Here is a 142412-nt window from a genome sequence, read left to right on the forward strand (position 1 = left end):
AATGTAGTAATGAATGCATAGTAATGAGTTATCCAGTCCAGGTAAGTGTTCCATCTTCCCATAGTACCTTCATTCTGGATACTCAATAGATCCTAGAAGAAGGAATAGCCTGATTGTTGAGAGAGGGAGACTATACTATATTCTATCAGCTCCACATTCAAAGATTACATTGAACCTGACCAGTGTTGTGTGCAGAATAGGATCATCAGGCACATTGGAGAAGAGCAGAATAATAGCAGTGGGTGGGGTACTTGAAATGTGTACAAAATCAAATAAATTAAAAATAAAAAGGAAACAAACTGAATGTCATTGTTCCAGTTAGCATTGTGTAGTAGACAACTCACAGCTGTGGAGGTATTCCATCCAGGAGATTATCCTTGAGATAGAAGGGGCAGATTAGAATGCACACACTCATCAAATCAGACCAACGGGAGAAGCCCAACAACATAATACCACCCACCTTTTACCATTGTTGACCAATCACAGCAGTGTCAGATTGTCAGAGAATCCCGACCAGTCCCTGCCCTCAAAAATCCAATCCAATCCTGCTAAAATTGAGTGGGAGTTGGGTAATCCTGTCAGGGCAACCAGTATCTTAATCGCCTATTTCGTTATGAAAACCAAACCAGCACAACCAATAATTTATGGTTAGTTAGTTCATAGCCAGAAAAACTATTCTTCTGATCTGGGAGAGATCTCTGAGAGCAGATATTTTAATAGAAAGTTGAACAGTCTGTACTGGTGTAGGCCTCATAAATATTGATTCAATGTGGACAGACAGATGGACAGACATGTTTTCATCAATTAAAAAATTGGGGTGAAATTCGGTATGGTGAACGGTTGTGAGACACGAACATGTTTTGGTCCTGGATGTGACAAAGTCAGGACTCAGGAGTGAATGTTGAGACATGTTTATTGTGTACAATGTTGCAAAACATTGTGCAACATTGCATTGTTTAATATGCATAATTTTTGCTCAACCAATGGATACTCTTACCCACAGAAATCCAACATACAGCAGTGTGAAGTGTCACGTATGAGTGTCATGATCAAGATATAGCATCAGGGCCTTGAATTTGATCCAAGCATTAATGCGCACATTCAGAAAAGAGGAATCAGAGATGCCTAATATCCTACCTAGAATTAGGCCTAAGTGCAACAATAACTAAATTGCCAGAAGAAGCATTTTGGACTGGAAAAAGACATTATTGGTCCAAGCATATAAATGATAGTCAAATGGGAGTTGCAGTGGTGTAGACCAAAGTGAGAGAGCACATGATCCTTCTAGAAACTCAACTGTACTAGGTGGATGTGGGCAGAATGAGGATTGATTCCTTTGAAAACATGCAAGATCAGTGGGACATACTGCCATGTTCTCAGATATGGGCATGGTAGTGCATAGCCAGGAGACAGGAGTCACCATGGAGCTGCATGCCATTATGGGCCAGTGCTATACAATGGGAAAGTAACATACTAGGACTATGGGAAGGGTGAAGGGGTCATTCAAGGCAAGAAGCCTACCTGTTCAACAGGAGAAGTAGGACTGAATCTGGGCATGTGTGAGAGAAAGAGGCAATTATAGCAATGAATATCATAACCTCTCGAATGTCACACGATAGCCAAAGTATCCTCCTAAAATCTAACATACAATAGAGGCATCCAAAGCCAATCATATTCCATTATTGTTTCATGCGCTCTTCTATACACAACGTGCATGGACATTGACGAGTCACAGTGTTGCCTTGTTAATGAATTTGCATTGGGCTCAGTCTGATGATCTAACATATGGTGTAAAAAATGATTCTCAAAATCTCGTCCTACAAGTTCAAAATCAGAATATGCTATCCACTAAAATATTATAACCCTGAAAAAGTTAAGATAGCTAACTAGTTCAGCTCAATGCCAATAAGATAACAACTTGGAGAGGCGCGTACAGAATGCTTCCTTGCAGACATGAGAAATGTTGTTGTTTTAGCGACTTGACGGAACATACACACCGACACACTAGTGGTGATCCGGACAGGAATAGCTCGCTAAAGTTAAGACGTTAGGTGTCGAAAACATTGTTTCAGATAATGTCTGAAAGTTTAACGTTAATAAATTGAGATATTACCCAATTTTGGGTCGAATATCGGATGCCAACTTAACGCAAGTCCGAACCAGTAAAATGCAGAGAAGCTAGTTAACTTGTGCCGTTAGTTAGACAGATAACGTTAGCTATCTAATTTAGTTACCATCAACTACTAAACATTGCCCTATGTTTCGGAACATTGGGCTGTCGATCGTGCATTTTTATGGAAGATTGGCTATAATTTTATATTCGTCGACCATTGCTTTTTGTTTAACAATTTTCACGGCGTGTTAGCAACTGGCCATCAACTCTTGTCTTTCGAGCTCCGTGGCTGGTTATGCCACACTCCGTGCACTTCCCCCACTCACCTCATTCCCCAGCCGGCAAGCCCGCTAAGTAAAATGAGGCAAGCATCAACCATTTAACTGTGTAGACTACTACAAATATGGATTGTTTGGATGTATGAGGACACAACCATCTCATTGTAAGGTGAGTCGTTTGGTTGAATAACATCACTAACGAACTTATTTGACGAATCAATTTCTCTGACCTTTAAGGCTAGCTAGGTTGTAGCTAGCTAACGTTAAGTTCGTTGATCAGGATGGCTAACGTCTAGCTAGCTAACGACACTAAGTTAACTAGCTACTCGCTAACACGAATTCATATAATAATTCACTCAAATTACATTAGCTAACGTAAATGTAAGCTACATATTTAGTTAAACTGAACACCCTTATTATTTCAACTGCGTAGCTAGCCAACTGAGTGAGTGCCTTAGTTGGCAGGCGACCTAACTATCTTGTTTCCTAGTTAGCTAACTAGCATGTAACTTCGCTAGCGAGTTTACCTAACGGTTAATGCCAACAAGCTTTTGAGGTTTTGGAGTTGCCGTTTTGGACGCATTGATTTGAGCTAGCTAGCAATCAAGTGGAGTTCTCTGGTTTATAAGTGTGTTGTCAGTGGCTTTCAGTTATGTGGTCTGAGTTTACAGTAATCATCATAGTGGTCGCTGATAGATTATAGCTAGTTATTGGGTTTGGTTACATGACGGATAACTACTAGCTAGTTACATGGCTGTGTAGTAACGTTAGGTAGCAGTGGAACATTGTACTGTAATAGTCTCCCTTCAGCGCAGGGGAAATGGACTAGTCCCCCAAACACATACGTTATATTCAGAGTTATTTCAATCACACAGCTAGTAACGTTAGCTATATGATTCAAACTATGTGCCAACTTTTGATGTTGATGTGTAAATCGCACTCTGCTCATTTTCATGGCAAGATGTGCAAATTGTGATCTGAACACAACCAATTGCATTGGAACATATTGTTACGCAAGTAACTGACCATGGATTGCTGTAAACACAGGTAGCCTATAACACTGGGATTTGTGAGTTTCTGCTTCAAGTCCCAAGTTAGTGACACATTTGTTGAATGGGATACGCCAAAGTAACCCTCCATGTGGCTACCCATTGTGCACTACACGCATACATTACATCATTAGGTGGAGGCGAGGTACATTTGATTTGTTGTTAGCTAGTGTTTCACACTTCACAGTAGAGGAGGTTTGTACAGATATTGTCTTCTCAGCTCTCATCCAATCCCCTGTTTTTCATTCATTTTAGGGTTAAGGTATAGCTATACACAACAATTAGTGTGGACCATTTGACATAAGACCACTTTGAAAACTGAAAACGTCAGGCAGATTTTGGAATAAACTGTTGTTGGGCTCATTCGGGCTGCAGCCATTACTGGAGGAGGTGGTATGGGCTCAATGCTTTCCTGAGTTTTACAGAAAGTTGTGTGGCTAGAACTGGTTTAAACGCTCACTAAATCTGTCATATTACTACATAGTTGGAAATTTAGTTTTTTTTTCATCGTTAACATATCACACATCGATTACTCATACAATTGTGGATTTTTTAAAATTATTAATGTACCTTTAGTCCGTATAATTTAGTCGGAACTATGCTGCACAGTGATAGGGTTTTAGCACGATTTTGACAGTTGCAACAGGAAGTAATGTACAAGGAAGTTGTATTTTCTTTGTGTATCTCGGTTTAGGGTTGTTTTATTTAAAGAAAACAACATTTCAGTTCCTATATTTTGTTATTTTTCCATACATGACTTATGTGGGTTTGGATTATGCATTTCTGGCAAAACAAAGATGGAAATGTCTTCAAACATGTATTATTTATTTAGTTAGCTAGTCACTTGACACGCTATTTTCATGCAGAGTTTGCGAATCCCGAGTAACGTTAGCGAGCTACTTTGTTAGCAAGAATGCTACCAGTTAACGACGTAGCTAACGTTAGCTAGCTTGCGGTTTCAACTAAATTGAGGACATAAACAGCCATATTCATTCATCTAGATTGGATCGCGGTTAATCAATTACGTGTTTCAAAATTATGCATTTAGTATCCCATGCATATAGCTAAAGGTTTGTATTAAATACGCTTCTTGCTAGCTATATTTATTATTTATACAGTTCTTGTGAATTTGTCACGTCTAAGGTTATACGCTAACGTTAGCCAAATCAGCTAGCTGACGTCGGCTATCTATTTTAATCTAGCAGTTATACTGCAGCAATGTGAAATATTGGGCTTTTGCTGGGCACAAAGGGAAATTGAGCCTCGCTGGATTTTGCGATTGGACGTCAGATAGCATAAATGTGACTACCGGTAGTTGTTATTTCCCGCGTACGACTGTGGTAAATAATGTGTGTATTTAATGTTTTTGTTGTTAATTTTGGTAAATTATGATGTGCCTTACCTCTAATATTATTCGGCATCTTTGTTTACGTTTCAGGCCTCTGTCAAGGAGATCAGGAGAGGGGATGGACGAGCAGAAATCAAACTGCGAAGAAAATGACTCTGAACCGACAGGTACAATAACATACCTGCTGTGGTGTCAGAAAAAAAGTAGTTGTTGCTAATTATAATAATTCTTTATTTTCAATTTGTTGCATGGATTTTCATACAGTAGCTTATTGGAATGTTCTTTAAAATTGAAGACAAATATAGGTTAAATTGGTAAAACATGTGGACTAATGCCTTTCCCAGCTGATGACAGCGCCCCTATGGAGCAGCCAATCCCCTCAGAGGGGGAGTCAGAGGCCCCTCTGGCTGCAGAGGACTCCTCTGAAACTGTAGCTGCCTCTTCCAGCACAGATGTGTAAGTCCCTTCTCAGATACCCTAACAAAGGCATAGTGCTAGAAAAAAATAGATTTCTTAGTCAACATTTCAAATGATAATTTTTGGCAATACCTATATGTTAACAAGTCATACCCATATAACATTCACCACAAAATATAGATTTTTCAAACAAACTTCCACTGACCTGCCTAGAGTTGCTAAATATCCTCAGATCATGAGGGCTGTAGTGCACTGCCCAGCATTACATGGGAGACATGCAGTTAGAGGTGTACTCCCAAATAGTCTTAGCTGGGTTTTATATTTTCTGTGTTTGTTCATGTTGGAGGAGTATAATGTATGGAGTATAATATGGAATAGAATTGAATTGAGTGCTTTAGTAATTTTACTACTTGATCCACAAGCTAGGCCTTATTTGGATCCATTTAACTGCATGCTGTCTGTCTAATTCTGAGTCTCTGCCTGCACAGGGAGAGCAGTGTAAGGGTCTGTGTTCTATGTAACTGTGTGGAGCGCAGCCTGCACGGACAACGGGAACTCAGACATTTTGGGCCATTTTCCTCCCGGCCCGCCCTGGAGCCCTCCGCTTCCTCACTGCCAGGGCCCGGGAACGATGACCTGTCTTCCATCGGATTCTCAGACTCCGACGCATCCTGTCTGGCAGCACTCTTTGATGACACAGGTGGGATGCTGCTGTTACTCTGTTATTATCGATACATAGTTACTTTAATAACTCTACCTACGTGTACATGTCCTCGCCAGACATCACCGGCAACAACGTTGCCTATGGGCACAAACCCACTGCCGCTGGACCAGACAGGACTAGCAAAAAGTGCACGGTTTTGTCTCGCCAGGGGTGATGGTCAGATTCGTGTTTAACGTCAAAGGAATGAGCGTTACACCGAGGCCTGTAATCTGGAGTGTGATCGATTTGGAGGTGGAGGGTCTGGGGCGGTGTGTCTCAGCATCATCGGACTGAGTTTGTTGTCATTGCAGGCAATCACAATGCTGTGCTTTACAGGGAAGACATCCTGCTCCCTCATGTGGTACCCTTCCTGCAGGCTCATCCTAACAAGACCCTCCAGCATGACAATGCCACCAGCCATACTGCTCGTTCTGTATGTGATTTCCTGCAAGGCAGGCATGTCAGTGTTCTGCCATGGCCAGCAAAGAGCCCGGATCTCAATCCCATTGAGCACGTCTGGGACCTGTTGGATCGGAGGGTGAGGGCTAGGGCCATTCCCCCCAGAAATGTCTGGGAGCTTGCAGGTGCCTTTGTGCAAGAACTGACAAATCTGGTGCAGTCCATGAGGAGGAGATGCACTGCAGTACTTAATGCAGCTGGTGGCCACACCAGATACTGACTGTTTACTTTTGATTTTGACCCCCGTTTGTTCAGGGACACATTATTCCATTTCTGTTAGTCACATGCCTGTGGAACTTGTTCAGTTTGTCTCAGTTGTTGAATGTTGTTATGTTTATACAAATATTTACACGTGTTAAGTTTGCTGAAAATAAACGCAGTTGACAGTGAGAGGACGTTTCTTTTTTTTCTTGAGTTTATTACCTCATTTACCTCGACTTACCGGTGCTCTCGCACATTGACTCTGTACCCCTGTACATAGCCTTGCTATTGTTATTTTACTGCTACTCTTGAATGATTTGTTACTTTCGTTTATTTTTTAAGGTATTTTTCTAAACTGCATTGTTGGTTAAGGGCTTGTAATTAAGCATTTCACTGTAAGGTTGTATTCGGTGCATGTGACAAATACAATTTGATTTCAAACATCTCATCACATTTTGATTTAGTTTTTTACTCGAGTTGCCTTCTTGGTCAGGTCTCCTTTGAGAAAGAGGTATTTTGACCTCATTGGGACTACCTGGTAAAATAAAGGTTAAATTAAAATACCTTATACCCACCGTTGATATTATACACAGTGTGCACCCTGCACAGTAAACCTATCCCAAAACCATATTGGAAAGGGTTTAATCAAAATTCTCTAGGCATTTGTTTTCGATCAAATCCCATTTCACCTCCCATTTTTGTTGTAGTTTTAAAGCAAATTGATTGATCCAGGAGAGATATAATCCTGATCAGAAGCGAGGAACCATACAGATGAGAAGTGTCTAATCGTGTGTTGTGGTGAACAGGGGGCTGCTGGGTGCATCACTGGTGTGCTGTGTGGTCAGAGGGAGTGAAGCAGGCTGAGGAGGAGCTGGAGAATGTGGACATGGCAGTCATCTCAGGGACACAGCGGGTAGGTTAAACAAATGACACCTCTTGATAGAAATCTGTGCAAGCTCTGAAGTCACAATTTGGCGATTGTTCTTGGAATAAACATGTAGGCACCCTAGAGTGGTACAGTTGAAGAACAAGATATATATATATATATGTATACACCATCTGGAAGTAATTGTTAAGAATTCTAATTCATTTCAATTGTGGGGTTCTGAAATTCTTCCTACTGGCACTGTCTGACCCGTAACCTTGTCTTTGAACCTTCCTTCTAGCTGTGTGAATATTGCAAGCGTCTGGGTGCTACCATCCGCTGCCATGCTGAGGGCTGCTCACGGTTCTACCACTTCCCCTGCTCTGCTGCCAGCGGCTCCTTCCAGTCCATGAAGCTCCTGGCTCTCCTCTGTCCAGAGCACGTGGACAAGGCTGAGGAGATGGGTAAGGACACCTCCCAATCTAGTTGAGGTCAAAGCCCAAACTCGATTATTAGGTTATGCTTTGTAACAGTGAGGTGTGTGTCCTCTGTGCTTTGTGTAACGATTTGGTCACTTGGTTTGCTAACTATGGTTTGTCTGCCCTCCAGCGGGTGAGGAGGCGTGGTGCGCTGTCTGTGATTCTGCTGGGGAGCTGCTGAACCTGCTGTTCTGTACAGGCTGTGGGCAGCACTACCACGCCTCCTGTCTGGAGATCAGTGCCACGCCCATACAGAGATCAGGGTGGCAGTGCCCGGAGTGTAAAGTGTGCCAGACATGCAGGTGAGTGTCTCTTTGCTGCCCAATCTCACATTACACATTTTTTGGTAATATTTTTGTTTAAAATGGGAAAAGCTCTAAATTTTTTACTTGTAAAATACATTTTTTGTTCACTGAATTGATGTGGGATTTGGGAGACTGTGAAGAGCTGTTCCTGAACACTATCTACCATGACCATCTACTACCACATGCTCTCAATCAGTAGGGGCAGGGGTTTCCCTAATCATGTGACATTACCAGGGGGAAAAAGTCTTGGCAGTTGTCAAAGTCTATTGGGTCTTAGAAACGAGGCATGTAGCTGTCATTGAATAGGTAGACTCTGGAGGGTAAAATTTGGGTTCTCACATTTTCCAGGCAACCAGGGGAAGACTCCATGATGTTAGTATGTGATGCCTGTGATAAGGGCTACCACACCTTCTGTCTCCAGCCAGCCATGACCTCTCTTCCCTCCGACACATGGAAGTGCAGAGTAAGACCATGTCTCACCTCCACTGACGATAGTCTCCTCTGTTAGGAAGGAAGGACAACGGTGCACTATAAAGGACTAGAAGTCCTTTCCCATATGTTGACCATGTCTCACTGTAAATGGTTCATGTTATTGCTTTGTTTTTGTTTTTTTAGAGGTTTTCAATGGAAACATTTGAATGACAATTACTTCTGTAAATTAAAATAAGGGTATGCAGAAATATAATATTTTTCCAGTATGTGATAAATTCTGAAAATGTAGCAGTTTGTGTTTCCTGTGTGAATTACTCATTTAATTTCCCCCATGTATTCCTCATATCAGAGGTGTCGGGTGTGTGTGGACTGTGGTGCTCATGGTCTGACGCTGCCCGGCTCAACCCACTGGTTTGACAACTATGCCGTGTGTGAGGGCTGCCAACGTACCCGCAGCTCTATGTGTGGTGTCTGCAGCAAAGCCTCGGAACCACCCGTCATGCTGCCGCGCTGCATCAACTGCCTCAGGTACGTCTCCTGCCCCCAGGTACGTCTCCTGCCCCCAGGTACGTTTCCTGCCCTCGGGTACGTCTCCTGGCCTCAGAATGATTCAATTGGCAAGTTAATAAACCTTTTTCATCAAGTTGTCACACTGTATTTGACAGTGACCCGGCCTATAGAGCAACAACAGACGTCGATAACTACCACTATTTATGTAGCATTTGGCCCACTCTAATTCATCCATTCTTGACCAATCCTCTGTCATCTCCCTAGGTGGGTTCACAGTGAATGCTCCTCTATATCAGAGCCACCTGAGGAAAAGTGTATCTGTTCGCTCTGCCGAGACAGAGAGCCTCTGGCAGACCCTGTCACACAGACAGACATGGTGGAAATGCAGATTACAGAGAAAGACCGGTCTGAGGTGACGATAGAAGGACAGACTGACACATTGGCTGAGATGACACTCCAGACAGAAGCAGCGGGTGAGGTGACGATAGAAGGACAGACTGACACATTGGCTGAGATGACACTCCAGACAGAAGTAGCGGGTGAGGTGACGATAGAAGGACAGACTGACACATTGGCTGAGATGACACTCCAGACAGAAGCAGCGGGTGAGGTGACGATAGAAGGACAGACTGACACATTGGCTGAGATGACACTCCAGACAGAAGCAGCGGGTGAGGTGACGATAGAAGGACAGATGGACGTGTCCAAGATGACCGGGGTACAGACGAAGACCAAGTCGGACGAGGAGGTGCCCATGGAGCTGGGTACGTTGACTGGACTGCTTTCTGTTGTCCTTGATAAAAGGGTCTACAGATATTGATAAAGGGTAGAGTTGACTGCTCCATCTCTGATAGAGCAAAATGATTAACTCTACCCTCGTTTATCCTATCTAAGCCACCCTGACTCAATGTCATTTCTGGGATGCACTAAAGAATGGTATAGATTCTGAGTGTATGGTGTTAGTGGTGTGATGAAGCTGATTTTGTCTTTTCAACAGGGACGGGGGCTGAAGTGGTAGAAACGACAGGGGTAGAGGAGGGGCCTCAGCTGGGAACGGAGGAAGTCCCTGCAGAACAGCCCATGGGCCAGGCTGAGGTTATAGAACAATGTGAAACAACAGAACAACAGGAGGCTTCTAGTTTACCTGTGGATGAGAGGCCAGAGAAGGCTCCTAGTCCGCCACCCCAACCCCAGGTCAGCCATGTCCTTGAGTCTCCGGAGTCACCAGAACAGCAACCGCCACAGTGGCCAGAGCCAGCAGCAGTAGTAGAGCTGGGCCCTGTGCACAGAAAGGAGAAGAATGGGGAGAACCAGGAAGTCAAACCCTCAACACAGCAGCAGACCAAACTGGAGGAGAAGAGAAGCAGTGAGGGCATGTCTACCACCTCGCCAGAGTCACCAGCCCCTCCCATCTCCACGCAAGAGGTGGAGCATGTTTCCGTGGACACAGATGAGGTGGGGCTAAAGGAGGAAGCCGCAAGGAACCCAAAGCAGGAGCGCTCAGGGTCTCCTCCTGCTCCACGTGCCGACACACAGGAGGCTGTTCCTACTGTGGACATGGAGGTCAGGGCTACTCACTCCGAGGAAGAGGAGGAGTTTGGAGAACAGGAGGAGCAGGGGAAGGATGCAGACAGAGAGGGTCATCATAGTCATCACAGAAGGGTCAAGATCAAGCAGGAACCCCAGGAGCAGAGGAAGCCTGATCAGCTCCTCTTGGATGAGATGTCCAATCAGAGCCATCCAAGTCACGGGGATGAGAGCAGTTCTGGCTTCCTGGGCTCCCCGACCGAAGGGGAGGCAGAGCCCGATGCACAGCTCTCCATGGAGCTCAGCCTCATACCCACCGAACGCTCGCGTTCCGACTCCCTGCTCACTGAGACAGACGATTCGCTGCCCTTTGACCCCCTCAAACCAGACGGGGAGAAGAAGAGGAGAGGCTCGCCGGGACGCTCCAGGGTCAAACAGGTAAGGTCCAGTAACAGGTCATAGACAGACTTTGGAATGAGTGTTAACTGCCATGGAGCAGAAGGCCATTTCACAGTGATAATGAGCTTCCAAAACTGTCTCTGCAAACGCTTCTGTGTTGGGTGATAGCTAGATTCAGTATGTGAGGTATTGGCATGGTTGGTGTTGGTCTTCTCAGGGGCGGGGCAGCAGCAGTTTCCCGGGGAAGCGGCGGCCTCGTGGTGGTGGTGGAGGCGGCGGCGGCGGTGGAAGGGGCCGGGGAGGTAGGAACCGCCTCAAAGCCATGGCCTCCTGCATCGACGCGTTCCTGGTGAGTTGAACTGACCGACGATACATAAACATTCAGACACTTTCATCCATCCATCATCCATCCATTCACTCACTCATTGGATTGTGTCATCAAATGTTGGCATTGAACTTTACAGTATATACAACCCACAGCAGCAATTTATCACAGAGATCTTGAATGTTTGGAGCTTGATCTCTGTCTAAAGTTCATTCGACACAAACCACTTGATTGGAACTTGACTTTATCAGAATGTGATACATTCTATGTATAATACTTTCCCAGTGGTGGAAAAAGTACCCAATTGTCATACTTAAGTAAAAGTAAAGATACCTTTTTGTACAAAAGGACTCAAGTAAAAGTGTAAGTCACCCAGTAAAATACTATTTGAGTAAAAGTATTTGGTTTTAAATATACTTAAGTATCAAAAGTAAAAGTATAAATAATTTCACATCTCTTATATTAAGCAAATCAGACGGCCGGATTTTCAGTTTGTTTTAACGGAAAGCAAGGGGCGCACTGCAACACTCAGACATCATTTACAAACAAAGCATTTCGTATTTATTGAGTCTGCCAGATCGGAGGCAGTAGGGATGACCAGGGATTTTCTCTTGATGAGTGCGTGAATTCTTGTCCTGCTAAGCATTCCAAATGTAACAAGTACTTTTGGGTGTCAGGGAAAATGTATGGAGTAAAAAGTACATTTATTTTCTTTAGGAATGTAGTGAAGTAAAAGTTGTCAAAAATACAAATAGTAAAGTACAGATAATACTTCAAAGGTAATTTTAAGTATTTTTACTAAAGTACTTTACACCACTGTTCCTTTCCCCAGCTGAGCATGACAGCAGCAGACACTGGACTCAGTAAAGAGGAGGAGGAGGGGGAGGAAGATGAGGCTATGCAGAACACAGTGGTGCTCTTCTCAAACACTGATAAATTTGTCCTGCTTCAGGTAATGGCTTCATGCTTTTCCGTTTGACATTTTCCAGTTACCCTGTGGCATTTACCATGTCAGATAGTCTTAGACATTTAAGAACCGTTGCTGTAATTCAGCTGACAGGGTTTTTTCTTCTCTCTCTCTCTTTCTCTCTCCAACAGGACATGTGTGTGGTGTGTGGCAGTTTTGGGAAAGGTGTGGAGGGGCAGCTTCTGGCGTGTGCTCAGTGTGCCCAGTGTTACCATCCATACTGTGTGAACAGCAAAGTAAGCATTCAACCTCTTTATTCTTTAGAACTTGTTATTTAAGCAGACGCATTCGCCACGGATAGTCTCCCTAATAATAAAACATGTCATTGTTATAGCACCTTTTGCATACCTATAGATGCTTTGCCACTATAAGAAATCAAAATCAAGGGTTCAAGTGTTGCAACAACACATCTGGCTTCCTGATGACATTTTCAGGAATGAAAAATGTAAATCTCTTTTTTATTTTCCACGCTATGCCCCTCTTGTCTCCCTCCTACAGATGACTAAGATGATGCTGCGTAAGGGCTGGCGTTGTCTGGAATGTATCGTGTGTGAGGTGTGTGGCAAAGCCTCAGACCCGGCCCGCTTGCTGCTCTGTGACGACTGTGACGTCAGTTACCACACCTACTGCCTGGACCCGCCCCTACACACTGTTCCCAAGGGCGGGTGGAAGTGCAAATGGTACAACTCTTTCATTCATTTAACCTTTATTCATGCAGGTTATTCTCATTGAAAAATAACATATATTTTACAAGAGACACCTGTTTGAGACGGCAGCCAACTCTCACCATCCATGACACTCCCTGTTCAGTCATTTTGGATCTGAAAAGGTACAGATGAAAATTAACTGAAATGGGGAGTCTGCATGATATGCATAAAAGTCCTGCTGCCAACAAACACTTGAAAGTTCAGTCCTCTGCCTCACTCTGTCCATAACATCCTCTTCCATCTCTAGATTTCACCTGAATTTTGACTTGTCAAAACCTGATGGCTCATTGGCCTATTTGCTATTGTCAATCAAATGTACTTGTACACCCCTTTTTTTTAAAGGTTGTTTTATGATTTATTGATTCATTAATTGGTTGTTCCCTGTTTAGGTGTGTGTCCTGTATGCAGTGTGGTGCCAGCAGCCCAGGGTTCCACTGTGAGTGGCAGAACAACTACACCCACTGTGGCCCCTGTGCCAGCCTGGTCACCTGCCCTGTCTGCAGGGAGAACTTCATGGAGGAGGAGCTGCTGCTGCAGTGCCAACACTGTGACAGGTGGGTACCACTCATTACAACTACACAAACATACATACAGTAGATATCTGAAAGATTGTTTCCAGTCTCGTACTTCTCATCTGTGGGTTGCGGCTGTTTACACAGAGTCCTGTGAATTCTCTCTGAACACTGCTTCAGGGAATACTTTTCTCGCTGCATGTAGTGCTGAAAGGTGCTGCCCCCCCCATGGACTCACACTGGTCCCTTATAGTGCTGGTGGCTTGTCAACCAGTACAGAGGGAAGATTAGGGTTCTGCCTGAACACTAGTTGGTATGGGCTGACACATTTTTAGTCTGACACATTTTTGCTGGTATCTTAACTCTCTTGGGAGAATTGTCCATTCTACCATCTCCAAATGTGAAAGCTCTGTTGCTTGGTGTGTCCTTCATATGTTGTACTTCTTTCATATTTAGTTTACTGACATGGCTATCAAGCCATTTTGCACCACACACTGTCCGTGTACATGCAGTTTCAATCACAGCAGATCCTAATGTTTCAACTATAAAGATCTCAGTATCAGAAGCAGATTGGTTTGGAAACAGTGTAATGTAACTGCTCTATCTCTGTTTACATTTTCCTCTGGTTAATTTGTTCCTTTTTATGAGAACAGTCTTTTAACCCAATGGTAAGTGCATTGACAAATGGCACATTTTGATCTCCTTCCATACCGGTCCTGTGGATATTTGCCCAGAAATTGCGCCCTCTTCTGGTTGTCTTGAGAACGTGACTTGTTGGTGCCTTTTCTCTGCTGCTCAGTGAAACTCACTTGCATTCCATCTGTTATTGGCCTGACAGATGTATTTTCACCAAAAAATGTTTATATTGCTGACAAAAGTACAGTACAAGCAGTCAAAGCCAACGGTTTCTCCCTACCATACAGACAGGCTGTATCTAGCAACTTGAAAGATAACAATGCATCCGGGAGAACCTTGTCGTACTTGTGCATCCTATTGTACCTCTTTTCGAAATCAATGATGTAGTCCGTTATTGCAATCCGGAATACCTCTAGTGTCACGGGCCGGCTCAAAGCCTTCTTGAAGTTTCAAACCATGCTAATGTTTTATCAGAATAAGAGCTCTTTCCTGCATTGTTTCTCTTCATGCAGGTGGGTGCACGCTGTGTGTGAGAGTCTGTACACTGAGGACGAGGTGGAGCAGGCCTCTGATGAGGGCTTTGCTTGCACATCCTGCACTCCCTACGTCCCCAAACCCATAGGCAAGTCTATCAACTTAAAACATATGAGTAGAAAAGGGGAACATTCAGTGACTTGTGGATTTCTCACATTGCTTCTCTGTCTGCAGTAACGGTGGATTCAACCTACATGACAGTCATGAAGATAAAAGAACCAGGTATGTTTTCGCCTCAGTTTGTAATTCAGGTAACGGAAACTCACTCACTTTTGTACATCACCTTGGTCCGTACAATTGACCTTATTTTAGCGCCCAGAAAACGTAATACATCCAGATCAACTGTAATGTCAATACCATTGTAAAGCACAATTTCTCCCCTTTCCAACAAAATCCATGCCGAGACCTCCTCTGCACGTTTCTGCATGATTCAAGAAGGCAATGAGCTCCGTCGGGTCTTTTTTTAAATGGCGGGTGGGGAAGCTAAACTAATGCGTGGTGGAGAGATGTTGTGTGGGGAAACTGCTTATGTTTCACTCCATCTGTCCTACTTATCACCTTTAAAATGTAAACTATATACACTATAAAGAGTTTATATAATGTGTCATTACATACCTATTTGAAGGTTTGTGTCAAATTTGAATCGTGTTTTTAGGGCGGTGTCAAAGTGATCTTCAGAAGTAAACAGCGGCTTTTGAGAGTCATGATCGCTTGCAGTGATGACGCAAAAAATGACTAGGTATCCCCCTGTCACGTAGAGTAGGCCAGATGGCTAAACAGGAAAACCTAACCTCTATCAAAATAAAAAGTTATTCTGTGAAAGTGTGTTTATTTACAAAGTGATTCCGGAACAAAAACAACAGTACTGCCATCAAACGTATACCTTATGTGACAGCTAAAAACAATGCTGCCCCATCCACAGCTCAATCCATAATGCCTCTCCATGAACTGAAAGAGAGGCTCCTTTTGTAGGGCTAGCCCCTCAGAACAACACTAATTAATTAAGCAATTACCTATACAAACCTACATTTTCCAGTTAACTAAACATACTAAAGTATATACATTGCAACACGTTTGTGAAACAATATCACGACTTAACATTTACAAAATTACATCACTACTGACAGTGTCTTTCAATATTCCCATTTACATTAATGAGCCATTTGGGACAGGCACTAGAAAGTCAGCCCAATTCCCTTAGCTCGGGTCCTTATCCAGCATACCCGGAAGCTACAGAGATGGAGACAGCGAGGAACAGAACAAACAAACGTGCTCATCCACAACATCGCTAAGTATAATAAATATTGCTTATATTAAACATGAACACTGACATAAGTGTGAAATGTATGTGCTTAGACAGAGAAGTTAACGTGTGTGTCGACCCACATTGTTAACTCATCTGATAACAGAGCAGGGGGGAGTGATGAATGTGTGCGTGGGTTAAAGTACCAGTGACGAACTTCTACCTCACACCCCCTTACCCCCGTCACTGTCCATGTCTTGTTTTTAAAGGATGAGTGCTACACCCGGTGGAGAGATTGTAAGACAGAAATAGTTGCTTTATGCGTGCTGTATGTTACGACACGTCACTATGTAACGGAGGGTCGGTTTTTTTCAGCTTTTCTCCAATACTATAGAGCCATTACCATGTCGATCAACGCTTGAATAGAAACCTAGTTCACACCCCCGATTTTGACGTCAACACAGTCACTACAGTCCCATTAGTTTTCTTTGCAGTCTCGTTTGAATGTCGCGGTTGCGCACATTTGTACGGAATGGGGTGAGTTTACGTTAATCTTACTTGCAATGACAACTTGGTATAGCATATTCACTGTTTGTATTGTTGCATATCACTCCATCTCCAAACACTTCCTCCTCCCTGTCTAGAGCCTCAGTTCTACCGGTTGGAGGGGGTGTGGCTGACCGAGACGGGCATGTCCCTACTGCGCAGGATTTCCATGTCTCCCCTACACAAGAGACGGCAGCGGCGCTCTCGCCTGGGCATGCTGTGTGGTGATGGAGGACCCGACAGCATGGAGCTAAAGGACGGGGACGGAGACGAAGGAAAAGGTGGGTGTTGCCATTTCTTTCTCCTCTTTCCATGATTTAACTGTCTGTGTGACGGGGGTTGTAAAGGAGAAGGATGAAGTCGGTTGCCCTTTGATACTGATCTATGGTCAGATTTGTATTTTTCCCCTAATGGATAAGAGTAGGGTTTGGTAAGCTAGCTGATCCCAGAACTGACCAACTTCTACCCACTATGTCTACTTGCTTTAACAGGTCTGCTTGGATACAGTACATCAGGCATGTATTTGACTACCCACCCTGCCTTACCCTCTGAATTGACATTTAATCCCGATCTGTTGTTCAAGGCTGTGGGGAGCCCATGGAGTGTGAGCCAGGAGTTCCTGGTGTAAAACAGGAGCCTTCAGGGAGCCCATACAGGGAGCTGGGAGCAGAGGGAGGTGCTGAGGGTATGGAGGAAGGCCTCCTCAAAGGAGTAGAGGAGACGGACGAGGGAAAGAAGAGGAAGAGGAAACCCTACAGACCAGGTCAGAGGTCAACTCTTATTAAACATCTTGCGTAAAATAGTATTTGTTTTCTTTGATTTGCTTGATTTGAGTTTGCCTGGTGCAATGAAACTAATGAAACGTCCTGAAAGTGCAGGTCTGGCACTCCACGTATTTGAAAGAAACCAGCTACTATTAGAGCCCAGGTCTGTCCAACAGACCCCTGTAGTGAGAGGATATCATTTGTCACTGCTCTATGATGGTCACATTCAAGCCAACTGCAATTCAACGTTTTGAAATTGACTGCAGGGATCGGTGGCTTCATGGTGCGTCAGAGAAAGTGTCACACACGGATGAAGAAGGGTCTGTTCCCCCATCTGTCTCATCTGGCTGGAGACGGAACTGTTACGACAGCCAGACCGACAAGAGAGAAGCCCGCCCTAGAGGAAGGCAAGTTACAGTTACAGGAGCCATCTAAGTCAGAACATTTCAGTGTTTGACCACTTATCTGTTAGAGGTCAAATTCTAATTTCTTCAAGGAATATGACGACCACTGTGGAAATTTGACGACCACTGTGGAAATAAGTGTTTTCATTCATGTGTTTTAATGTGTCATCCTCCGGGATTTAAATGTTTATCGTGTGGATGTATGATTTATTTGTAATTAATGTTCCCTCTAAGCTGAGCGCGGTAGCCCTGAGACTGCCACTCAGAAATATCAGCCCACAGAGAGAAGCATGAGATTCAACTTCACTCAACTTTCTAGAGCAGTGGTCACCAACGGGTCAATTCCAGCCGACTGGTCGCTCTCCAAGGCATTCCTAGTTGATCTCCAAATATTTCTGTTAAAAAAGCAACGATAAAGCCATGTTATTTTTTGTTTTATTCATCTGTCTGGCAGTAGGTGCACCTGATTCAGCTGCCCTGCGCACCGGGTCAGCCAACGGTTGCCTTTTTCAACCATTTCATGTGTCTGAAGGTACAAACTCTGCCTTCCTGGTGGGCGCAGATATCAAATCAGGTGCACTATAGGCCTAACGCTGGCCAATCAGATGTCTCAGATGACCGTGTCTTCAGTAACTTAGCAGGCATTAAGAAAAAGCTACCGCAAAGTTGATACTTGTGAGATTTCTAAACGTTTAAAACAAGACTAGAGAGAGACTGTCAACGAATACAGTAAAGAGCTGCTGTTTTTATGACTGAGTTCATGTTTAAGTTCTTACTCAGCACTATCAACACTTTGTATTCAACACTTTGTATTCAACACTTTTATAAGACATAAAATGTGTGTTCTTCCTATTTCCACACAGCGCTACAACAAGCACTGCAGCAGTAATGAATGAGTAAGAAAGACTATCTTTAGGCTAGCGTTGATGTTATTATTACCGGCTTGGGTCTTTTTTAATATCGAGGAATAATATGTATCTGTTCATAGGAGTAACAACATGAATTTGTGCAAGAGGCAGAAATAATGCGTTGCGACTCGAGTTTGGCCATCAGCTGGAAGACCGTCCCTTTTTGGTCAGTGGAGGAAATGGAGACTGGAGGGATGTTGACAGGTGGACCCTCGGTCTGCTGCTCTCTCCCTCCGCTGAGACTGAACATCAGATACAGGCACCATCAGCCCAGTAAAATAAAAAGCAAATTATTTAAATGTATACTCACTCAGCTGTGCCTCACCAGTAATACAACAACGAATCTATTACCGGTGTGATCATATAGCCTACCTTAAATGTAGAAATATAATTTATAAAACATTCCTGAACAGCAATGTATTGGCAGGGTAATTCAAGCAAAGCCAATATATGGTGATAATGTATTGGGCCTATAGCTTACTGCACAAACCTAATTTCTACAGTACTGTTTTTAATTGGTTAATGTTGCATAGGCTTACATTTTGTGATCTTGACTCAAAAAATGTTGGTGACCACTGTTCTAGAGTTTTCACTGTTAACACTATCAACGTTTCTCTTTACTGAGGCAATTGTGACACGCAATATTAGCCACATTCAATACAACATACCGAAATACAACGAACTATGCAAGTAGGATTCTATCTCATTGACTCGCACTACTCAGCCCGTACTCTAAACAGACCCGTGTGGGATAAACAATCAGAGCTGCAGTTGACCTATATGCAAATAGTCCATTGCCATATATGGATTTGTGCCATTTATTTTGAACTGGACTATGTTTACAGCATGAGCGGTTGTGAGTAGATGTCTTGTTTTGAGTGATACTGCATGTAGCCACGTGTGCACATTTTGTTCATATCCTTTGCTAGTTGGTGAGTCATTAGCCCAGTTATAGATCATTTGTAGTCAGCAATAGGAGTGATTTGTTTCCTACAAGAGCACAAAACGTGGACATCTTTGAAAAGCAAGTTAGGTAAAGATAAAAAAATGTGGTCTTCAAGGGGCAGTGTTGTATTTTGAGACGGGCTTGAATAAGTAGCCAATACGCAGAGGGTAGCATAATTGGTCTGATTCTCTGTGGTATTGGAATAATAATTCATTTTATTTTGTAAAGTGGTTTCTTGAATCAAACCACACATTTTCAGTCACCTCCTTTTAATTTTTATGTTTATATACCTTTATTTAACTAGGCAAGTCAGTTCAGAACAAATTCTTATTTTCAATGACGGCCTAGGAACAGTGGGTTAACTGCCTTGTTCAGGGGCAGAACGTCCGATTTTTACCTTGTCAGCTCCGAGATTCGATCTTGCAACCTTTCGGTTACAGGTCCAACGCTCTAACGGCTACCTGCCGCTCCGTCTTTGTCTGAAGGACAAGTGGATTAACAGGTTCATGTCAAGCCCTGCATGTTTTGTTTTTTTGGCTGTAGGCTGAATGATAGAACAGCTATTTCCATGTTAAAATGTGATGGGATGCATTTTCTCCATGTTGTTGATGGTAGGCTGCTCTGGTAGTCCCACATTATGATCAAATAGCCACAGTAGCCTACTTGGCCACTGTTAAAACTGTAACTTAAAGTAGGTACAGCCTTAACATTCACAGTAAATGCACACTGAAAGTTGCACATAATTTTCACAATGTTCAAATTTCTGCTCAGCAAACCAGAAATTTGCTCAGTGCCAAAACAAATTGTATGAAACATTGTTTCTAACCCAAAATAAAATTGAATAAGATTCAGTTCAAAATTGTCATTCTGAACATCTGAATTGACACCGGGTTGTGTTCATTGACAGGGCCTCACCCAGACACACCTACAGATGGTGCCCCGGAGACTAAGCCAGCCGAGGGAGAAGGGGAGCAGGCCAAGAAACGACGAGGCAGGAAGAAGAGCAAACTGGAGGACATGTTCCCAGCGTACCTGCAGGTACCTTCTCGCTCACCACTTCTCACCATGGGCTATTCTAAGGCATTCATATGGCAACCTAAAGGACCAGTTTCCCCGATACAAATTTAGCTTAATGGACTACAAAGCGTGCTCAATTGAGATTCTCGATTGTTGCTTCTTAGTCCAAGGCTAGACTTAATCTGTGTCTGGGAAACCAGCCCATAGTGTCTAGTGACCATTCAACTCCATATAGGCTAACATCATCATTCTCTCTCTGTCTATGTGTGTGTAGGAGGCATTCTTTGGTAAACAACTGATGGACCTGAGTAAAAAGGCTCTCCTGGTTACCCCAGGACAGAGGCATCATGGGGCCATGGGTCTCCTACGTCCTCCACTGCCTCATGCACAGGGGGCCAGACCCACCGCTCCTGACACAGTGGAGGTCCGGGATCGAGCGATGGGGGCTGGGATGCACCTGAAGCAGGAGGGGGGTGAGGGATCACAGGCTCAGGTCGAGGGATCAGTGTTGTCTTCAGCTGTCAAAGATCAGGGCTCAACGGATCCTCAAGGCTCCGAAAAGGAGAAAAATGAAGGTAAGATATCATAGATGCTAAAATGTTGCCAATTGTAATAAAATTGACACTTCAAAACTTTATTTTCTACTAACTTACAGGAATTGTGTTTTGACATGCTATCAATTTGGTCTTGGTGGATGTTTTTGCCCACTGTCCTACAGGACTTCCTGAGGGCATGGAGAGTCAGGACTCTGAGCAGTTCTTCAGGAAGGTCCTGGGGTCATCAGAGGGAGTGTCTTTAGGAGGGTCCCTACAGAGCAGCATGAGGCCCATCCTAGAGGGAGGAAAGGGGGAGATGAACTGCAGCAGTCTGCCACAGAGGAGCCTTCTCACAGGTAGTGAGTGGTACAGACCTGAGCGCTGCTAGGGGGAATCGATACCCTTTCACACTATCATACCTAGAGAGCGCACTTTTAGAGGAAGTAGAAATGAGTGTGATGTTGAACTTAGACATCTGACTTAGAGAAAGGACTAGAAAAGGGGAACAGTGTGATGCTATATGGAGCAATAGTTTGTTGTTGTAAAGGACCCTTTATGTTCAGGAACCGCTCATGGCCGTTCAAAGGTCATGGTAAAACAGGACATGTCTTTCATACAAACTGATCTCTTTCAGTATCCCTGCCCTCTGCTGGTATGATGGACTCCTTCCCTGGACTTTCTCAGTCTCCCTTCTTTGACATGCGGGAAAGGGGTGGCCTGTTCAGTCCAGATGGCGGAGAGGAGAGCCCGTGGGCCAACCCCTCCACCCCAGCCACCCCCTCCACCCCTCCTACCCCAACCGAGGCAGATGGAGACGGGCTGTCCTATAACCAGCGCAGCCTCCAGCGCTGGGAGAAGGACGAGGAGCTAGGAGAGATGTCCACCATCTCCCCTGTACTCTACGCAAACACAAACTTCCCCACTCTCAGACGGGACTACCCAGGTGAGTTAAGAGTAAAGATAAGACTATGAAAACGTGGAATATTCTAGTTTTTATGTATTTGTTTGCTCTTAATGAGATGGTGCTTCCAGAGTTCTAATGGAACAAACTTTTGTTACTTCTGAAAATGAACCAAATATCAAATGTTTTCACTTCAGTTGACTGGAATAGAAATAATGTAAGTTGTGATCTTCTCTCCTCTCTGACAGACTGGTCCAGTCGCTGTAAACAGATCATGAAGATCTGGAGGAAGATTTCAGCTGCTGACAAGGTTCCTTTCCTGCAAAAGGCCAAAGACAATCGAGCGGCTCAGCGGATTAACAAGGCACAGAAGGTGAAAGTTTAGGCCAGAGCATTGATTCATAGGGCCAGCTTCGTTGACCCAGATCAACCCCACTCCTAAACTAAGTCCACTTGAAGTCTTAATCTTCAGGAAACCAGCCCAAAGCATAAGGTTCTCACTGTATGCAACCTCATTCTCTCCAACTGTCTCTTCTCATTCCACAGCAGGCAGAGAGCCAGGTGTGTCGGCCTATCAAGACCGAGGGGGGTGGTGGTGTTCGGGTCAAAGGTGAACGTCCCAATCTGCATCTCCAGATCCCCCCGCCCTCAGGTTCTGTCTCCACCTCCTCCCAACCCAGCTCGGCGGAGAGCCCCTTCCCTTTCCACCCTGACTCGGGATCCTCTTCCACCTTCTTCCCTGACGGTCCTGTCAAGACCCCGGGCTCGGCATCGGCAGATATGCGGACAGATCCCTTTGCCAAGCTGCCTCCCCAGTCACCCCACCCCTGCACCCCATACTCCTCCCACCAGGCCGCCTCCAGCCCCATGCAGGGCCAGGCCTCTTCCTCAGGTTACCCCCACCCCGGGCCACAGGCCCCTCAGGGACACCCGGCTAGCCTTGGCCCCTTCGACATGCAGCCAGGGAATCCCCGGCGGGCTCAGCAGGTCGACCCCTTCTTCAGGCCGCAGCAACAGCAGATCCAGGGTCACCTGCCCCAGTCACAGCAGGGCTCTCAGGAGCACTTAGGCCCCCCAGAAAGCCCTCGGTCCAGGGGTGGAGGGCCCGGGGACTCTCCTCTCTTCTCCCCGCCCCACACCACCCACTATGGAGACCCGTTCCGAGGCCAGCAGCAGGGGATGGGGCGTCCAGAATACGGTTCCTCCCCCTCCCAGGTGTCCTCGCCTTCTGGGATGGGACATGGGCAGTACAGGGCTGATATGAGCGGGGGACCCTCTCCCCGCTCCTCCTCCACGGGACGTCAGGACCTGAGTAACACGGGCTCCCCTGCAGGGATGCTGGACTCTGGGGATGGCTTGTTCAAGGCTCCCATGACACCACGGATGCACCAAGGAGAGAGTGGGGTGGTACTCCATCCCGGAGCCTCACCCAACCACCCCTCTGAGGGCTACCGCCAGTCCACTTCCACCCCGTTCCAGGACCCCTATGCCCAGCCTCCCCTCACCCCAAGGCCCCAGTCTGGGGACAGCTGCTCCCCCCTCCCCCAGCAGAGGCACCCCCAGACTCAGCAGGAGTCCTGCCCCAGGGTCCCCTCCAGCCCCCAGTCCCAGGGCAGCTCCCTCTCCCCCCTCACTCCTGGAGCCCCCTCCAACGACGCATTCTCTGTCCAGTCCCCAGCTTCCACCTCCCGCTTCCAGTCCCCTGACCCCTACTCCCGCCCCCCCTCACGCCCTCAGTCCAGGGACCCCTTCGCTGCTCTGCACAAGCCCCCCCGGCCCACCTCTGCTGCTCCCGAGGGCACCCCCAGCTTCAGAGGCTCACCTCACCCCAACCAGCCTCCCTCACTCCCCCCGTCGTCCACCCCTGTGGGGGACCCTCTCTCTGGGAAACCCTCTGGGCCGCACGGGTTCAGCCGGGGCCCCAACATAGCCTACCAAATGGCCCAGCAGCAGCAACAACAACAACTCCTCCAACAACATCAACAGCAACAACAACTCCTCCAACAACAGCAACAACTACAACAACAACAGCAACAACTCCAGCAACAACAGACTCAGACTATAGGTGCTGACTTCCACTCCAGGATGCCCCTCCAGCAGAACCCCACAGCCCCCCGCCCCCCGGAGGCACCTCACCCCCTGGGGGCTATGCCCGGTGCCCAGGAGATGCCCGACATGTCAGCAGTTCAGGATCCTTCACTACTGGGCCTCAGCCCCTCTGAGTTGGAGAAGCACAGACAGGTACATGTTCTATTTGATGAGGATCTTTTATTCCACCAGAGGGCTTCTGAATCCTTCAACATCTACAGGTAAATATTTGTCATTTTTTTGTCCTGACGACCTCTGGCCTGTATTTCTTATTTTCCTCTGATAGCGACAGAAACTGAGGGAGTTTTTGATCCGGCAGCAGATGCAGCGAAACTCAATCCGTCAGGAGAAAGAGGCTGCAGCAACCAGCAGTGCTGCCACCGGTTGGCCTGGAGGAGACATGGCAGCATATCAGCAAGACAAAGCCCACCGTGCTCCACCACCCTACCCACAGGTACACTGTTATGTCAACCAATGTCTGAAATCAACTTGGGTTGTGTTCAAAAATGTTTTGAAACTGGGAGGCAGTACCTGTCCAATAACAATGCTTTTTTTGTCCTTCCCTATTGCAAAACGTTTTGCTACAGTTAGCCTTACTGAACCCTTCTCAGCTGGTTCTTAGTATTTTGTTTTAAATGCTCCTGAGGGGATTGATAGTTTTGAATTAATAGTAGGTCCTTGTTGTTTGTCCCTATAGGACCGTGCCGTTACTGCTGCCGGTGCCCAGGCATCATTGGCAGGGAAGATGCACCATGCTGTGGTTCCCATGGATGTTGGCTGTCCGCCACCCCCAGGGACCCCTGCCATGATGGACCCCAACCAGCTCAGGTATGCACTCACCCCCCCCCCCCTTCTCTTTACGTCTATTTCTTAAATGCACACATAGCTGTACATTGAAATAAATGCCATCCGGAGTTGTTTTTAGCAAAGATAACTTTTGTGCACAATACTTTCTCATTAGCTCGCTGTACATGTTTTACATTTGTTGTCTGTATTTGTCTTTTGTAGACAACCAGGGCCACCCAACCCCCAGGGCATGTATGGTCGTCCTCAGTTCCCTGGGCAGTGGCAGCAGGGCCCAGGTCCCCGTCGCTTCCCTCAGCCTGGCATGGAGGGTGTGGGCCCCAGCCACCACCTCAACGCTCCCCCCAACATCCAGCAGGCCATGCAGCAGGGTATGGCTAACCCCCGTGGCCTGGTGCCTTGCCCAGGAGGGGAACCCATGCAGCCAAGCATGGACCCCGGAGGACCCCCACCACAGTTCATCGAGCTAAGGCACAACTCCCAGAGGCTGCCCCTGGGGCCCCAGATTCCCCAACGAGGGCCCCAGCAACGGCCCCCCCTCTACATCCCCCAGCAGCAGGAAATGGCCCCCAGCCAGTTTGTTCAGCATCCAGTGCCTCAAGGTATGGACCCTCAGACAGAGGGGGTCAGAGACTCACGGCTGGGGCTACAGCAGGGTAGTATGGGTCTATTAATGCCACAGCAGAGCACTGGCTCTTCGCAGCAGCAACAACAACAACAACCCCATCTCCAATCCCAGACAGGCACTCCTCAGACCCCTAACACTCTCAGCTCTCACTCTGGGCAGCAGCACCAGACCTCCACAGAGACCCAGGCTGGAGTTCCAGGGGAATCTAGTGTTGATCTTCCCGAGCCTGACCTGGAGGACCCGTTTGCCCCCAAAGGGCTAGGAGATGCCCCCGGGGATGGAGGAGTGGAAGATGAGGATGATCTGGCTCTGGATCTAGACCCTGATAAGGGTGACGACGACCTCGGTAATCTTGACAACCTGGAAACCACGGACCCACACCTAGACGACTTACTCAACAGTGACGAGTTTGACCTGCTGGCTTATACGGACCCCGAGCTGGACCAAGGGGACCCCAAGGATGTGTTCTCGGACCAGCTGCGGTTGGTGGAAGCAGAGGGTGAAACTCCAGGTACCTCTGGGGCTCAGGACAACAAAGTGGAACAGAAACCAAAAGTTGAGCAAAACCCAACCCCAAACACAGGGGGTTCCATGAACTCCTCAACTCTCCATCTGTCCTCCTCTGAGTCTGCCGTCACCTTCAGGATAAAGCTGGAGCCAGGCCAAGCTGTGGTGAAGGATGAGATGGGAGATGCTGTCTCCATGCTCCTTCAAACAAACAAACCCTCCACTCAACCAGAGAACCAGGGTGCTTCACTGAGCTCTGTGCGGTTAGGAGGGCTCCCATACCCTCTGCCGGGTCAGGCTGATTCATTATCCTCCCTGGGGGAGGACTCCCTGGCGCTGCCCGACGGAGGGGGACAGCACTCCCCTGCCGTAGATCTAGACAAAGTTGAGAGCTCCCTGGAAGCCAGCGAGCTTCCCTTGCTGATCCAGGACCTGCTGGAGCACGAGAAGAAGGAGCTCCAGAAACAGCAGCAGCAGCAACAGCAGCAGCTCAGCTCCCTCCACCAGGGGGCGATGGGGGGGCATATGGGAGGCCACCCCAACCCCCAGGGGGGTCCTGGACATATCATGCTGCCCCAGCACCACCGCCCCCCACCCCAGAGCATGATGGGACTGCCAGGTATGGTGCCACGCCCTCCACACCTTTTGCAGCAGCAAAGACTCATGGGACAACCTGGGATAACGCCGCAGCACATGGCTGCCATGGCTCAGCAACAAGGAGTGATGAGGGTGGGGCAGCCTGGTGGCATTCACCCAGGACTCAACCCTCAGCCGCAGCAGATTGTCAAACAGTCAGCTCTGGGTAATAACTTCTTCCCTGATAAAGGTAAATACATATGAGTTCTTGAGATTGTTTGAATCATGACTCTTGTTTGAATCATGACGCTTTCCTTTCCTATATTTGACCTGGTGTTTCTGCTTGCTCACAGATCTAGACAAGTTTGTGACGGACGACATCATGGATCCCATCGCCAAGGCGAAGATGGTGGCACTGAAGGGCATCAAGAGAGTTTTGGCACAGGACCCAATGGGGGTTCCCTCTGGCATCAACAGGCAACAGGTCTCTCTGTTGGCCCAGAGACTAGCTTCAGCGCCAGGAACAGGAGACCCTCAGGGTCAACTCGCATCTGGCCCATCTAAGGTACAGTGTCATTTGTCCAAACATAACCAGGACAATATGTGTTCATAATATTTATTTTGTAAAGCAGATCAATTGCTATGGGATCTTCAAAGCACAATCACTTGATTTGTTTAGTTGATTTTATATATTTGGAGTACTTTTTATTTTCAGGAAGGGGAATGCATTGACCCAACACAATCAAGACCCAACCCTCCCCAGTTTGTACAAGGGATCATCAGTAAGTTCTACAAGTGTTTAATCTTTCTAATACTTAAATGTATTTCAGTTAGTTGATGTAGTCCAGTGTTTCCCGTACCTCTCCTTGAGTACCCCCAGCCATTGCACATATTTGATATATTCCAGTACAAGCCAACCTGATTTGAATTGGTCAACTAATCACCCCCTGTTCTCCCTACCAGACGATGCAGAGCAGCACCAGTATGAAGAGTGGCTCCTGCACACCCAGCAGCTGCTGCAGATGCAGCTGAAGTTCCTGGAAGAGCAGATCGGAGCTCACCGCAAGTCCCGCAAGGCTCTGTGTGCCAAGCAGCGCACTGCCAAGAAGGCAGGCCGTGAGTTCGCCGAGGCTGACGCAGAGAAACTCAAACTGGTCACTGAGGAGCAAAGCAAGATCCAGAAACAGCTGGACCAGGTGGGGAAGAAACTCTGAAACTCCTTACCCTCTCCATCCATCCACCAACCCTCATGTTTCCCGGTCTTGGTATGGTATTAGGCACCTGTTAACCCGTATCTCTTGTTGTGTTTCAGGTGCGAAAGCAGCAGAAGGAACACACCAACTTGATTGCAGAGTACAGAAGCAAGCAGCAGCAGCACCAGCAGTGCTCTGGTCTCCTGGCCCCAGGGCCCTCTACTCAGGGGCCCCACAGTCTCTCCAAGATGCCTGGGCAGATGATGGGCCAGCAAGGGGCTCCTGTGATAAGCCAACCTCCAGGAATCATGCCCCAGGGAGGTATGCCCGTCCGAATGCCCCCACAGGGGCAGCCGTTCCTGGGAAGAGGCCAGCACCTTGGAACTCTGGGAGTTAGACCTCCTGGTCCTCCTGGTGGTCCACCTGCAGCGTTCTTCCCCCAGGGTCCAGGAGGAGTCCAAGGAGCAGACTCAAGACTTCTCCAGGAGAGACAACACAGGATGCAGATCATTCAGAAACTACAGCAGCAGCAGCAACAACAGGCGATGATGCAAGGCCAGCAGCCCATGCCCCATCCAGGTGGCCAAGCAGGTATGTTGCCACAATCACAGCCAGGCATCATGGGTAACCCTCTGATGGGTCAACAACCAAACCTCCAACAGGGAATGATGCCCAACCAGGCCATGTTGCCCCAGATTACAGTACCAGGCCAGGCTGTGCCCCAGCCACCGCAGACCCTGATGGGAGGGCAGCCTATGAACCAGCCTTTAGGCATGACGGGGGCCCAGACGGGTATACAGCAGCAACAGAGGCCTCAGCTCATGATGGGTGAGCAGGGAGTAGTGGGACACCCTCAGCTCCATGGACTCAGAGGACCTGGCCAGGCCCAGCTCACACCTCAACAACAACAAATCCTGGCTCAGCGCATGCTGGCGCAGCAGCAACTGAAGCTGCAGCAACAAGTGGCACAACAACAGCTCATTCAACCACCACCACAGGGCTTCATCAGCCAACCCAACCAGTCTCAAGACTCCCAGGGAGGACTCTCTCAACCTGCCACCCCAGGTCAAATGGGCTCTTCTCCAGCTTCAGCAGGGGGGAGCTCTCGGGTCACCCCTCAACCAGCTGAGGTGCTGCAGCAAGGGGAGGGTGGCATCCTTAGTCCTATTTCTAGGACCCCTCCACAGCAGGGTGGACCTGGACCTTCAATCCCGGGCCAGATGACCCAACCAGGGGCTTCTGGAGAGCAACAGGTGGCAGTGGGACAACAGCAGCAATACATGGCCCAGCAGCAGCAGCCGGCATTACAGCAACAACAACCTCCTCAAAATACTCAAGCTGGACTTCAACAGCAAGCAGGTTACCAACAGGTTGGCATGCATCCCCAAGTACAACAGCAGCAACCACAGCAGCAACAGCAGCTTCATCAACAAACGTCTTTACAGCGACAGAGTTCCCTCAATTCTGATCCGTCAAAGTCTGGTTTGGTCACCGTCAAGCAGGAAGGACAGCAGATGTGTTTCATGGCCCAACAACAACAGCAACAACGACAACAACAATTACAACAACATAATCTTATGCAGCAAGCCCAAGACCCAATTGGACAACAGCAACAACAACAACATGACAGTATGGGCCAGATGCAGAATGTGATAGGTCAACAGAACTACCCTGGTCAGCCTCAACCTGTCCCTGGTATGCCAGGCCACCCTAGTCCCCAGCAACAGGCCCTCATGGCACAGCAGGCCCAGCAGCAAAAGCAGCAGGCCATGATGGGCATGCTGAGAACCCAGCAGCAGGTCATGATGCCTGGCCAGAGGCCTGGAGTTCCACCCGGTCAGATACGCACCCCAGTCAACATCCAGGCTATCATAGCCCAGAACCCCCAGCTCCGACACCTCACCCCCAACCAGCAGATCCAGCACATCCAGGCCATGATCCAACAGCGCCAGCTCCAACTGCAGCAACAACAACAACAGGGCCAGATGATGAGGCTCCAGGTGTGTCAGGGACAGTCAGGGCAGATGAGGCCCCAGGGGCCCCCTGGTCTGGGGAAGCAGGTGGGACAGATCCAGAGAATGCCTGGAGGTCTGGAGGCCCAGCAGATGCACTATGGAGGAGCTCTGGGGAAACCAGGGGGATTGGGCTCCACGCAACAACCAGGGATGATAGCCCCCGGCCAACCACCAGGCGTGGTGACTCCTCAGCTGCAGCTGCAAGGGATCATGGGACCTGTAGTCCAACAGCAGCAGCCAGGAGCCTCACCTCAGTACGCCTTGAGTGTCCAACAGCAGCAGATGATGCAGCAACAGGCCCAACAACACCAGATGAGAGGCCAGCTGCCCATGACTCGCTCCCCCATGGGTCAGGTACGTGGTGGGCCCCCCCAAGGCTGCCAGATCAGGCCCGTGTCTCCCCGTCAGCCCCTGGCCAACTCCCCAGGAGACCCCCAGCGGCACGCCATGACACAGGGGTTGGGGATGCGTCAACCCAACCCAAACCAAGTCATGCAACACCAGCAACAACAGCTCCACATGGCTCAAAAACGCTTCCAGGGCTCTCCCTCCCACACAGGCTCCCCTGCAGGATCCTCAGTCCAGAAACCGGAAGCAGGCATGAGCCCAGCTACCCCGGGCACGCCACACTCCACCCACGTTGCCTCTCCGTCTGTAACTGACGGGGCAGCTGGGAAACGTAGTCCTTACAGTCAGAGCAAGCCCTCTCCTCTCAGGTCGCCTGGAGCATCCAAGAGTCCCCTGGACTACCCTGGTCTTAAGGCCGAAAGTGGCGGCACAACCCAGAGTCAAGTCCCCCCGAATAGACTTTCGCCTCAGAAGGGCGAGAATGGACTGCAACAGCATCCACAACAGGGCTCAGTGAACCAGGGTGGTCCTCAACCTCCACCAGGCTCCAGAGAGGGAACTCTGTGTAAGATGACCCTACAGAACATCAAACAGGAGCCCAGAGAGTTGACTTGTGACGGGGAAGGAAGTAGTGGTCCTCACTCTGGGGCCATCAAAAGGGAGGTGACTGGGGAGCCGGTTGGAGGGTTTGGTAACAATGGTCCTGGACTAGGAGGGGACCCTGGAGCCCACGTCCCTAGGACTGAGACAGGACAACAGCTACTGCAGAAGCTTCTGAGGACCAAGAATCTGCAGCTGGCCGCTCAGAGGCCCTCTGAGGGCATCCACAATGAGATAAACGGACACATCAACAGCAAGCTGGCCATGCTGGAGCAGAAACTACAGGGGACTCCACGCAATATGGAGGTGAGTCGGATATATCCTGTCCGTTACAGATGTCTGTCTTCTCCATGTTGAAAACTAGTAGGTACTAGTCATAGAAATAGACTTGAGCCCTATTTGGACAGGTTTAGTTTACTGGGGGAGGTCGGGTAATGTAATTACGTTCACAAAAGACGACATCTGTACATTTTGTCCGGTCAGAATCTGCCATTTCAGTCATTTTTACTTGGCATGGAGGTTATTATTCCCCCAAAAAGCTGCTGTTTTTCAACTCCAAGGTCCTTATCCCGTCCCTGTGTTTTGAGGAATATTAGAGTTTAACCGGTGTTGCACACAATTTGGGTAAGAACATGGGAACAAATTGATGCTTAAAACAGTGCCATGGATGCCTACAGATCTACTTCTATTTTAAAAGTTGAAGTGGATGAATTTGTGCCAATGAATTGCTTCATTGCTTTTGTTTTTCTCAGGATCTGCAGTCCATCACAAAGAGGGCTCCTGTTGCCAAGGCAAAGCGATCCAATAAGCCTGGAGAACGAGCACCCCAGTCCCGTAAGAAGAAGAAAGAGGAGATTGGGAAGAGCACTGAGGCCCTGATGAAACAACTGAAACAGGTAACACCTTTTCTCACTGAAACGTAGTGTGACACTTGAATTTAATGAAAGGGCGGAACTGTATATATATTTTTTCAATTAATGTGTGATGAAAAGCACTTAAAAAAACAACTTTATTTACACAGTACATGTTTGGTAGGATGCTACTGTTGACAGTAATACCTAATGTGGCTTGTTTTGTTGCTGCGACAAAAACGTAACAGTTTTGTCATTCTTTTCTCCCAGGGCCTTTCTCTCCTTCCCCTGATGGAGCCCTCCATCACTGCCAGTCTGGACCTGTTCGCCCCCTTTGGCAGCAGCCCAGCCAACGGCAAGGCCCAGCTCAAGGGCTCCTTTGGAAATGCGTTACTGGGGAACATCCCAGACTATTACTCTCAGCTGCTCACCAAGGTATGTTCTGTTAAGCAACCTGATGTGTACAGCATGGACTTACTGTTGTGGTCCAAATTTCCAGCTGCATATTACTCTTAATGCAGGAGTTATTAGTGTGTATACTGAACAAAACTATAAAAGCAACATGCAACAATTTCAACCATTTTACTGAGTTACAGTTTATAAAAGGAAATCAGTCAATTTAAATAAATTCATTAGATCCTAATCAATGGATTTCACATGACTTGGCAGGGGCAGAGTGCATGGCTGGGCCTGGGAGGGCCCTACCGCTGGGGAGCTAAGCCCAGCCAATCAGAATGAGTTTTTCCCCACAAAAGGGCTTTATTACAGACAGAAATACTCCTCAGTTTCATCAGCTGTCTGGGTAGCTGGAGTCCAGACGATCCTGCATGTGAAGAAGACGGATGTGGAGGTCCTGGGCTGGCGTGGTTACGCGTGGTCTGCGGGTTGTGAGGCCTGTTGGATGTACTGCCAAATTCTCTAAAATGATGTCGGAGGAAATGAACATTCAATTCTCTGGCAAAAGCTCTGGTGGACATTCCTGTAGTCTGCATGCCAATTGCACGCTCCCTCAACTTGAGACATCTTTGGTGTTGTGTGACAAAACTGTGTGGCCTGTTATTGTCCTCAGCACAAGGTGCACCTGTGTAATGATCATGTTGTTTTAAATCAGCTTCTTCATATGCCACAGCTGTCAGGTGCATGGATTATCTTGGCAAAGGAGAAATGCTCACTAACGGGGATATAAACACATTTGTACACCAAATTTGAGAGAAATGTGCCTTTTGTGCGTATGAAACATTTCTGGGATCTTTTATTTCAGCTCATAAAACATGGGACCTACCCTTTACATGTTGTGTTTCTATTTTTGTTCAGTATGTATTCACTCGCCCAGCAACTAAGTTTAAGAAGATGTGCATATGACAACAAGCACTTTTATTGCTCTCAATTATCCTACTGTCAACTGTGTAACCTTGGCTAACCCTATATCCTAACAGAGTAACCTTAGTAATCCACCGACACCCCCGTCTTCCCTGCCCCCCACACCACCCCCCTCGGTGCAGCACAAATTGCTCAACGGGGCTACAGCTGTGGAGGAGCTGACTGAGGAACAGGAAACAGAGGACACTATGGGTAAGAAGAGGCTTTTATTTATTTTTATTAAAAATAAAATCACACTTAGTCTCCCTTCTGAACATCTGTGGGGTTTTGTACAGCCACCCCAAAATTCAGGTAGTGAATTGTGTAATCTAAAACCCTCAGCAATTTTGTGTTCCCATCCGGCTCGAAGGACCAATGTAAGGATTTTGTAGAGTGCAGTCCGACTTGATGAGCAGCTGAACAGTATGTTAATAGTTGTATCTCTATAATTTGCCTGTAGATTCTGTGACTGAGGAGGTAAAGAGTGTGGATATTTTAGCTGCGCTCCCCACCCCACCTCACAACCAGAACGAGGACATCAGGTATGATACAGAGCCTGACTGAATCCTGCGTCTCTGCGTGACATGTACCGTATCAGTGACGGCTGTGTTAGTGATTTAAAGCGTTTTGAAGGAGGATGGGTGAAAATACATTTGAGAAAATAACTTTTTAAATAGCCTAAGCCAATGGGGTGACATGCTTTTATTGGGATCACATTGCTGTTACTGTTTTAAACTTTCCCTCAATATTTTGAGGGCGACCATCCTCCTACTTCTCTGCCATGTATATTACCTCCCATTATATTACCCAGTGTGACCTTTAGACTGACCAACTGTATTTTCCAGGATGGAGAGCATCAATTTAGCTCTCAATACTAAAAAAGTACTCCAATAATAATGAGTAGTTATTTAGTATGACGTTAATCTCAGACATGACCTTTCCTGTATCTTTCAGGATGGAAAGTGATGAGGACAGCGATGCTCCAGATAGTATTGTCCCAGCGTCCTCTCCTGAGTGTGACTTAGGTGACGAGGCGCTACGCTTCCCTCGCTTCCGAGAACCCAAAGAGGAGGAGATGGAGAGAACCATCTCCCCTACCATACCACTCATCCCCCGCACTGCCATCCCTGGTAGGACCACTATACAGGCATAAAAAATGTATTTGTTGAAAATGCACTTATTGTAGGTGATTCTTGAGCATCTAAGAGCATTGCTCAATAACTAAAATACTTTAAAATGTACATAACTAATATTTGGACTATCACTTCTGAAATAACTTACTTATGGATTCACTCTGTCTTGCCAGTCCACGTCACCTTTTTTCTGTTCTTGTCCAGTGTTTCCAGAGAACAAGCCGTTTGAAGCAGCTGATGGCAAGGCGGTGTCTACAACCAACCCCTGGGACAAAGCCAAGAGCAACGAGGTTGCTGTGACCTTCACACTGTCCTCCGCTGCAGCCAAGGTAGCGAGCTAACCCCCTTCCATCCTTACACCCCTTTCCTATCCACTCTCACTTTCACTTCAACCCCTCTCCTATCTAGACTGGTCCCAGATCAGTTTGTGCTGTCTTGCCAACTCCTATGGTAATTGTTGCATCATGTTTGGCAATATGACACAAACCGATGTGGCACCAGGCGATCTCCTGCCTGAACTGAACCATGAACTGTGTGTCATTGAAAACAACCAAGATCTTGATTGATTGGTTGATGTATATTTCTCTAGAATCTGAACCATGTGATGGTGGTGGTGGCTCAGCTGCTGCACATACGGATGCCTGGTTCCTATGAGGTAGCTTTCTCTCCCAGCCCAGGCAGGGCAGGAGCCTCAGGACCCGGCAAAGAACCCGTACAACCAGGTACTGGACCTCCAGCTGACTTGTATTATATTTATCTTCACACTTAGAAAGTCCCAAATATAATGTAGATACAATGTTGTTACCTACTAAATATTGATCTAACCAGAGACCTAAGGTTTAGCAAAGAGGATAAGCTCATCCTGATTTTAAAGTTTCTCCAGGTTGAATTTACCCCGTCTTACTTTTGAGAACATGGTTAGCTAGATAAATGTATTGGAGAAACAGAACATGAAATGGTCAGATACATTTATTGATAAAACCAATCATGGTAACAGTGAAGTCTCCCCTCAGGTGCCCTGTGTGTGAAGACTGGTGGTATAGAAGGTAGTTCACCCAGCCAGAATGCAGAGTGGCTGAGACAGTTTGATATTTCTCTGCCAGGCTGCACTCTGAAGAAACAGGTGGACATCCTCTCACTCATCAAACAGGTACGTCCCACTGCATTCTATTTATTTCAGGAATGGGATATTTCCTGATTAATCAAAAAGGCTTGCTCTTTTATATTTATTCTCCAATAATATAGAATCAATCAATCACATGTATTTATAAAGCTATACAGAAACCCAGCCTAAAACCCCAAACGGCAAGCAATGCAGATGTAGAAGAACGGTGGCTAGGGAAAACTCCCTAGGAACCTAGGAAGAAGCCTAGAGAGGAACCAGGCTCTGACTGGTGGCCAGTCCTCTTCTGGCTGTGCTGGGTGGAGATTATAACAGAACATGGCCAAGATGTTCAAATGTTCATAGATGACCAGCAGGGTCAAATAATAATAATCACAGTGGTTGTAGAGGGGGCAACAGGTCAGCGCCTCAGGAGTAAATGTCAGTTGGTTTTTCATAGCCGAGCATTCAGAGTTTGCGACAGCAGGTGCGTGCGGTAGAGAGATTAGAAAACAGCAGGTCTGGGACAAGGTGGACAGGTCAGGGTTCTATAGCCACAGGCAGAACAGTTGAAACGGGAGCAGCAGCACGACCAGACGGACTGGGGACAGCAAGGAGACATCAGACCAGGTAGTCCTGAGGCATGGTCCTAGGGCTCAGGTCCTCCGGGAGGAGAGGGAGCATACTTAAATTTGCACAGGACACCAGATAAGACGGGAGAATTACACCAGATATAACAGACTGACCCTAGCCCCCTGACACATGAACTATTGCAGCATAAATACTGGAAGCTGAGAATGGAGGGGTCGGGAGACACTGTGGCTCCATCTGATACCCCCGAACAAGGCCAACCAGGCAAGTTGCACAGCCCCCACACCACTAGAGGGATATCAACAGACCACCAACCTACTACCCTGAGACCAGGTTGAGTAAAGCCCACGAAGATCACCACCGCATGAGCCCAAGGGGGCGCCAACCCGGACAGGGAGATCACGTCAGTGACTCAACCCTCCTAGGGATGGCATGGAAGAGCACTAGTAAGCCAGTGACAGCCAGAGTCAGTTTAAATTGTCCAAGTTTAAACTTTTACCGCCATCCACTTCTTTATGTCTGAAACACAATCTTCCACGGTAGGCAATTTTGGGGCTTCACCGTGTTTCATCGAAATGTACAGCTGTGTATCGTCCACATAGTAGTGAAAGTTAACATTATGTTTCCGAATGACATCACCAAGAGGTAAAATATATCGTGAAAACAATAGTGGTCCTAAAATGGAACCTTGCTGAACACTGACATTTACAATTGATTTGTCAGAGGACAAACAAACCATCCAGAGAGACAAATTTATATCTTTCCCGACAGATAAGATCTAAACCAGGCAAGAACTTCTCCGTGTAGACCAATTAGGGTTTCCAATCTCTCCAAAAGACTGTGGTGATTGATGGTGTCAAAAGCAGCTCTAAGGTGTAGGTGCACGAGGACAGATGCAGAGCCTTGGTCTGACGCCATTAAAAGGTAATTTACCACCTTCACGAGTGCAGTCTCAGTTCTATGATGGGATCTAAAACCAGACTGTTGAAGCGTTTCAAATACATTATTTGTCTTCAGGAAGACAGTGAGTTACTGCGCAACAGCTTTTTCATTTGTTTTGAGAGGAATGGGAGATTCGATTAAGGCCGATTTTGAGTGTTTTTACAATTTCTGGGTCAAGATTTGGCTTTTTCAAGAGAAATGTATTATTGCCACTTTTAGTGAGTTCGGTACACAGCCGGTGGATTGGTAGCCGTTTCCGATGTTCAGCGTAGGAGGGCCAAGCACAGGAAGCAGCTCTTTCAGTAGTTTATTTGGATTTGGGTCTAGTATGCAACTTCAAGATTTAGAGGCCATGACTATTTTCATGAATGTGTCAAGAGATATAGAATTTAAAAACCTTGTCTCCATCGATTCTAGGTCCTGGCAGTGTTGTGCAGACTCAGGACAACTGAGTCTGCAGACCTATCGCTACGCCAACATCCTGATCACATCCCTGTACAGTCTTCCTCTGATATAACCTTGTATATTTACGATGTAGCTATATTTTAACAACAAGGCCAGAGGGGGTGTGGTATATGGCCAATATACCACGGCTAAGGGCTGTTCTTATGCACGGCGCAACGCTGAGTGCCTTATTGCTATTATAAACTGGTTACCTGTGGTATATGGTCTGATATACCACGGCTGTCAGCCAATCAGCATTCAGGGCTTGAAATACCCAAATTAATAATTATCATTATATTTTAGCTCAAATATGTTAATAGTATGCTCATATAAATCTGTGCTTGTCTATACTTAACATTCCAAAAATGACCCTTCATCCCTTATTATGTAAAATCCTTTGAGCATCTGGAAATAGCTATATACAGTGCCTTTTAAAAGTATTCACCTCCCTTGGCGTTTTTTCCTATTTTGTTGCATTACAGCCTGTAATTTTATGATTTTTATGTAATGGACATACACAAAATAGTCCAAATTGGTGAAGTGAAATGAAAAAAAAAGTACTTATTTAAAAAATAAAAGGAAAAGTGGTGTGTGCATTTGTATTCACCCCTTTGCTATGAAGCGCCTAAATAAGATCTGGTGCAACCAATTACCTTCAGAAGTCACATAATTAGTTAGATTACACACAGGTGAACTTCATCTAAGTGTCATATGATCTCAGTGTATATATACACCTGTTCTGAAAGGCCCCAGAATCTGCAACACTACTAAGCAAGGGGCACCACCAAGCAAGCGGCACCATGAAGACCAAGTAGCTCTCCAAACAGGTCAAGGACAAAGTTGTGAAGAGGTACAGATCAGGGTTGGGTTATAAAAAAATATCTGAAACTTTGAACATCCCACAGAGCACCATTAAATCCATGATTTAAAACATGTAAAGAATATGGCTCCAAAACAAACCTGCCAAGAGAGGGCTGCCCACCAAAACTCACGGACCAGGCAAGGAGGGCATTAATCAGAGGGGCAACAAAGAGACCGAAGATGACCTTGATAACCTCCACAGCAGAGATTGGAGTATCTGTCCAGGACCACTTTAAGCCGTTCACTCCACAGAGCTGGGCTTTACGGAAGAGTGGCCAGAAAAAAAGCCATTGTTAAAGAAAAAGTAAGAAAACACATTTGGTGTTCGCCAAAAGGCATATGGGAGACTCTCCAAACATATGGAAGAAGGTACTCTGGTCAGATGAGACAAAAATTGAGCTTTTTGGCCATTTAAGGAAAACGCTATGTCTGGCTCAAACCCAACATCTCATCACCACGAGTTTTCTATCCGAGTTTTGAAACAACCTGATGGCAGCATCATGCTGTGGGGATGTTTTTCATCGGCAGGGACTGGTAAACTGGTCAGAATTGAAGGAATGTTTGATGGTGCTAAATACAGGGAAGTTCTTGAGGGAAACCTGTTTCAGTCTTCGAGAGATTTGAGACTGGGACGGAGGTTCACCTTCCAGCAGGACAATGACCCTAAGCATACTGCTAAAGCAATACTCGAGTTCCATGTCTTGGAATGGCCTAGTTAAAGCGCAGACCTCAATCCAATTGAGAATCTGTGCTATGACTTAAATATTGCTGTACACCAGCGGAACCCATCCAACTGGAGAAGTTTTGCCTTGAAGAATGGGCAAAAATCGCAGTGGAAAGATGTGCCAAGCTTAGAGACACAGCCCAAGAGACTTGCAGCTGTAATTGCTGCAAAAGGTGACTACAAAGTATTGACTTGGGGGGGGGGGGGTGAATAGCTATGTACGCTCAAGTTTTCAGGTTTTTGTCTTTTTTGTTTTCACAATACAAAAAAATATTTTGCATCTTCAAAGTGGTAGGCATGTTGTGTAAATCAAATGATACAAAATTCCCCCAAATCCAGGTTGCAAGGCAACAACATAGGAAAAAAGCCACTGTAAATCCAATCAATTACTATTAGTCTGGTTAGCTGGAGACCTTTGCACATGGCTTTCTTTTTGTCAGTGACCTGGAGATGATCCCTAAAAACACTTTCATTTCTCTCCCAGGAGTTGCCGGAGCAGGAGGACAAACCGGTTCAGCACTGTTATACAACTAACGTGTCTGACCTGGATGTACGCCACCTTCCTGTCATCCCTGTTGAAGACTCTCCGCCCTCCTCTCCTTCTCCTCCACCTCCTGCCCCTGCTCTTACTAGTGAGCCTGAGACTGAGCCTCCAACCCAGCCAGCCTCCCCCTCCACCACCCAGCCAGCCTCCCCCTCCACCACCCAGCCAGCATCTCCCTCTCAAGCTCCCTCCAGCCCTGCTCAGACCACCATTCAGGTCAAAACAGAGCCTGCCACCACCACTGTTCAGATCAAAATGGAGCCTGATGCTGAAGCCATCCTTCCTCCTCCTGATGCTAGTGCTGAGGCAGACTATGATGCCAAGCCTGCTGACCAGCCAGCCCCCCAGGACATCCCCACCTCCCCAACCCCCAGCCTGGAGGTGACCTCCCCCAAGGTCAAGCACCGCAGCAGGCCCCTCTCCCCCGACCCCGAGGAAATGGTGGTCCGGCCCAAGGTGAAAAAGTGGAAGGGCCTCCGCTGGAAGCGTCTCCAGATCGTCATCACCATCCGTAAAGGAGGTTCCAAGAAGGAGAGCAGTCGTGGGGTCTCAGAGCTCATGGAGCGTCTCCGCATCACCCTGAGGCCTGACAAGCTGCCCCGGGACAAACGCAAGTGCTGCTTCTGCCACGAGGAGGGTGATGGCGCCACAGATGGCCCCGCCAGGCTCCTCAACATCGATGTGGACCTGTGGGTTCATCTCAACTGCGCCCTGTGGAGCACGGAGGTGTACGAGACGCAGGGAGGCGCGCTGATGAATGTAGAAATGGCATTGAGGCGCGGTCTCCGCACCCGCTGTGCCTGCTGCCAGAAGACTGGTGCTACCAACAGCTGCAACCGCCTGCGCTGCCCCAACGTCTACCACTTCACCTGCGGCATCCGGGCCCGCTGTATGTTCTTCAGGGACAAGACCATGCTGTGCACCCAACACAAACTGAAAGGACCCAGCGAGGAGGAGCTGACGGGCTTCGCCGTGTTCCGGCGCGTTTACATCGAGAGAGACGAGGTCAAGCAGATCGCCAGTATCTTACAACGCGGCGACCGCATCCACCTGTTCCGCGTAGGTGGCCTCATCTTCCACGCCGTAGGTCAGCTGCTGCCATCTCAGATGCAAGCCTTCCACTCCCCGACCGCCATCTTCCCCGTGGGCTTCGAGGCTACCAGGATCTACTGGAGCACGCGGGTGCCTAACCGCCGGTGTCGGTATCGTTGCCGTATCAGCGAGACGGAGGGAAGGCCGATGTTCGAGGTACGGGTGCTGGAGCATGGACAGGAGGACCTGCACTACCGCGACACCAGCCCAGAAGGTACATTCTTAAAGTCTGTCCCCACACCCTGCTCTGGCTGCCGCTCTGTGTTAAAATGTGTAGTCACAGAACTGACCACAGTTCATGTTAATGTCAGGTTAATGTCTAAATTGCCTTTAATTCAGAATTTCATTGCAATCCCAGCCATTTCTGTAATTTAAATGAAATTGACTCCACCTCTGCTATTTACTAATCTGGTCTGTAACCATGTCCTGTGTTTCCTCTAGGTATCTGGGACAGAGTGGTTCAGTCTGTAGCTAAGCTGAGAGAAGAGTCTGCCATGCTGAAACTGTTCACTGATCACGTGAAGGCAGAGGAGATGTACGGCCTCACTGTCCACGCTGTGCTGCGCATCACTGAGTCGGTAAGAAGTCCTAAGGGAAAGCGGCATCGCCATTTTGTTTTTCCCCTCTGCTCTCATTTGTTTCCATAATATCAATGTCTGTGTCTCCAATGTCACCCTATTAAGCCATACAGTGCCCTACTTTGAGTCCTTTCGACCAGAGTCACCAGGACTTTGGTTAACAGTAGTGCACTGTAGAGGAAATAAGGTTTCATCTGAGAGATAGACAATGTTATTTCATCGTTAACTTCACTAACATCCTGTGTGTTACATTATCAGTTGCCTGGAGTGGAGAACTGCCAGAATTATGTGTTCCGTTATGGTCGCCACCCTCTGATGGAGCTGCCCCTCATGATCAACCCCACTGGCTGCGCCCGTTCCGAACCCAAGATCCTCACACACTGCAAGAGGTAAGAATGCAGTATAGTCCTCCACAGATTGTTATTGTACTGTAGAGAGAAACTGCAGGTAGGATCAAGATCCTCTTGCACTGCAAGATGTAAGACTGCAATATACTATTCCAAATAGATCTATAGTAATAGTTTTATTATAAACTGGGTGGTTCGAGACCTGAATGCTGATTGGCCGAAAGCCGTGGTATATCAGACCGTATACTGCGGGTAGGACAAAACATATGTATTTTAACTGTAAAAATGTACAGTGCATTCAAAGTATTTATACCTCTTCCCCTTTCATTAATTTTGTTACGTTACAGCCTTATTCTAAAATGGATCAACATTTACAAAAAGTATCATCAGTTCTCACACACAATGCCCCATAACGACAAAGCAAAATGTTTTTTTTTTGTGCAAATTTATAAAAAAAATAAACAAATACCTTATTTACATAAGTATTCAGATCCTTTGCTATGAGATTTGAAATTGAGCTCAGGGACATCCTGTTTCCATTGATCATCCTTGATGTTTCTACTGCTTGATTGGAGTCCACCTGTGGTAAATTAAATTGATTGGACATGATTCAGAAAGGCAAACACCTGTCTATATAAGGTCCCACAGTTGACAGTGCATGTCGGAGCAAAACCAAGCCATGACGTTGAAGGAATTGTCTGTAGCGCTCTGACAGGTTTGTGTCGAGGAAAAGATCTGGGGAAGTGTACCAAAACATTTCTGCAGTATTGAAGGTCCCCAAGAACAAAGTGGGATATACAGAAGTCTGGAACCACATAGACCCTTCCTAGATCAGGTAGGTGACCAAAAACGCAATGGTCACTCTGACAGAGCTCCAGAGCTCCTCTGTGGAGCACTCAATCAGGCCTTTATGGTAGAGTGGCCAGACGGAAGCCACTCCTCAGTAAAAGGCACATGACAGCCCGCTTGGAGTTTGCCAAAAGGCACCTAAAGGACTCTGACCATGTGTAACAAGATCCTTCGCTCTGATGAAACCAAGATTGAACTCTTGGCTTGAATGCCAAGTGTCACGTCTGGAGGAAACCTGGTACCATCCCTACGGTGAAGCATGGTGGTGGCAGCATCATGCTGTGGGGATGTTTTTCAGCGGCACGGACTGGGAGACTAGTCAGGATCAAGGGAAAGCTGAACAGAGCCGAGTACAGAGATATCCTTGATGAAAACCTGCTTCAGAGCGCTCAGGACTGGGGTGAAGGTTCACCTTCCAACAGGACAATGACCCTAAACACACAGCCAAGACAACGCAGGAGTGGCTCCGGGACAAGTCTCTGAATGTCCTTGAGTGGCCCAGCCAGAGCCTGGACATGAACCCAATCGAACATCTCCGGAGAGACCTGAAAATAGCTGTGCAGTGACGCTCCCCATCCAACCTGACAGAGCTTGAGAGATCTGCAGAGAACAATGAGAGAAACTCCCTCCTTTTAGTGTCATATCCAAAAAGACTCCAGGCTGTAATCGCTGCCAAAGGTGCTTCAACATTGTACTGAGTAAAGGGTCTGAATATTTATGTAAATGTAATATTTCAGTAATACATTTGGAAAAATGTCTAAACCTGTTTTTGCTTTGTCATTTTGTGGTATTGTGTTTTAGCTTGACGAGAGGAGATAACAATGTTAATCCATTTTAGAATGAGGCTGTAACTTAACAAAATGTGGAAAAAGTTATAGGGTCTGAATACTTTCCGAATGCACTGTACATTGGTAACCAGTTTATAATAACAATAAGGCACCTTGGGGTTTTGTGGTATATACTCCGCGTTATGTTGTGCCTAAGAACAGCCCTTAGCCGTGGTATGTTGGCCATATACCACACCCCCTCATAATGTGTTTTATCAAATGTTGTCATACTGAGCAGTGAAACTAGTAGTTTCTTATTAGTAAACTAACAAGTCTAAACTGAATGATTGACATGATGACTGTGCAGACTGACTCTGATCTAGTTCTGTGTCTCTCTCTCTTAGGCCTCACACCCTGAACAGTACGTCCATGTCCAAGGCCTACCAGAGCACCTTCACCGGCGAGATCAACACCCCCTACAGCAAGCAGTTTGTCCACTCCAAGTCCTCCCAGTACCGGCGCCTGAAGACAGAGTGGAAGAACAACGTCTACCTGGCCCGGTCCCAGATCCAGGGCCTGGGGCTATACGCTGCCAAGGACCTGGACAAACACACCATGGTCATCGAGTATATAGGAACCATCATCCGCAACGAGGTGGCCAACCGCCGCGAGAAGATCTATGAGGAACAGGTGGGTGGCTCTTGAGTAGTAGTCTAGGTAGTTGACTAGTAGTAGCAGACAATAGTCTTTGTTTATTTGGATCCCCATTAGCTGTGATCAATTGTTTATTGATTTTACACACAAACTTAATAAGAAGGTTAAAAGACTAAGGTTGTAATATCTTTGTCCATAAGGTATCAGTGGATCGGAAATGTTTACATGACCTCTCTTCCTGCTTCTTTTCTTCTAGAACCGTGGGATCTATATGTTCCGCACCAATAACGAGCATGTGATCGATGCCACTCTGACCGGCGGTCCTGCTCGGTAAGTGTTGGGTCTATTTTTTTTCTTTCATATTATGCTTGTTTGTCCCTGTCTCACCCTGTTTTCCTCTTCAGCTATGTCAACCACTCCTGTGCGCCCAACTGTGTTGCCGAGGTGGTTACGTTTGACAAAGAGGACAAGATCATCATCATCTCCAGTCGCAGGATCCCCAAGGGAGAAGAGGTGAGACACAGAGCCCTGGTCACCATCTACATGTCCATTTATAGTTTTGGACATGCGCAGTATACTGTTTTTGTACCACTGTGTACATAATATACAGTTTCCTTCACTGATTTAGTCGTTTAAATCTTAACTGGCTCTTTAGAGGGTCTTGGTTGTGTTACTGTAAAGCATGTTTGGACAACTGAACCAGATTTTATGAATACATGTTACAGCAGTGTTGTTACTGACCTCTGTTTCTTCTCTTAGCTGACGTACGACTATCAGTTTGACTTTGAGGACGATCAGCACAAGATCCCTTGTCACTGCGGAGCCTGGAATTGCCGAAAGTGGATGAACTAAACTAACTGTGAGAAATGGAGAGGGAAAAAAAGATGTATCTTTCTCCCCGGTGCCAGAACACTACTGCGCCAAAGCCTTTAGAATATTGCTACTACTACCCAGTACATAAGCTGTTCGTAAGCTGTCCATAAGCTGAACGAACGAGGAGGGAAACTGACCTCCAAAACAATAAGACTAAGACGTTTGCATTCACACCTGTAGCCAAAGGTTTGAAGAGCATTATGGATATACAAGCAAACAAACCACCTGTATTGACATCCAGTCGAATGATGGGACAGTCTTTTTGTGGATGAACTGTGTCCTCTCTGCCAAAAGCAACTCTTTCCTCTACCTACTGCTACCCCTTCAGTAACTATGGATGGAATTACAATCCTCTCCACATCTACCAAATGTTCAGATTCTATGTGATATCAATACTCTCTTAGGGCAGACCTTAGCTTGAGCTTTGATGAAAGAAGCCATTTTAAGTACTAATAAATAACTAATGCATTTTTTAAAAAGGCAGACCTATCCTCCTCCTCCTGCACTCCCCCCTTCCTACCCCCAAGGAAAATACACGTTCCCATCGTCATTGGTGAAGATTGACTTCCCAACGTGGATATTATTGGCTAGCTAGACAATCCTGAAGACAGTGGCTCTGAGTGTGTAGAGAAGAACTATGTATCGTTGAGAGGCAGAAGAGAAAGATGTCAAATACTATAAAAGTTGACCTGTGGCTCCAGAGGCACCAGACAGACAGGTGTTTTATTCTTGTCCTGACTAAAGGAGTTTAAAGGTGGGTTAGTTGGACCCTCAGTCTACCTCATTAATCTAGTGGGAAGTGACTGCTTACTTTGTATAAATACTGTTAACTGCTACTGTGGAGGGGGGGAGAGAATGTTGTTTTCATTAGGCTAATAGTATATAGCCTTCTCGGACAAGCAGGGAACTAACAGCAGGTTCTCTGTTCTATGCTGATGATCATTTTACAATAATTAGCCAACAATCCTATTATTAATTAATGTATACAGACAAAAGGAATTCTATGACCGTTTATTGGTTAAGCCATCGCATTAAGATCAATCACAAGCTTAATAGGCATCTTTAAATGACTCCTGATCATCCTGGATTCTATGTGTCTTTTGTTTTTCCTTTGTGTGGGAATTGACACAATAACAGTCACCCTTGTGTTGCTGAGGACTGAGAGGGAGAGATTGGTGTGAATGATTGTTGCTTACACAGCTTCAGTATGTAAAGTGAAGCAGGATCACACCGCTAATTGAACAAGTCTTTGGCAAGACGATCAAGTCCAACTAATGACTGAAGGAAATGTAATGTACGCTTGCTGCTTAATGCCTTTAAGTCACACATTAAGCATAAAGCTTAAGGATGCAAGACTAGACTACTATCCCATTTGTTTTTCACCTTTTAGTCCTTCAAATCCCATCTGCATTTTGATCTTTTCTTTTCTTGAATGACCATCAACCATGAATCTAGCCTCTTCCTCTCTTTATCATGTAGTGGACTGTTGTAAACTTTACTGTAGTGAGTCTTTCCCTGCCTGTCTCACCACACCACAGCTAGGTGGATTTCTAAAGGTCCCTGTGTTGTGGTTTTCTAGTGGTAGTACGGTCTTCTATACTGGAGGCTTGAAGAAATGGCAGGGGAAGACTTGTTTTAAAATAAAAAGGGCATTTTTCTATGAAAGTAAATCTTTAAAGAAAGTATGTGGGGGTTCTGAGGTCTCCATGACGACGTCTCCCTTCTACTTGTACTCCTACCTTGACCTCACGTAAGAAAAATGCAAAAGTGTACAAACTGTATATTATATACTATAGGGGGCAAAAAACTATCAACCCCTTTTTAATCAATAAAAATCTAAAATTGTAGAGAAATAAAGTTGATTTAAAAAATCTACCACTGGATATCATTTTATGAGAGATTAAGCTGTGTGTGTGTGTGTATATATATATATATATAAGGAACTATGTCATATCTTTATGTAAATGAACCAGTGTTTTTGCATTGACCTGTTTTTCTATTAGCGTTTTTTGCTATAAGATTTCAAAGACAGTTTGTTAAAATAGGTATGTGGACACGACTGGGCTTCTCCAATGACTTGGACGAGAAGCCACGGGTGGAATAAATGTTGAGAAAGTTGATCCATTATGGAAAGTTGTCATGATTATTACATGAGAAATCACTTACTGTGTAAAAGGAGTACAACGGTGCATAACATTTTGTTCATTTATGCTACTGCTTGTCATTACCAAAACCCATCTATACCTTGGTCATCATTGGATAAGTAAATGGAAAATCATCCTTGACTGAGATATTAGTTAAATATGATTGGTGTTTTATTTTTATCTTCCCTATAGAAGTGAATGTGTTGGTATATCTTGTGAAAACTGCTACTCGGCCTGTATGTCATAACTAAATATTCAAAGTGAACCCCGTACTTCCCGTACCTGAGAATGAATTGCACTCTCAATAGTAAATTAATGGAGTAGTTCTCTAAAAGTTATGAGGCAGTGATTGCCATTTCTTTCTTGGTATATTTATATTTCAAGGAAAGACCATGAGACATTTTGCAGCTCACTGAATTTCAGCCTAAATCATTTCTTGAATATCTTATGATTTAAAGATTTTTTTTACCTAACCTACTTTTTAAAAACTTTGTTACAGCAGCGCTTTTAGGGAATATAAAAGGTTGTAGCATGTTTTGTATGAATATAATTTTGAATTGTACATTTTTTTGGACGACGGCAGAGGTTACAGCTTCTCCCATTTCTTTCTGCTTTTTTTTCTTTTCTTGTAAAGGAAAATAAAATGCATTTTAAATATAATCTTGGATCTTGCATTTGTTTTATAAAAATTATTAACTTGAGATTAGAATGAGACTTGAAATAAGTTAAAGTAGGCTAAATCTAAGTGACATTGACACAAATTAAAACTAATCACCTACAAACTATTCTGGAAAAGATTGGTTTAACACGGTTTGAAATATTGAAGGTGTATACAGTATGTTTAAAACTAAATCCCATTAGACCGGAGTATGACATTAGGTTCTATTGACAACCATTTGTTCCTCAAAGCTCATGAAATACCAGGATTGACCCCAAAGTGCTTAAATCAGTGGTATAATCCTTTCCAATATTATAGTACCAGCAACATACAATTATTGGTATACACGCCCTATATTAAAATGAAAAACAAATAGCATGCATCTTTACCTCCAGAAAGATGGAGGTCCCAGTGTTGAGACGGCATGCAGAATAAGGGAAAGAGGGGTACCGAGTCAGTTCAACTGAAATGTGTCTACCACATTTAACCCCACTGAGTCAGAGGTGCTGGTGTCCGCCGTAATTGACATCCACGTCGTCAGCACTCAGGGAACAGTGGGTTAACTGCCTGTTCAGGGGCAGAACGACAGCTCTAACCACTAGGCTACCCTGCCGCCCCAATTATGGGGAGATGACTAACTATTCCAGTGTCAAAAGGAAAATAGATGGCTACAACCCAAGAAAGGACAGAGTGTTTTGCTCTGCGACAAGCTTTCCTTTGCGTTCTGCATCTCAAAACCACTGAAGATGTGCCGCTGAAAAATGACTACACCCCCAATGAGACAAAAGATGTTTATATACAAATCAAAACAGATCCATCAGTAGTGTCTATAATAAAACAGGATTTTCATTGCTCAGTGTATTGGCCACTAGCACTACCCCCAGGTGAAATGAGTCCATTTTGTTAGAATGAACATGTGAAAGCCAGTAGTTAGCTGGGGTAGCTCCAACCTCTAACTTATCACAAATGCAGAATTAAAAATATGTTATAAATCACCTGACTGGCTGAGACACTGGCTTCCTCATCACATCAAAAATCACAGTGTATTCATCAAAATATGAAATAATACAACTATTAACAAATAAATAAAACCCTTAAACATCCCTGCCAGATTTACAGCATTTAAATAAAACTAGACCAAATTAGATACATATAGGAGTCACGTACAAGGAGGAGTGAGTCACAGACTTTGAGTGCAATATGTTTTTTTGTGGATTATTCAAGTAGCAGAATGCACACTACATCGGTTTAAATAAAAACACAATGTGAAATGTTGTCCAATAGGCTGTAGTTTTTTCCAGGCTTCTGAAAACAGTATTAGAATAGCTGCAGTCTACTCTGCTGATGTATATTGGGACATGCCTAGAGAAGTGACTGTCCTGCCTTATATGGTAGGTTGGTTTCATCCTGTACAGACGGTGGGGCTGGGGGACAAAAACAGTGCTTGTGCTACTCTCCCACATGCAAAAGCAATACATTGCCATGAAAACAAACAAGTTATAACACAATATTCTAACTTTAAGATGTGGGCATGAAGTCACAATGAGTTTTCAGGATGTAGCTAGTCCGTTGAAGGGAACTCTTGTCTTAAGATAAAAAAAAAAATAAAAAAAATATTCCCTGTCACTGTACAATAGTAATAATTCCTGCCTCAGAACACAAAACAAACTGAACAGGGCAGTTTGTACTGATAATAATGGTAGTATTAACAGCGGTAGTGAGGTGATATGGGAAGGAGAGGAGGGTGGGATAACATGGTAAAGGAGAACAAAGGGAGGAAGAGGGGCGGAAGGGAGGAATTTCTCAGTAGTTTTGGATAAAAGTTGAGGTAGGCCTTGTCACAACTTGGAGAGTGGCTTTTAAACTGGCAGGATTTGGTCTGTCCTTTCTTTCCCTGTGTAGTGTCAGTCCTCTCTCTGTAGTCTGGTCCCAAATGGCACTCTAGTGCATATATAGTGCACTACTTTTGACGAGAGCTCTATAGGCCCTGGTCAAAAGTAGTGCACTACACTGGGAATAGGGTGCCCTTTGGGACACATTTCATGTCATCTGTAGTTGCGAGTCTCCAGCGAGCTACATGGCTCTGCCGTCCGTCCCACACTGAGCTCACATCTTGATGTCCTCTTCGACACTGAGCTGAGCCAGGGTCTTCTTGATGCGTAGAGCTGTGAGGCGGGCTGCGCCGTTAGAGTACCAGCACTCCCTCATGATCTTACCCATCACACGCAGAGACTGGAGAAAAGTGAGAGGGTTCGATCAACCAACTACATACACACACAAAGGAAATGTCAAACGATTTGCCCCGTATGAATAAAGTACAATAAAAATAAGATTTGTTATGTTTCCACCATGTCTACATTTAAACGCTCAGTCAAACACAATGTTTCTGTCCAGCAAGTCAACAAACACAATGTTTCTGTCCAGCAAGTCAACAAACACAATGTTTCTGTCCAGCAAGTCAACAAAAACAATGTTTCTGTCCAGAGGTGTTTGTATTTGTGCTCGCTCATTACCTCGTAGCTTTGCCACCAGTTGGGTACGTTAGGCCTCAGCCTCTGGTCACACACCACTTTCCTCATCTCATCTATGGAAGGGTCAGAGGGCACCAGGTCAAAGTAGGGGAGCTGGTACTCTTCATGGATACCTATAGGGGGGCAGAGGAGCAGCCAGGACACTCATGAACACATATCAGAACATTTGTTCATTTTAATGTGGTTCCTGAGAAGTTACAGGGTGTGGCACAGAATCCCTAATGTTGAACTCATAGTGACTTGTTATTTGGGGCACAAGGTGATTTGTAGAGCAGTGATTCTATGCAGTTTCTTATTTAATCAATCTCAAGCGCGTACAAACCTTCTCCAGGCGTTGTGAGATTTGATCATCTGCGCAACACGACTCCAAGAAAGACTTGAAACCCAGTCAGTGTCTTACCTCCAGTGTTGCAGCGACGTGCGATCTCCCAGTAAACCAGCCCCAGGGCGTAGATATCAGCACACTTAAATGAGTCAAAGTGTTTCATGTTGATGGTCTCTTCCAGGACCTCTGGAGCCATATACCTGGAACAGACAGGATTGAATTAAAGTTACTTTTAAAACCATTTCAAAGATTGAAAAGGTGTGTGTGTGTGTGTGTGTGTGTGTGTGAGATGGGGCAACCAGTGGTCTCAGTACCTCTTGGTGCCAACGCGCTGGTTAGGGGCGATGTCTATAGTATCAGAGATTGACTCATGGCGTACTGCCAGCCCCAGGTCAGCGATGGCACACATGCCATTCTTCTTCACCAGAATGTTCTTAGACTTCAGATCACGGTGGGCGATGCCAGGTTTGCCTAGAGGGGAACACACACTGAGTTGGAAGACTGGAATGGAGGGAGCACACAGTATCTAAACCAGGTCAATTAATGTCTGTACTGTCTATTTTGTTAAAGGTTTTCAATGTCTACTACTTTGTAAACAGTCAAGTATTTTGTCTGTAATGTATTTTCAGTTGTGTGTTGGACGCCAGGAAGATTAGCTGTCGGCAAGGCGTCAGCTAACGAGAATCCTTATCAAATTCAAAGGCAGGGCAATAGGTGCAAGTTATGGCCATGGTGAGGGGTGTAACATGTAAAGTGAAGAAAAACAATTCAAATCAGCAAAACAAATATCTGGAATACATTAGATTTACATATAGCAGTTCTGGCATATAATTAAATCTCCCCGCTGTGCTAACCCTGCGTTCCAAGTATCTCCATGTGCAGGTGAGCCAGGCCGCTGGCAGCAGACAGGGACAGTTTGATCATGCCTTCGATGGTCACAGAGTAGTGGTTCAGGTAGTCAAACAGAGAGCCGTGCTCGTGGTAGTCTGACACCAGCCACAGCTGAGTCCATGTGCCGTTATCTGGCGAGGGAGAGAAGACAGAGACAGAAGGGAGGGAGGAGAATTCTATGGTCAATAAACTACAGCCAGTAGGTGCGCTGTTTTGAAATGCACCTACATAACACCAGAGATACAATTGCCCACAGAACGTATTCACATGCCTCGATGTTTTCCACAATACAAACAAAAACAATATTATGTTTTAAGATGCACATTCACTGAGGAGTGGCTCCTGCCTGGCAGCTCTACCATAAAGGCCTGATTGATGGAGGAACTCTGGAGCTCTGTCAAAGTGACCATTGGGTTCTTGGTCACCTCCCTGACCAAGGCCCTTCACTCCTGCTGGCTCAATTTGGCCGGGCAGCCAGCTTTAGGAAGAGTCTTGGTGTTTCAAACTTCTTCCATTTAAGAATGATGGAGGCCACTGTGTTCTTGGGGACCTTCAATGCTGCAGAAATGTTTTAGTACCCTTCCCCAGATCTGTGCCTCGACAGTCCTGTCTTGGAGCTCTACGGACAATTCCTTGGTTTTGCTCCGACATGCACTGTCAACTGTGGGACCTGATATAGACAGGTGTGTGTCTTTCCAAATCATGTCCAATCAATTGAATTTACCACAGGTGGACTCCAATCAAGTTGTAGAAACATCTCAAGGATGATCAATGGAAACAGGATGTCCCGGAGCTCAATATCAAGTCTCAAAGCAAAGGGTCTGAATACTTCTGTAAATAAGGTATGTGGTTTTTATTTTTCTGAAAACATATACTTATTTGTTTGAAACCTGAACGCTTCAGATGAGGCAAGTCTTACCTTGCTTCAGATGTATATCCGACCATAGAGGCAATTCTTTTAGAATGATTTCCATATACCATTGAAACCAGTAGCCTATTTTTTTCATGTTCTCTTGGTTTTCAAATCAACTTTCTTTCATCGTCCATTCGCCAAAGGCACAATCCTAGTCATATTAGCAACCCATGCTAGTTGTTGCATCTTTAGATCTCCCATCTTCCTACATTTAGAATGGATATTTTCATCTCCGTCACATGAAACTGCCCGCATGTGCCCTTTTGACAGTGTTTTCCCACTAAGTGCATTATGGAACAAACATTTGCGCATAGCCTGCTGCTTTGTGCACATTGCTGCGTTTCTAATGTGAAGAAATAATAGTTGATCAACATCTTAAGCCAAACGTTCTGATTAGTTGTATCAGCCTCATTGCTTCTTATGTAGCCTAGGTCCTATTGGTTGGATGAATTTGGGATCTATCATCCCACAACAGTTAATAGGCCATTTCTTTCATGCACAGAACAACAAGCTGACCAATAGAATAGGTACACTTTTCTACTATGGGGGATATTAGATTGACATAGGCTAGCGATGTTGCTATTCATTACTCGTCTTGCTGGCTGAGGAAAAGTAAATGTAAACAATTATCCTAAACAACTTCAAAGTGAGCATTGGAATTTCGTAAGAATCATTGAAAATAAGAATTTGTTCTTAACTGACTTGCCTAGTTAAATAAAGGTAAAAAATAAATAAAATCAGGTTACGCATGCAATGCATGTGTGTCCAGTACATTAAGAAAATGTCTGGTAAATAAATGAATGTTGCTGGTGAAACGCCCAGCGCTACAATGGAAACCCTGCCCTATTGTGTGTGTGGTGAGAGAATCACCTTTATTGTCGGCGGCAATGAATCCCAGAATGTTCTCGTGTCGCAGCATGACGGTCTGGTAGATCTCAGCCTCTCTGAACCACGACCGCTCCTCCCGGGAAGAGAAGATCTTCACCGCCACGTCTCCTCCACGCCACTTCCCCCGCCACACCTCTCCAAAGCGGCCTTTCCCTATGATCTCCTGCAAAACAATGGTCCTGGCTACGGTACGCTGCACAAACAGGGGCAGGCCTGCAGGGGGAAGCAGAGAGAAGAGCAAATAGTGGTACTCTTACCTAAATACAAACTTGTATGCATCTACTATATTCCTTATGGAGATAACTAAAGGATATTCTTAACATTGAACAGCAATGTATACACTCTGCTTGCAGGAGAGGGTAGAGGATACTGCAAAAAAAATAAGCATGCTTTGCGGTTCCATATCTAGAACCTTTTATTCAATCAGTGTAGGCTCAGTCTACTCACCAGAACCAGACCCGGAGGTGGACATGTCATAGATGAGATCCTGCAGGGTCTTGTCCTTGGCCAGGTAGAGGTGTTCACAGGAGGGGTCCTCCACCTCCAGCCTCTGCCTGTGGCTGTACCAGAAGAGAGATTTATTGTCTCTATGGTGAGAACCTGAAATGCACCTTCTGGTCATCTCAACCCACACAGATCTGATACCAGCAGCCCTCCAGTTGCCAGGTCAGTTCCCACTCAGGGCTTGAACTAGCAACCTTCCAGCTACTGGCCCACCTCTCTAACCTCTAGGCTACCTGATGGACCACCTGTAGGGCCCTCCCATCACGCAGTGCCAACCTACCTATAGGGCCCTCCCATCACGCAGTGCCAACTCACCTGTAGGCCCTTTGGTGGTGTTGGAACAGGAACACTCCCACCAGCAGCAGCATGCACAGAAGGAAGACTGGCCCTGCGATCACAGCCACAAGCTCCACTGGCCCCCAGGGGCCACCAGAGCTCACTGGAACTGGAGAGGGAGACATTGAGAACAAGGTAGTGGTATTACTATCTTTCCGGTTTAAACTAAACACAAAGGGTGCATCTCAATAGTCCAAAGTGGCTTCCTCTCATCACCTCTCCCTTATCTGCACTGATATGAAATAATTGGAGGGGTAAAAGCAACATGGGGAATGTCTACAAGGGGGTGGCCTTCACCAGTCCTGTTCTCTCAAATGACTGCAGATAAAGGAGACGATGACAGGAAGTTATTCTGGTGGAATGCACATGCAATACACAGCTGGTGTAACTTCAGCTTTACTCACGCGAGGGGACCTTGAGGTCAACGCTGTTGCAGTAGTCAGTGTAGCAGCAGTGTGTGTTGAGCAGTCCCTCAGCACTCAGACAGTAGAAAGGTTGGCCAGGGGGTACAAGGCTGTCTCTGGTAATACAGATCCTTACATGCTGCTCATGGCCCTGGATGAAGGAGGTGGAGGCCATACAGGCCCCGTCCGTCTCACACTCATAACCAGACTTTGCACAGTTGGTGCAGTTACACCGCAGGGCTGGAGAAAAGAGAGAGGAAGGGAGGTTAGAAAAACTGCCAATTGATGATTTTTATTTGGTCAGTAAAAACAATTGTGATCGGGATTGCAAAGTCAGGCATTTCCGTTGTGGTCTGAGGAGCATCATGGAAGCTTGAATCAGAGACCAAGATAACAGACATAGAGGGTAGAGTTCAACCAATCAATCGGAATGGCCGATTAATTAGGGCCGATTTCAAGTTGTCATAACAAATCGGAAAATAGGTAATTTTGGACGCCGATTTTGCCCATTTAATTTTTTTTACACCTTTATTTAACTAGGCAAGTCAGTTAACACATTCTTATTTTCAATGACGGCCTGGAACGGTGGTGGGTTAACTGCCTTGTTCAGGGGCAGAACGACAGATTTTTACCTTGTCAGCTCAGGGATTCAATCTTGCAACCTTACAGTTAACTAGTCCAACGCTCTAACCACCTGTCTCGTGAATGCAGTAAGAAGCCAAGGTAAGTTGCTAGCTAGCATTAAACTTAAATCATAATCACTAGTTATAACTAGTGATAACTACACATGGTGTAGTATATTACTAGTTTATCTTGCGTGTCCTGCGTTGCATATAATCGATGCGGTGCGCATTTGCGTAAAAGGACTGTCGTTGCTCCAATGCCTTTATTAAAATCAATACACAGAAGTATATATTTTTAAACCTGCATATTTAGCTGAAAGAAATCCAGGTAAGCAGGCAATATTAACCAGGTGAAATTGTGTCACTTCTCTTGCGTTCATTGCACGCAGAGTCAGGGTATATGCAACAGTTTGGGCCGCCTGGCTCGTTGCGATCTAATTTGCCAGAATTTTACGTAATTATGACATAACATTGAAGGTTGTGCAATGTAACAGTAATATTTAGACTGATGGATGCCACCCGTTAGATAAAATACGGAACGGTTCCGTATTTCACTGAAAGGATAAACGTCTTGTTTTCGAGATGATAGGTCATTAATATGGTCGAATCCGGAAACTAAGGCTCGCATTTCTGTGTGTCATGTTATAACTAAGTTTATGATTTGATAGAACAGTCAGACTGAGCGATGGTAGGCACCAGCAGGCTCATTAGCATTCATTCAAACAGCACTTTCATGTGTTTTGCCAGCAGCTCTGCTGTTTATGACTTCAAGCCTATCAACCCACGAGATTAGGCTGGTGTAACGATGTGATGTGAAATGGCTAGCTAGTTAGCGGGGTGCGCGCAAATAGCGTTTCAAACGTCACTCGCTCTGAGACTTGGAGTAGTTGTTCCCCTTGCTCTGCATGGGTAACGCTGATTCGATGGTGGCTGTTGTCGTTGTGTTCCTGGTTCGAGCCCAGGTAGGAGCGAGGAGAGGGGCGGAAGCTATACTGTTACACTGGCAATACTAAAGTGCCTATAAGAACATCTAATAGTCAAAGGTATATGAAATACAAATGGTAGAGAGAACTAGTCCTATAATTCCTATAATAACTACAACTTAAAAGTTCTTACCTGGGAATATTGAAGACTCATGTTAAAAAGGAACCACCAGCTTTCATATATTCTCATGTTCTGAGCAAGGAACTTAATTAAACATTAGCTTTCTTACATGGCACATACCGCACATTTACTTTTTTCTCCAACACTTTGTTTTTGCATTATTTAAACCAAATTGAACAGGTTTCATTATTTATTTGAGGCTAAATTTATTTTATTGATGTATTAAGTTAAAATAAGTGTTCATTCAGTATTGTTGTAATTGTCATTATTACAAATCAATTTTAAAAATCGGCATCGATTTATTTCCAGAACAGAATGAGATGAACTGTCGTTGAGGACCTTGAGCATCAATCCATTAACGGAAAACAATTGACTTACTGCAGTGACCACATTATTTCCAGCAGAGGGCATCCTAAACCAACAATAAAGAAAAACATCCATACATTCCATCTAAATGGACTACCCAGGATAGTCCCAATCAGAATAGACAACACACCCAGTGGAGTGGGGTTTGTGCAGACAGCACTGTGGCTGAAACCAGATCCACCACTGCAGATGAACCCAAAACACACAGAGGAGAGGAAGGGAGAGGACACTGTCCTGGGAGCCTATAATGTAGAATTTGAGCAACCAGGAAATGACAGCGCGATTTCTACATTGGCCGCATGACCCAATTTCCACTATATAAAAGACAGCAAAAAAATAGACACCAGCCCGGTAGGAGAAATCAAAAAAGGTGAAAATCACAGCCAATCACAACACTGGCGGGTAGGGATGGGCGATATGGCCTAAAAATAATACATTTTTTTAAACTTATTGTTGAGATACAACACATGACCATAAGTATGTGGATGCCTGCTCGGCCAACACCTCATTCCAAAACCTTTTGCCTCATGCAGCACGACATCTCCTTCGTATAGAGCCGATCAGGCTGTTGATTGTGGCCTGTTGTCCCACTCTTCAATGGCTGTGCGAAATTGCTGGACGAAATTGCTGGACATTGGTGGGAACTGGAACACGGTGTCGTACACATCGATCCAGAGCACCCAAAACATGCTTATTGGGTGACATGGCTGGTGAGTACGCAGGCCATGGAAGAACAGACATTGTCAGCTTCCAGAAATTGTGTACAAATCCTTGCAACATGGGGCCATGCATTATCATGTTGAAACATGAGGTGATGGATGAAAGTCACGACAATGGTTCTCAGGAACTCACAGTATCTATGTGCATTCAAATTGCCATCGATAAAATGTTAATTGTGTTCGTAGTCTGTAGCTTATACCTGCCCATACCATAACCCCACCACCACGGGGCACTCTGTTCACAACATCAAACCCCTCGCCCACACAACGCCATACACGCTGTCTTGTCTTCTGTCCAGCACAGTTGAAATCACAATGAATCCATGAAGAACACACTTCTCCAGCATGCTAGTGGCCATAGGTGGTGACCATTTGCCGACAGAAGTCAGTTACGACGCCAAATTGCAGTCAGGTCAAGACTCTGGTGAGGATGAGCATCTTTAAGATGGTTTCTGCAAACCCACAGTTTCATCTGCTGTCTGGTTTTGGACTATGCCGCAGGTGAAGAAGCCGGATGTGGAGGTCCTGGGCTGGTGTGGTTACACGTAGTCTGCGGTTGTGAGGCCGGTTGGACGTACTGCCAAATTCTCTAAAACAATGTTGGAGGCGGCTTATGGTAGAGAAATGGTCAATTCTCTGGCAACAACTCTGGTGGATATTCCTGCAGTTAGCCAATTACACCCTCAAAATAATACGTGTTTTGTGCGTATGGAACATTTCCGGTATGTTTTATTTCAACTCATGAAACCAACACTTGACCTTTACTCACCACATGCTAGAGAGTAGCTCTGTCATTTTTATATTTCAAGTTTAGCCAACTTGAATCTATTTGCTAGGTAAAACAGTTGAATTGTTATGAACACAGCCTTCTGTCCATCTCCAACAGTTTTAACAGCATGCTTTCCTAGCCTGTGCACTTTGTTCAGATGTTGAAATCAAGTGACCTTCCTTACTTCTCAGAATGACAGCGCGTTGCCAACTCCTTAAACAACTATCCTTTATGCTTATTGCCCATTTCTAAAACTGACCAGACAGCTAGTATAACAGTCTGACTAAACTGCTGCTAGTGGTACATGGTACCACAATGTGCGACAGACTGAGCAATCATTTTCCTCAACACTCCTGTTTTAGTAGTGCCTGCTCTGCACACAATATGAGGAGTTGAGACAAACTGGGTATTGTTAAAGGTTAACCTCTATTACAGTAACATAAATGTTGCCATGTCTTTCGGTGTCCATATGACCGATTCTGTTGGCCCAAACCTCAAATGCAAATAGCAAGTTGGAACCGCTTGTCAGAGAGGAAGAAGTGATCTCATCTTTGATGTGAGTGGCAGGGGGGGGGGGGGGGGGGCTTGGTGTGTGGAGTGTCAATCTACCATGTAGGTTCTTAACCCTGGGCAACATGGGCCTGGGAGGCTCACAGGGATATTGGTCCACAGTACTCTACCAATTAAACATATTTTTTGTTCAGATGTTGAAATCAAGTGGCCTACATTTTTCTCAGAATGAGAACAAGTTGCCAATTCCTTATACAGCATCTGAACAAAACCTTTTATTCCTGTTTTTTTTATTTTTTTAACTTACATAAACACAGCTATTTAAATGATGCACTATGCAGAAATCACCCCATTTCCTGGTTGCAAAAATTTGAATAGTTCGCCTAATTTTAGTTGGTTACATAACAAGCTAGTGTAGAGAATCATTGAACCATCTAAACCGCTGTGAAATATATTTTCCTTAAACAAAAATATTGTTTGAAGCTGGTGTACAAAACCAAAAGAAGCAAAAACTAAACTTAAGACCGGGAAGCATAGAAATAGTGCACACAGAACAGATCTACCGTTTCTTTGAATTGCTTTCAATGAAGATGACAGAACTTCCATTTCTGGGCCTTTAAAATGTTATTTCCCCATTGCCCGAGGGACCTGGTTCATCCGGCCATGCACAGCCAAAGTCACAGTAAAACTCCTTGTTGTAGATTTTATTCATCTCACATTGTGTTCTGACTGAGGGGGTCCCTGATAAATGTGCTATTACAAAAGGGGTCCCTGGTCCCAAAAAGTTAGTCATGAAATGTCTAGTGAATTGGAGGGCAGTTAGGCTACTGCTTTCAATACTAGTGGAAAAATGTGCAAAAATGGAGTTACATGGTCCGACATTGACAGTATATTACGGAGTAGGGGACTTCAGTCATGTTAGTTACCTTGTCAAATAGGGTACAGATGTCAGACCTGAAATTAAGTGTGACCACTAACTGCAGTCTCAGACAGTGTAGCCTCACACGGACCTGTGGACATGATCACTGCTCTCACAGGAGTAGTGTAGAGTATTCCTCATCCCTCGGTACAACTTGTTCCACCTGTCTGGGTCCTTGGCAGTTTATTTCCTCAAGCATGTTAGTTGGGCCTACTCTTAATTGGTTCCGAATGCAGACCCGGAATATGAATAGGTGGTCATTCATATTATATGTGGATTTCAAATACTAGGCCTGTCCTGAGCTCTGTCAAAATTAAACGGAAGCACTGGTTGTGGCAACAACGTTTTCTTAATTCCTTCCTTCCTTCACTGTGTTACGTCCCAAATGGCACCCTATTCCGTATTTAGTGTGCTACTGGGGCTCTGGTCAAAGGGAGTGCACTACATAGGGAGCCATTTGGGACAGTTCATGTCTGTCTGGCAGGAACACAGCAGGAATGATAGGAACTTCACACTTTCTTGCAGCCAAAACAGCTCCATCTATCCTGCATTCAATTATTTATTTATTTTTAAGTCAAAGTCTAGACTGGGTTTTAATGACTGAATGTCACAGCTGCTTGCTCTAGCTAGCTGTAGACCTCACAGCTGGGGGGATGCTTAAGCCCCCACCCCCCACCACCACCCTTATTGTCCCCTCCCATCATATCAGTTCTCCACAGAAGACAACATTTTCAGACACTCTTTATAGGACATTAGAAGTTTGCATCAAAAATAGATTGTTCAAAACCAACACGTTTTATCAAATGACATCATGGTATTTGATCTGTATTCTCTATCCCCAGAGCACAAGGTCTGGTGAGTGTGACCCACCCGCCACTCCGGCTGCCCCTCCCCCATTCACCCTCTCCATGCTTCCCTGCTCTTTGTTGGGCACAGGGCCAGTCCAGTCGCTCCTCGTTTCCCTCTAATCTCAGCACAAAGGACCAGTGTAAGGACACCAATTATGTGAACTGGATACAAGAGCAGAGTTCACCCAACCAACTCAAACGCCACACTGTGCCCAACTGTCCTTCCCACGGGCCATTCATATTTAGATATTAGGCCTACTCAATTCTGTTTCAAAACGCCAAGGAAATTAAATCATGAGCAAAAATGTTGTTCTCTGACGGCTCTGTTTATTTTGGGCACTGATGTGTCGTGGTAGTCCCCCCTTGCCCCTCATTCTCAGTTTGAGAACATTGGTCATTTTTTCTTTCTTCAAAATCTATGTTCAAATGTAGTATGTTACCATCTAGGTTTTTTAATTGAGCTTGGAGAAATTGTGATCTTTTCACACTTGTACAGCTGTTGTGCAGCTCAAGGTCCAGATCAGATTCAGCTTGGCTAGTTTTAAAGTCATAATTACCATAAGGACTAACTGGCCACAACCCAAGGCTCTGGTAGGCCACAGACCACACAGTGACCAGTCACTAACTACTTCTAGGAACGGCTGCTGTGCTGTGTTCAGCCATGTTGATTTTCCTTCCTCAGTTGCTGGCATTCTCTGATGTATTCAAGAAGACTTCTGTTCTCCAGTCATCATAAGGCTAGAGGGAGTCTGTAGCATAGCAGACTGTCCTTGTACCTCGCTCTTAGTTCAAGGCTGATCCCCTGTGTTATGGAAACCTTCCGAGGCTTTGAAAACTTCTGTAAACTGTGTGTGTTGTCTGGGCCAATCGCGAGGCTATAGAAGGTCTGCAGTAGCCTCTCTGCCTGGGTCCTTCTCCCGGTCATATTTAGCTAAACCATGTTCTCTATATAGCGTCAGGTTAGAAGGATGTGGCACTGGCTTGTTTTTCTCCCTTTGTCAGAGCCTGCTGCTTCACCACTGTATAATCTGCAGGAAATGTGTGTGAACTTCATTGCACATGAAAACGCTCCACTAGGAGTTACTTACTGGCATTTTCCCGGTCAGACCGACATGAGATGTAGCAAGACAGACTCACTCCACTTCTTCCAGGAAAAAAAAAAAACACTGTTCCAACAACACGCATGCAAAATGTGAGCACACATGCACACATGCACACATTTAAAAAACACACACCCACACCTACGCAAAACACAGCAGCTGTTTAACTGTGGGAATCGCTCCCAGGACTTGGGTGGAGTGGTTTGGCCACTTGCAGGTCACCGTCACTCATCATGATGTTGCAATGCGTGTGTGGGAATGAGTAAACCTGGGAAGTGGGTTGAGTAAGACCGAGAGGAGAGGGAATAGTGTAACAAACTCAGAGAAAGAATAATGGATACCAAGGAGATATGTGTGGTGGTTACCCTTTTTATGCAGGTTTTATAGAAATTCTGTTGCTGTTGAAAGTCCAAACCTAGAGGTAGTCCTAAAGCGTGTACTGACATGGCTTGCCAGTGAGTTGGAGAGACAGAGACTAGTGCTAACAGGAGAGAGCTCAAGGGCTGTTTGAAAAGCCTCCAGAACAGGGAAAGGATTAGCAGAACGCTTCAGAGTAAACCCCCTTTTTTATCCATCCGGAGGATGTTGAAGTCTGACGGCGCTAAGCCTTTTAGGGGTCTGTCTTTAGTAGGTACCAAGCCTGAATCCACCCAGTCCCCCTCAGGGTTTGAATATATTCTAATGCCACAGTGATTGGGCAACTATTGTAGCCAGGTTAAAAACTGTAGGAACCCTGTATTCACCATTGAGCACAGCGTTTAGTCTGGTTTAACCAGGCTACTGCCATTGTCCTTGGATCCGTTCTTAAGGTGCCACTCTTCACTCGCATCCCAGTTTGTTCCTCCCCTAACTGACTGGGGATCAGTGTGTTGTCGCCCTCTGTGAATACCTGTCCTGCTGATATAGCGTAACAAATCTAGAAGAAAGTATTTAATTCATATCGGAATCAGATTACCTTCTGGGTTGCAGCAACCAAATCGGCTACTTATCTAGCTACATGTCTTTGTAAGAGTCGAGTCTGTCAGATTTGGAATATCGGTCTTAATTTGTATGTTTTAAGTGCAACATTCCAGATGGCGGAATCACAAGAAGCAGGTATATTTGTATTTTTATGAGCGTCTTTCTAACACCCGCCCGTCTTCTTGGTCTCCTTCTGCGGTGACACGCCCCTTTAAGCCCCTCCCCCTGCCACTCACATCAAAGATGAGATCACGTCTTCCTCTCTGACGAGCGGTTTCAACTTGCTATTTGCATTTGAGGTTTGGGCCAACAGAATCGGTCATATGGACACCGAAAGACATGGCAACATTTATGTTACTGTAGAGGTTAACCTTTATAACGATACCCAGTTTGTCTCACCTCCTCATATTGTGTGCAGAGCAGGCACTACTAAAACAGGAGTGTCGATGAACATTGATTGAGGAAAAGGATTGCTCAGTCTGTCGCACATTGTGGTACCATGTACCACTAGCAGCAGTTTAGTCAGACTGTTATACTAGCTGTCTGGTCAGTTTTAGAAATGGGCAATAAGCATAAAGGATAGTTGTTTAAGGAGTTGGCAACGCACTGTCATTCTGAGAAGTAAGAAAGGTCACTTGACTTCAACATCTGAACAAAAAATGTATAATTGGTAGAGTACTGTGGATACCAATATCCCTGTGAGCCTCCCAGGCCCATGTTGCCCAGGGTTAAGAATAAACTGTTGAAGTTAGAAGTTTACATACATTTAAACAGTTTCACAATTCCTGACATTAAATCCAAGTACAAATTCCCTGTCTTTAGGTCGGTTAGAATCACCACCTTATTTTAAGAATGTGAAATGTCAGAATAATAGCTTTTATTTATTTCATCACATTCCCAGTGGGAAGTTTACATACACTCAATTAGTATTTGGTAGCACGGCCTTAAAATTGCTTAACTTCACTAGGGTAGGGGGCAGCACTCGAAATGTTGGATGAAAAGCGTGCCCAAATTAAACTGCCTGCTACTCAGGCCCAGAAGATAGGATATGCATATAATTAGTAGATTTGGATAGAAAACTCAAAAGTTTCCAAAACGGTTAAAATAATGTCTATGAGTATAACAGAACTGATATGGCAGGTGAAAACCAGAGGAAAATCCAACCAGGAAGTACTATTATTTTGAAAGGCTGTTTTTCCATTGAAAGCCTATCCACCATACAAAGACTTAGGACACAGTTCACCATCTCTATGGCTTCCTCAACATGTGACCAGTCTTTAGGAATTGTTTCAGGCTTTTACTCTGAAAAATGAGGGAGATACAGCACTTTCAATCAGTGGCCAGTGGACATTTCCATACATCAGCCTGATCGGGAACGCGCATTTCTGGTTTCTCCTTTCCTATTGATGAAGCTTTTGTCCGGTTGAAATATGATTGATTATTTATGACAAGAACAACTGGAGGATTGATTTTAAACATCATGTGGCATGTTTCTACTAACTTTTATTGTACTTAAAAAAATAAATTAAAAAAATGGATTTCTTTAGTGCATGCGCCTTAAGCATTTGGATTACTGGACAAAACGTGCAAACAAAAAGGAGGTATTTGGTCATAAAGAGGGACATTATCGAACAAAACGAACATTTGTCGTCTAACATGGAGACCTGGGAGTGCCACCAGATGAAGATCAAAAGGTAAGTGATTCATTTTAATGCTATTTCTGACTTTGACACTCTCCTTTGCTGGAAAATGGCTGTATGGGTTTCTGTGGCTAGGTGCAGACCTAACAATCGCAAAGTGTGCTTTCTCCGTAAAACCTTTTTGAAATCTGACACAGCGGTTGCCTTAAAGAGAAGTTTCTGTATTCGTATGTTTAACACTTGTATTGTTTATAAATGTGTATGATGAGTATTTCTGCAATTTGATGTGGCTCTCTGCACTTTCACTTGATGTTTGAGACAATGCATTTGACCATAACGCGCAATGTAAACTGAGATTTTTGGATATAAATATGAACTTTATCGAACAAAACATACATGTATTGTGTAACATGAAGTCCTGTGCCATCTGATGAAGATCTAAGGTTAGTAATTCATTTTCTCTATTGCTGCTTTTTGTGACTACTCTTTGGCTGGAAAAATGGCTGTGTTTTTCTGTAACTAGGTACTGACCTAACAATCGTTTGGTGCTTTCGTCGTAAAGCCTTTTTGAAATCGGACACTGGTGGGATAAACAACAAGTTTAGCTTTAAAAATAGTGTAAAATACTTGTATGTTTGAGGAATTTTAATTATGAGATTTCTGTTTTGAATTTGGCGCCCTGCAATTTCACTGGCTGTTGTCGAGGTGGGACGCTAGCTAAGCTTACCACAATAAGTTGGGTGAATTTTGGCCCATTCCTCCTGACAGAGCTGGTGTAACTGAGTCAGGTTTGTTGGCCTCCTTGCGGTCCTTAAGCCATTTTGCCACAACTTTGGAAGTAAGCTTGGGGTCATTGTCCATTTGGAAGACCCATTTGCTACCAAGCTTTAACTTCCTGACTGATGTCTTGAGATGTTCCTTCAATATATCCACAATTTTCCTCCCTCCATGATGCCATCTATTTTGTGAAGTGCACCAGTCCCTCCTGCAGCAAAGCACCCCCACAACATGATGCTGCCACCCCCGTGCTTCACGGTTGGGATGGTGTTATTCGGCTTGCAAGTATCCCCCTTTTTCCCTCTAAACATAACGATGGTCATTATGGCCAAACAGTTCTATTTTTGTTTCATCAGACCAGAGGACATTTCTCCAAAAAGTACCATCTCTGTCCCCATGTGCAGTTGCAAACTGTAGTCGGGCTTTTTTAAATTGCGGTTCTGGAGCAGTGGCTTCTTCCTTGCTGAGCGGCCTTTTAGGTTATGTCGATATAGGACTCGTTTTACTGTGGATACACATACTTCTGTACCTGTTTCCTCCAGCATCTTCACAAGGTCCTTTGCTGTTGTTCTGGGATTGATTTGCACCAAAGTACGTTCATCTCTAGGAGACAGAACGCGTCTCCTTCCTGAGCGGTATGACGGCTGCGTGGTCCCATGGTGTTTATACTTGCGTACCATTGTTTGTACAGATGAACGTGGTACCTTCAGGCATTTGGAAATTTCTCCCAAGGATGAACCAGACTTATGGAGGTCTACAAAACAATTCCTGAGGTCTTGGCTGATTTCTTTTGATTTTCCCATGATGTCAAGCAAAGAGGCACTGAGTTTGAAGGTAGGCCTTGAAATACATCCACAGTATAGTGTCAATTAGCCTTTCAGAAGATTCTAAAGCCATTACATTTTCTGGAATTTTCCAAGCTATTTAAAAAGGCACAGTCAACTTAGTGTATCTAAACTTCTGACCCACTGGAATTATGATACAGTGAATAAGTGAAATAATGTCTGTAACCAATTGTTGGAAAAATGACTTGTGTCATGCACAAAGTAGATGTCCTAACCGACTTGCCAAAACTATGAGTTTTAATGACTCCAACCTAAGTGTATGTAAACTTCCGACTTCAACTGTACATGGTAGATGAATAGGAATTGTATTACACAATTTAAAACTTATTCCACAAATCCTTTGGTCGAAAGTCATTGAATGTTAGAAATGAAATGCAGTACCTCCACAGACCAGACCCCACTTTGAGAACCCCTGGACCCCAATCATTTGCTTCCTAAATAACTTCTGAAGTTGTAATTGTATGTTCATTTATGGAAAATCCCCAGCCCCCCAATTTACTGAAAGGTTTCTGTTTTGCAGATAAGAGGTTTTCATCCAACAGCAACAATACCAGAGCACTTATGTCCACAGGTCAATGAGAGGCCAGAATGTCTGCAGCTGTAATTAGCCATCCAGAGCTTTCTCGGTTGATGGAGGTCATTAGAGGGCCGGGTAATTAAAGGGGAAAGCTACACTCATTCCCAGCGGACCCAGGCTACAACATTCACGACACAGAGAGAAGAAGAGGTTATTAGCCAGGTCGTTAAAGGGATAGTTCTGGATTTTGGCAATAAAGCCCGACCTGCTGGCGGCTCCGGAGACGGGCTCCAACCACCACCAACTGTATATGTGCACGAAGGAAAATAGGTCATGCTGCAGGCAGCACAGAGAATGAAAATAACTGATAATTGATCACGTGGTGTAAGAATGAATGCAAGGAATTGATTTGAGTTTTATTGATGGACAGCCTTGTAGAACCAAAACACAGCCTACCACTGATCAACAAACATGGAAGGCTCAAGCATTCCGACAAGAGCCATTCACAATCTAGTCCGGTTGCAGCCCCAACTAGACCTCGTTTCAAAAAGGTAACAACTAGATTTACAGCCAACTGGCTGATTTTTTTTTCCGCAAAGCGTCGATAATCATTTCATCAGAATAAGGCCCTCAATATTTTATTGGATAGGAGCATCAAGCTCATCACTGTGCACTTCCACCACCCTGTGAAGTTCATCACAACTTATTTCATCTGTAGCCTAATAAACTGCATGCTTTTCTGACGAGTCGTAGTGGGGACCACACATGTCATTACGTGACTCAAAGTTTACTTCAAATATGTTATATCAATATTCGCACATAATCACATTTTCACCGACATTTCTCACAGTTAATTTTACCGACACAAAACATCTGACCTTGTTTAGCGTATTTTGTTTTGTCGACATTTGGAAAGTTTACTGAAAAATGTTCTTTTTCCATCAGGCCATTTTATAACCCACATGTACTTTACCCACATAAAGAGGTTGGATGGAACCTGGTTAATAAATAACCATATTTGTGCATAACAGTGTTCAATGGCAGCACCAATAAACTCCCTATGGTAAATGAGAAGCTTGTAGAATGATGGTTCTTTCAAGTTAAGTTCCTCGTTCGCCGGTCCTGCGTGCTCTAGGCATTACTGAATCAAACTAACTAAATTAGTAGAAAGATCTGTTCTTTTCACCGAACGAGTTGAAAACATCAGCCAGTAAAAAGAGTCCCAACATCCCATCACTTGTGACTCCCAGGCAGCTCTGTTCCTGTACATTCCCCTGACTCTAATCTGGTAGACAGGCATGCACATGTTGGAATCTGACTTGATGCGCTCCTTTTCATTCCCACAACATCATTAGGACATGAAACAGCACCACACCAGCAGCTGTAGAGATAGTTCAGCACCACCCCGAATCATATTCTGTGTACAGTTTACAGTTCAGCCAAAGAAAAAGGGTATATTCTTGTATTTATTAAGTCATCTGATTACATGAGATCTGATTCTGAACACACAAGGCAACGACAGGCAGTGGCTACAAGAGAGGTAGCCATGGCTGTATAAAACAGCAGCAATGCAGCAGGCTAGTTGGAGCTATTAAATCACACAGAGCTTCCTTTACCGACAAGGAAACAGAACCCAGACTAGATATACGTCTATAGGTTACTGGCAGAGTGGGCAGAGGAAGGAAGCATAAGTGGGACAACAGATAAAGGTCTGATGGGACAGCCAGGTCCACGATAGGCTTTGTGAATGTGACACAGAGGAAGAGAAAGCAGGAGAGAGAGGAAGAGAAAGCAGGAGAGAGAGGAAGAGAAAGCAGGAGAGAGAGGAAGAGAAAGCAGGAGAGAGAGGAAGAGAAAGCAGGAGAGAGAGGAAGAGAAAGCAGGAGAGAGAGGAAGAGAAAGCAGGAGAGAGAGGAAGAGAAAGCAGGAGAGAGAGGAAGAGAAAGCAGGAGAGAGAGGAAGAGAAAGCAGGAGAGAGAGGAAGAGAAAGCAGGAGAGAGAGGAAGAGAAAGCAGGAGAGAGAGGAAGAGAAAGCAGGAGAGAGAGGAAGAGAAAGCAGGAGAGAGAGGAAGAGAAAGCAGGAGAGAGAGGAAGAGAAAGCAGGAGAGAGAGGAAGAGAAAGCAGGAGATATGTGCCCAGTGTCTCTGGTAGAGGTCTTCTCGGGTGCAAAAAGTTGGACCCAGACAGACTATCAGACCCAGGTGGGTGGGGGGGGGGGGGGGGGGGGGAAATCAGACCTGAGGCTGAATGGACCTGACAGACCCCAGTTCTAGATGCTCTTCTGGTTAACCAATAGATCTTTATATATATAGGCAAGGCCTTCTAAGGCAATAAATTCACCTTATTAGCATAAAATAAATATACTATAGGCTATGCAGAGCTGTGGTCGGGTCCATTTGGGACTAGGCAATATATCTAATTATTATTATGAGCATGTGTCTTTTTGGTCTCGTCTCCTTAACTCCTTCTGTGTGGTGTCTGCTTAGCTCCTTCCCACTCATACACACAGACACCAAGCCCCTACCCCTGCCACTCACAACAACAAAGACGAAAGATAACTGCTTGTTGTCAGAGAAAGTGTCAACTCCCTATTTACATTTGAAGTTTGGTCCAACAGAATCAGTTGATTCTCCTAACGATACCTTTTCATGACTCAATTGTCAACATTTAGAACAGAGCAGAGCCTACTTGGCAACTCGTGCTCATTCTGAGTAATAAGCATCACCGTATCCAGGTAGCCCACTTGATTTCAACATCTAAAAGTGAACAGGCTGTTTAAACAGTTGGAGACAGACAGCAGGGTGTATTTATAACAGTTCAACTGTTCTACCTTGTTAACAAACAAATAGATCCAAGTTGGCTAGACTTTAAATATACAAACTAGCTGGCTACTCGCTAGCGGTGGGCTTGTGCTTGAGAAACTGTTTGAAAGCTGTGTTAATGCTCTATAAAAACTGCTACCAGATGTTGTTCATTATTAGTGGATGTGACTGGTTCTGGTTACATTTGTAACAAAATGGCCATTTTCATAGACTTGAAAGCCAGATCGGTGATTGAAAAAAAGCAGATTACTTTGATAAAATAATGTAATTATTGGTGGGTCTTATGGTTGTTGAAGGCTTCTATTTAGCCTAGGTATACTTTTATAAGCCCTGAACTCATTAGATTATTCCTGACTGGTTGAAAAGCCGTGTATTGACCTTTAATTGTGCACCAAAGCTTAGAGAAAAACAATCGATCCACAAAAATAAGTTACGTCACAAAGGCATGTAGGCCTCATGACTAAGCTAATGACTGGTAAGTTCAAATGATGCCATCAACAGGAGATGAAACTGGCGTCCTGTGAGGCATGACGATCCTGTGAGTAAATTGAGTCACAGACCAGACCAGCAGGGCCTACAGTAGCCCAACAACTTTTCCTTTTAACCGCACTAGCTAGGCTACTTCTGGTACCATCTGGTTTCAGCTTTGCCATGGCATAATCCATTATGTGGTGTGAAACTGTGGCCCCAGACAGAGCCGAGTGGGCCCCTCTTCATAAAGCAGCCCAGCTGGACAAACCCTTCATGCCCAGTCTGTCTGCTTGGCCTGAGAAACCAACCTCCTCTGCTCTCACTGGTACTAGAGGACTACATTACACTGGAGTGTGACATTTGGCTAACCCAGTCAAATGGTCAACTCCGGTACATCCCAGCCGGTCCTAGATATACTTTCGCAAAGAGTCTCAACCCTGTAGTCTAGGCTGCATTCACCTCTACCCAGCTCACTTCAACACAGCCTATTTGAAAATACTCAAATGTGAGCAATCAAAGTGCACCATGTCCTCATCTAAAAAACCATCCGGTCAAGGGAGGAATGCAATGTTGCCCTCTGCTTCTTGGAAGTTGAATGAGTCACTTAAGGTTATTGACATTGGCAGATCTGGGCAACTTTCTCAGTCTCTCCATTTTAAAATGTTTTTGTCAGTGGCAAGTTGCAACGGGAAGATTGTTTATTTATCAGGATCCCCCTTAGCCGATGGTGACAGCTAGTCAGTTACACATACACACAACAACTAGGTCGCATGGGAAAGGTTTTACAACAGAAATGCATCTTTGGGGTTTAACCCAACTGAATCAGAGATGCGGGGGGCTGGCATAATTGACATCCATGTCTTCAGCTCCCGGGAAACAGTGCGTTAACTGTGTTGCTCAGGGGAAGAACAGATTACCAGGGATTCGATCCAGCAACCTTTCGGTTACTGGCCCAATGTTCTAAACACTAGGCTACGTGCCGCTCAGGGGAGAGGCGCTGTGCCGTGAGGTGTTGCTTTATTTGTTTTGTGAAACGAGGTTTGCTGTTCACTTGCACTATATGAGATGGAAGGTTTCACACACACTCATGGCTCTGTATAATACTGTACGTTTCCTTCAATTTGTTCTGGACCTGGGGACTGTGAAAGACCCCTGGTGGCATAAGTGTGTGTAAGTTGACTATGCGAACAATTTGGAATTTCCAACACAATGTTCCTTATAAAAACAAGAAGTGAAACAGTCAGCCTCGCCTCAACTCTTAACCAGGTGAGTGACACGCCTAGTATTAATATTAGCCCTCCGATTACGATGAAGAGCAAGACGTGTCTTTGTTCTGGGCCAGCTGCAGCTTAACTAGGTATTTCTTTGTAGCACTAGACCACATAACTGGACAATAATCAAGACAAAACTAGAGCCTGCAGGACTTGCTCTGCTTTTTTGACTCCACAAAGCATCTCTTTCTCTCTCCCCATCTTAACAATCATTGATTCTGTATGTTTTGACCATGACACTTTACAATCTAAGGTAACAAAGTAATTTCTTCTCCTCAACTTGTTCAACAGCCACACATTGTATTTGGTACAAGTTATTTATTCAGTTTTAGACCTCGTCTGAATCTGGTAATGAATGGTGTATTCATTACCAGATTCAGACAAGGTCTAAAACTGAATAAATAACTTGTACCAAATACAATGCTCTTAGTTTTAGAGATGTTCAGGACCAGTTTATTACTGGCCACCCATTCCAAAACAGACTGCAACTCTTTGTTAAGGGTTTCAGTGACTTCATTAGCTGTGGTTGCTGATGTGTATATGGTTGAATCATCAGCATACATGGACACACATGCTTTGTTTAATGCCAGTGGCAGGTCATTGGTAACAATAGAAGAGCGTAGAGGGCCTAGAGAGCTGCCTTGCAGTACACCACACTTTACATGTTTAACATTAGAGAAGCTTCCATTGAAGAATCACTTCGGGGTTCTATTAGATAGATTGCTATATCGTGAATACAGAGCTGAGGGTGAAAAGCCATAACACAGGTTCTCAGCAACAGGTTATGGTCAACAATGTCAAAGGCTGCACTGATATCTAACAGTACAGCTCACATAATTTGGCTTCCCTCCAGGCCCGAGGACAAAGATTTTCCTCTAGGCTCAAATTAAAGACATGACAGATAGGAGTGGCTAGAGAGTCAGCTGACATCGTCAGTAACTTTCCATCTAAGTTGTCAATGCCAGGAGGTTTGTCATAATTGATCAATAATAATTTCTCCACCTCTCCCACACTAGTTCACCCCTCTTTCGTGATATCCAATTATGATCTTCTCTCATCGCTGCAACTCCCCAGAGGCGAAGGTTTAGTGATGCGTCATCCGAAATAAGACACGCCAAACAGCGCTTCGCAACGCCTGCTCGATTAACCCGGAAGCCAGCCGCACCAATGTGTCGGAGGAAACACCATTCAACTGACAAAGGCAGCCTGCAGGCTCCCACCCCACCACAAGGAGTCACTAGAGCATGATGAGCCAAGTAAAGACCCCCCCCCCCCCCCCCCGGCCAAACCTTCCCCTAACCCGGATGACGCTGGTCCAATTGCACACCGCCCTATTGGACTCCAGGTAGCAGGCCGGTTGTGACACAGCCTTGGAATGAACCTGGGTCTGTAGTGACACTCCAAGCACTGATGCAGTGCCTTAGACTGCTGCATCACACAGGAGGCCACAAAATTCTAACTCGCAATGTCTTTCCATATAGAGAAGAAAATATCACAGAGGAAAATAAGACACACTCCCAGCCCTTCTCTACAATGCCTCAAGTGGAACAATAATGTTCAAATGATTTTGAATCTGAAATAAACTTCACCCTCTCTCAACAGTTGAAAAAAAAGTGACAGTCTGGCTTTTTCAGTAAGTTTAACACAACCAGGCTGTGTAACCAACAACAAACACGTCTAGCTAGTAGCTATATAGACTAAAGACACCATATGCCAAATTCCCGCTGTGTGTGCGTGTGTGTGTGTGGGGGGGGGGGGGGGGGGGGGGGGGGGTTCAGCCTGAAAAGACCCCCATTCGCCACATTTCCATCACAAAGAACCCAGACTTCTGTCTGGGTCGGCTGAATGGACGGCTGGTGTCGCACCACTGCCAGTACACTTGGCTAGCGTAGTGGTGGTCACAAAACAGTAACCATTTATTTACACACACAAAATAGTACCCCCTCTGAGGAATAAATTGTCTGGATTCCTGTATCCAGTTATTGGTTGAAGGATATACATTATTTCAGTTGAGATAGCTATGAGACACACATACAATCATAAAAAGCTCTAAACGCTTGGCTATGGGTCTTGTTACATGCGGAAGAGCCCCCCCTCGAGCCTATTCTAATCACGGGCCGCCAGGCGATTGTTTAGTAAACACCAACGCATAACACCGCCGCTCACAGATAACTGTAGCGTTAACGTCAGAGACGTGTGGCTTCTTTTCAAGACATAAACATGAAGCAATGTTGAAATGCACAGACTACATTGTTAGCCTGGTCCCTTTGTGCACACCTGGTTAGCAAACTAGCCAAGCAGCTACAGTAGCTCGAAACAGACGCAAACATGTTTTGTTAGCGAGCTACATCGACTCACACACACACTAAATCACATGTTCTATTTATATAACCAGCTAAGCAAACCAGATGCATGGATTACAGAAATAAACGTGACATGTTTCACCGGCCGTGTTATTCAACGAGTTTAGCAAGTAATACTAGCTATAATGTGTTTGCGGTTTAAACCCTAGACAGGCAGCGCCATGATGATCGACAGGCGATGCCAGCCAAGCCATTCTCCCTCTCAAACAAACAAAACATACACGAAGACAAAAGCCAAAGGGGCCAAACGTAAACCATTTCACTTACCATCACCGATGGTTACTAACCCGAACAGGACCAGTAACGTGAGAATGATTTGTTTTAAAGCCATTTCATCAGCATTCCCATCGCATTCAGAGTGTGGTATTGTAAACACCACCGTCAGACCTAAACACACCACAAACCATACAGCCACCGCCAGACAGACAGACAACCAGCCAGGGGAAGTCTTCTTCTTTGGGTTTAATGGAGAACTACAAGCAAAAAGGTGTATTGTCGCCTCCAAACGTGTGGGATGAAAATAAAAGACAAAAAGCCAGGCGAAGTGATGCGGACAGCGTAGTTAATTAAATGGGTGTGTATTCGGTTTTAAAGGGGTGCGCTCTTTCTGATTCCAGACCCTTTCTTATGGTAGACCCGACGCTAGAATGATTGGATTGTCTGTGATGCAAATTAATATTCAGATTGCTCTGAATGATTTTTGATCATTTCTACACGATGTAACAATTCGTGGTATAGGATTCAGATATATTGCCTGACTGGAATATTTGTCACATAATGTATCAGGTCACTTACTGTATCTTTTAGTAGTATTTTAGGTTATTTGCCATCATGATGAAAAAGCCACTGTGAAAAAAACACACATTTTGGGCAAGTACATATTAGAAGATTTAGTGAAAGATAATTTAGTCAAATTGAGATAGTTTACACTTTAATGGGCTCCCAAGTGGGGCAGTGGTCTGAGGCACTGCATCTCAGTGCTAGAGGCTGTCACTACAGACCCTGGATTGATTCCAGGCTGTATCACAACCGGCCATGATTGGGAGTCCCATAGGGCGGCGCACAATTGGCCTTGAGTTGTTAGGGTTTGGCCGGGGTAGGACGTCAAATAAAAATGTGTTCTTAACTGACTTGCCTAGTTAATTAAATTAAATAAACATGGTCAGGCTCATCAGGGATGCATTTGGCAGAATGGTATAGCTCTCTCTCTTGCTGCTGTTATCACCTGGCACTTTGCTAGTGCTCTCTGTTCTGCCCTGAAGTCTAATAGTGTCTGCTTGGTCTCTACAGACAGCAGTTGTATATCTAGCCGTTATCAAGCTGTCCCAATTAATCTGCTAATTTCTTCATTAATCTGCTAATTTCTTCTAGCGTGCACACATACACACACGTCTGCTGGTCAAATCCTCCTTCTATCAAAGCCAGCCAAGCCATTTGGAATTGGACAGGGTGGAAGACATGAGAGGGGCTCAGCTCACTCTCTCTTTCAAAAGGAGAGTGGCGCTTGGCCTTTGATACTTGAACAACCCCCTTCTACGGTGTTAAAAATAACCAGCTCTTAATCTGACTGCATGGCCAGACAGACAGACTGCGGCATGGAGCGTATTATCTCTCTGGAGTTTGGTCAACACCAGCCAGACAGATAGAGTAACACACACACCCACACCCACACAGGCTGAAGAATCAATATTGTAGATGAATGGACAGATAGACTGGAATCCATTTCCGTCCAAACTCACACAGTGTTCTAAGCTCATGTTGAATAGACCCAGATTAACTTTGAAAACCTTTACTTGTCTTCTCTTTGTGGAAATAAAAGGAGAGCCTCCAGACGTAATAGAAACATGTGCTGGCCCAATTAGACCTGCTTCTTCCACACTTCACTAACTCCACACTTTGGCATTTTCTAACTAGGTCAAAACAGAAAACATCTGGGAGAGAAATGCCTCTCTCATTGTAACACAAAGAGATACAAACACGGTCACACACACATGTATGCAGGCACTCACACACACACACACACATATATATATATATACAGTGCCTTGCGAAAGTATTCGGCCCCCTTGAACTTTGCGACCTTTTGCCACATTTCAGGCTTCAAACATGAAGATATAAAACTGTATTTTTTTGTGAAGAATCAACAACAAGTGGGACACAATCATGAAGTGGAACGACATTTATTGGATATTTCAAACTTTTTTAACAAATCAAAAACTGAAAAATTGGGCGTGCAAAATTATTCAGCCCCTTTACATTCAGTGCAGCAAACTCTCTCCAGAAGTTCAGTGAGGATCTCTGAATGATCCAATGTTGACCTAAATGACTAATGATGATAAATATAATCCACCTGTGTGTAATCAAGTCTCCATATAAATGCACCTGCACTGTGATAGTCTCAGAGGTCCGTTAAAAGCGCAGAGAGCATCATGAAGAACAAGGAACACACCAGGCAGGTCCGAGATACTGTTGTGAAGAAGTTTAAAGCCGGATTTGGATACAAAAAGATTTCCCAAGCTTTAAACATCCCAAGGAGCACTGTGCAAGCGATAATATTGAAATGGAAGGAGTATCAGACCATATGTGTATATATATATACACAGTAAGAGTATTTGTTTATGTTTGAGGAGGAGCAGGAGTTTGTCCCATTCACATAACAGTAAATATACAATAAGTCTGGGTGAAATAGTCTGGGTGTATTGTCCTTCTGAAATGTGATTGACAGATCTAAAATATCTGCTGATAGCTCCTTGTAGAGTGGGATCCTACCCCGGCAATTAAGACGGATATAAAACCTGGCATTCTCAGTGCCAACTGACACTTAAAAAATAACATCTGAATAGAACAAATTAAAATGAAAATCAAAGACAAAGTGAATATGCAAAAAATAGGCAGATTTTGAGAATATTTTTTGATTGTTTTGGATTGTAGGCCAATGCTGAAAAACATAGCTGAAGACTACTCCACTGAACCAAAGGGATCATTCATTTGAGTCAAAGATGATCTATATCGTGTCTGGTGCCCTCTGGTGGACAATTAGGCCCTTTTTCCCGACCAGCATAACAACTAATCTTTTAGTAGCCTAATTCAAATGTCATTTCAGAGTGAGGTGAGCAGCATACAAACACATTTCAACCATTTTTAGTAGGTTAATAAACATGTATCTATGGATAAATTAAATACCCTGTAATCGATGTAATGTTTTTTAATTTATATCATTTCAGATATACAAATAGAAATACATAAATATCATAATATACATAGGTACTTTAACGTTGAGCAGCTTTTACAGTAAATCCAATGCTGGTGAAAGATACATTATTCTATCGCTAGATACAACTAATTCATTAGCTCTGGGCTTATACTATGATCATGAGTAACACATTATCAGGGTACTGTTTATGGTCAGCTCTAAAGGCTTCCAGGATATACAAAATCAATGAATATGTATAGACTCTGTATAGTGCATCACAACAAATAAGGCACTAGCAAGACATTAACGGCCGCTTGTAATGATCATTCTGATCATACATCACAAGGCCTCATTGATCCAAAGGCGGCATGTCCATCCCCAAAGTATCACAGGATAAGGCTATAACAAGGACCAAACTCTGATGATCTCTCAATCCTGTGGGCCGCTTGGAGAAAACTATGTCCATGTTCCCATGGAAGTCCTTTCAGTAAACTCTTCAAAAATCCAAGTCCTTATTTGTCGATGCTTATGCTTGTCCCATTCCAGATCTCGCCAAATGAATATGCCGAAGCAAATACATACAATTCTTCTATCGTATTCCTGATGAAATGATCCAGGCAGTATACGGAAGGTTGGTGAGGGCCTTTTCGTATTCCTGATGAAATGATCCAGGCAGTATACGGAAGGTTGGTGAGGGCCTTTTCGTATTCCTGATGAAATGATCCAGGCAGTATACGGAAGGTTGGTGAGGGCCTTTTCGTATTCCTGATGAAATGATCCAGGCAGTATAAGGAAGGTTGGTGAGGGCCTTTTCGTATTCCTGATGAAATGATCCAGGCAGTATACGGAAGGTTGGTGAGGGCCTTTTTGTATTCCTGATTAAATGATCCAGGCAGTATACGGAAGGTTGGTGAGGGCCTTTTCGTATTCCTGATGAAATAATCCAGGCAGTATACGGAAGGTTGGTGAGGGCCTTTTCGTATTCCTGATGAAATGATCCAGGCAGTATACGGAAGGTTGGTGAGGGCCTTTTCTTATTCCTGATGAAATGATCCAGGCAGTATACGGAAGGTTGGTGAGGGCCTTTTCGTATTCCTGATGAAATGATCCAGGCAGTATACGGAAGGTTGGTGAGGGCCTTTTCGTATTCCTGATGAAATGATCCAGGCAGTATACGGAAGGTTGGTGAGGGCCTTTTCGTATTCCTGATGAAATGATCCAGGCAGTATACGGAAGGTTGGTGAGGGCCTTTTCGTATTCCTGATGAAATGATCCAGGCAGTATACGGAAGGTTGGTGAGGGCCTTTTCGTATTCCTGATGAAATGATCCAGGCAGTATACGGAAGGTTGGTGAGGGCCTTTTCGTATTCCTGATGAAATGATCCAGGCAGTATACGGAAGGTTGGTGAGGGCCTTTTCGTATTCCTGATGAAATGATCCAGGCAGTATACGGAAGGTTGGTGAGGGCCTTTTCGTATTCCTGATGAAATGATCCAGGCAGTATACGGAAGGTTGGTGAGGGCCTTTTAGGAAGAGGCACCAGAAATATGGGACACTGAGAGTCTTACATAGTAGCAAAGGATATAGATAGTCTCTATACAAGACTATCAGCCCTACTGTTGGTGTGCTGGTTGTAGTCTTATGTTAAGGTCTAGACGTCCTGCTTGTAGTCTGGAGTTGAGGCCTGCAGATCCATTTTGAGTTTCTCTGTGGGGTAGCCATGGTCCTGGTCCAGCTTGGAGAGGGTCTTCCTGACACGGAGAGCTGTTAGGCGGGCTGGAGGGCTCTGGAACCAACACTCCTTCATTATCTTGGTAATGGAAGACAGGATCTGTACACATAGAAAGAGAGAGACCCACCATAGTAATCGCACTGTTCTATCACTGTACGTACAGTAGAAAGTCACTATTGATGGTGTGTGTGCGCGTGTCTATACACTGACTGTACAAAACATTAGAAACACCTTCCAAATATTGACTTGCACTCCCTTTTGCCCTCAGAACAGCCTCAATTTGTCAGGGCATGGACAACAAGGTGTCGAAAGCCTTCCACAGGGATGCTGGCCCATGTTGACTCCAGTACTTCCCACAGTTGTATCAAATTGGCTGGATGTCTTTTGGGTGGAGAACCATTCTTGATAAACACAAGAAACTGTTGAGGGTAAAAACCCAGCAGAATTGCAGCTCTTGACATACTGAAACCGGTGCGCCTGGCACCTACTACCATACCCCGTTCAAAGGCACTTAAATCTTTTGTCTTGAATGGCACACATACACAGTCCATGTCTCAATTGTCTCAAGGCTTAAAAATCCTTCTTTAACCTGTCTCCTCCCGTTCATATACGCTGTAAGCATTTCGCTACACTGTAAGCATTTTGCTACACTGTCAGCATTTTGCTACACTGTAAGCATTTTGCCACACTGTAAGCATTTTGCTACACTGTAAGCATTTCGCTACACTGTAAGCATTTTGCTACACTGTAAGCATTTTGCTACACTGTAAGCATTTTGCTACACTGTAAGCATTTTGCTACACTGTAAGCATTTTGCCACACGGTAAGCATTTCGCTACACTGTAAGCATTTTGCTACACTGTAAGCATTTTGCCACACTGTAAGCATTTCGCTACACTGTAAGCATTTTGCTACACTGTAAGCATTTTGCCACACGGTAAGCATTTCGCTACACTGTAAGCATTTTGCTACACTGTAAGCATTTTGCCACACGGTAAGCATTTCGCTACACTGTAAGCATTTTGCTACACTGTAAGCATTTTGCCACACTGTAAGCATTTCGCTACACTGTAAGCATTTTGCTACACTGTAAGCATTTTGCCACACGGTAAGCATTTCGCTACACTGTAAGCATTTTGCTACACTGTAAGCATTTTGCCACACTGTAAGCATTTCGCTACACTGTAAGCATTTTGCTACACTGTAAGCATTTTGCCACACTGTAAGCATTTTGCTACACTGTAAGCATTTTGCCACACTGTAAGCATTTTGCTACACTGTAAGCATTTTGCTACACTGTAAGCATTTTGCCACACTGTCAGCATTTTGCTACACTGTAAGCATTTTGCCACACTGTCAGCATTTTGCTACACTGTAAGCATTTTGCCACACTGTCAGCATTTTGCCACACTGTAAGCATTTTGCCACACTGTCAGCATTTTGCCACACTGTAAGCATTTTGCCACACTGTAAGCATTTTGCTACACTGTAAGCATTTTGCTACACTGTCAGCATTTCGCTACACTCGCAATAACATCTGCTAACCATGTATATGTGACCAATAAAATTTGATTTTGATTTGATTAAAGTCGATTTATCAAGTGACACCAATAAGGGATCATAGCTTTCACCTGGATTCACCTGGTCACTGTCATGGAAAGATCAGGAGTTCCTAATGTTTTGTACACTCAGAGTATGTGCATCTGTGTGTCTCACCGGGTGAGAGTGCAGCCTGTTGTGCATACTGGGTCTTTGCTTGTCCAAACACACCACCTTCTTCATCTCCTCAAAGCTGGGGTCAGAGGGCACCATGTCAAAGAAGGGCGGACGGTACTCTTCCACTATCCCTGAAACAACAAACACAATCACCCCTGAGGAACATGTTACATATACAGTCAGTACCAGTATATCTACGTCTTCATTCCAAAGGAGTCAGCCAACATTCCATCTTACATAATGATGACTGAGGTGGCATGGATTTGGTGGGAAAACTACAGACACTGTGACACTACAGACACCATGACACTACAGACACTGTGACACTACAGGAACCATGACACTACAGACATCACGATACAACAAACATCATGACACTACAGACACCATGACACTACAGACATCACGATACAACAAACATAATGACACTACAGACACCATGACACTACAGACACTGTGACACTACAGACACCATGACACTACAGACATCACGATACAACAAACATCATGACACTACAGACACCATGACACTACAGACATCACGATACAACAAACATAATGACACTACAGACACCATGACACTACAGACATCACGATACAACAAACATAATGACACTACAGACACCGTACAAAACACTGTATATATATAATATGACATTTGTAATGTCTTTACTGTTTTGAAACTTCTGTATGTGTAATGTTTACTGTTCATTTTTGTTGTTTTTCACTTTATATATTCACTTTGTATGTTGTCTACCTCACTTGCTTTGGCAATGTTAACACATGTTTCCCATGCCAATAAAGCCCTTGAATTGAATTGAATTGAGAGAGAGAGAGAGAGAGAGAGAGAGAGAGAGAGAGAGAGAGAGAGAGACAGAGAGAGAGAGACAGAGGGAGAGAGAGAGAGACAGATAGGGAGAGAGAGAGACAGAGAGAGAGAGAGACAGAGAGACAGAGAGAGAGAGAGAGAGAGAGACAGAGAGAGAGAGACAGAGAGAGAGAGAGAGAGAGACACACAGAGAGAGAGAGAGACGCAGAGAGAGAGAGAGAGAGACAGAGATAGAGAGACAGAGAGAGAGAGAGAGAGAGAGACAGAGATAGAGAGACAGAGAGAGAGAGAGAGAGAGAGAGAGAGAGAGAGAGAGAGACATAGAGAGAGAGAGCATCTGGCCTATGTGAGGTGGGAGAGTGCTGACACCAGATAAGAGTGTTTATAATTACTAGAGGGCTAATCATGGGAGAGGATAGAGACAGACACAGACTGCCAGATAGAACATCCTACACTGCTCAACTACATCCCAAATGGCATCCTCTTCCTTATATAGTGCACTACTTTTGGCCAAGACCCAAAGGGGTCAAAAGCAGTGCACTACATAGGGAATAGGGTGCCATTTGGGATGGAGGCTACATGTTCTAGAGGTCCAAATGTTCTGGTGCATGATTATTTAGACAATTGAAATTCTACTCTCAGTACTATGCTTGACTGGATGTTGTGGTCCAGTAGGTGGGTAAGTGTTTTAAAATGATCAGTCATGAGAAACACACGTCAGGTCCCTTTGGTTAGAATGGCTTCACTAGCATTCAGACAGAAGCTACAATACAGAGAGTACAGCACCGTTTATGTGATCCCTGTGGGAGTTGAACACGTGACCTTAACGTTACCAACACTACACTCTTACAAACTGGGCCACAGTTCATGTTTCAATTAAAGACAACAGAGCATTTTTGTTGACCTCATAGTTGCATGTGTGTTCCTGTGTGTTCCTGTGTGTGTGTGTGTGTTACCGTTTACTATGGTCCTTGTGGAAATCTCCCAGAGGACTAGGCCCAGGGCCCAGATGTCTGTCTGCTTGTACGACTCAAAGATGTCCATGCGGATGCTCTCGTCCAGGACCTCCGGGGCCATGTAACGTTTGGTTCCCACTCTGGGGTTGTTCCCCACATCCAGATAGTCACTGGTCTGGGAATGCATCACAGCCAGACCTGGGGACACAACAGGGTCATGTTCATTGGGGAGAAAACATTTTGAAACAGGGAGGTCAAACATGAATTTGCACAATAATAACAGATTTTAGTTCTCCTTCAGCCCTCTCTCCTCTAGCCCTCTCTCCATCAGCCCTCTCTCCATCAGCCCTCTATCCTCTATCCTTCAGCTCTCTCTCCTCTAGCCCACTCTCCTCTAGCCCTCTCTCCATCAGCACTCTCTCCATCAGCACTCTCTCCATCAGCCCTCACTCCATCAGCCCTCTCTCCATCAGCCCTCTCTCCATCAGACCTCTCTCCATCAGACCTCTCTCCATCAGCCCTCTCTCCTTCAGCCCTCTCTCCTTCAGCCCTCTCTCCTTCAGCCCTCTCTCCTCTAGCCCTCTCTCCATCAGCCCTCTCTCCATCAGCCCTCTCTCCTTCAGCCCTCTCTCCATCAGCCCTCTCTCCTTCAGCCCTCTATCCTCTATCCTTCAGCCCTCTCTCCTTCAGCCCTCTCTCCATCAGCCCTCTCTCCTTCAGCCCTCTATCCTCTATCCTTCAGCCCTCTCTCCTCTAGCCCTCTCTCCTCTAGCCCTCTCTCCTCTAGCCCTCTCTCCTCTAGCCCTCTCTCCTTCTGCCCTCTCTCCTCTAGCCCTCTCTCCTCTATCCCTCTCTCCTCTAGCCCTCTCTCCTCTAGCCCTCTCTCCTTTTCTCCTTCAGCCTCTCTCCTCTATCCTTCTCTCCTTCAGCCCTCTCTCCTCTAGACCTCTCTCCTCTATCCCTCTCTCCTTCAGCCCTCTCTCCTCTAGCCCTCTCTCCTCTATCCCTCTCTCCTTCAGCCCTCTCTCCTCTAGCCCTCTCTCCTCTAGCCCTCTCTCCTCTATCCCCTCTCTCCTTCAGCACTCTCTCCTCTAGCACTCTCTCCTCTATCCCTCTCTCCTCTATCCCCCTCTCCTTCAGCCCTCTCTCCTCTATCCCTCTCTCCCCCTCTCCTTCAGCCCTCTCTCCTCTAGCCCTCTCTCCTCTAGCCCTCTCTCCTCTATCCCTCTCTCCTTCAGCCCTCTCTCCTCTAGCCCTCTCTCCTCTATCCCTCTCTCCTCTATCCCTCTCTCCTCTAGCCCCCTCTCCTTCAGCCCTCTCTCCTCTAGCCCTCTCCCTCTATCCCTCCCTCCTCTAGCCCTCTCTCCTTCAGCCCTCGCTCCTTCAGCCCTCGCTCCTCTATCCCTCTCTCCTCTAGCCCTCTCTCCTCTAGCCCTCTCTCCTCTAGCTCTCTCTCCTCTAGCCCTCTCTCCTCTATCCCTCTCTCCTCTAGCCCTCTCTCCTCTATCCCTCTCTCCTTCAGCCCTCTCTCCTTCAGCCCTCTCTCCTCTAGCCCTCTCTCCTCTATCCCTCTCTCCTCTATCCCTCTCTCCTTCAGCCCTCTCTCCTCTAGCCCTCTCTCCTCTAGCCCTCTCTCCTTCAGCCCTCTCTCCTCTATCCCTCTCTCCTCTAGCCCTCTCTCCTCTAGCCCTCTCTCCTTCAGCCCTCTCTCCTCTAGCCCTCTCTCCTCTATCCCTCTCTCCTCTAGCCCTCTCTCCTCTAGCCCTCTCTCCTCTAGCCCTCTCTCCTTCAGCCCTCTCTCCTCTAGCCCTCTCTCCTCTAGCCCTCTCTCCTCTATCCCTCTTTCCTTCAGCCCTCTCTCCTCTAGCCCTCTCTCCTTCAGCCCTCTCTCCTCTAGCCCTCTCTCCTCTAGCCCTCTCTCCTCTATCCCTCTCTCTTTCAGCCCTCTCTCCTCTAGCCCTCTCTCCTCTATCCCTCTCTCCTTCAGCCCTCTCTCCTTCAGCCCTCTCTCCTCTAGCCCTCTCTCCTCTAGCCCTCTCTCCTTCAGCCCTCTCTCCTCTAGCCCTCTCTCCTCTAGCCCTCTCTCCTCTAGCCCTCTCTCCTCTAGCCCTCTCTCCTCTAGCCCTCTCTCCTTCAGCCTTCAGCCCTCTCTCCTCTAGCCCTCTCTCCTCTAGCCCTCTCTCCTCTAGCCCTCTCTCCTTCAGCCATCTCTCCTCTAGCCCTCTCTCCTTCAGCCCACTCTCCTCTAGCCCTCTCTCCTCTATCCCTCTCTCCTTCATCCCTCTCTCCTCTAGCCCTCTCTCCTCTATCCCTCTCTCCTTCAGCCCTCTCTCCTCTATCCCTCTCTCCTCTAGCCCTCTCTCCTTCAGCCCTCTCTCCTCTAGCCCTCTCTCCTCGAGCCCTCTCTCCTCTATCCCTCTCTCCTTCAGCCCTCTCTCCTCTAGCCCTCTCTCCTCTATCCCTCTCTCCTCTAGCCCTCTCTCCTCTAGCCTCTATCCCTCTCTCCTTCAGCCCTCTCTCCCTCTATCCCTCTCTCCTCTAGCCCTCTCTCCTCTAGCCCTCTATCCCTCTCTCCTTCAGCCCTCTCCCCTCTAGCCCTCTCTACTCTAGCCTCTATCCCTCTCCTCTAGCCCTCTCTCCTCTAGCCCTCTCTCCTTCAGCCCTCTCTCCTCTAGCCCTCTCTCCTCTAGCCCTCTCTCCTCTAGCCCTCTCTCCTCTAGCCCTCTCTCCTTCAGCCTTCTCTCCTCTAGCCCCTCTCTCCTCTATCCTCTCTCCTCTAGCCCTCTCTCCTTCAGCCCCTCTCTCCTCTAGCCCTCTCTCCTCTATCCCTCTCTCCTCTAGCCCTTCTCTCTAGCCTCTCCCTGTACTATCCCTCTCTCCTCTAGCCCCTCTCTCCTTCAGCCCTCTCTCCTCTAGCCCCTCTCCTCTAGCCCTCTCTCCTCTATCCCTCTTTCCTTCAGCCCTCTCTCCTCTAGCCCTCTCTCCTTCAGCCCTCTCTCCTCTAGCCCTCTCTCCTCTAGCCCTCTCTCCTCTATCCCTCTCTCTTTCAGCCCTCTCTCCTCTAGCCCTCTCTCCTCTATCCCTCTCTCCTTCAGCCCTCTTCTCCTTCAGCCCTCTCTCCTCTAGCCCTCTCTCCTCTAGCCCTCTCTCCTTCAGCCCTCTCTCCTCTAGCCCTCTCTCCTCTAGCCCCTCTCTCCTCTATCCCTCCTCTCCTCTAGCCCTCTCTCCTTCAGCCCTCTCTCCTCTAGCCCCCTCTCTCCTCTAGCCCTCTCCTCCTTCAGCCCTCTCTCCTTCAGCCCTCTCTCCTTCAGCCCTCTCTCCTCTAGCCCTCTCTCCTCTAGCCCTCTCTCCTCTAGCCCTCTCTCCTTCAGCCCTCTCTCCTCTAGCCCTCTCTCCTCTATCCCTCTCTCCTCTAGCCCTCTCTCCTTCAGCCCTCTCTCCTCTAGCCCTCTCTCCTCTATCCCTCTCTCCTTCAGCCCTCTCTCCTCTAGCCCTCCTCCTCTAGCCCTCTCTCCTTCAGCCCACTCTCCTCTAGCCCTCTCTCCTCTAGCCCTCTCCTCCTTCATCCCTCTCTCCTCTAGCCTCTCTCCTCTAGCCCTCTCTCCTTCAGCCCTCTCTCCTCTATCCCTCTCTCCTCTAGCCCTCTCTCCTTCAGCCCTCTCTCCTCTAGCCCTCTCTCCTCTAGCCCTCTCTCCTCTAGCCCTCTCTCCTTCAGCCCTCTCTCCTCTAGCCCTCTCTCCTCTATCCCTCTCTCCTCTATCCCTCTCTCCTCTAGCCTCTCTCCTCTAGCCCTCTATCCCTCTCTCCTTCAGCCCTCTCTCCTCTATCCCTCTCTCCTCTAGCCCTCTCTCCTCTAGCCCTCTATCCCTCTCTCCTTCAGCCCTCTCCCCTCTAGCCCTCTCTCCTCTAGCCCTCTATCCCTCTCTCCTCTAGCCCTCTCTCCTCTAGCCCTCTCTCCTTCAGCCCTCTCTCCTCTATCCCGCTCTCCTCTAGCCCTCTCTCCTCTAGCCCTCTCTCCTCTAGCCCTCTATCCCTCTCTCCTTCAGCCCTCTCTCCTCTAGCCCTCTATCCCTCTCTCCTCTAGCCCTCTCTCCTCTAGCCCTCTATCCCTCTCTCCTTCAGCCCTCTCTCCTCTAGCCCTCTCTCCTCTAGTCCTCTCTCCTCTAGCCCTCTATCCCTCTCTCCTCTAGCCCTCTCTCCTCTAGCCCTCTATCCTCTCTCCCTCCAGCCCTCTCTCCTCTAGCCCTCTCTCCTTCAGCCCTCTCTCCTCTAGCCCTCTCTCCTCTAGCCCTCTCTCCTCTAGCCCTCTCTCCTCTACGCCTCTCTCCTCTAGCCCTCCTCCTCTAGCCCTCTCTCCTCTATCCCTCTCTCCTTCAGCCCTCTCTCCTCTATCCCTCTCTCCTCTAGCCCTCTCTCCTCTAGCCCTCTATCCCTCTCTCCTCTAGCCCTCTCTCTCCTCTAGCCCTCTCTCCTTTAGCCCTCTATCCTCTAGCCCTCTCTCCTCTATCCCTCTCCTCTAGAGGAGAGACTCCCAGAGGAGTTCTATCCCTCTCTCCTTCAGCCCTCTCTCCTCTAGCCCTCTCTCCTCTAGCCCTCTCTCCTCTAGCCCTCTCTCCTCTAGCCCTCCTCTCCTCTATCCCTCTCTCCTTCAGCCCTCTCTCCTCAGCCCTCTCTCCTCTATCCCTCTCTCCTCTAGCCCTCTCTCCTCTAGCCCTCTCTCCTCTAGCCCTCTCTCCTCTAGCCCTCTATCCCTCTCTCCTTCAGCCCTCTCTCCTCTATCCCTCTCTCCTCTATCCCTCTCTCCTCTAGCCCTCTCTCCTCTAGCCCTCTATCCCTCTCTCCTTCAGCCCTCTCCCCTCTAGCCCTCTCTCCTCTAGCCCTCTATCCCTCTCTCCTCTAGCCCTCTCTCCTCTAGCCAACTCTCCTTCAGCCCTCTCTCCTCTAGCCCTCTCTCCTCTAGCCCTCTCTCCTCTATCCCTCTTTCCTTCAGCCCTCTCTCCTCTAGCCCTCTCTCCTTCAGCCTCTCTCCTCTAGCCCTCTCTCCTCTAGCCCTCTCTCCTCTATCCCTCTCTCTTTCAGCCCTCTCTCCTCTAGCCCTCTCTCCTCTATCCCTCTCTCCTTCAGCCCTCTCTCCTTCAGCCCTCTCTCCTCTAGCCCTCTCTCCTCTAGCCCTCTCTCCTTCAGCCCTCTCTCCTCTAGCCCTCTCTCCTCTAGCCCTCTCTCCTCTAGCCCTCTCTCCTTCAGCCCTCTCTCCTCTTAGCCCTCTCTCCTCTAGCCCTCTCTCCTCTAGCCCTCTCTCCTTCAGCCATCTCTCCTCTAGCCCTCTCTCCTTCAGCCCTCTCTCCTCTAGCCCTCTCTCCTCTAGCCCTCTCTCCTCTAGCCTCTCTCCTTCAGCCCTCTCTCCTCTAGCCCTCTCTCCTCTATCCCTCTCTCCTCTAGCCCTCTCTCCTTCAGCCCTCTCTCCTCTAGCCCTCTCTCCTCTATCCCTCTCTCCTCTAGCCCTCTCTCCTTCAGCCCTCTCTCCTCTAGCCTCTCTCCTCTATCCCTCTCTCCTTCAGCCCTCTCTCCTCTAGCCCTCTCCTCTAGCCCTCTCTCCTTCAGCCCACTCTCCTCTAGCCCTCTCTCCTCTATCCCTCTCTCCTTCATCCCTCTCTCCTCTAGCCCTCTCTCCTCTATCCCTCTCTCCTTCAGCCCTCTCTCCTCTATCCCTCTCTCCTCTAGCCCTCTCTCCTTCAGCCCTCTCTCCTCTAGCCCTCTCTCCTCTAGCCCTCTCTCCTCTATCCCTCTCTCCTTCAGCCCTCTCTCCTCTAGCCCTCTCTCTCTATCCCTCTCTCCTCTAGCCCTCTCTCCTCTCTCCTCTAGCCCTCTCTCCTCTAGCCCTCTCTCCTCTAGCCCTCTATCCCTCTCTCCTTCAGCCTCTCTCCTCTATCCCTCTCTCCTCTAGCCCTCTCTCTTCTAGCCCTCTATCCCTCTCTCCTTCAGCCCTCTCCCCTCTAGCCCTCTCTACTCTAGCCCTCTATCCCTCTCTCCTCTAGCCCTCTCTCCTCTAGCCCTCTCTCCTTCAGCCCTCTCTCCTCTAGCCCTCTCTCCTCTAGCCCTCTCTCCTCTAGCCCTCTCTCCTCTAGCCCTCTCTCCTTCAGCCCTCTCTCCTCTAGCCCTCTCTCCTCTAGCCCTCTCTCCTCTAGCCCTCTCTCCTCTAGCCCTCTCTCCTCTAGCCCTCTCTCCTCTATCCCTCTCTCCTCTAGCCCTCTCTCCTCTAGCCCTCTCTCCTCTATCCCTCTCTCCTCTAGCCCTCTCTCCTTCAGCCCTCTCTCCTCTAGCCCTCTCTCCTCTAGCCCTCTCTCCTCTATCCCTCTTTCCTTCAGCCCTCTCTCCTCTAGCCCTCTCTCCTTCAGCCCTCTCTCCTCTAGCCCTCTCTCCTCTAGCCCTCTCTCCTCTATCCCTCTATCCCTCTCTCCTCTAGCCCTCTCTCCTCTATCCCTCTCTCCTTCAGCCCTCTCTCCTTCAGCCCTCTCTCCTCTAGCCCTCTCTCCTCTAGCCCTCTCTCCTCTAGCCTCCTCTCCTCTAGCCCTCTCTCTCTAGCCCTCTCTCCTCTAGCCCTCTCTCCTTCAGCCCTCTCTCCTCTAGCCCTCTCTCCTCTAGCCCTCTCTCCTCTAGCCCTCTCTCCTTCAGCCCTCTCTCCTTCAGCCCTCTCGTCCTCTATCCCTCTCTCCTCTAGCCCTCTCTCCTCTAGCCCTCTCTCCTCTAGCCCTCTCTCCTTCAGCCCTCTCTCCTCTAGCCCTCTCTCCTCTATCCCTCTCTCCTCTAGCCCTCTCTCCTTCAGCCCTCTCTCCTCTAGCCCTCTCTCCCTCTATCCCTCTCTCCTTCAGCCCTCTCTCCTCTAGCCCTCTCCTCTAGCCCTCTCTCCTTCAGCCCACTCTCCTCTAGCCCTCTCTCCTCTATCCTCTCTCCTTCATCCCTCTCTCCTCTAGCCTCTCTCCTCTAGCCCTCTCTCCTTCAGCCCTCTCTCCTCTATCCCTCTCTCCTCTAGCCCTCTCTCCTTCAGCCCTCTCTCCTCTAGCCCTCTCTCCTCTAGCCCTCTCTCCTCTATCCCTCTTCTCCTTCAGCCCTCTCTACTCTAGCCCTCTCTCCTCTATCCCTCTCTCCTCTAGCCCTCTCTCCTCTAGCCCTCTCTCCTCTAGCCCTCTATCCCTCTCTCCTTCAGCCCTCTCTCCTCTATCCCTCTCTCCTCTAGCCCTCTCTCCTCTAGCCCTCTATCCCTCTCTCCTTCAGCCCTCTCCCCTCTAGCCCTCTCTACTCTAGCCCTCTATCCCTCTTCCTCTAGCCTCTCTCCTCTAGCCCTCTCTCCTTCAGCCCTCCCTTCTCCTCTAGCCCTCTCTCCTCTACCCTCTCTCCCTCTAGCCCTCTCCTCTACTCTCTCCTCTAGCCTCTCTCTCTAGCCCTCTCTCCTCTATCCCTCTCTCCTCTAGCCCTCTCTCCTCTAGCCCTCTATCCCTCTCTCCTCTAGCCCTCTCTCCTCTAGCCCTCTCTCCTTCAGCCCTCTCTCCTCTATCCCTCTCTCCTCTAGCCCTCTCTCCCTCTAGCCCTCTCTCCTCTAGCCCTCTATCCCTCTCTCCTTCAGCCCTCTCTCCTCTAGCCCTCTATCCCTCTCTCCTCTAGCCCTCTCTCCTCTAGCCCTCTATCCCTCTCTCCTTCAGCCCTCTCTCCTCTAGCCCTCTCTCCTCTAGTCCTCTCTCCTCTTAGCCCTCTATCCCTCTCTCCTCTAGCCCTCTCTCCTCTAGCCCTCTAGCCCTCTCTCCTCTAGCCCTCTCTCCTTCAGCCCTCTCTCCTCTAGCCCTCTCTCCTCTAGCCCTCTCTCCTTCTAGCCCTCTCTCCTTCAGCCCTCTCTCCTCTAGCCCTCTCTCCTCTAGCCCTCTCTCCTCTAGCCCTCTCTCCTCTAGCCCTCTCTCCTTCAGCCCTCTCTCCTCCTATCCTCTCTCCTCTAGCCCTCTCTCCTCTAGCCCCTCTATCCCTCTCTCCTCTAGCCCTCTCTCCTCTAGCCCTCTCTCTCCTCTAGCCCTCTCTCCTTTAGCCCTCTATCCTCTAGACCTCTCTCCTCTATCCCTCTCCTCTAGAGGAGAGACTCCCAGAGAGTTTCTATCCCTCTCTCCTTCAGCCCTCTCTCCTCTATGCCTCTCTTCCTCTAGCCTCTCTCCTTCAGCCCTCTCTCCTCTAGCCCTCTCTCCTCTAGCCCTCTCTCCTCTATCCCTCTCTCCTTCAGCCCTCTCTCCTCTAGCCCTCTCTCCTCTAGCCCTCTCTCCTCTAGCCCTCTCTCCTCTAGCCCTCTCTCCCTCTAGCCCTCTCTCCTCTAGCCCTCTATCCCTCTCTCCCTTCAACCTCTCTCCTCTATCCCTCTCTCCTTCAGCCCTCTCCCCTCTAGCCCTCTCTCCTCTAGCCCTCTATCCCTCTCTCCTCTAGCCCCTCTCTCCTCTAGCCCTCTCTCCTTCAGCCCTCTCTCCTTCAGCCCTCTCTCCTCTAGCCCTCTCTCCTCTAGCCCTCTCTCCTCTAGCCCTCTATCCCTCTCTCCTTCAGCCCTCTCTCCTCTAGCCCTCTATCCCTCTCTCCTCTAGCCCTCTATCCCTCTCTCCTTCAGCCCTCTCTCCTCTAGTCCTCTCTCCTCTAGCCCTCTATCCCTCTCTCCTCTAGCCCTCTCTCCTCTAGCCCTCTCTCCTCTAGCCCTCTATCCCTCTCTCCTCTAGCCCTCTCTCCTCTAGCCCTCTCTCCTCTATCCCTCTCTCCTTCAGCCCTCTCTCCTCTAGCCTCTCTCCTCTAGCCCTCTCTCCTCTAGCCCTCTCTCCTTCAGCCCTCTCTCCTCTAGCCCTCTCTCCTCTAGCCCTCTCTCCTCTAGCCCTCTCTCCTCTATCCCTCTCTCCTTCAGCCCTCTCTCCTCTATCCCCCTCTCCTCTATCCCTCTCTCCTCTAGCCCTCTATCCCTCTCTCCTCTAGCCCTCTCTCCCTCTAGCCCTCTCTCCTCTAGCCCTCTCTCCTCTAGCCCTCTCTCCTTCAGCCCTCTCTCCTTCAGCCCTCTCTCCTTCAGCCCTCTCTCCTCTATCCCTCTCTCCTCTAGCCCTCTCTCCTTCAGCCCTCTCTCCTCTAGCCCTCTCTCCTCTAGCCCTCTCTCCTCTATCCCTCTCTCCTTCAGCCCTCTCTCCTCTAGCCCTCTCTCCTCTATCCCTCTCTCCTCTAGCCCTCTCTCCTCTAGCCTCTCTCCTCTAGCCCTCTATCCCTCTCTCCTTCAGCCCTCTCTCCTCTATCCCTCTCTCCTCTAGCCCTCTCTCCTCTAGCCCTCTATCCCTCTCTCCTTCAGCCCTCTACCCCTCTAGCCCTCTCTACTCTAGCCCTCTATCCCTCTCTCCTCTAGCCCTCTCTCCTTCAGCCCTCTCTCCTCTAGCCCTCTCTCCTCTAGCCCTCTCTCCTCTAGCCCTCTCTCCTCTAGCCCTCTCTCCTCTATCCCTCTCTCCTCTAGCCCTCTCTCCTCTAGCCCTCTATCCCTCTCTCCTCTAGCCCCTCTCTCCTCTAGCCCTCTCTCCTTCAGCCCTCTCTCCTCTATCCCTCTCTCCTCTAGCCCTCTCTCCTCTAGCCCTCTCTCCTCTAGCCCTCTATCCCTCTCTCCTTCAGCCCTCTCTCCTCTAGCCCTCTATCCCTCTCTCCTCTAGCCCTCTCTCCTCTAGCCCTCTATCCCTCTCTCCTTCAGCCCTCTCTCCTCTAGCCCTCTCTCCTCTAGTCCTCTCTCCTCTAGCCCTCTATCCCTCTCTCCTCTAGCCCTCTCTCCTCTAGCCCTCTAGCCCTCTCTCCTCTAGCCCTCTCTCCTTCAGCCCTCTCTCCTCTAGCCCTCTCTCCTCTAGCCCTCTCTCCTCTAGCCCTCTCTCCTTCAGCCCTCTCTCCTCTAGCCCTCTCTCCTCTAGCCCTCTCTCCTCTAGCCCTCTCTCCTCTAGCCCTCTCTCCTTCAGCCCTCTCTCCTCTATCCCTCTCTCCTCTAGCCCTCTCTCCTCTAGCCCTCTATCCCTCTCTCCTCTAGCCCTCTCTCCTCTAGCCCTCTCTCTCCTCTAGCCCTCTCTCCTTTAGCCCTCTATCCTCTAGACCTCTCTCCTCTATCCCTCTCCTCTAGAGGAGAGACTCCCAGAGAGTTCTATCCCTCTCTCCTTCAGCCCTCTCTCCTCTATGCCTCTCTCCTCTAGCCCTCTCTCCTTCAGCCCTCTCTCCTCTAGCCCTCTCTCCTCTAGCCCTCTCTCCTCTATCCCTCTCTCCTTCAGCCCTCTCTCCTCTAGCCCTCTCTCCTCTAGCCCTCTCTCCTCTAGCCCTCTCTCCTCTAGCCCTCTCTCCTCTAGCCCTCTCTCCTCTAGCCCTCTATCCCTCTCTCCTTCAGCCCTCTCTCCTCTATCCCTCTCCCCTCTAGCCCTCTCACCTCTAGCCCTCTATCCCTCTCTCCTCTAGCCCTCTCTCCTCTAGCCCTCTCTCCTTCAGCCCTCTCTCCTTCAGCCCTCTCTCCTCTAGCCCTCTCTCCTCTAGCCCTCTCTCCTCTAGCCCTCTATCCCTCTCTCCTTCAGCCCTCTCTCCTCTAGCCCTCTATCCCTCTCTCCTCTAGCCCTCTATCCCTCTCTCCTTCAGCCCTCTCTCCTCTAGTCCTCTCTCCTCTAGCCCTCTATCCCTCTCTCCTCTAGCCCTCTCTCCTCTAGCCCTCTCTCCTCTAGCCCTCTATCCCTCTCTCCTCTAGCCCTCTCTCCTCTAGCCCTCTCTCCTCTATCCCTCTCTCCTTCAGCCCTCTCTCCTCTAGCCCTCTCTCCTCTAGCCCTCTCTCCTCTAGCCCTCTCTCCTTCAGCCCTCTCTCCTCTAGCCCTCTCTCCTCTAGCCCTCTCTCCTCTAGCCCTCTCTCCTCTATCCCTCTCTCCTTCAGCCCTCTCTCCTCTATCCCCCTCTCCTCTATCCCTCTCTCCTCTAGCCCTCTATCCCTCTCTCCTCTAGCCCTCTCTCCTCTAGCCCTCTCTCCTCTAGCCCTCTCTCCTCTAGCCCTCTCTCCTTCAGCCCTCTCTCCTTCAGCCCTCTCTCCTTCAGCCCTCTCTCCTCTATCCCTCTCTCCTTCAGCCCTCTCTCCTCTATCCCTCTCTCCTCTAGCCCTCTCTCCTCTAGCCCTCTCTCCTCCATCCCTCTCTCCTCTATCCCTCTCTCCTCTAGCCCTCTCTCCTCTAGCCCTCTCTCCTCTATCCCTCTCTCCTTCAGCCCTCTCTCCTCTAGCCCTCTATCCCTCTCTCCTCTAGCCCTCTATCCCTCTCTCCTTCAGCCCTCTCCTTTCCTCCCACCTCATCCTCCTCTCACCCAGGTCAGCGATGCAGCACTGTCCGTTCATCTTGACCAGGATGTTCCGGCTCTTCAGGTCTCGGTGGGCGATGGCGGGTTTTCCCTGGCAGCTGAGTATCTCTGTGTGAAGGTGGACCAGACCACAGGCTACAGACAGGCACATCCTTAGGCAGCCCTCTGGGTCCACGCTGCTGTACTGGAGGAAGTCGTAGAGACTACCCAGCTGGTGGAAGTGGGTGATCAGCCACAGCTGAGTAGTGGAGTTCTGAGACGTCATGTCAGATGCTATGAAGCCTGGGGGGAGACAAGACAGAAGGTATTGTGATCGTCAGACCAGGCCAGACCAGGTCAGGCCAGACCAGGCCAGGCCAGACCAGGCCAGAACAGGCCAGAACAGGCCAGACCAGGCCAGACCAGATCAGGCCAGACCAGACCAGGCCAGACCAGACCAGACCAGACCAGGCCAGACCAGGCCAGGCAAGCTAAATCAAGTGTACCAGAAGACATTGAAAGGAAACAAACACTATTTTGATTCCAGGGGAATTGGTAGAAATGTAGGAATTGCTCTAAAAGTGAACTAACAGGATTACGCTGACTCACCCAGGATGTTGTCATGTCTGAGCTGTACAGTGTTGTAAATCTCTGTCTCCCTGAACCAAGACTGCTCATCCCTGGAGGAGAAGATCTTCACGGCAACACTCTCTCCCATCCAGGTGCCTCTCCACACCTCTCCATACCTGCCCTTACCTGGGTAGAGAGAGGGACAGAGGAACAGGCACACAGCAGAGATGGAGTGGGTTGGTATAACGATGTCATCACACTAGTAAGACTGGAAATGAACCCAAGGGTACATTAACCCCATAACATATTGGTACATAAACCCCATAACATATTGGTACATGAACTCCATAACATATTGGTACATGGACCCCATAACATATTGGTACATTAACTCCATAACATATTGGTACATTAACCCCATAACATATTGGTACATGGACCCCATAACATACTGGTACATGGACCCCATAACACATTGGTACATGAACTCCATAACACATTGGTACATGAACTCCATAACATATTGGTACATTAACTCCATAACATATTGGTACATTAACTCCATAACATATTGGTACATTAACTCCATAACATATTGGTACATTAACTCCATAACATCGTGGTACATCAACTCCATAACATATTGGTACATTAACTCCAACACATATTAGTACATAAACAAGTGAGTTTGAGTAAGGCACTGAGAGACATAAAGGAGGGAGTGAGAATGAAGAAGAGTATTTTACCGATGCACCCGAGCAGAGAGATCTGTCGTGCCATGGTCCTCTGTACCAGGTATGGCAGACCAGTCCCACTGCCTGAGGTACAGAACTCATCAAAGACATCCTGCAGACACAGAGAGAGTCACACACATCAAGGATCACAGTCCCCTGCCACTTGTTGTCATGTAGCAATTTCATAATATACTTTAAGTACCAATAATATTGCTAAAGGGGCAGTGATCTTGGTACTGATTCTGTGACATCTAAATGTCCTCTTGTATATCAATACAATTAAATTCAATGTCATAAAATTCCATTCTTACACCATAGGTGGGATCTGCCACACTGGGGACCTTGAGTAAGGTGACGTCATGGTCCTTGTTGTAGCCAAACCTGTGGTGCTGTGATCTGGAGCAGAGCCACGACACCAGGCCACACACACCCACAGTGAGGATCAGCAGCAGCAGCAGGGGGACAGCCACCAGAAGAATCACACCGTTCCCCTCCCTCGTAGGCTCACCTGCTGGACAGTCGACACACACAGGTTCATACAGGTGAGAGGGAATAGCAGAAAGACAAGATGATTTTGATATAAAAGACCACCAACAGCCACGAGGGGGCATCAGAGGCCTTTATGACACTGAGCTGTTAGTCAGACTCCCAGAGAGTTCTGTATGACACTGACCTGTTAGTCAGACTCCCAGAGAGTTCTGTATGACACTGACCTGTTAGTCAGACTCCCAGAGAGTTCTGTATGACACTGACCTGTTAGTCAGACTCCCAGAGAGTTCTGTATGACACTGCCCTGTTAGGAAGACTCCCAGAGTTCTGTATGACACTGCCCTGTTCATCAGACTCCCAGAGAGTTCTGTATGACACTGATCTGTTAGTCAGACTCCCAGAGAGTTCTGTATGACACTGCCCTCTTAGTCAGACTCCCAGAGAGTTCTGTATGACACTGCCCTGTTAGTCAGACTCCCAGAGAGTTCTGTATGACACTGCCCTGTTAGTCAGACTCCCAGAGAGTTCTGTATGACACTGCCCTGTTAGTCAGACTCCCAGAGAGTTCTGTATGACACTGCCCTGTTAGTCAGACTCCCAGAGAGTTCTGTATGACACTGCCCTGTTAGTCAGACTCCCAGAGAGTTCTGTATGACACTGACCTGTTAGTCAGACTCCCAGAGAGTTCTGTATGACACTGCCCTGTTAGTCAGACTCCCAGAGAGTTCTGTATGACACTGCCCTGTTAGTCAGACTCCCAGAGAGTTCTGTATGACACTGACCTGTTAGTCAGACTCCCAGAGAGTTCTATATGACACTGCCCTGTTAGTCAGACTCCCAGAGAGTTCTGTATGACACTGACCTGTTAGTCAGACTCCCAGAGAGTTCTGTATGACACTGACCTGTTAGTCAGACTCCCAGAGAGTTCTGTATGACACTGCCCTGTTAGTCAGACTCCCAGAGAGTTCTGTATGACACTGCCCTGTTAGTCAGACTCCCAGAGAGTTCTGTATGACACTGCCCTGTTAGTCAGACTCCCAGAGAGTTCTGTATGACACTGCCCTGTTAGACAGACTCCCAGAGAGTTCTGTATGACACTGACCTGTTAGTCAGACTCCCAGAGAGTTCTGTATGACACTGACCTGTTAGGTAGACTCCCTGAGTGTTCTGTATGACACTGATCTGTTAGTCAGACTCCCAGAGAGTTCGGTATGACACTGACCTGTTAGTCAGACTCCCAGAGAGTTCTGTATGACACTGATCTGTTAGTCAGACTCCCAGAGAGTTCGGTATGACACTGACCTGTTAGTCAGACTCCCAGAGAGTTCTGTATGACACTGATCTGTTAGTCAGACTCCCAGAGAGTTCTGTATGACACTGACCTGTTAGTCAGACTCCCAGAGAGTTCTGTATGACACTGCCCTGTTAGTCAGACTCCCAGAGAGTTCTGTATGACACTGACCTGTTAGTCAGACTCCCAGAGAGTTCTGTATGACACTGCCCTGTTAGTCAGACTCCCAGAGAGTTCTGTATGACACTGACCTGTTAGTCAGACTCCCAGAGAGTTCTGTATGACACTGCCCTGTTAGTCAGACTCCCAGAGAGTTCTGTATGACACTGCCCTGTTAGTCAGACTCCCAGAGAGTTCTGTATGACACTGCCCTGTTAGTCAGACTCCCAGAGAGTTCTGTATGACACTGACCTGTTAGTCAGACTCCCAGAGAGTTCTGTATGACACTGACCTGTTAGTCAGACTCCCAGAGAGTTCTGTATGACACTGACCTGTTAGTCAGACTCCCAGAGAGTTCTGTATGACACTGACCTGTTAGTCAGACTCCCAGAGAGTTCTGTATGACACTGCCCTGTTAGTCAGACTCCCAGAGAGTTCTGTATGACACTGACCTGTTAGTCAGACTCCCAGAGAGTTCTGTATGACACTGACCTGTTAGTCAGACTCCCTGAGGAGTTGTTCCATAATAGAACTACTGAAATATGAGCCTCAAGTTTGACTGCTGGTCTCATTTTCTGCCTGGTAGTTATTTGATTGATTCAAGTCACAAACTGACGAGATAATGTCATGGGTCATGAGTATGGACCTCATATGAGACCAGACATGCCATAAGGGGTTCTACACTGTTGGAGAGGCTTCTAGAGTAGATGTAGGGTTCTGACCTGGGTCTGGTGGAGCGGAGCTGTTGACATTACAGAGGTTGTTGGAGCAGCAGAGGACATACAGTCCCAGGAAGTTGGTGGAACACTGTTCCTTGTAGTGGTCCTTGTGGAAGCAGCCCCTCTCCTCTCTGCCATGCACCTTGGTGTAGAAGCAGTAGGCACCTCTACAGGTGCCGTTCCTACATGTCCCCTTGTTGTTCTCACATGTACACAGAAGGTTGGTGCTGTCGTCAGGGCCTGGGGGAGAGGGAACCATTGAGTGTGTGTGCTGTGTAAGTATGCACAAAACACATGCTCGCACGCACACATGCACACACAAACGTGAACATAAAGGCATAGGACAGATTTATAATAAACAGTAACACAGCTCTATAGAGTAACTGTGGTACACAATATTACACAGAAACAAATGTACCCTCTGATGATGACCCCACGGATGACTGATCTAAAAAATATAAAAGACAGTGGTGAGAGAAAGTCCAGGTTTGGTGGGCCTGAGACTGGGCCTGAGGATAGAGCTGGGCCTGAGACTGGGCCTGAGACTGGGCCTGAGGATAGAGCTGGGCCTGAGACTGGGCCTGAGGATAGAGCTGTGCCTGAGACTGGGCCTGAGACTGGGCCTGAGGATGGAGCTGGGCCTGAGACTGGGCCTGAGGATGGAGCTGGGCCTGAGACTGGGCCTGAGACTGGGCCTGAGGATGGAGCTGGGCCTGAGACTGGGCCTGAGACTGGGCCTGAGGATGGAGCTGGGCCTGGGGCTGGGCCTGAGGCTGGGCCTGAGGATGGAGCTGGGCCTGAGACTGGGCCTGAGACTGGGCCTGGGGATGGACCTGGGCCTGAGACTGGGCCTGGGGATGGGCCTGAGGATGGAGCTGGGCCTGGGGCTGGGCCTGAGGCTGGGCCTGAGGATGGACCTGGACCTGGGGCTGGGCCTGAGGCTGGGCCTGAGCCTGAGGATGGAACTGGGCCTGGGACTGAGGCTGGGCCTGAGGATGGAGCTGGGCCTGGGGCTGGGCCTGAGGCTGGGCTTGAGGATGGAGCTGGGCCTGGGGCTGGGCCTGAGGCTGGGCCTGAGGCTGGGCCTGAGGATGGACCTGGGCCTGGGGATGGGCCTGAGGCTGGGCCTGAAGATGGAACTGGGCCTGGGGATGGGCCTGAGGCTGGGCCTGAGGATGGGCCTGAGGATGGAGCTGGGCCTGGGGCTGAGCCTGGGCCTGTCTGGAGCAAAAGAGAAACCTCAGTGGAGACTAGAGGGGATTCTCTCTCTCACAGAGGGGGGTTTCTCTCTCTCCCTGAGGGGGGTATCTCTCTCTCTCTTCCTGAGGGGGTATCTCTCTCTCCCTGAGGGGGGTTTCTCTCTCTCTCTCCCTGAGGGGGGTATCTCTCTCTCCCAGAGGGGGGTTTCTCTCTCTCCCTAAGGGGGGTTTCTCTCTCTCTCTCCCTGAGGGGGGTATCTCTCTCTCCCAGAGGGGGGTTTCTCTCTCTCCCTAAGGGGGGTTTCTCTCTCTCTCCCAGAGGGGGGTTTCTCTCTCTCCCTAAGGGGTGTTTCTCTCTCGCTCCCTGAGGGGGTTTCTCTCTCTCTCCCTAAGGGGGGATTCTCTCTCTCTCCCTAAGGGGGGGGGGGGGGTTCTCTCTCCCTAAGGGGGGGGGGGGGGTTCTCTCTCCCTAAGGGGGATTCTCTCTCTCTCGCTAAGGGGGGTTTCTCTCTCCCTAAGGGGTGTTTCTCTCTCTCCCTAACGGGGTTTCTCTCTCTCTCCCTTAGGGGGTTTCTCTCTCTCTCCCTAAGGGGGGTTTCTCTCTCTCTCCCTGGGGGGTTCTCTCTTTCTCCCTGAGGGGGCTTTCTCTCTCTCCCTAAGGGGGGTTCCTCTCTCTCTCCCTGGGGGGGTTCTCTCTTTCTCCCTGAGGGGGCTTTCTCTCTCTCCCTAAGGGGGGTTTCTTATCTCTCCCTGAGGGGTGTTTCTCTCTCTCTCCCTAATGGGGTTTCTCTCTTTCTCCCTGAGGGGGGTTTCTCTCTTTCTCCCTGGGGGGGTGTCTCTCTCTCTCCCTAAGGGGGTTTCTCTCTCTCTCCCTAAGGGGGGTTTCTCTCTCTCTCCCTAAGGGGCGTATTTCTCTCTCTCTTCCTGAGGGGGTATCTCTCTCTCCCTAACAGGGGTATCTCTCTCTCCCTGAGGGGGGTTTCTCTCTCTCTCTCCCTGAGGGGGGTATCTCTCTCTCCCAGAGGGGGGTTTCTCTCTCTCCCTGAGGGGGCTTTCTCTCTCTCCCTAAGGGGGGTTTCTTTATCTCTCCCTGAGGGGTGTTTCTCTCTCTCTCTCCTTGAGGGGGGTTTCCCTCGCTCTCCCTAAGGGGGGTTTCTCTCTCTCTCCCGAGGGGGGTTTCTCTCTCTCTCTCCCTAAGGGGTGTTTCTCTCTCTCTCCCTAATGGGGTTTCTCTCTTTCTCCCCGAGGGGGGTTTCTCTCTTTCTCCCTGGGGGGGTGTCTCTCTCTCTCCCTAAGGGGGTTTCTCTCTCTCTCCCTAAGGGGGGTTTCTCTCTCTCTCCCTAAGGGGCGTATCTCTCTCTCTCTTCCTGAGGGGGTATCTCTCTCTCCCTAACAGGGGTATCTCTCTCTCCCTGAGGGGGGTTTCTCTCTCTCTCTCCCTGAGGGGGGTATCTCTCTCTCCCAGAGGGGGGTTTCTCTCTCTCCCTAAGGGGGGTTTCTCTCTCTCTCTCCCTGAGGGGGGTATCTCTCTCTCCCAGAGGGGGGTTTCTCTCTCTCCCTAAGGGGGGTTTCTCTCTCTCTCTCCCTGAGGGGGGTATCTCTCTCTCCCAGAGGGGGGGTTCTCTCTCTCCCTAAGGGGGGTTTCTCTCTCTCTCCCCGAGGGGTGTTTCTCTCTCGCTCCCTGAGGGGGTTTCTCTCTCTCTCCCTGAGGAGGGATTCTCTCTCTCTCCCTAAGGGGGGGTTCTCTCTCCCTAAGGGGGTTTCTCTCTCTCTCCCTAAGGGGGATTCTCTCTCTCTCCCTAAGGGGGGTTTCTCTCTCCCTAAGGGGGATTCTCTCTCTCTCCCTAAGGGGGTTTTTTCTCTCCCTAAGGGGTGTTTCTCTCTCTCTCTCCCTAACGGGGTTTCTCTCTCTCTCCCTGAGGGGGGTTCGTCTCTCTCCCTTAGGGGGTTTCTCTCTTTCTCCCTGAGGGGGCTTTCTCTCTCTCCCTAAGGGGGGTTTCTTTATCTCTCCCTGAGGGGTGTTTCTCTCTCTCTCTCTCCTTGAGGGGGTTTTCCCTCTCTCTCCCTAAGGGGTGTTTCTCACTCTCTCCCCGAGGGGGGTTTCTCTCTCTCTCTCCCTAAGGGGTGTTTCTCTCTCTCTCCCTAATGGGGTTTCTCTCTCTCTCCCTGAGGGGGGTTTCTCTCTCTCTCCCTGGGGGGGTGTCTCTCTCTCTCCCTAAGGGGGTTTCTCTCTCTCTCCCTAAGGGGGGTTTCTCTCTCTCTCCCTAAGGGGCGTTTCTCTCTCTCTCCCCGAGGGGGGGGGGTTTCTCTCTCTCTCCCCGAGGGGTGTTTCTCTCTCGCTCCCTGAGGGGGTTTCTCTCTCTCTCCCTAAGGAGGGATTCTCTCTCTCTCCCTAAGGGGGGGTTCTCTCTCCCTAAGGGGGTTTCTCTCTCTCCCGAGGGGGGTTTCTCTCTCTCTCCCTAAGGGGGATTCTCTCTCTCTCCCTAAGGGGGGTTTCTCTCTCCCTAAGGGGGATTCTCTCTCTCTCCCTAAGGGGGTTTTTTCTCTCCCTAAGGGGTGTTTCTCTCTCTCTCTCCCTAACGGGGTTTCTCTCTCTCTCCCTGAGGGGGGTTCGTCTCTCTCCCTAAGGGGGTTTCTCTCTCTCTCCCTAAGGGGGGTTTCTCTCTCTCTCTCCCTAACAGGGTTTCTCTCTCTCTCCCTGAGGGGGGTTCGTCTCTCTCCCTAAGGGGGTTTCTCTCTCTCTCCCTAAGGGGGGTTTCTCTCTCTCTCCCTAAGGGGCGTATCTCTCTCTCTCTTCCTGAGGGGGTATCTCTCTCTCCCTAACAGGGGTATCTCTCTCTCCCTGAGGGGGGTTTCTCTCTCTCTCTCCCTGAGGGGGGTATCTCTCTCTCCCAGAGGGGGGTTTCTCTCTCTCCCTAAGGGGGGTTTCTCTCTCTCTCTCCCTGAGGGGGGTATCTCTCTCTCCCAGAGGGGGGTTTCTCTCTCTCCCTAAGGGGGGTTTCTCTCTCTCTCTCCCTGAGGGGGGTATCTCTCTCTCCCAGAGGGGGGGTTCTCTCTCTCCCTAAGGGGGGTTTCTCTCTCTCTCCCCGAGGGGTGTTTCTCTCTCGCTCCCTGAGGGGGTTTCTCTCTCTCTCCCTGAGGAGGGATTCTCTCTCTCTCCCTAAGGGGGGGTTCTCTCTCCCTAAGGGGGTTTCTCTCTCTCTCCCTAAGGGGGGATTCTCTCTCTCTCCCTAAGGGGGGTTTCTCTCTCCCTAAGGGGGATTCTCTCTCTCTCCCTAAGGGGTTTTTTTCTCTCCCTAAGGGGTGTTTCTCTCTCTCTCTCCCTAACGGGGTTTCTCTCTCTCTCCCTGAGGGGGGTTCGTCTCTCTCCCTTAGGGGGTTTCTCTCTTTCTCCCTGAGGGGGCTTTCTCTCTCTCCCTAAGGGGGGTTTCTTTATCTCTCCCTGAGGGGTGTTTCTCTCTCTCTCTCCTTGAGGGGGTTTTCCCTCTCTCTCCCTAAGGGGTGTTTCTCACTCTCTCCCTGAGGGGGGTTTCTCTCTCTCTCTCCCTAAGGGGTGTTTCTCTCTCTCTCCCTAATGGGGTTTCTCTCTCTCTCCCTGAGGGGGGTTTCTCTCTCTCTCCCTGGGGGGGTGTCTCTCTCTCTCCCTAAGGGGGTTTCTCTCTCTCTCCCTAAGGGGGGTTTCTCTCTCTCTCCCTAAGGGGCGTTTCTCTCTCTCTCCCCGAGGGGGGGGGGGTTTCTCTCTCTCTCCCCGAGGGGTGTTTCTCTCTCGCTCCCTGAGGGGGTTTCTCTCTCTCTCCCTAAGGAGGGATTCTCTCTCTCTCCCTAAGGGGGGGTTCTCTCTCCCTAAGGGGGTTTCTCTCTCTCCCGAGGGGGGTTTCTCTCTCTCTCCCTAAGGGGGGATTCTCTCTCTCTCCCTAAGGGGGGTTTCTCTCTCCCTAAGGGGGATTCTCTCTCTCTCCCTAAGGGTTTTTTTTCTCTCCCTAAGGGGTGTTTCTCTCTCTCTCTCCCTAACGGGGTTTCTCTCTCTCTCCCTGAGGGGGGTTCGTCTCTCTCCCTTAGGGGGTTTCTCTCTTTCTCCCTGAGGGGGCTTTCTCTCTCTCCCTAAGGGGGGTTTCTTTATCTCTCCCTGAGGGGTGTTTCTCTCTCTCTCTCCTTGAGGGGGTTTTCCCTCTCTCTCCCTAAGGGGTGTTTCTCACTCTCTCCCCGAGGGGGGTTTCTCTCTCTCTCTCCCTAAGGGTCGTTTCTCTCTCTCTCCCTAATGGGGTTTCTCTCTCTCTCCCTGAGGGGGGTTTCTCTCTCTCTCCCTGGGGGGGTGTCTCTCTCTCTCCCTAAGGGGGTTTCTCTCTCTATCCCTAAGGGGTTGTTTCTCTCTCTCTCCCTAAGGGGCGTTTCTCTCTCTCTCCCCGAGGGGGGGGTTTCTCTCTCTCCCTGGGGGGGTGTCTCTCTCTCTCCCTAAGGGGGGTTTCTCTCTCTCTCCCTAAGGGGGGGGGGTTTCTCTCTCTCCCCGGGGGGTGTCTCTCTCTCTCACTGAGGGGGTTTCTCTCTCTCTTCCTGAGGGGGGTTTCTCTCTCTCTCCCTAAGGGGGGTTTCTCTCCCTAAGGGGGGGGGGGGGGTTCTCTCTCTCCCTAGGGGGGTGTCTCTCTCTCTCACTGAGGGGGTTTCTCTCTCTCTCCCTGAGGGGGGTTTCTCTCTCTCTCCCTGAAGGGGGTTTCTCTATCTCTCCCTGAGGGGCGTTTCTCTCTCTCTCCCTGAGGGGGTTTCTCTCTCTCTCACTGAGGGGATTTCTCTCTCTCTCCCAGAGGGGGGTTTCTCTCTCTCTCCCTGAAGGGGGTTTCTCTCTCTCTCCCTGAGGGGGGTTTCTCTCTCTCCCTGAGGGGGTTTCTCTCTCTCTCACTGAGGGGGTTTCTCTCTCTGTCCCTGAGGGGAGTTTCTCTCTCCCTGAAGGGGGTTTCTCTCTCTCTCCCTGAGGGGGGTTTCTCTCTCTCTCTCCCTGAGGGGGGTTTCTCTCTCTCTCTCCCTGAAGGGGGTTTCTCTCTCCCTGAGGCCAACAGGTCAGGGGTCTCAGCAGCATCACTCGTACACGGACAAAGCAGGAACACCCACACTTCCTTGTCTCTGTTGTTTCACTACAGTACGAAAAGAGCACTTCTCATCTACATTACACACACATCTGCACCCAGCTGATTCCCCAGCAGCAGCAACACACTCACTTACACTCAGATACACAAACAAAAGGACAGACGCAAATACACAAAGATTTTTAAAAACACACAAACACACTTGTGATTATGTAAGCTAGCACACCTAAAGATACAAACACACACACATCACCTTTGTTGAATTACCTGCATGAGCGGTGGAGGTCCACAGGCACATCCCAGATAGCAGCACTGTGAGCATTGCAGCACCCCGCATCTCTGTCAGACAGACCAGACAGCAATTAGAGCTGCAGTGATTATGCTTCGTTTAAGGCTTTTAGAGACTCAAAGAAAGAATCTTGGAACACACAGTTCTCTCTCACATGCAGTTTCATAAGCTCCTACTCAGCTTCACAATTAACGTCAACTTCTAGGTTTCCTCTCATTTCCCCTCTCTCTCTCTCTCTCTCTCTCTCTTAGCTCCTATCAATCAGTCCTCCCACACTCTCTGTCTGAGTGTGACAGCCAGGCCTGGCTGCGGTGGCTGAGCTGAGTGGGCATTTCGCTACACTCGCATTAACATCTGCTAACCATGTGTATGTGACAAATAACATTTGATTTGATTTGATTGGATTTAATGTCTGCCAGAAAGAACACCAGATGCAGCCAGATCCATGCAGCTTTAGCCCAGCAAACAGTCAACTTTCCTACAACCTTCCAATGGAGTCCCCAGTTTGGTTTCCAGCTAACGTTATGACAACATTGGCCCCAGCTGGTGGTCGGAGTCATACAGCCCCAGTCAGTTAGTACCCAGTCTGTCAGCAGAGGAAGTTCTGATGTCAAAAACAATAACAGAGTGAGTGCCAGGCGCAGGGTCCAGTCAGTCTGCCTGCTCTAGGTAGGTGATGGGAGAGGAGGCTTTGTGTGTGTCCAGCCCGTGTCTGTGTGTGTGTGTGCGTGTGTGTGTGTGTGTGTAGCTGCCCTGGCCCAGACTCAGGCTAGTCAGTTACAATGCTTACTCCCATTGAGAGGCCACACCCTGGCCGGCCCGCCACAGAGGGAGACTCAGGTCGGCTCATCGTGTGTGTGTGTGTTGGGGGGGGGGGGGGGGGTGCTCATTGTTCAGGTCTGCACTTCTGTGGGTCACACAAGCTAGAGAGGCTAGAGGCTGGAGAATGGGTTTCTTTGGCCTGTCATGCCTGGAGGAAACCTGGCACCATCCCTATGTTGAAGCATGGTGGTGGCAGCATTATGCTGTGGGGATGTTTTTCAGTGGCAGGGACTTGGAGACTGGTGAGAATTGAGGCAAAGATGAACGGAGCAAAGTACAGAGAGATCCTTGATGAAAACCTGCTCCAGGTTCACCTTCCAACAGGACAACGACTCTAAGCACACAGCCAAGACAACGCAGGAGTGGCTTCGGGGCAAGTATCTGAATGTCCTTGAGTGACCCAGCCAGAGCCCGGACTTGAACCCGATCGAACATCTCTGGAGAGACCTGAAAATAGCTGTGCTGCGATGCTCCCCATCCAACCTGACAGAGCTTGAGAGGATCTGCAGAGAAGAATGGGAGAAACTCCCCAAATACAGATGTGCCAAGCTTGTAGAAGAAGAAGACTCCAGGCTGTAATCGCTGCCCAAGGTGCTTCAACAAAGTACTGAGTAAAAGGTATGAATATTTATGTGAACGTGATATTTCATTTTTATTTTTTTTGTAATGCATTTACAAAAATGTCTAAAAACCTGTTTTTGCTTTGTCATTATGGGGTATTGTGTGTATGTAGATTGATGAGGAAAAAATTGAATTTAATCAATTTTGGAATAAGGCTGTAACATAACAAAATGTGGAAAAAGTCAAGGGGTCTGACTATTCTGGACTTTGTGTGTATCGTTTTGTTTTGGTAGGTATTACTAGAAACACAAGAATTTCGCTGCACCTGCGATACCATCTGCAAATATGTGTACGCAAGCAATAAATCATTTGATTTGATCTGCGGGGCTCCAGCTCAACTCAAGCACCTCATATGATACAAATCCAGTAATGTCAATTCTAGAACACCAAGGAGTTCCGGTTTGGCATTGAGGTACAAGGCCACAAAGGAGTCCCACAGCCCTACCACAATACGTCTCCAAGCCAATCCGTGGTGCATTATTACACACTGACTAGCAGAGACTTTGTTAGCATTTCCTGTATGATGCATCCCTTGAGAAAAGCCCAGCAGCTGAAACTTCAGGGCCACCTTATATTTAACTGAATAGTAACAGTTTTTGGGACATGCATGCACCCCATTCTTCACTGTATCATGCAGCATCCGACATGTCAGCTGTGTTTTAATCTGAGGGCCTTTAGGAAGACAAACATTGTGTAAACACAGCTCCACCCATTGAATTGGCCCATTCTCTATGGAGGAGCACTAACCCCACTGTCTCTGATTCCTTCTCTAGTTCAGATCTCCCTTCTCCACCGCAGACTAAATGTCCCCACTTGCCTGAATTGTCCTTATTTTACTATACTTGTGAGGACTCTAGTCCCCACAAGGATAGTACAACCAAACACACACATACACACACACATACTTCCTCTCTCTCTGTGTCTTCTTGTTTGTCTCCACTCTGTTCACAACACCACGGTCTTTACTCAGACCTGTGGGAAAACACAGCCCGTGTCATCTTTTCACTCTCATCTGAAAAGCATCTCAGTCCCATCTCTCAATCCATTTTACATAGATGTTGTGGTGGTGGGGGAGAAAAGTCCCCTCTGGATTACATAGATGTTGTGGTGGTGGGGAAGAAAGTCCCCTCTGGATTACATAGATGTTGTGGTGGTGGGGGGAGGAAAGTCCCCTCTGGATTACATAGATGTTGTGGTGGTGGGGAGGAAAGTCCCCTCTGGATTACATAGATGTTGTGGTGGTGGGGAGGAAAGGTCCCCTCTGGATTACATAGATGTTGTGGTGGTGGGGGGAGGAAAGTCCCCTCTGGATTACAGAGATGTTGTGGTGGTGGGGAGGAAAGTCCTCTCTGGATTACATAGATGTTGTGGTGGTGGGAAAGAAAGTCCCCTCTGGATTACATAGATGTTGTGGTGGTGGGGGGAGGAAAGTCCCCTCTGGATTACATAGATGTTGTGGTGGTGGGGAGGAAAGTCCCCTCTGGATTACATAGATGTTGTGGTGGTGGGGAGGAAAGGTCCCCTCTGGATTACATAGATGTTGTGGTGGTGGGGGGAGGAAACTCCCCTCTGGATTACAGAGATGTTGTGGTGGTGGGGAGGAAAGTCCTCTCTGGATTACATAGATGTTGTGGTGGTGGGGAGGAAAAGTCCCCTCTGCATTACATAGATGTTGTGGTGGTGGGGGAGGAAAGTCCCCTCTGGATTACATAGATGTTGTGGTGGTGGGGAAGAAAGTCCCCTCTGGATTACATAGATGTTGTGGTGGTGGGGGAGGAAAGTCCCCTCTGGATTACATAGATGTTGTGGTGGTGGGGAGGAAAGTCCCCTCTGGATTACATAGATGTTGTGGTGGTGGGGAGGAAAGTCCCCTCTGCATTACATAGATGTTGTGGTGGTGGGGGAGGAAAGTCCCCTCTGGATTACATAGATGTTGTGGTGGTGGGGGAAGAAAAGTCCCCTCTGGATTACATAGATGTTGTGGTGGTGGGGAGGAAAGTCCCCTCTGCATTACATAGATGTTGTGGTGGTGGGGGGAGGAAAGTCCCCTCTGGATTACATAGATGTTGTGGTGGTGGGGGGAGGAAAGTCCCCTCTGGATTACAGAGATGTTGTGGTGGTGGGGAGGAAAGTCCCCTCTGCATTACATAGATGTTGTGGTGGTGGGGAGGAAAAGTCCCCTCTGCATTACATAGATGTTGTGGTGGTGGGGGAAGAAAGTCCCCTCTGGATTACATAGATATTGTGGTGGTGGGGAAGAAAAGTCTCCTCTGGATTACATAGATGTTGTGGTGGTGGGGAGGAAAAGTCCCCTCTGCATTACATAGATGTTGTGGTGGTGGGGGAGGAAAGTCCCCTCTGGATTACATAGATGTTGTGGTGGTGGGGAAGAAAGTCCCCTCTGGATTACATAGATGTTGTGGTGGTGGTGGGAGGAAAGTCCCCTCTGGATTACATAGATGTTGTGGTGGTGGGGAGGAAAGTCCCCTCTGGATTACATAGATGTTGTGGTGGTGGGGGAAGAAAAGTCCCCTCTGGATTACATAGATGTTGTGGTGGTGGGGGAGGAAAGTCCCCTCTGGATTACATAGATGTTGTGGTGGTGGGGAGGAAAGTCCCCTCTGGATTACATAGATGTTGTGGTGGTGGGGGGAGGAAAGTCCCCTCTGGATTATATAGATGTTGTGGTGGTGGGGGGAGGAAAGTCCCCTCTGCATTACATAGATGTTGTGGTGGTGGGGGGAGGAAAGTCCCCTCTGGATACATAGATGTTGTGGTGGTGAGGGGAGGAAAGTCCCCTCTGGATTACATAGATGTTGTGGTGGTGGGGAGGAAAGTCCCCTCTGGATTACATGGATGTTGTGGTGGTGGGGGGAGGAAAGTCCCCTCTGCATTTCATAGATGTTGTGGTGGTGGGGAAGAAAGTCCCCTCTGGATTACATAGATGTTGTGGTGGTGGGGAGGAAATTCCCCTCTGCATTACATAGATGTTGTGGTGGTGGGGGAGGAAAGTCCCCTCTGCATTACATAGATGTTGTGGTGGTGGGGAGGAAAGTCCCCTCTGGATTACATAGATGTTGTGGTGGTGGGGAGGAAAGTCCCCTCTGCATTACATAGATGTTGTGGTGGTGGGGGGAGGAAAGTCCCCTCTGGATTACATAGATGTTGTGGTGGTGGGGGGAGGAAAGTCCCCTCTGGATTACAGAGATGTTGTGGTGGTGGGGAGGAAAGTCCCCTCTGCATTACATAGATGTTGTGGTGGTGGGGAGGAAAGTCCCCTCTGCATTACATAGATGTTGTGGTGGTGGGGAGGAAAGTCCCCTCTGGATTACATAGATGTTGTGGTGGTGGGGGGAGGAAAGTCCCCTCTGCATTACATAGATGTTGTGGTGGTGGGGGAAGAAAAGTCCCCTCTGGATTACATAGATGTTGTGGTGGTGGGGAAGAAAGTCCCCTCTGGATTACATAGATGTTGTGGTGGTGGTGGGAGGAAAGTCCCCTCTGGATTACATAGATGTTGTGGTGGTGGGGAGGAAAGTCCCCTCTGCATTACATAGATGTTGTGGTGGTGGGGAGGAAAGTCCCCTCTGGATTACATAGATGTTGTGGTGGTGGGGGAAGAAAGTCCCCTCTGGATTACATAGATGTTGTGGTGGTGGGGGAAGAAAGTCCCCTCTGGATTACATAGATGTTGTGGTGGTGGGGAAGAAAAGTCCCCTCTGGATTACATAGATGTTGTGGTGGTGGGGAGGAAAGTCCCCTCTGGATTACATAGATGTTGTGGTGGTGGGGGAAGAAAAGTCCCCTCTGGATTATATAGATGTTGTGGTGGTGGGGAGGAAAGTCCCCTCTGGATTACATAGATGTTGTGGTGGTGGGGGAAGAAAGTCCCCTCTGGATTACATAGATGTTGTGGTGGTGGGGAAGAAAGTCCCCTCTGGATTACATAGATGTTGTGGTGGTGGGGGAAGAAAGTCCCCTCTGGATTACATAGATGTTGTGGTGGTGGGGAGGAAAGTCCCCTCTGGATTACATAGATGTTGTGGTGGTGGGGGAGGAAAGTCCCCTCTGGATTACATAGATGTTGTGGTGGTGGGGGGAGGAAAGTCCCCTCTGGATTACATAGATGTTGTGGTGGTGGGGGGAGGAAAGTCCCCTCTGCATTACATAGATGTTGTGGTGGTGGGGGGAGGAAAGTCCCCTCTGGATACATAGATGTTGTGGTGGTGGGGGGAGGAAAGTCCCCTCTGGATTACATAGATGTTGTGGTGATGTGGAGGAAAGTCCCCTCTGGATTACATGGATGTTGTGGTGGTGGGGGGAGGAAAGTCCCCTCTGCATTTCATAGATGTTGTGGTGGTGGGGAAGAAAGTCCCCTCTGGATTACATAGATGTTGTGGTGGTGGGGAGGAAAGTCCCCTCTGCATTACATAGATGTTGTGGTGGTGGGGGAGGAAAGTCCCCTCTGGATTACATAGATGTTGTGGTGGTGGGGGAAGAAAAGTCCCCTCTGGATTACATAGATGTTGTGGTGGTGGGGAGGAAAGTCCCCTCTGCATTACATAGATGTTGTGGTGGTGGGGGGAGGAAAGTCCCCTCTGGATTACATAGATGTTGTGGTGGTGGGGGGAAAGTCCCCTCTGGATTACATAGATGTTGTGGTGGTGGGGAGGAAAAGTCCCCTCTGCATTACATAGATGTTGTGGTGGTGGGGGAGGAAAGTCCCCTCTGGATTACATAGATGTTGTAGTGGTGGGGAAGAAAGTCCCCTCTGAATTACATAGATGTTGTGGTGGTGGGGAGGAAAGTCCCCTCTGCATTACATAGATGTTGTGGTGGTGGGGGAGGAAAGTCCCCTCTGGATTACATAGATGTTGTGGTGGTGGGGAGGAAAGTCCCCTCTGCATTACATAGATGTTGTGGTGGTGGGGGAGGAAAGTCCCCTCTGGATTACATAGATGTTGTGGTGGTGGGGGAAGAAAAGTCCCCTCTGGATTACATAGATGTTGTGGTGGTGGGGAAGAAAGTCCCCTCTGGATTACATAGATGTTGTGGTGGTGGTGGGAGGAAAGTCCCCTCTGGATTACATAGATGTTGTGGTGGTGGGGAGGAAAGTCCCCTCTGGATTACATAGATGTTGTGGTGGTGGGGAGGAAAGTCCCCTCTGGATTACATAGATGTTGTGGTGGTGGGGAGGAAAGTCCCCTCTGGATTACATAGATGTTGTGGTGGTGGGGGAAGAAAGTCCCCTCTGGATTACATAGATGTTGTGGTGGTGGGGGAAGAAAGTCCCCTCTGGATTACATAGATGTTGTGGTGGTGGGGAAGAAAAGTCCCCTCTGGATTACATAGATGTTGTGGTGGTGGGGAGGAAAGTCCCCTCTGGATTACATAGATGTTGTGGTGGTGGGGAGGAAAGTCCCCTCTGGATTACATAGATGTTGTGGTGGTGGGGGGAGGAAAGTCCCCTCTGGATTACATAGATGTTGTGGTGGTGGGGGGAGGAAAGTCCCCTCTGCATTACATAGATGTTGTGGTGGTGGGGGGAGGAAAGTCCCCTCTGGATTACATAGATGTTGTGGTGGTGGGGGGAGGAAAGTCCCCTCTGGATTACATAGATGTTGTGGTGGTGGGGAGGAAAGTCCCCTCTGGATTACATGGATGTTGTGGTGGTGGGTGGAGGAAAGTCCCCTCTGCATTACATAGATGTTGTGGTGGTGGGGAGGAAAGTCCCCTCTGGATTACATAGATGTTGTGGTGGTGGGGGAGGAAAGTCCCCTCTGGATTACATAGATGTTGTGGTGGTGGGGAGGAAAGTCCCCTCTGCATTACATAGATGTTGTGGTGGTGGGGGGAGGAAAGTCCCCTCTGGATTACATAGATGTTGTGGTGGTGGGGGGAGGAAAGTCCCCTCTGGATTACATAGATGTTGTGGTGGTGGGGAGGAAAGTCCCCTCTGGATTACATGGATGTTGTGGTGGTGGGGGGAGGAAAGTCCCCTCTGCATTACATAGATGTTGTGGTGGTGGGGAGGAAAGTCCCCTCTGGATTACATAGATGTTGTGGTGGTGGGGGAGGAAAGTCCCCTCTGGATTACATAGATGTTGTGGTGGTGGGGAGGAAAGTCCCCTCTGCATTACATAGATGTTGTGGTGGTGGGGAGGAAAGTCCCCTCTGCATTACATAGATGTTGTGGTGGTGGGGGGAGGAAAAGTCCCCTCTGGATTACATAGATGTTGTGGTGGTGGGGAGGAAAGTCCCCTCTGGATTACATAGATGTTGTGGTGGTGGGGAGGAAAGTCCCCTCTGGATTACATAGATGTTGTGGTGGTGGGGAGGAAAGTCCCCTCTGGATTACATAGATGTTGTGGTGGTGGGGAGGAAAGTCCCCTCTGGATTACATAGATGTTGTGGTGGTGGGGAGGAAAGTCCCCTCTGGATTACATAGATGTTGTGGTGGTGGGGGAGGAAAGTCCCCTCTGGATTACATAGATGTTGTGGTGGTGGGGAGGAAAGTCCCCTCTGCATTACATAGATGTTGTGGTGGTGGGGAGGAAAGTCCCCTCTGCATTACATAGATGTTGTGGTGGTGGGGGGAGGAAAAGTCCCCTCTGGATTACATAGATGTTGTGGTGGTGGGGAGGAAAGTCCCCTCTGGATTACATAGATGTTGTGGTGGTGGGGAGGAAAGTCCCCTCTGGATTACATAGATGTTGTGGTGGTGGGGAGGAAAGTCCCCTCTGGATTACATAGATGTTGTGGTGGTGGGGAGGAAAGTCCCCTCTGGATTACATAGATGTTGTGGTGGTGGGGAGGAAAGTCCCCTCTGGATTACATAGATGTTGTGGTGGTGGGGGAATAAAATGAACCAGTGGAGGCAACAGCAGCATTCTCCTCCATTGGGACATTATAGGCCTAAACAACTGAACTGATGTATTTAACTTTGTAAGACAATTTACTACATATGATCAGATGACAGAAGAATCTTTGTCATTCAGCTAATATTTCCCCCCCACAGATATCCATGATTGTATGTTCAGTATCTGTTGATTAGAAAAGTATTTACAGCTTTAATCCTGTGATTGTTGTGAATCAGAGCTTGTTATGATGATAGAAAGAAGACTGGGAGTCTGGTCTGGTATGTATAATTGTATCTGCATTAGACAGACATGGCAAAGCAAGGCTTAGTGGTCTGTCTGTAATGTTCAATTACTGAGTACATCCCAAATGGCACCTTAGTGCACTACTTTTGACCAGGACCCATAGGACTCCAGTCAAAAGTAGTGCACTGTGTAGGAAGTAGGGTGCCTTTTGGGACTCAGATATTGTATATGTTCTCTCTAACATGTGAGGTAGAATCAGCTCTCCTCTATACTCCCATGCTTAAACCAACATGATAAATGGAAACAGAATACTTAAAGGGATTTGCAAACAGAGCCTGGCTCCCTGTCACAGTTAACCACACCTGGCTCCCTGGTACAGTTAACCACACCTGGCTCCCTGTCACAGTTAACCACACCTGGCTCCCTGGTACAGTTAACCACACCTGGCTCCCTGTCACAGTTAACCACACCTGGCTCCCTGTCACAGTTAACCACACCTGGCTCCCTGGTACAGTTAACCACACCTGGCTCCCTGTCACAGTTAACCACATCTGGCTCCCTGTCACAGTTAACCACACCTGGCTCCCTGGTACAGTTAACCACACCTGGCTCCCTGGTACAGTTAACCACACCTGGCTCCCTGTCACAGTTAACCACACCTGGCTCCCTGTCACAGTTAACCACACCTGGCTCCCTGGTACAGTTAACCACACCTGGCTCCCTGGTACAGTTAACCACACCTGGCTCCCTGTCACAGTTAACCACACCTGGCTCCCTGTCACAGTTAACCACACCTGGCTCCCTGGTACAGTTAACCACACCTGGCTCCCTGTCACAGTTAACCACACCTGGCTCCCTGGTACAGTTAACCACACCTGGCTCCCTGGTACAGTTAACTACACCTGGCTCCTTGGTACAGTTAACCACACCTGGCTCCCTGGTACCACATCTGGCTCCCTGGTACAGTTAACCATACCTGGCTCCCTGGTACAGTTAACCACACCTGGCTCCCTGGTACAGTTAACCACACCTGGCTCCCTGGTACAGTTAACCACACCTGGCTCCCTGGTACAGTTAACCACACCTGGCTCCCTGTCACAGTTAACCACACCTGGCTCCCTGGTACTGTTAACCACATCTGGCTCCCTGGTACAGTTAACCACACCTGGCTCCCTGGTACTGTTAACCACATCTGGCTCCCTGGTACAGTTAACCACACCTGGCTCCCTGGTACAGTTAACCACACCTGGCTCCCTGGTACAGTTAACCACATCTAGCTCCCTGGTACAGTTAACTACACCTGGCTCCCTGGTATTTTGTACACTAATTTAGCCCATAATTGAAAAGGATAATGCTCAATGTCACTGCTGGAGACAGTCTAGCGTGGAAACATTTGAAGGCGTTCTATCCAATAAGCGCCGCTGTGGTTCAGAGTTGTCCGTTGTGGTCCAGGTAACCAGTTCATAATAGCAATAAGCCACCTTGGGGGTTTGTGGTATATGGCCAATATAGCACGACTAAGGGCTGTATCCAGGCACCCCTGCGTTGCGTCGTACATAAGAACAGCCTTTAACCGTGGTATAATGTCCATATACCACACCTCTTCGGGCATTATTGCTTAATTAGAGGTAGGCTACGTGATTTACCAGCATCCACCTGTTCATTCTCACAATATTAGGAAATCATAGCCTACAACAGATACTTAACTAAATGTTCCCAGTTATTAGAAAAGCAATCCACACCGAGACAAAAATGTAAACGAATAGGCAACAGCTGTCACAAATGTCCGATTGAATGTGACTTTTACCTGTTTTTCCCTTCTACGTGCAGCTCTCTTTCCTCTTGCTTTTCACGCGGAAGCCAAATGGTGTACCATGGAAATGCAGCACGTTTGTCCCATATTAAAAACGAAATGTGTATTTTAAAGTATTAAAAGACACCCAAAAGTCATGTATTAGATACGTCTTCAATCGTGTGTCAACGTTTGAGTTCAGTGAACGCTTTTAGTTCCAAATGTTCAACCCTAAAATCTCACCACATCCTTTCCCCTTTCGATGCTGATCAGCCACTACACCGACTGCTCCTCAACCTTTTCGGTCTCTTAAAACTATGTCACACATCCAATAAAAACGATTCTAAACCGAAAATCCAAAATATCTGCTGAAAAATTAGCGATCCTTATGTCCGAGATATAGTCCGTCCAAGTTGAACATATTTGTATCGTCTGAAGGGCAACACAATGACCCTGTATCTCCGGCTAAAATCTTCCACTGATAAACCGAAAACACGAAACTCGAGCCTGGAACATAGGCTACTAGACGTCAGTCTTCTGCTTTTAATAAAGAACTTAACTAACACAATTAAATACCTTCTCAAACAGCTAATATCTCCATCTCGATAAAGTATCCTACTTAGAATGCCTAGGAACCCAACTTTGCTCTGTTCCTGATTCATGCGCAATATCAAGCCTACGGAGATTTTAAATACACAATTTTGTCCCACCCCTCATTGTCCTGGAAGGGATCTGGCTGGAATGTGCTCTCAGAGCAGTTTTCCTGTTTCTGACAAGCATCTCATTTTTTCTTCTGGTTTTCGCACTTGTAGCCTGGCGTCTCTGTATACTGCCATTACAGAGTTACAGGCTTTGGGTCTGCACTATATAGGGAATAGGGTGCCATTTGGGACATAACCTGTCCATTTGCTCCCTGCCCCTACTGCTACCCCCCCTACTGCTACCCCCATGGATGATGATGTCAGTGGTATTATAGCTGGTATCCGGCCTCCTTCCTCTGTTGTGTTACAGCAACAAATAACTATTTTTGAACACACATTGTATCAAATATGTTACTATATTAGGCTTATATCCTCCTCAAAAGGACAGTCGGAGCTCTAGGCGAATATTTCACTATTTTAACCTAGCTAACAAAAAAGCCTGAGTGATATCTCTCTTCATTGGTGTAATGTCAAATCAAATCATCAAATCAAATCAAATTGTATTTGTCACATACACATGGTTAGCAGATGTTAATGCGAGTGTAGCGAAATGCTTGTGCTTCTAGTTCCGACGATGCAGTAATAACCAACAAGTAATCTAGCTAACAATTCCAAAACTACTACCTTATAGACACAAGTGTAAGGGGATAAAGAATATGTACATAAAGATATATGAGTGAGTGATGGTACAGAGCGGCATAGGCAAGATACAGTAGATGGTATTGAGTGCAGTATATACATATGATATGAGTATGTAAACAAAGTGGCATAGTTAAAGTGGCTAGTGATACATGTATTACATAAAGATGCAGTAGATGATATAGAGTACAGTATATACATATACATATGAGATGAATAATGTAGGGTATGTAAACATTATATTAGGTAGCATTGTTTAAAGTGGCTAGTGATATATTTTACATCATTTCCCATCAATTCCCATTATTAAAGTGGCTGGAGTTGAGTCAGTGTGTTGGCAGCAGCCACTCAATGTTAGTGGTGGCTGTTTAACAGTCTGATGGCCTTGAGATAGAAGCTGTTTTTCAGTGTCTCGGTCCCAGCTTTGATGCACCTGTACTGACCTCGCCTTCTGGATGATAGCGGGGTGAACAGGCAGTGGCTCGGGTGGTTGTTGTCCTTGATGATCTTTATGGCCTTCCTGTGACATCGGGTGGTGTAGGTGTCCTGGAGGGCAGGTAGTTTGCCCCGGGTGATGCGTTGTGCAGACCTCACTACCCTCTGGAGAGCCTCACGGTTGTGGGCGGAGCAGTTGCCGTACCAGGCGGTGATACAGCGCGACAGGATGCTCTCGATTGTGCATCTGTAGAAGTTTGTGAGTGCTTTTGGTGACAAGCAAAATTTCTTCAGCCTCCTGAGGTTCACGATGCTGTCTGTGTGGGTGGACCAATTCAGTTTGTCTGTGATGTGTACGCCAAGGAACTTAAAACTTATTTATTCCCTTCCTCGTTCACATGGATGGTCCTTAATCTATCCTCTAGGCCTATGTACAGCTGCTACACAGCTGGGAGGCCTCACACCACAGTCTAAGGGAAGATAGAGCAATATGCTCTTCCTTTTTCCATCAGCAGCATGTATTTTTCCTTCCACACATTACAATTGTGAGAGGTTGAGATCCAGGTTGTTCTCAGGATTCTTTCAGAGCCAGGCAACACTACAGAAATCAGTAGGACATCTCATTCTATTTCTTTGGGCTGCCCAGTTTGTCTCTTTTCTTTCCAGGCTATGCCTGAAAGTCTTTGTTTTTTGTGCAATAATCGCACAGAGAGAGGATGGAGAATGAAATCCTGTTTATATGATGAACTTCAATAGAATGGAGAAAGTCTGAGTAATGTTTTCCTTTGACAGCCGACCGCCATTTCTTTCCAAAGAAGTTGAGTACTTTTCTAATTTTAAACTAAAGACCACATCCTGAATGAAAATACCTGTCATAAAAAAGTATGCTTCGGTACGGTATCATAATGTGCTGTGCAACCATTTTCCTGAGTTATAAAAAACATGAGGGGAAATGCATAAACAGTCTGTGATATACAGTATGTACATCCTGTCTGAGGACTCCCAGTCTCAGAGTGCATCACAAATGGCACCCTATTCCCTATTGAACAGGGCCCATAGGGCTCTGGTCAGAAGTAGTGCTCTACATAGGGAATAGGGTGCCATTTGGGAGGTAACCTCAGGCTTTAGTCACAGGTGTTTGTCTGTTTGTTTGTCTGTTTGTTTTTCCTAATTGGTATCGTTTGTTTATTCTATATACTGATATTTATGGTCTGGAGATAGTTCTTAGCATCTAATAAAAATAGCTTTATTCATAATTTATTCAATCAAACCCTTTCTATTTTTTCTCCTTCTTGTGACAGAGCTCAAAGTAACTGGACTTTTACGGCCACTGATCCCAAGTCAGACGTAAAACACTGAATCCTAAAATCTTTCCTCATCTAGATCCTTTACTCTTTCGATTGGGATCAAGCTCAGTGGGCTATTTATGCTTTGGTGCTCCACTTAACTTTTTGTTAAAAAAAAAGACTGTTCTGCTCCAATAAAAAAAACTCTAAACTGAACATCCAAGAAACTTTGATGGGAACCCTCCTACATATGTCAGAGATACGTTCCAAATTGACCAGATTTGTCTCGTCGCAAGAGCGGCGCAGTGACGCTTTACCTCGGGCAAAAATCTTTCACTGAAAATCGAAAACTCTAAGCTCGGGTCTGGAAGACTAGGCGTCAGTCTTCCACTTTGAAATAACATCACAAACAACCACATCGCCCCCTTTCAATAAAGTACGTAGCCTGCCTATGAACCTAACTTGTTCCTGATTCAAGTGGAAGATAAGCCCTACAGAAATTATCCCACCCATCATTGTGTTGAGTCTGGCTGGAACCTGCTCTCATACTGGTTCTCCTGTTTCTGGCAAACCTCTTATTTACTCCTCTGGTTCTCCTGTTTCTGGATAACCTCTTATTTACTCTGGTTCTCCCCATGTAGCCTGGCTTCTCTGAATACTGCAGTTAAAGTGTTACAGATGTGGCTTTGGTGTCTCTCAGTGTGGGAGTTGAAGATCGACTGTTGTAAATGCTACAGCACATAATAAAGCATCAAGCAGACAACAGTTTTGCTCTTGAACTTAAATTCTAACTTGATTATTAGGCCTATGTGTATGTGTGTGTGTGTGTGTGTGGGGGGGGGGGGGGGGGTAATGCTCACTGTCGATGTATCATTAACAAAGTGATACTGACCTGAGGTTACTGTGCCCAGTGGGACGTTAGAAGAGCAGCCGTCCAACGGCATGGCGCTTCCTGAGGACGCTGACTGGACCCCAAGACAGACAGAGGTCCATCCCAAATGGCACCATATTTGCTATGTAGTGCACTATACTCTTGGGAATAGGGTACTTCTTGCCCATTGAGCAAGTAGTGGAATATATAGACAATAGGGTGCCATTCAGGACGCCGCTCTGACTGAGACAGCCAGTCCCACATCGATCCCTACTCTTACCCATTGGACGGAACCCTTCAGTGGTTGCAGATCTGACCAATGGGCGATGACACACTCACTGTCCATGGTATTGCAACTGGTATCCGGTCCCCATCCCCTTTAATGTTTCAGAAACAAATATGAAAACAATTTTTGAACACACACTGTTTAGGCCTTCACTATAATTAAGCAATAAGGCCCGGGGGGCCTTAAATACGTGTTTTGTCATAACCATGCTATACGGTCAGATATACCACGACTGTCAGCCAATCAACATTCAGGGCTCGAACCTAGAGCTTTGGGAAATATTGCACCATTTTGGCCAGCTTTGGTCATTATGAAATATCCTAGAAAAGGAAGTCTGCAAGGCCTACAGTCTAAATCTAATAAATGTAGCTATCTAGATCCAGTGGAACACTTTATCTAATACTCCCACCATGATCCAAATATGGCTGCCTCCTTTATGGGAACGCTGAATTACACTGACGCGTGGGTGAAATATTTTCTTCTCAGTAGTGTGAATTTCTTGTTCTCATGGCCCTTAATCTATCCTCTTGGGCTGTGTACAGATACACGCACAGCTGGTAACCCTCAAATCAACTGTTTTAGCAAAGAGAGAGCAAACTGTTATTTTTGATCAGCAGCATGTCTTTTTCCTTCCCAAAATTAATCTGTGAGATGTTGAGATCTGGGTTGTTTGTAACATTCTTTCAGCACCAGCTAGGCAGCACCAGCTAGGCAGTACCAGCTAGGCAGCACCAGCTAGGAAGAACCAGCTAGGCAACACCAGCTAGGCAACACCAGCTAGGCAGCACCAGCTAGGCAGCACCAGCTAGGCAACACCAGCTAGGCAGCACCAGCCAGGCAGCACCAGCTAGGCAACACCAGCTAGGCAGCAACAGCTAGGCAGCACCAGCTAGGCAGCACCAGAAAAATAGAAGGATATCATTCTATTTCTAAGGACAGCACAACAGCACAGTCTCACAGAGACAGGAGGGAGAATTAAAACCTGTTTAGGAATTTATTCAATTGAATAGAGAGACAGGCAATATCTGCTTCTAAAAGAAGTTGAGCACTTTTCAAATTTTAACCTAAAGAGCACATCCTGAATGAAAATACCTGTGAAACATAAATGTGCTTTTGTACAGTAACATAACGTGCCGTGGAGCCATTTTTCTAAGTTATAGACAACATGAGTCATCATGGAAATGCATAAACAGTCTGTGATATACAGTATGTATCTCCTGTCTGAGGACTCCCAGTCACAAATGCCACCCTATTCCCTATTGAACAGGGCCCATAGGGCTCTGGTCAGAAGTAGTGCACTACATAGGGAATAGGTTGCCATTTTGGAGGCAGACTCAGTCTTTAGTCAAAGGTGCTACTATGTTCTCTCTCTGACCTCCTTAGGGCTTTTGATGTAGACTGTATATTGACTAGTTCCCCAACTGCAAAGGGGAACTGAGACAAATATTGTAGAGATACTTTGAGAAAGTTTCATTGGTTCTATCTTGGTAGGTTGATCTACTGACATGAAAAGTTGATGAGTGTCTTTTGTAAATTTAAAAATGATTGCTTTAGTTTGAATCTTATTCCTCCTATTTGTCTGTTTGTTTTTCCAAATGGATCTTGTTTGTTTATTTATAGACTGATATTTATGGTCTGGAGATAGCGGTCTAAGGCACTGCATCGCAGTGCTTGAAGCGTCACTACAGACCTGCGTTCGATCCCAGGCTGTGTCACAACCGACCGGGAGTCCCATAGGGTGACACACAATTGGCCCAGTGTCATCCGGGTTAGGGGATGGTTTGGCCCAGTATCATCCGGGTTAGGGGATGGTTTGGCCCAGTGTCATCCGGGTTAGGGGATGGTTTGGCCCAGTGTCATCCGGGTTAGGGGATGGTTTGGCCCAGTGTCATCCGGGTTAGGGGATGGTTTGGCCCAGTGTCATCCGGGTTAGGGGATGGTTTGGCCCAGTGTCATCCGGGTTAGGGGATGGTTTGGCCCAGTGTCATCCGGGTTAGGGGATGGTTTGGCCCAGTGTCATCCGGGTTAGGGGATGGTTTGGCAGGGGGGGCTTTACTTGGGGGGTTTCCTCCGACACACTGGTGCAGCTGGCTTCCGGGTTAAGTGGGCGGGTGTTAAGAAGCGCGGTTTGGCGGGTCATGTTTCAGGGGACGCATGACTCGACCTCTCCCGACCCCATTGGGGAGTTGCAGCGATGAGACAAGATTGAAATCATGAAATTGGGGAGAAAAAAGGAGGTAAAATACAAAAAAGCCCCACTAAGTTTTAAGTATTACAAAAGAGATCTGCACAATGACTTGGAGGATTACTGGCCGATTGGACATTACCCCTCCCATGTATTGCATCCTTTGGGTTATGCCGCTACCTATGGTTAGGTCGTGTGGTTACGCCCCATGGTTACAGACATATCTATAGTTAGTCGCTATGGTTACAGACGTATAGTTAGTCTTTATGGTTACACCCCATGGTTACAGATGTACAGTATATATATTTAGGCTGTATGGTTAAGCCCCATGGTTACAGATGTATCTATATTTAGGCTGTGTGGTTATGCCCCATGGTTACAGATGTATCTATATTTAGGCTGTATGGTTACGCCCCATGGTTACAGACGTATTGTTAGTCTTTATGGTTACACCCCATGGTTACAGATGTACAGTATATATATTTAGGCTGTATGGTTAAGCCCCATGGTTACAGATGTATCTATATTTAGGCTGTATGGTTACTCCCCATGGTTACAGATGTATCTATATTTAGGATGTATGGTTACTCCCCATGGTTACAGATGTATCTATATTTAGGCTGTGTGGTTACTCCCCATGGTTACAGATGTATCTATATTTAGGATGTATGGTTACTCCCCATGGTTACAGATGTATCTATATTTAGGCTGTATGGTTACTCCCCATGGTTACAGATGTATCTATATTTAGGATGTATGGTTACTCCCCATGGTTACAGATGTATCTATATTTAGGCTCTGTAGTAGATGGGTAAAAAAAAAGCCAACTCTGAATATCCCTTTGAGCATGGTAAAGTTAATAATTACACTTTGGATGGTGTATCAATACATCCAGTCACTACAAAGATACAGGCGTCCTTCCTAACTCAGTTGCCAGAGAGGAAGGAAACCGCTCAAGGAGTTCACCATGAGGCCAATGGGGATTTTAAACGAGTTACAGAGTTAAATGGCTGATATGAGAAAACTGAGGATGGATCAACAACATTGTAATTACTCCACAATACTAACCCAAATGACAGAGTGAAAAGTAGGAAGCCTATACATACATAGGCAAAACATGCATCCTGTTTGCAATAAGACACAAAATTACTACTGCAAATAATGTGTCAAAGAAATTAACTTTTGTCCTGAATACAAAGTGTTATGTTTGGGGCAAATCCAACACAAAACATCACTGAGTACCACTCTTCATATTTTCTAGCATGGTGGTGGCCTCATCCTGTTATGGGTATACTTGTCATCGGCAAGGACTTGGACGTTTTTTAGGATAAAAAGAAAAGGAATAGAGGAAATCCTGGTTCAGTCTGATTTCCAACAGACACTGGAAGACAAATCCACCTTTCAGCAGGACAATAACCTAAAATTCAAGGCCAAATATACACTGGAGTTTCTTACCAAAATGACTTGAATGTTCCTGAGTTGCCTAGTTACAGTTTGGACTTAAAACGTCTTGAAAATCTATGGCAAGACTTGAAAGTGGCTGTCTAGCAATGATCAACAACCAACTTGACAGAGCTTGAATAATAAAAAATATACAATCCAGGTTTGCAAAGCTTTCAGAGACTTACCCAGAAAGACTCACAGCTGTAATCGCTGCCAAATGTGATTCTAACATGTGTTGACTCAGGGGGTTGAATACTTTTCTAATCTGAATTTTTCTTCCACATTGACATTAGAGTATTTTGTGTAGATCGTTGACAAACAAATGTACTATTAAATCCATTTGAATCCCACTTTGTAACACAAAAAATTTGGACAAATTCAAGGGGTGTGAATACTTTCTGAAAGTACTGTATAGTTAGGCTGTATGGTTACACCCCATGGTTACAGACGTATCTATGGTTATGTTGTATGGTTACGCCCCATGGTTACAGACATATTTATTGTTAGGTTGTATGGTTACACCCCATGGTTACAGCTGTATCTATGGTTAGGCTACATGGTTATTGTCTGATCTGACTGTGACTATAATAGCACCAGTTAACAAGCTCACTGAGCTCACACACTAACCCAGCTTAGCCTATAGCCAAAGCTGCTAAATCTATCGGATATAGGGGGAAGAAGGATCATCACTAAGTCACATGGATGTTGTGTTTTTAAACGTTTTAATGTTTGGTTTTGTAATAGAATATTCATTAGGCCTATTGTATCTTTTCATATTGTAGGAGCCGTATCTGACACATCAATGGTTTTTGACTGGCAAAAGCCACTACACATACGATTTTCTGGATCCTTGACGAGGATGATGGTGTTATTTAAAAATAACCATCACATACTATTAGGACAGAAGTTGATTCCTACTGAATAACATACTTCAAATTTCAGCTCCATCACAACATGTGAACTGGATCAACAAACAATTTCTTCTAACTGAGCAGGTTTGTGCAGCGTAATAATAAGCCACTCAGGTTTATCTTTAAATACCTGAGCCTCATCAAAACTGAGGGGATCCCTGATATTATATTCCTACTCTTGAAAGTCAAAAGTCCTCTCACCGGTAACAGTGTAAAATCTACTTATTTCGGAAGACAGCTAATTGGAGTACATAGGAAAACAAATCACAGAGCAGATTGGAACTCAGATGTGCGTTGTGGTCAGACCTGGGTTCAAATACTATTCAAAATCTTACAAAAACATTTAGCATTTGCTTTAACTTGCCTGGAGTGCCAGTTGGGTGTGGTTTGCACTTTTGGGACTTTTATATTGTTTCCATATCAACAGGCAAGCTCTCTCAAGCACAGCTGAAACATTTGAAATGCTTTTAAATTGTATTTGACCCCAGGTCTGGTTGTGCTACATCTGACCACGAGGTTTATCAAACAGTCCACTCTGAAACCTTGTTCAGAATCCTCCCTAATCATTTGCCTAACTCATGTTCTGTTTCTTTTTCAGGAAGTACCTTGCTTATCAGAAACTAGAGATTTCTTTGCTATGGCTCTGGTTCCTTCACAGTTTCGATTGGTTAGTTATGAACATGGAAGACCAAACAAACTCTACTGATCTTTTTAACAACTGAACTCTCAAAAATAAATAAATCAACAAAATAATTTAAAACAGAAAAAGAGAATTGCACATAATAATGTCTAGGAATGTCCAGGCCATTGCAGTCTTTGCAGTCACATATCCCAGCAGAGAGGAAAAACAACAGTCAATCCATTAGTCCGGCTCAGATGCTAGTTTCCACCCATGTTATTGGAGGCCCCAAGGTAGGGCTGCAACTGAGCCTCCATGATGACCCCAGGCAGGTGCCACCACAGGGGAGCCGTCCCCTTGTCCGTCTTATATGACATCATCACAGTGGATACAATGGAGTTAGTAGGAGATGACAGCAAAGATGATGGATAAATCAAGATAGTTCTCTCAGGCCGTTTATCATTGAAAAAAATAGTTTACTTAACAGGGGTGGGTCTCCCATGGACACCAATGCAATAGCATCTGGGTCTGGTCTACTAAGTTCGTTGACTTTCATTCAATCAGTAAACAAAACTGCGAGTGGGGTGTCTCGCTTCCTCTTCCGTCTGATGACAGTACAGAGGTCGCTCTATTTTCCCAGAGTTCTGTGCTCCCACTCTGTGGCACTTTACAGACAGCAGTTTAACTTGCCTTGGCAGGCTCCTTTGACTTGGCCGCCACCTTGGCTGCCTTCTTCTTAGCTTTCTTAAGTGCCTTCTCTTGCGCTTGCTTCTCTTCCTCCAACTTTTCCTTTTCCTTTTTCTTCTCCTGCTTCTCCGCCTTGTACTTCCAGACCGGAGGCTCCAGGTGGCCCTTGTGCCTCTTCGCCTTCTTCGCCTTCTTGGGTGTTTTGTCTTGAGACTTGGTGAAGGTGATCTTGGGGATGCAACCAGACGGGAATACAGAGTTCCGGTGGGCCATGGAACAAGGAATGAAGTTCCGGACGCCGCTGGCAGCCATCGAGAGAATACTATCCCTCCACTCCGCGTACGAGCAGCAGTTGGCGAGTGAGAAGGGGCTCGACGACGCTGGCGCAGGCTTGAAGGAACATTTCACACCATTACTATGACACACAGAGCTTTCCTCCAGGTCCTTACTGCTGTGCTTCTCCATCAGCTCCGGCACGGCCAGGCGCCTCTTCCCGAGCTCGGGGGGGCTTGTGGGGCAGAGGGGACGGCAGCCAGTGGAGACTAGAGGGCTGTGGATGGATGTGGTCATCTTCACCAGGTGGTCCATCACTCCGTTGTCCTGAGGGTCCTTGGGTAAGCTAATGGTCAGGCTGTCCTTCAGACGTTGAGTCAGTGTTTTGGGGATCATGGCTTTAGAAGAAGACAGAAGATAGAAGATGACTTATATGTAGAACACCTAGTAACATTTGTTGCATTGCAATACAGTTTGATTCAGATTTATTGTCACAGAGACACACTACAGAGAAACACACATAGCCTACGCACGCCCAATGGAGAGGTTGGATAAATGGGTCAGCCGCAGTGCAGCGCCCTTGGAGCAGTTTATAGGTTACAACAGCAGGCTACTGGACCACTGCCCACCAGCTTTTTCCCAGCCGGGGCAGGGATTGTAAACGGCAACCCTCTGGTTGCTGGCCGGCCTCTCTAACCTTTGGCAACCAGCTCCTTCAGCTCGGGCCACTCTATCACGTAGCTGTCGCAGAACTGCTCGGCGATGGGGTGCGCCTGGAGAAAACGGAGACGCTGCAGGACCTCGAAGCGACCCGTCTTCAGGGCCCAGTCCATGATGCTTTTCCCCCGGACCTCATCCACTACATTGATATCTGCACCTGGACATTGGGATAGGCAGGGAGACAGAGAAACATGAACACACATACAAAATGATCACAGGAGCTAGGCAACAAGGTTAGGCACTAAAGAAATGAGGGAAACTGATCAAGATTAGATTTTTATAATGTAATGTGTGAGGCATGTACTCTGACAGTTTAAAGAAAATTCAAGTCAATGTAATCGTCCTACTAAGTGGCTAGTGAAGGAACTGTAAAATGTGGAGGGAGATAGAGGATATAAACAGCAATACACTATGAGTTGGGCTATTCAATTCTGCTTCTGTGGGGTTGAAACACTTCCATTTTTCACCTCCTTAGAATCAGGGACCAATTCAGACCTGGGACACCAGGTGATTCCAATTTACTATCAGGTAGAAGCAAAAAAACATAAATGTTTTGGCCTGCCAGGGCCGGAATTGAATAGCCCGGCGGCTACAGAGAGGAGAACTGTCACTATTTGATTGGCTAATAATGAGACAGTATGTGTTTATGAACATCTCCAGTTTGAAGCAGGAGAATCAAGGGTTTCAATTAAAGGGACAATCAGCATTCCATTATTCCAGCCATTATTATGAGCCGTCCTCCCCTCAGCAGCCTCCTATGGTACAGATAAGAATAGGTAGTAAGGTGACTTGATGGTGACCTGTTTTGACTTATGTACCGTTAATAGGTGTTACCACAGCCATGTCTCTATCAGTCCTGGTAAATCCACACAAAGCTAATCCAGCCTGCATCCCAAAACAGCTAGTCCCAGATTAGACAAGAAGACGAGAATAGAAAACCAACGTCCTCAGATTTGACCCTTGAACTCAGATAGATGTGCGTCATCATCCTTCTCCACCTAAATGGCTGTCATAATCATACACTTGGTCTGTGTCTGAAATAGCACCCTATTCCCTATATAGTGCACTATTAAACACTATTTAACACATTCACAGTAACCATGGAAACCTAATGAATAATACAATAGTCAATCTAGTTCTATGATGATAAGTTGATAACCCATTTCACCATAGTAACTGTGCTTCTACTGATTTGAGAATAAACTTATTAAAGATATCAGTTAGGAAGTTGTCAGTATGTAGAGGGAGGGTTTTTGCACCACTTGGAAAAGGAAAACCCATGGAAATAGTCTTTGGAAGTCCTTCCAACCCTGCACTCAAAGACTTCTGTTCAATGACTACTCCAATTCTTGATTTGACTGACTATAGCCACTTACCGGCCATGAGGAGGGAAGACACACAGTCGACCCTGCCTTGCATGGCTGCCTTGATGAGGGCAGTGAAGCCCCGGGTGTCCCTCACCTCCAGGTCTATCTTAGGGTAGTAGTTCAGGATGAAGTTTAGAATGGAGATGTAGCCTGGGTGGAGAGAGGGGCTGTTATTAGGAAGGTTTAAGTTGCCATAGTTGTTATCACCAGTGGAATTGGGTGGGAATCTTCAGGGGAACATTTTAACAAGTTTTGTAGCTGAATGGCCGTTGACTGTGATTATTAAGTTCCCAGTTGATTTAGTTCCAGTTACACCCCTGAGTATAATGCTGTGACCCCTACCAGATCATGGAATAGGTGCTTCTATTGATATGATATGATGTGATATGATATGATATGCTCACCAAAGCTAGCCAGCATATTATTGCAATGCTTACCGGCCTGGGCAGCGATCATCAGTGCTGTGTTGCCTTCATTGTCCTGATGGTTAATGTCGATCAGTGGACACGTGTGTAGACCGTAGACGATGTCCACATAGCCTCTGGAGACAGCAAGCATCAGACCATTCTGACATGGAAACAAAGCCGAGCCCAGATGTGGTCATTCAATATGCTCTAATGCAGTGTTTCTCCACCTTTTATGTACCACAAACCTGCCAAGCTTTTGTTCTTCCTCCTTGTGGGACCCCTTACATTAAAATGAACATTTGAGTAACTCATTAAAAAAGTATAAACCAACCATCTCAAAGACCAGTCAGTATCATCCCGGGAATCATTGCCAGTCCGCAGGCCAAAGGTTGAGAAACACTGCTCTAAGGCAGAGAGAAATCAAATACTTGTTGAACCCAGAACCACCTGAGGGAAACATGACATAGTCCTTACCATGCCATTGATGTCCAGCTCCATAACCTCTTCCTTAGTAACCCCCCTCTCCAGGACCCTCTGTAGCGTCAGCGCCTCGTTCCTGTTACAGGCCTCGTACAACGTAGAGGTGGTGCCTCCACTACCCCGCTCCATCTCATAGTCTGGCATGATAGAGTCCTCCGACACCAAGCTCGCCGTTTCGGACTCATTCTCAGAGAGTTCAGAATCCTCGGACGGGCCAGCGCCTAGTTGGGGATCATCTTGTGCATGAGCCATCACTGGACCACCAGGTGGACCACCGAGAGGAGGGGATCACACCCGACCAAGAGGTCTCCTCTGCCCACGGGAGGATGAGATCACACCCGACCAAGAGGCCTCCTCTGCCCACCGAGAGGAGGGGACCACACCCGACCAAGAGGCCTCCTTTGCCCACGGGAGGATGAGATCACACCCGACCAAGAGACCTCCTCTGCCACGGAAGGATGAGATCACACCCGACCAAGAGGCCTCCTCTGCCCACGGGAGGATGAGATGTGGAGAGGACCCTGCCTGGACCCTGCTGATGATTACCACATCACAGCTGCTCCCTGGAAGAATAGACACAGACATACATGACTGGAGGGACACAGACAAACAGACACAGAACAGCAAGAGCGCGTTCGCACACACACACATGCACACACAATATGACTGTCACACTCTTACACCACAGAGAGAGCTCTAATTCAATTACACATTGTGAAACAACTGGCAACTCAATTATGGATGTGAGGAATCAAACGTCCTGTTCGTACCCTATTTTGGTTCCCTTCTCTTCCATTTCCCCAAGATATGATCCTTTAATTTTTTTTTTATCAAAGAGTGTTTATCAATAGCTCATAGAGAGTGTCTCTAAACCTTCTCTGGCTCACAATAAACCAACTGAAATAAACCAGCATGGATCTAGTTGGCATGAAACATGCATATATTGTATAAGAATAGCCATTAAACAATCTGTTAGAGTCTGTATTTACACTACATTCAATTACCAATGTGACAAAACATTTTGTAATCATTAGCCTACATAGTTGGTTGACCCTCTCATCTCCACATCTTTCAGTCGATGTTGATCTGTCAAGTAAGTTGCCCCTGAACAGCGTCCTAAGGTTCCCATTAACCTGAGACGGCACGGTCATAACTTCTATGTTTTCTATTTCCAGCCTGGTCTGAGTGTAACCTGTATTGTGTTTGCTCTGTTTTTTTTTATTTTTACGTTGTCCTTTTCAGCACAGTTCTATCAACTATGGGGGATTCGTAACCAGGCCAGCCTAGTACAGCTCGGCTAGCGTTGGGTAGCTTAGGTCCTATAGTGTGAATCAGGCTGAGGAGAACCTGAGGTGAACCTGAGGTGAACCTCTCCCAGCCAGGTGTGGTTGACAGGAGGAGGTATTGTAATCTGAACAATTATAGCAGTCAGAAATAATCTGCCCTCTCAGCCTCGTCACGGTGCAACCAACGCGATACCGATATACGTTTTGTAACTGGATTGAGGCCAGGACACCAGGACACCCTACTGGACACCAGGACAACCTACCGGACACCAGGACGCCCTACTGGACACCAGGACACCCTACTCGGAGACACACTGAACGTGACGGTCTAGTCTGTATCTGGAGGTCAATACCAGGATTAATAGATAAACCTTGCGTTTAAAGAAAGCTTCTTGGGAAGTTTTCTAATGTCTATACTGAGCCCACACTGTAAGCCTGCTTTATACTCATTGCATAAACTATCAGGGAGAGTTTAATAAGCATTCAATGCATTTACTTTTAAAGCAATTATCTAAAGAACATGAAAAGGGAGGTCTACTGTTGCTGAACACAGACTAACAAGACTGATGTTTTCAGGAATAAGAAATTCAGCAAAAAGCTATGGCTTCTCTCTCAGTGAGTCAGCCTATGTAGGCTAAGTGATAGGGTGTGTGTAATGGGTATAGACAGGGCATATGGTGCAGACTGCCTGCCTGCTATCATGTCTGGGAAGCCAGGCTGGGCCAGGCCTGCTCAGCATCTGTCACTGTATGGGGCTTCACCTTCAACTAGAGTAGAGTAGCCTGCTGGGTACTAATCAACCAATCTGTGTATACACACACACACACACACACACACACACACACACACACACACACACACACACACACACACACACACACACACACACACACACACACACACACACACACACACACACAGAGGAAGGTAGAGGCACATGTAGAGGTAGAGGCACAATCAGCAACAATGTTGGTAACTGCCCTGGTAACAATGTTGGTAACTGCCCTGGTAACAATCAGCAACAATGTTGGTAACTGCCCTGGTAACAATCAGCAACAATGTTGGTGACTGCCCTGGTAACAATCAGCAACAATGTTGGTAACTGCCCTGGTAACAATCAGCAACAATGTTGGTAACTGCCCTGGTAACAATCAGCAACAATGTTGGTAACTGCCCTGGTAACAATCAGCAACAATGTTGGTAACTGCCCTGGTAACAATCAGCAACAATGTTGGTAACTGCCCTGGTAACAATCAGCAAAAATATTGGTAACTGCCCTGGTAACAATCAACAACAATGTTGGTAACTGCCCTGGTAACAATCAGCAACAATGTTGGTAACTGCCCTGGTAACAATCAGCAACAATGTTGGTAACTGCCCTGGTAACAATCAGCAACAATGTTGGTAACTGCCCTGGTAACAATCAGCAAAAATATTGGTAACTGCCCTGGTAACAATCAACAACAATGTTGGTAACTGCCCTGGTAACAATCAGCAACAATGTTGGTAACTGCCCTGGTAACAATCAGCAACAATGTTGGTAACTGCCCTTGTAACAATCAGCAACAATGTTGGTAACTGCCCTGGTAACAATCAGCAACAATGTTGGTAACTGCCCTGGTAACAATCAGCAACAATGTTGGTAACTGCCCTGGTAACAATCAGCAACAATGTTGGTAACTGCCCTGGTAACAATCAGCAACAATGTTGGTAACTGCCCTGGTAACAATGTTGTTTGAGAAAGTTATCTGTAACTTCTCACGTTGCATAAAACAAAATTCCCAAATGCATCTCTGTGCTCAGACAGAAAAAGAATGCCTATTTTGCTTCAAGGACTGACTGCTATATTTAGCCATCCTTGATGCTGCTTCTCTGTCTTTTGCTTACAGAAAAACAATGTGTTTATATGTGTGTGTGTGTGTGTGCATGTGTTTTTATGTGCATGTGTGTGTGTGTGCATGTGTTTGTGTGTGAGTGTGTTTCTGTGCTCCATTGTGTGTGTGTGTGTGTGTGTGTGCACACCTGCTTGTGTGTGTGTGAAGGGGCAGGGATGGGAAAACCTTATTTTTCACCGCAACATAAACAAAGCTGTCGTCCACAGAAGGGCATTGATGTGATTTTATCTCTCTAGCTGCTTGACTTGGCCCTGCTTTTCCCTACAGAATCACATAGCAACGTTTTCCAATCTCTTCCCAAAGAATTAGCCTTACCACGTTTTTTAACTACCTACATGACTACAGCTTAGCCTACTCATTAGTCTAAAAGCTTCCTTTAAGTAGGATCATGTAGGATCTAGTTTAAACACAGATAGGAACACTCAACCTCTTAAATTCCCACAAGCCTTTATTTTCATTCCTTTGCTATTCCTCTAAGAAGAATGAAGATCGATATCACTACAACGTGTCTCTCTCTCTCTCTTCTGTTTTCCTCTGCCTGGCTGCACAACCATGTGCAGCAACTTCCCCGGCTTGGACAATATACTACTGAGCAGTGGAGGCTGCTGAGGGGAGGACGGCTCATGATAATGGCTGGAACGGAGTAGATGGAATGGTATTAAACACATGGAAACCATGGAAACCATGTGGTTGATGTATTTGATACCATTCAACTGATTCCGCTCCAGACATGACCACAAGCTCATCCTCCCCAATTAAGGTGCCATCAACCTCCTGTGCTACTGGGTCACATTACAACAACTTGTTCTCTAACAACTTCACAAGTGTCTGTTGTTTCTCCCGAACAACAAACTGTGGAAGGAGAACATTATAAAAGGTGCTATCAATCCACAGCATGTGCCTCTGATAAGATTCTGTACAGAAAGTAGTGGGACCATGACCTTTGAGTTATGCCAACAAGTCTCACCATAAAATGGTTGTCTATCCAATGGCGGGTATTGTCCTCTTCTCTCTCCCTCTGTTTACTCCCTTTCTCCGTCTTCCTGGGACAATACAGCATATGCATCCCCTCTTCCTCTGTTCCTCTGGGTTTGTCTGGCTAAGTACCAGCAACAACAGACCCGTGCTGCTCCAGCTAACGTGCTCTAACCCCCTCCTTACAGTGTGCCTAGGCTGTCCGATAGATTACCACCGCCACACCATCCTCCTCCCAGGTCTTTACATAGACAATGAATGCAAAGTCAGGCAGCAGGCAGCCTGTAGCTGTAAGTTTGTCAGGAGGCAGCATGCTCTCGCCCGATTACAGGAGATTTACAGGAGGATTAGAAGGAAAGAAACAGCGGAAGGAGAGCATTTCACCTGACAGGCTGGCTAGAAGCTGAGCAGGAGGGACTGCTCTCTCTCTCCAAGTCATTCTCAATCTCTCTCGCCCTCCCTCTTTCTATCCCCCTTTCATTCTCTTTCTGCCTCTCCCTCCTCCCTTTCTCTCTCCTACTCTTCTACCTCTATCAGGCATTCTCCATATCTCTTCTTCTGTCAGAGACAACCCCCCCAAAGGTCTAAGATAAGTCCTATGATTTAATCACACGTTATGTAAGTCAGTCTGTTGTAGTGGAATGGACCCGGTGTGTGTGTGTGTGTGTGTGTGTGTGTGTGTGTGTACGCCCCAATCCCCTGCCCCCCTGTCCGATTGTATAATCCCACTCCCAGTCTTTTTGTGACAGTGAACAGCTCCAGAGAAGTACACACAGCCTGGAGCCTGTTAGCCTAGCTGTTTTACCATGTAAAGCCATTGGAAGGGAAACAAACTAACCTGTTACTGAGAGACATGGGCCTAGTCAGTTAATTGTTCCCATGATGGCATGTAAAGGACACACACATACACACACACACACACACACACACACACACACACACACACACACACACACAGAGGAAGTTAGAGGCACATGTCCGTCCACATTCACACACAACATGTTCACATAAAGACATCTCAATGTGTAATCAGGGTCAGGCCCGGCCCTAGCCTTTTGGGGGCCATAAGCGAGATTTGGTTGGAAGGACCCCCTACCTCGCAGGAAATACATTTTAGTGGCCCCTCTCTTGATGATGGAGAGAAACATTTTAGTTTTAAAGGTAATTCCCTGCAATTCTACACATTTTGCCATTGGGCAGGGACAAGTTTTTGTAATTTTATGACAACTTTCCTGCCATTCTACCCATTTTTCCATGACTCATGCCATGTTAATGATATCTAAGTGAGAGTCACTAACAAAATCAATGGGGGCCCCATGGAGGTCAGGGCCCCTGGGCACATGCCCTGTGTGCCCAGTCAGTATTCGGTCATGATTACTACAACTTTAGATAGCTGGCTAGACTGGCAAAACTACTGATGCACAACCACATTTTGAAAGTGCACCTGCTGTATTCTACTATTCTAACTCTCAACTGTATGTTGAGACGCGACTGAGTTCTTTAGCTTTATGCCTTATGCCCTGATCAGGGTACACACCGGTTTAGCACAGAGCTCCAGTTACCAAGTAATGGAGAGAGAGCAGTCTGACCCCTGCTGGTTTTAAAGAGAATCACTACGTCTCCAGGACAGTCCTGTCCATTCTATCAGGTGCTACAGGTGTTCAAAGTGTAATATACACATGCCGAATAGCAGACACTTTTATACAAAATGACTAACAGTAGCGCCTGCATACATTTTTGCATGGGTGGCCTAAGAGGGAATTATACCACAATCCTGACATTGAAAGTGGAATATTCTACCAACTTCACCATACAGCAACAGAAGGGCCCATGTCTTAGGATAACTGAAATAGCCTGAGTGTACATTTCAGGGCACTGTTAAGCTGAGCCTTTTAAAACAGGCCTAAGGACATTAGCCACAACCGAAGGTACCTGTGCTCTCTGAGCTCTCTGCCCCTCCTCTCACTGAGGTGACCACATGGACAATACGAATGCACCAACAACTACATTTACATCACTATGCCTCATAGAGCGTTGGAAGGGCAAAGCTCTTTCTTTTCAAAAACCCTGTAGCTTTACTCATAAAATGAACAATAAAAGTATGTCAGATATCGCCAATTGAAGCCCCTGCTCTAACAACCCGTCAACACTGTGACAGGTTGAGATCTGTCAGTTGATCTCGTATTAAGAGTTAATTAGACAGACAACTGCTGATGCTAACAACACCCCACTGCTGTTTCTGGCTTCCAATCCCTGTCAATCCTATCAAATGTCATTCGCCTATTTTTTTGATTTCACCTGTATTTAACCAGGTAGGCTAGTTGAGAACACCTTTATTTAACCAGGTAGGCTAGTTGAGAACACCTTTATTTAACCAGGTAGGCTAGTTGAGAACACCTTTATTTAACCAGGTAGGCTAGTTGAGAACACCTTTATTTAACCAGGTAGGCTAGTTGAGAACACCTTTATTTAACCAGGTAGGCTAGTTGAGAACACCTTTATTTAACCAGGTAGGCTAGTTGAGAAAGTGTTCTCATTTACAACTGTGACCTGGCCAAGATAAAGCAAAGCAGTTTGACACATAGAACAACACAGAGTTACACATGGAATAAACAAACATACAATCAATAACACAGTAGAAAAAGTCAATATACAGTGAGTGCAAATGAGGTAAGATAAGGGAGGTAAAGGCAATAAATAGGCCATGGTGGTGAAGTAAATACAATATAGCAATTAAAACACTGGAATGGTAGAATGTGCAGAAGATGAATGTGCAAGCAGAGATACTGGGGTGCAAAGGAGCAAGGTAATTAAATAAACACAGTATGGGGATGAGGTAGTTGGATGGCTATTTACATATGGGCTATGTACAGGTGCAGTGATCTGTGAGCTGCTCTGACAGCTGGTGCTTAAAGCTAGTGACGGAGATAAGTCTCCAGCTTTAGTGATTTTTGCAGTTCGTTCCAGTCATTGGCAGCAGAGAACTGGAAGGAGAGGCGGCCAAAGGAAGAATTGGCTTTGGGGGTGACCAGTGAGATATACCTGCTGGAGCGAGTGCTACGGTGACCAGTGAGCTGAGATAAGGCGGGGCTTTACCTAACAGAGACTTGTAAATGACCTGGAGCCAGTGGGTTTGGCGATGAGTATGAAGCGAGGGCCAGCCAACCAGAGCGTGCAGGTCACAGTGGTGCGTAGTATATGGGGCTTTGGTGACAAAACAGATGGCACTGTGATAGACTGCATCCAATTTGTTGAGTAGAGTGTTGGAGGCTAATTTGCAAATTACATCGCCGATGTCGAGGATAGTCAGTTTTACGAGGGTATGTTTGGCAGCATGACTGAAGGATGCTTTATTGCGAAATAGGAAGCCGATTCTAGATTTAATTTTGGATTGGAGATGTTTAATGTGAGTCTGGAAGGAGAGTTTACAGTCTAACCAGACACCAAGGTATTTGGAGTTGTCCACATATTCTAAGTCAGAACCATCCAGAGTAGTGATGCTGGACGGGTGGGCAGGTGCAGGCAGTGATCGGTTGAAGAACATGCATTTAGTTTTACTTGCATTTAAGAGCAGTTGGAGGCCACGGAAGGAGAGTTGTATGGCATTGAAGCTCGTTTGGAGGTTAGTTAACACAGTGTCCAAAGAAGGGCCAGAGGTATACAGAATGGTGTCGTCTGCGTAGAGGTGGATCAAAGAATCACCAGCAGCAAGAGCGACATCATTAATGTATACAGAGAAGAGAGTCGACCCGAGAGTTGAACCCTGTGGCACCCCCATAGAGACTTCCAGAGATCCGGACAACAGGCCCTCCGATTTGACACACTGAACTCTATCAGAGAAGTAGTTGGTGAACCAGGCGAGGCAATCGTTTGAGAAACCAAGGCTGTTGAGTCTGCCAATAAGAATATTGTGATTGACAGAGTCGAAAGCCTTAGCCAGGTCGATGAATACGGCTGCACAGTAATGTCTCTTATCGATGACGGTTAAGATATCATTTAGGACCTTGAGCGTGGCTGAGGTGCACCCATGACCAGCTCTGAAACCAGATTGCATAGCAGAGAAGGTACGGTGTAATTCGAAATGGTCGGTGATCTGTTTGTTAACTTGGCTAGGATAGATATAGGTCTGTAGCAGTTTGGGTCTAGAGTGTCTTCCCCTTTGAAGAGGGGGATGACCGTGGCAGCTTTCCAATCTATGGGAATCTCAGACAATACAAAAGAGAGATTGAACAGGCTAGTAATAGGGGTTGCAACAATTTTGGGGCAGATAATTTTAGAAAGAGAGGGTCCAGATTGTCTAGCCTGGCTGATTTGTAGGGGTGCAGATTTTGTAGCTCTTTCAGAACATCAGCTATCTGGATTTGGGTGAAGGAGAAATGGGGGAGGCTTGGGCGAGTTACTGTGGGGGGTACAGGGCTGTTGACCGGGGTAGGGGTAGCCAGGTGGAAAGTAGAAAAATAGAAAAACGCTTATTGAAATTCTCAATTATAGTGGATTTATCGGTGGTGACAGTGTTTCCTAGCCTCAGTGCAGTGGGCAGCTGGGAGGAGGTGCTCTTATTCTCCATGGACTTTACAGTGTCCCAGAACTTTTTTGAGTTTGTGCTACAGGATGCAAATTTCTGCTTGACAAAGCTAGCCTTAGCTTTCCTAACTGCCTGTGTACATTTGTTCCTAACTTCCCTGAAAAGTTATTCGATGCTAATGCAGAAAGCCACAGGATGTTTTAGTGCTGGTCAAGGACAGTCAGGTCAGGAGAGAACCAAGGGCTATATCTGTTCCTGGTTCTACATTTTTTGAATGGGGCATACTTATTTAATGGTGAGGAAGGCACTTTTAAAGAATAACCAGGCATCCTCTACTGACGGGATGAGGTCAATATCCTTTCAGGATACCCTGTCCAGGTCGATTAGAAAGGCCTGCTCACTGAAGTGTTTTAGGGAGCGTTTGACAGTGATGAGGGGTGGTCGTTTGACCGTAGACCCATTACGGATGCAGGCAATTAGGCAGTGATCGCTGAGATCTTGGTTGACAAAACAGCAGAGGTGTATTTGTAAGGCAAGTTGGTAAGATGATATCTATGAGGGTGCCCGTGTTTACGGATTTGAGGTTGTGCCTGGTGGGTTCATTGATAATTTGTGTGAGATTTAGGGCATCAAGCTTAGATTGTAGGATGGGCGGGGGTGTTAAGCATGTCACAGTTTAGGTCACCTAACAGCACGAGCTCTGAAGATAGATGGGGGGGCAATCAATTCACATATGGTGTACAGGGCACAGCTGGGGGCAGAGGGTGGTCTATAGCAAGTGGCAATGGTGAGCGACTTGTTTCTGGAAAGGTGGATTTTTAAATCTGCACCCCTAAAAGAACTCTGCAGGCTATCTCTGCAGTAGATTGCAACTCAGCCTCCTTTGGCAGTTCTATCTTGTCGGAAAATGTTATAGTTAGGGATGGAAATTTCAGGGGTTTTGGTGGTCTTCCTAAGCCAGGATTCAGACACGGCTTGGACGGGGTTGCAGAGTGTGCTAAAGCAGTGAATGAAACAAACTTAGGGAGGAGGCTTCTAATGTTAACATGCATGAAACCAATGCTTTTACGTTTACAGAAGTCAACAAATGAGAGCACCTGGGGAATAGGAGTGGAGCTAGGCACTGCAGGTCCTAGATTAACCTCTACATCACCAGAGGAACAGAGGAGGAGTAGGATGAGGGTACGGCTAAAGGCTATCAGGACTGGTCGTCTAGTGCGTTCGAAGCAGAGTGTAAAAGGAGCAGGTTTCTGGGCATGAAAGAATATATTCAAGGCGTATAGACAGATGTATGATAGGATGTGAGTACCTTGGACGTAAACCTAGGCATTGAGTAATGATGAGAGAGATATTGTCTCTAGAGACGTTTAAACCAAATGAGGTCACCGCATTGAAGATGTTCCACAGTTTATAAAATCTGCCTTTGCTGTACTGTCAGATCAATTTTGTGGTACCAGTAAAATTATCTTTCAAAATAACATAATGCTGTTATTTTCACTAAACTAAAAAATCCATACCACAATAAGAGGTAGTCCCTATGGACAGAGGTACTATTTGGATACTATCATCTCACCAACTGGTTCTATGGCATAAAAGTTAGAACTATGGACTGAATCTAGAAATCCGAGGGCAAATCTATGTAGGACCAGCCTGGCTTTTTCATCTAATGAAGTGGGAGCAGTGAAGAGGCCAAAATACACATGAATTGAGTCCCAAACGGCACCCTATTCACTACATACTGCAATTTCAACCAGTACCAGATGGTGGCAGCAGAGTATAATCCACCTGCACCAACCATATCGCCGATGGATGCGACAACAGTTGGTAAGTAAGGCTATGTTTACGTTTTCACAGTGGAAACAAACTGAAAATTGGGGATTTTACTGGTTGAGAAGAAAATTAAACACAGTTCAGCATGTGAATTCTATATTTTTCCAAGGGAGGACATTTTTGCAAACATCTTCCAAACCAGATACTTCCTGATGTTCCCATATCCATGCAGATTCAGTTGTCTGGATGCAAATTCTTTCCAGAGTCCTAATGAATATTGAGGTTACAAGATAGAAGGAGACGACAGAGAGAGGGGGAGAGATAGAAGGAAATGACAGAGGGAGGGGAGGGATATAAGGAGACGACAGAGAGAGGGGGAGAGATAGAAGGAAATGACAGAGGGAGGGGAGGGATAGAAGGAGACGACAGAGAGAGGGGGAGAGATAGAAGGAAATGACAGAGGGAGGGGAGGGATATAAGGAAACGACAGAGAGAGGGGGAGGGATAGAAGGAGGCAATAGAGAGAGGGGGAGGGATAGTAGGAAATGACAGAGGGAGGGGAGGGATATAAGGAGACGACAGAGAGAGCGGGAGGGATAGAAGGAAATGACAGAGGGAGGGGAGGGATTTAAGGAGACGACAGAGAGAGGGGGAGGGATAGAAGGAGGCGATAGAGAGAGGGGGAGGGATAGAAGGAGGCGACAGAGAGAGGGGGAGGGATAGAAGGATAGAAGGAGACAACAGAGAGAGCGGGAGGGATAGAAGGAAATGACAGAGGGAGGGGAGGGATTTAAGGAGACGACAGAGAGAGGGGGAGGGATAGAAGGAGGCGATAGAGAGAGGGGGAGGGATAGAAGGAGGCGACAGAGAGAGGGGGAGGGATAGAAGGATAGAAGGAGACAACAGAGAGAGGGTGAGCGATAGAAGGAAAGGACAGAGGGAGGGGAGGGATATAAGGAGGCGACAGAGAGAGGGGGAGGGATAGAAGGAGGCGACAGAGAGAGGGGGAGGGATAGAAGGAAATGACAGAGGGAGGGGAGGGATATAAGGAGACGACAGAGAGAGTGGGAGGGATAGAAGGAGGCGATAGAGAGAGGGGGAGGGATAGAAGGAGGCGACAGAGAGAGGGGGAGGGATAGAAGGAGACGACAGAGAGAGGGGAGAGATAGAAGGAAATGACAGGGAGGGGAGGGATATAAGGAGGTGACAGAGAGAGGGGGAGGGATAGAAGGAGGTGACAGAGAGAGGGGGAGGGATAGAAGGAGGCGACAGAGAGAGGGGGAGGGATAGAAGGAGGCGACAGAGAGAGGGGGAGAGATAGAAGGAAATAACAGAGGGAGGGGAGGGATATAAGGAGATGACAGAGAGAAGGGGTGGATTAGAAGGAGGCAATAGAGAGAGGGGGAGGGATAGAAGGAGGCGACAGAGAGAGGGGGAGGGATAGAAGGAGACGACAGAGAGAGGGGGAGGGATAGAAGGAGGCGACAGAGAGAGGGGGAGGGATAGAAGGAGGTGACAGAGAGAGGGGCAGGGATAGAAGGAGGTGACAGAGAGAGGGGGAGGGATATAAGGAGATGACAGAGAGAAGGGGAGGAATAGAAGGAGGCGACAGAGAGAGGGGGAGGGATAGCAGGAGGTGACAGAGAGAGGGGGACCACTAAACCCATGTCTCACAGCCCTTTTTCTCCTGTTTTTGACCCTTGCCTGTCCTGACCTTGAGCCCGCCCGCCTGACCACTCTGCCTGCCCCTGAGCCCGCCCGCCTGACCACTCTGCATGACCCTGAGCCCGCCCGCCTGACCACTCTGCCTGACCCTGAGCCTGAGCCTGCCTTCGGTCCTGTACCTGTTGCTGTAATAAACATTGTTACTTCGACACGATCTGCATCTGGGTTTTACCTTTATTGTGATAGTATTCCTAGTCATGTGAAATCCATTGATTGAAATTGTTTGCATGTTGCATTTATTTTTTTGTTCAAAGTGTTCAGTATCTTCCACTTTGACATTACGGAGTATTTTGTGTAGGTTATAGACAAAAAAAGACAATTAAATCCCCTGTTGGTGCTTTTAGGGGTTGAAATATGCTGGTGCTTTTTGGGTTAACATTCTCTCATTGCTACAACTCCCGTACGGGCTCGGGGGGGGGTCAACCGTCTTTATCTGGTGTGGCCACCAGCTGCATTAAGTACTGCAGTGCATCTCCTCCTCATGGACTGCACCAGATTTGCCAGTTCTTGCTGTGAGATGTTACCCCACTCTTCCACCAAGGCACCTGCAAGTTCCCAGACATTTCTGTGGGGGGGAGCCCTCACCCTCCGATCCAACAGGTCCCATTAATTGATTAGTTGATTAATTGTTCAGCAGTCTTATGGCTTGGGGTAGAAGCTGTTAAGGAGCATTTTGGTCCTAGACTTGGTGCTCCGGTACTGCTTGCCGTGCGGTAGCAGAGAGAACAGTCTCTGGCAATTTTATGGGCTTTCCTCTGTGCGGAGAAAAATAGTGCGGAGAAAGAAAAGTATGTGTGTGTGTGTGTGTGTGTGTGTGTGTGTGTGTGTGTGTGTGTGTTAGAGGTCGACCGATTATGATTTTTAAACGCCGATACCGATATCGATTATTGGAGGACCAAAAAAGCCGAAACCGATTAATCGGACGATTTTTTGTTGTTGTTGTTTTTTTGTTTTTGTGTTGTTGTTGTTGTAATAATGACAATTACAACAATACTGAATGAACACTTTTTTAACTTAATATAATACATCAATAAAATCAATTTAGCCTCAAGTAAATAATTAAACATGTTCAATTTGGTTTAAATAATGCAAAAACAAAGAGTTGGAGAAGAAAGTAAAAGTGCAGTATGTGCTATGTAAGAAAGGTAACGTTTCAGTTCCTTGCTCAGAACACGAGAACATATGAAAGCTAGTGGTTCCTTTTAACATGAGTCTTCAATATTCCCAGGTAAGAAGTTTTAGGTTGTAGTTATTATAGGAATTATAGGACTATTTCCCTCTATACCATTTGTATTTCATTAACCTTTGACTATTGGATGTTCTTATAGGCACTTTAATATTGCCAGTGTAACATGTATAGCTTCCGTCCCTCTCCTCGCTCCTACCTGGGCTCGAACCAGCAACACAACGACAACAGCCACCATCGAAGCAGCGTTACCCATGCAGAGCAAGGGGAACAACTACTAGAAGACTCAGAGCGAGTGACGTTTGAAACGCTATTAGCGCGCGCTAACTAGCTAGCCATTTCACTTCAGTTACACCAGCCTCATCTCAGGAGTTGCTAGGCTTGAAGTCATAAACAGCGCAATGCTTGACGCACAACGAAGAGCTGCTGGCAAAATGCACGAAAGTGCTGTTTGAATGAATGTTTATGTGCCTGCTTCTGCCTACCACCGCTCAGTCAGATACTTAGATACTTGTATGCTTGTATGCTCAGTCAGATTATATGTAACGCAGGACACGCTAGATAATATCTAGTAATATCATCAACCATGTGTAGTTAACTAGTGATTATGATTGATTGTTTTTTATAAGATCATTTTAATGCTAGCTAGCAACTTACCTTGGCTTACTGCATTCGCGTCTCCTTGTGGAGTGCAACGAGAGAGAGGCAGGTCGTTATTGCGTTGGACTAATTAACTGTAAGGTTGCAAGATTGGATCCCCCGAGCTGACATGGTGAAAATCTGTCTTTCTTCCCCTGAACGAGGCAGTTAACCCACCGTTCCTAGGCCGTCATTGAAAATACGAATGTGTTCTTAACTGACTTGCTTAGTTAAATAAAGGTATAATTATGTTTTTAACTTGTCAAATCGGCGCCCAAAAATACCGATTTCCGATTGTTATGAAAACTTTTTGTTCTTTTTTTCCCCCCACCTTTATTTAACCAGGTAGGCTAGTTGAGAACACCTTTATTTAACCAGGTAGGTAAGTTGAGAACAAGTTCTCATTTACAATTGCGACCTGGCCAAGATAAAGCAAAGCAGTTCGACACATACAATGACACAGAGTTACACATGGAGTAAAACAAACATACAGTCAATAATACAGTATAAACAAGTCTATATACGATGTGAGCAAATGAGGTGAGATAAGGGAGTTAAAGGCAAAAAAAGGCCATGGTGGCAAAGTAAATATAATATAGCAAGTAAAACACTGGAATGGTAGATTTGCAGTGGAAGAATGTGCAAAGTAGAAATAAAAATAATGGGGTGCAAAGGAGCAAAATAAATAAATAAATAAAATAAATACAGTAGGGAAAGAGGTAGTTGTTTGGGCTAAATTATAGGTGGGCTATGTACAGGTGCAGTAATCTGTGAGCTGCTCTGACAGTTGGTGCTTAAAGCTAGTGAGGGAGATAAGTGTTTCCAGTTTCAGAGATTTTTGTAGTTCGTTCCAGTCATTGGCAGCAGAGAACTGGAAGGAGAGGCGGCCAAAGAAAGAATTGGTTTTGGGGGTGACCAGAGAGATATACCTGCTGGAGCGTGTGCTACAGGTGGGTGATGCTATGGTGACCAGCGAGCTGAGATAACGGGGAACGCGTATGAAGCGAGGGCCGGCCAACGAGAGCGTACAGGTCGCAATGATGGGTAGTATATGGGGCTTTGGTGACAAAACGGATTGCACTGTGATAGACTGCATCCAATTTGTTGAGTAGGGTATTGGAGGCTATTTTGTAAATGACATCGCCGAAGTCGAGGATTGGTAGGATGGTCAGTTTTACAAGGGTATGTTTGGCAGCATGAGTGAAGGATGATTTGTTGCGAAATAGGAAGCCAATTCTAGATTTAACTTTGGATTGGAGATGTTTGATGTGGGTCTGGAAGGAGAGTTTACAGTCTAACCAGACACCTAGGTATTTGTAGTTGTCCACGTATTCTAAGTCAGAGCCGTCCCGAGTAGTGATGTTGGACAGGCGGCAGGTGCAGGCAGCGATCGGTTGAAGAGCATGCATTTAGTTTTACTTGTGTTTTAAGAGCAATTAGAGGCAACGGAAGGATAGTTGTATGGCATTGAAGCTTGCCTGGAGGGTTGTTAACACAGTGTCCAAAGAAGGGCCATAAGTATACAGAATGGTGTTGTCTGCGTAGAGGTGGATCAGAGACTCACCAGCAGCAAGAGCAATATCATTGATGTATACAGAGAAGAGAGTCGGTCCAAGAATTGAACCCTGTGGCACCAACCATAGAGACTGCCAGAGGTCCGGACAGCAGACCCTCCGATTTGACACACTGAACTCTATCAGAGAAGTAGTTGGTGAACCAGGCGAGGCAATCATTTGAGAAACCAAGGCTGTCGAGTCTGCCGAT

General features: G+C 46.9%; 4 protein-coding genes across 12 annotated transcripts; 1 reads left to right on the forward strand and 3 right to left on the reverse strand.

Moving 5' to 3' along the window:
• Positions 1-1931: 1931 nt before the first annotated feature.
• LOC109878425 (histone-lysine N-methyltransferase 2D-like) lies at positions 1932-48907 on the forward strand. Of its 7 annotated transcripts, XM_031794610.1 has the most exons (50): positions 1935-2560; positions 4879-4955; positions 5133-5244; positions 5694-5905; positions 7375-7481; positions 7735-7897; positions 8043-8214; positions 8566-8680; positions 8999-9177; positions 9424-9769; positions 9836-9923; positions 10157-11124; positions 11303-11434; positions 12243-12362; positions 12509-12613; positions 12876-13057; positions 13474-13638; positions 14745-14854; positions 14941-14988; positions 16654-16836; positions 17139-17318; positions 17586-17726; positions 20485-20615; positions 20869-21169; positions 21313-21489; positions 21765-22073; positions 22280-22404; positions 22578-24272; positions 24406-24573; positions 24817-24947; positions 25128-26884; positions 26988-27199; positions 27350-27416; positions 27598-27830; positions 27947-31096; positions 31543-31686; positions 31912-32076; positions 33078-33213; positions 33461-33542; positions 33955-34130; positions 34338-34462; positions 34723-34855; positions 35147-35283; positions 39282-40647; positions 40875-41011; positions 41270-41400; positions 43358-43664; positions 43885-43958; positions 44033-44141; positions 44388-48907. In XM_031794610.1, exons 2-50 carry the CDS (start codon positions 4907-4909, stop codon positions 44478-44480), a joined length of 15648 nt encoding a protein of 5215 aa, XP_031650470.1. In that variant the 5' UTR covers positions 1935-2560; positions 4879-4906; the 3' UTR covers positions 44481-48907. The 7 variants fall into 7 exon arrangements, with proteins under 7 accessions (XP_031650471.1, XP_031650470.1, XP_031650466.1 ...); XM_031794606.1 differs by having other exon boundaries at positions 9424-9923; XM_031794609.1 differs by having other exon boundaries at positions 9424-9923; positions 43379-43664.
• Positions 48081-73372, reverse strand: LOC109878417 (activin receptor type-1B). The gene is made up of 10 exons (XM_020470649.2): positions 72988-73372; positions 54096-54335; positions 53671-53800; positions 53299-53411; positions 52834-53064; positions 51014-51181; positions 50474-50630; positions 50235-50359; positions 49817-49947; positions 48081-49535 (listed from the first exon to the last, which is right to left on the reverse strand). Exons 1-10 carry the CDS (start codon positions 73049-73051, stop codon positions 49410-49412), a joined length of 1485 nt encoding a protein of 494 aa, XP_020326238.1. The 5' UTR covers positions 73052-73372; the 3' UTR covers positions 48081-49409.
• Positions 73373-75615: 2243 nt separating this feature from the next.
• LOC109878429 (serine/threonine-protein kinase receptor R3-like) lies at positions 75616-114069 on the reverse strand. 3 transcript variants are annotated; one of them, XM_031794614.1, is made up of 10 exons: positions 113353-114069; positions 102978-103049; positions 96437-96673; positions 94087-94286; positions 93788-93887; positions 93081-93227; positions 92499-92774; positions 81147-81344; positions 79362-79492; positions 75616-77744 (listed from the first exon to the last, which is right to left on the reverse strand). In XM_031794614.1, the coding sequence occupies exons 2-10, from the start codon at positions 103045-103047 to the stop codon at positions 77565-77567; spliced, it is 1539 nt and encodes a 512-aa protein (XP_031650474.1). In that variant the 5' UTR covers positions 103048-103049; positions 113353-114069; the 3' UTR covers positions 75616-77564. The 3 variants fall into 3 exon arrangements, with proteins under 3 accessions (XP_031650474.1, XP_031650476.1, XP_031650475.1); XM_031794616.1 differs by having other exon boundaries at positions 94087-94283; positions 113353-114052; XM_031794615.1 differs by lacking the exon at positions 113353-114069 and adding an exon at positions 105348-105562.
• A 7477-nt stretch (positions 114070-121546) lies between these two features.
• Positions 121547-131205, reverse strand: LOC116354482 (photoreceptor ankyrin repeat protein-like). Its single transcript, XM_031794949.1, has 6 exons — positions 130796-131205; positions 126642-127210; positions 126198-126327; positions 125770-125910; positions 124371-124550; positions 121547-124071 (listed from the first exon to the last, which is right to left on the reverse strand). Exons 2-6 carry the CDS (start codon positions 126897-126899, stop codon positions 123395-123397), a joined length of 1386 nt encoding a protein of 461 aa, XP_031650809.1. The 5' UTR covers positions 126900-127210; positions 130796-131205; the 3' UTR covers positions 121547-123394.
• Positions 131206-142412: the final 11207 nt, after the last annotated feature.

Source organism: Oncorhynchus kisutch, linkage group LG17 (genome assembly GCF_002021735.2).
Source record: "Oncorhynchus kisutch isolate 150728-3 linkage group LG17, Okis_V2, whole genome shotgun sequence".
Taxonomy (NCBI): domain Eukaryota; kingdom Metazoa; phylum Chordata; class Actinopteri; order Salmoniformes; family Salmonidae; genus Oncorhynchus; species Oncorhynchus kisutch.

Coding starts and splice junctions, on each gene's coding strand:
- LOC109878425 (XM_031794606.1), top strand. CDS start 4,907: ATGGACGAGCAGAAATCAAACTGCGAAGAAAATGACTCTGAACCGACA. Junction 5,245..5,693: donor GCCTCTTCCAGCACAGATGT/GTAAGTCCCTTC, acceptor CTGCCTGCACAG/GGAGAGCAGTGTAAGGGTCT. Junction 13,639..14,744: donor CAGTGCCAACACTGTGACAG/GTGGGTACCACT, acceptor CTCTTCATGCAG/GTGGGTGCACGCTGTGTGTG.
- LOC109878417 (XM_020470649.2), bottom strand. CDS start 73,051: ATGGCTTTAAAACAAATCATTCTCACGTTACTGGTCCTGTTCGGGTTA. Junction 53,065..53,298: donor CACCTCCGGGTCTGGTTCTG/GTGAGTAGACTG, acceptor TTCCCCCTGCAG/GCCTGCCCCTGTTTGTGCAG. Junction 50,631..51,013: donor GGAGATACTTGGAACGCAGG/GTTAGCACAGCG, acceptor GTTCCCCTCTAG/GCAAACCTGGCATCGCCCAC.
- LOC109878429 (XM_031794614.1), bottom strand. CDS start 103,047: ATGCGGGGTGCTGCAATGCTCACAGTGCTGCTATCTGGGATGTGCCTG. Junction 93,888..94,086: donor TGGCAGATCCCACCTATGGT/GTAAGAATGGAA, acceptor CTGTGTCTGCAG/GATGTCTTTGATGAGTTCTG. Junction 81,345..92,498: donor GTGCTGCATCGCTGACCTGG/GTGAGAGGAGGA, acceptor TTGTGTCCCCAG/GTCTGGCTGTGATGCATTCC.
- LOC116354482 (XM_031794949.1), bottom strand. CDS start 126,899: ATGGCTCATGCACAAGATGATCCCCAACTAGGCGCTGGCCCGTCCGAG. Junction 126,328..126,641: donor AGCTGGACATCAATGGCATG/GTAAGGACTATG, acceptor TTTCCATGTCAG/AATGGTCTGATGCTTGCTGT. Junction 124,072..124,370: donor GAAGGAGCTGGTTGCCAAAG/GTTAGAGAGGCC, acceptor CTTCTTCTAAAG/CCATGATCCCCAAAACACTG.